A 144,179-nucleotide genomic window follows, 5' to 3' on the forward strand; every position below is an offset into this window, starting at 1 on the left:
ATAGAAGTTGGAGTAGAGGTTTCAGAGGAGCCCTGCTGGAATCTTGCAAGCCAAATCTGAGGATCCACCCAAGAGAGAGATCCTAAATAGCCCTAAAATAGGATTGGTCACCTAGCCAGGTGAGCATCTATCAGGAGGGGGCTTTGACATCACCTGACTGGCCCGGCCACTCAGATGCTCCCAGAGGTCCTTGCCAACCTTGAATTCAAGATAGCAGAACCCAGTGACCCTCTGGAGGAGCTCTGGGCACCACCCCTAGGGTGGTGATGGACAGGGAAGTGGTCACTACCCTTTCCATTATCCAGTGTTGCACCAGAGCAGGGACTGGGGGTCCCTGAACCAGTGTAGACTGGTTTATGCACGGAGGACACCAAATGTGCCTTTCAATACATACTAGCGGCTTGGGGAGGCTACCCCTACCACGCCATGTAACACCTATTTCCAAAGGAAGAGGGTGTTACCCCCTCTCCCAAAGGAATCCTTTGTTCTGTCTTCCTGAGTTTGAGCTGTTCAAGCACCAGGAGGGCAGAAACCTGTCTGAGGGGTGGCAGCAGCTTGGGCTGCCCGGAAAACCCCAGACGGCTGGTAAGAGCAATGCTGCGGGCCCTCTAAGGAGCCCAGAGAGTGCACGGAATCATACTTTCAAAACTATCAACAGAATGAGGATATGATTCCGACATGTTTGATACCAAACTTGCCTAGGTTCAGAGTTACCATTATGTAGCTGGACATAGGTAGTGGCCTATGTCTAGTACACGCATAAAATGGTGTTCCAAACTCACAATGTCATGAAAATGGACCTGGAGTTCATGGGGGCTCCTCTGCTAGTGCAGGGGTCCCTCACACACAGGTACTTGCACCCTGCCCTCTGGGCTTCGAGGGCCTGCCATAGGGATGACTTACAGTGACCTGGTCCTGTAGTCAGGGCTCTTTAACACTGGTGCTGAGCACATGGCCTGTTTGAAATCTTCAAAAGCTTTCTGACATCTAGCTGTCCACAAAACGTTCTTTGGCATCCTTTTAGAGGTGAGGTCATTAAGAGGACTACAATGGAGCCATAGTTCTTAATGAACCTCCTGTAGTACCCAGTGAGTCCTAAGAAGGCTTTCACTTGGGTCTGTGTAGTAGGGGGAGTCCAATCTAAAACAGTCACTGAAAAGTCCAGAAGGAGTAGGAGCTGCTACCCACCTAGCTGTGGATGTTGGTCGGCGATAGGACGAAGGCAGTCAGGAATGCAGCCCTGGAGCAGGTGAAAAGTTCTTGGAGGATGCAGTCAGCATCCCACCCTGGATGGATGGTTGCAGTCGGTCAGTGGTATGGAAAAGCCACCAACAAGTCTTGGCAAAGGCAGAAGTCGTGGTTAAGCAAAAGTGGAGCCAGGAATCAGCAAGGACCAGGAGTACTCAACCCATGGGGGAGTCCAAGGGGGGACCCTCAGCAAGGCAGAGTGTCCAAAGAAGAAGAGGCAACCCCCACTGGAGACCACTGGACAAGGAACCAGGAGTCACACAGGAGCCCACACAGCACTACTGGAGAAGGGTTCCACACCACAGGAGAAGCATGCAAAGGGCTGTGCTTTGCAGGAAGGGGTGCTGGGGGCTGGAGCTACACGGAGTCTGAAGATCCCTTGGAGGAGATGCAAACAAGCCTTGGCAGCTGCAAGAGATGCTGTGCAAAGGGGTACTCTCCTGTGTGGGAAGGCAAGGGATTACCTCCATCAAAGTTAGACAGCTGGCACAGAGGACCAAGAGGATTACTCCAGACCACCACCTGTGATGTAGGATCCACGCAGCTCAGGGTGAGAGGAGAACCACACAGCCGGTCGTCATTGCAGTGGGACCCTGCGGATGCAGGGGAGTGACTCCTTCACTCCAAGGGAGATTCATTCTTCCTTTTCATGCAGACTAAAGACTTGCCACCATCAGAGGATGAACAGCCGGGGAAATGTTGCAAAATCTGAAAGGAGCAGTGAAAACAACGTTTCAAGCAGAGTCAGCATTGTGGATGCAGATTGTCGGTTCCTGGAGGGTCCAGTAGCAGTTTTGGTGGCTAGAAGTCAAAGTAGAGGTTGCAGATGAGTCCTGATGTAATCTTGCAAGCCGAATCTGAGATCCACCCAAGAGAAAGACCCTAAATAGCCCTGAAAGGGGGATTGGTCACCTATCCAGGTGAGCACCTATCAGGAGGGGGATCTGACGTCACTTGCCTGGCCACTCAGATGCTCCCAGAGGTCCCTGCCAACCTTAGATTCAAGATGGCAGAACCCAGAACCCAGGGACCCTCTGGAGGAGCTCTGAGCACCACCCCTGGGGTGGTGATGGACAGGGGAGTGGTCACTCCCCTTTCCATTGTCCGTTTTACGCCAGAGCAGGGACTGGGGATCCCTGAACCAGTGTAGACTGGTTTATACCAAATGTGTCCTTCAAAGCATACCAGTGGCTTGGGGAGGCCACCCCTCCCAAACCATGTAACACCTATTTCCAAAGGGAGAGGGTGTTACTCCCCTTTCTCAAAGGAAATCCTTTGTTCTGCTTTCCTGGGCTTGAGCTGTTCAAGCAGCAGGAGGGCAAAACCCTGTTTGAGGGGTGACAGCAGCTTGGGCTGGCCGGAAAACCCCAGAAGGCTGGTAGGATGAATGCTGTGGGTCCTCTAAGGAGCCGTCAGAGTGCATGAAATCAAACTTTCAGTACTTCCAACAGTATCGGGGTATGATTCTGACATGTTTGATACCACACAGGCCTAGGTTCAGAGTTACCATTATGTAGTTGGACATAGGTAGTGACCTATGCCCAGTACACGCATAAAATGGCGTCCCCGCACTCACGAAATCCATGAAAATGGCACTGGAGTTCGTGGGGGCACCTCAGCTAGTCTGCTAGTGCAGGGGTGTCCTCACACACAGGTACTTGCACCCTGCCCTCTGGGCTAGGAGGGCCTGCCATAGGGGTTACTTAAAGTGACCTGGTGCAGTGACCTGTAGTGTAAAAGGGTGCATGTACCCTTTTCACACAGGCTACCGTGGCAGGCCTGCAGAACACTTTGCATGGGCTCCACATGGGTGGCATAATACATGTTGCTGCCCATAGGGATCCCCTGGTACCCCAATGCCCTGGGTACATGTGTACCATTTACTAGGGACTTACATGGGGACACCAGTATGCCAAATGTGGCGTGAAAATGGTACAGTTACCAAGTTTGAAGGAAGAGCGCATAATCACTGGGGTCCTAGTTTAGCCGGATGCCAGTGAACACAGTCAACCACACTGACAACAGGCAGAAAAATGGGGGTAACCATGCTATTAGAAAGGTTTTTTTTCCTACAGACATCAACTAGGAAGAGGGCAGATACACTTTTAGAGTTAAAGGTTGTCTTGATATTACCCTTTGTCACAATCAGAGATGCCATGTGCTACAACCATAACGGAATACATTTTGGTATTCCAAGAGCATGTTGTTATCTTCAAAGCATGTGGCATTTGTTTGAGTGTGGAACATTTAATATTGTTCAGTAGTTGTTAGTCAGTGGGCTCCAGACCACATTTTTAATATAGGTTTAACGTGGTTGATTTTGAGTTCTCTTGGAATGATTCCCATCTCTGAAGAATGATTGACTATGGGCCTAATCGAGATGGCTTTGGAGGCTAAGGACGAGAGATACACCTTTTTCTTCTCAGGGAAACGTGTTTAGGTCTTGTGCTTTAATGTTGAAAGGATTAGTCAGAAAGCACATTGTACCGGGGAATGCGTCACGTTTGTGTCATTGCATTCTGGATTTGGAATTTGTTAGTGCTTGTGTCTAGTTCCTTTTATGAACATTCAACTACTATGAATGTGACATGAGTAGATTTTTTTGTTTTATTTTTTATTCTTCATAGTAGTCTTGTAGTTTTTGGATTTGCTCTGAAGTGTTATCTCTTCATGGCTACTGTATGTTTTCTTCCAGAGTCCTCCTGCTTCATTTAAGTGATTTTACTTCTGGTGCTTGCGAGTCCGGTATGCTAATGCTTTAGTTGCTCAGATGGGTTTTAGCAGAATAAGCTTTTCGAACAACAGTTGTCAGACCATGATAGAAATGTTGAACTGACAGTGCCACGCTTGTGGTTGAGGAGGAGAATAGGACGAAGCTAACCAGTTTTTTTCCGTGCTCGGACGATTATTTGGTAATCTGTGAGGTAACTAACTTTCAGCGTTGATGGCGTGAAGAGGTAGACAGAAATCACATAAGGGCTGGTTCAGGTGATTGAATTAAATCTGTTACTCACGCTGTTTTTAGAGAGATGACTAGTGCATTGCATTTATCTTCTACTGTATGGGTGAGCTTGGAGATTAGTTGTTGAAAGATAATTGATTTAAGGTTAGAGAGTTAGTTATATATATTAAGCTTGTCAAACAATGTTTTGAAATCTGCAATTATGCAGATGTTAGAGTGCTTTAAAGTAATTCACCACTAGAAAGGGTTCAGCTAGGTGGTAGGGAGAGGGTCTGTAGGCCAGTAGAAAAAGTGAAGGTTGGTAGATGGATAGTATTTGACAAATAATGATTCATAGCCACATGTCCATAGAGCAGACCGATTGCCAGAAACACCTATGGACATTTTGTCTGGATAATTCTTTTGGGGTTTCTCATATCCTGCAGAGTAGGGTGCTTTCATGTAAAATGGGTAGCTCATCATCACTTAGCCAGATGTATGTCACAAACAGCAGGCCAAAGCTGGAGGCCAGTTTAATAACCTGGATGTTTCGAAACATTTTAGTCAATGATCTCGAATTCAGGAGTTTGCAGAACAGGAAGTGAGCAAGTTTTAGGGGTTGATGAGCGAGTATACTAGGTTTATTATTAAACTAGTATCAGGCTAAATTGTAGGTTGAAAAGAAGGATTTGAAGATTTTGAAAGGTTCAATTCCGATTCAAGCATGCTTACTAATGGTTTTACAGGATGAAGACAGAGAGACGTAGAGGTTAGTGATGGGAAGAGGAGTAAGGGAAGGGGAGAGGGGGCGAAGTAGGAATTAAGGATGAAAAGGAAAGATGAGAACCATTCCTTAGTAGAGATGCTGGTCAGCACGTGCATACTCATTAATTGAACTGGCAACTGTCCTTTGTGGAGTTTCTAGGGTTCTTCATATAGAGATCTTTTGGAGGGTATTTTGCAGTAGAAGTCTCCTACTCTGCACAGTACTTCCCCAGTCCACTGGTCTGCATAGTTCATCCTCGATGAGTACATAAAAAATAAACTTTATAGTACAGCATTGCAATGTATTGTTCTTTAAACAGGTGCATCTTCAGGTCTTTCCTTAAATGGAGCAGGGTTGGGAAATCCTGATGGATACAGGGATGTTGTTCCAGATCCTTTGTGCAAAGATAGATAATGCCCGTTGCCTTGGTTTTACTTTCTTTTACATGTCCTTGCCTCTAGTATGATGGTTTCCTTGCTGCAGGTGTTCCACAAGTCACCTGAGATGATGAACATTGTTAGCCAGAATAGTGGGTGTGTGGCCATGATGGCTTTGTAAATGATGTGGCTGTTTTTTTAAAGATAGGTCAGGCTGGCAAGGGGATCCAGTGGAGTTCCCTCAGGATTGCACTGATGTGGTATTTTCTTCTGATCATGGATGAGATAGGCTGCATATAGTATGCCCTTTGAGGGTTCAGGGTTGGAGTCTGAGTCACTGAACAGGGAATTGAATCCACTCAGATGTCAGGCAAATGTGTTCCCTGAGAATGAGGTTTGTGTCCAGGGTGATTTAAAGTGACTTGGCATTGGGTAAAAGCTGGGGTTCGAAGCTATCAAGGTTCATGTCATTGAGCCAGGTTTCGATTAGTTGTTGCTTTTTGTTCTTGGCAAATAACAGGAATTATGTCTGATTGAGGCTGAGCTTAATGTAAGTGCTGGACATCCAGGACTTCTTGAGGCGGAGGCAGAGCTTGATGTGTGGAATGGAGGAGACTTTCAAGTAGAGTTATGTATTGTCTGAATATTGATGGATTCTGATGCTATTATCAGTTAATAGAGCCCTTATGGGCTCCATGTAGAGGCTGCAGATGACAGGGGACAAGATGGAACTTTGGGGGATACCACCCAAATGTACCTTCTGAGGCCTGGAGATGCACATGTAATCAAACTGGTCTTAATTGCATAGATGGAGAAGAACCAGTAAAGAACATTGCCAATGAATCATCTTCTGGAGTTCAGGGTGCGAATGAGGTTGAATAGTCTGCAGTGTGAAAGGCACCTGAAAACTCCATCAGTATCAAAACACGGGGGCAAGCTTAATTTGTGGTCAGGAGAGGTAAGCTATGATGTGTAAGGCAGTTGTCCTGTGTTGCAGGATGATCTACAGTCAGAATGTTAGTCATTCAGGAGATGATCCACATTGAAGTGTTCTTGGAGTTGTGCGTAGACAGCTTTTTCAATGACATTGCAGATGAAAGGTAGGTTAGCAGTGGTCCAGGTATTGGCAAGGTCATCCAGGTCTAGTATGGCTTTCTTCTTGAGCAATTGAGGATCTCGAGGAGGGGTAGGAGAACTTTTCTGGAGTGAGCTTTGGTGAAGGATGGGAATAAGACACCATCATAATAAGAGGTGGCTTTAAGAGATTTTATTATGTCAGCAAGATCTCCTAGGACTTTGAAAGATGACCAGATCATCAGAAAAGCAATGATGTTTAAGACTTGGTGTAGCTCCTTTAATTTTTATAGGGGCTAATTAATATATTCAGGTTCAGATTAGGCACTGTAATCAAAGAAGATAGTGTTCACTTCACAGTACCTTTGAGTGTTTCTAGTATGGTTTTCTTGTCGTATAGAGTTTACATTTCCGTAGGAGAGTACTGCTGGTTTCTTCCTACTTCAGAAGATTAGAAAACGCCCCATAGGAGTATACCTCTAGTTTGTACAGTTCTTCCTATTAGAATGGACCTGGGATGTCCCAGGGAAGAGTACCGCAGGTTTGTATACTTATTCCTACCTGAATGGATTGAGAGGCAAAGGGCGTAATGAAGGGAGTACATCTCTGCTACTGACATACTCCTCCAATGGTCAGATGGAGTAAAGGCTATCAGAGGTTTGGCTATTTGTTCATCCACCCTATGAGTGGACAGATGAATGGGTAATTTTTACTTTCACACACTGCCATCCAAAACGTGGCAGTAAGTGAAAGTAAAAACAATTTAGTGACCCCCCCACACCATGTTTGAGGGGTGAGGTTATTGCTTTTTTATTTTCAAAAAGACAATCCTGCTTTGAGGTATTGTATTTGAAAACAAATATTGAACCTGTGTAATGTTGATGGAGATGCATGGCACACTTTTGGTACATTGACAGGAACCACCCCGCCAACGGTTATTGCCAGTGAAGAGATGTCCATTGTGGTGGTGGAAAGCTCTAAATCTGAAGTAGGGTTGCTCCATCAGGACGATAGATTATTTTACTCAGTCACCCTGATTGAGTAGATGCTGTACTCCTCAATCTAAATCAGCTGATAAGTCTCTTTCTATATCTAGTTTTCTACAAGAAACCAGATAAAGGATTTCAGAGTTGATTGCCTGCATTTTTTCTTTTTGGCTTCATAGTTGTGAAGGGTTTGCTGCTTATTTTTAAATCTTACTTTGGTACATCTGTGTTTGTGCCAATTGTAAATTGGGATTTTGCTGTTCCTAGTTGTAGGATTATTCTCCGATATTTAGTGCACATTATGAACAGGCCATATCTAGACAGTGAAGGGATATGATTCTCCTTATTATCTGCACCTGGAGGCACCCTCCTTTAGCTTCTGCGTTGATATGTGTGCAGAAGGTAGTGAGCAGTTGAAGAGTACTCAGGACTTCTGTTGATGACTGGTGGCCTCTGGTAGAGGGCCAAGGGACTGATAAAGTAGAGTTAGTTGGCACTTCAATAAATAGGGTTGCAGGTTTGTCCCCATTTGGGCACAGAAATGTGGGCTGCAAAGTGGTTACTAGACAGATAGCAGAAGGCATGCTGATGGTAAAGTAGATTTCAACGAGGTAACAATATCTTTTTCTAGGGTGCCTAGGGTTGTTGTACATGTATATTAAACAATCAGACCAAGACTATCCAGAGCTGCTAAAAGGAGTGTCTCATCTAGTACTGAAGCCTCCGACATAGCGATTGGTGCAATATACACTCAGTAATATAACTTCCTACAAAACACTCAATGATTATACATCAAACAAGGCTGAGAATACATTTAGTAACAATTAAGACTTAACATCACACACATAATCCCACCAGAGCCCCTACATTTTATTACATTTCTTGGGGGATTCTCTTGCTCCTCTAAATGGGAACAGTGGTCAATGCAACACACCAAAGGTGCTTTGGTTGACCTCTAATGTTGTGCAATATCTCTTTTTCCTAGAAGAGAGAAAATTAATATCCATTGTCAAGCCCCATGAATCACGGATATCTTTCAAGGTGCCAGGATTGATATTTTTGGAGTAAGGCCAACAGGTCTTCCTACAAACTCCAATAATGTTTGTTGTATGCACAGCCAATGTTTTTGAATTTTCGGGCATTCCCGTACTATGTGAATAAAGTTGTAAGTTGGTTCATAACACCACAATTTGGGGGATGCACTTTTTCTCATTTTCCACAGTATTTAAGGGGCTTAATGGGTTTCAGGAAAATAAATTAATTAGATGAGGTGGAGATGATTCTTAGAGGGCATATTACCCTCTCTTCATTTGTCTTCATCTGTAGTTCCAACACCTTGTTCCCAATGGGATTTGACCACTATGAGTTGGTCTGGGGGGTTTATTAATAAAAAATGATATACCCAAGAAATATCCCAACAGCTCCAGTATCAGCTTTGCTTCCAGCAGGCGAACTAATGGGAGAGATATCGGTTACTCTTAGTATGTTTCCAAGGCATGCCTTAGTTAGAAAAATTGAGATAGGCAGCATCCTCCCTTAGGCTCCAAACGACTTTGTGTGGTTTCTTTACCAAACATCACTCAGTATTGCGATACTAATGCAGTCCCACAACAAAATTTCAGGGCCATCAATACACCAGGAATACAATGTAACCTTAATAACGGAGGGAAAGAAGCACGTCTGACATCAATGTCCCATAGTGAAGTGGCTGCAGACTGGAGTCCTAGAACCAATTGAGCTTTATTTTGTGTGCTGGATCGTCCCTGCTGCCAAAAGGACAGATATAGACAATGAGGAACTTGGCTGCTCACTAATAGAAATGAATGTCAGCCACCCTCAGCCCACCATTCTATTCTGCCTGGGCACATCCATCAAAAAAACACTGTTGGTTGTTTGCCATCATTTATGAAGATAAAGATATGGGGGTGTACTGCCTAAAGGAACACATTTCCATTTCATATGGGTAGTTTTTAAGTAAATAAAGTCTCTGTGGAAGAGTGATAGTTTTGAATAGTGTAACTCTGCTTAAAGATGGTGAGGGAGAATGTACCCCTGCTAGGGATACACAGCTAGGGCTCATAGCTAATGCAGTGCAAACGGTTGGGGTCATAATAAGGCAACCTTGTTGGGTGCCCCTTTCAATAGGAAAGGGTTCGGACACAGGGGCTCATTCTGAGCCTGGCGGGCGGCGGGCGCCGCCCGCCCGGCGGAAACCGCCGGAAGACCGCACCGCGGTCAATAGACCGCGGGGGTCATTTAGACTTTCCCGCTGGGCCGGCGGGCGATCGCCAGAAGATCGCCCGCCAGCCCAGCGGGAAAGCCCCTGCAACGAGGAAGCCGGCTCCGAATGGAGCCGGCGGAGTTGCAGGGGTGCGACGGGTGCAGTAGCACCCATCGCGATTTTCACTGTCTGCATAGCAGACAGTGAAAATCTTTGTGGGGCCCTGTTAGGGGGCCCCTGCACTGCCCATGCCAGTGGCATGGGCAGTGCAGGGGCCCCCAGGGGCCCCACGACACCCGTTCCCCGCCATCCTGTTCCTGGCGGGTTTTACCGCCAGGAACAGGATGGCGGGAAGGGGGTCGGAATCCCCATGGCGGCGCTGCAAGCAGCTCCGCCATGGAGGATTCTCTGGCCCAGGGGAAATCCGGCGGGAAACCGCCGGATCCCCTTTTCTGTCCGCGGCTTTACCGCCGCGGTCAGAATGGGCACTGAAGCACCGCCAGCCTGTTGGCGGTGCTTCCGTTGCCCGTGGCCCTGGCGGTTTAGGACCGCCAGGGTCAGAATGAGGGCCACAGTGCCGGTCACTTTCATCCAGGCCTAAGGGACTGTGTAAAGGACTTTAATATGTGTGAGGGATTGAAAACCAAAATTCAATTTGTGTAGGATATAAAAGCGGAAGCTTGTGCCATGATCAGCTCGTTGGGTCCAGGAAAGTCATGGTTGCAGGCCAGGATCAACTCAGCTTGTCTAAGACTGTGCTGTAGCAGGGCATAAAGCTGTTTTGATACTGTCGTACCAAAGAGCCTATTACCCTAACCATCTGCTTGGCCAGTAATGTAGCCAGACCCTTCGTCCCTGTATTAATATGTAAAGGCAATAGAAGCATCCATGTGGGGGAAGGCCTACAGGGTATCAATAAGACTGAACAAAGTTCTATACGAGGGCCCCTGAAACGACAAAAATGGCCCCTCCAGTGAAAATTAGAAATATGTAAACGCTATGGGCCACCCTATGTACAACATATTACATATGATACAAATGTAATAATGCAATTTAAATACAATTATGCATGTCTCTCAAGCCCTGTGAACAAAAATCCAACATGAACTTTATTATGATCTCAACACATATAGAGATTCAATCATTATTCAATACGTTCACACAATTATATAAACATATCAGAAAAAAGATATAGAAAGGAAACAAAGAAAACCCAAAACACCCTCATAAATATAACCAGAAACAATGTCCCAAACTTAAAAAATTCTGCAAACAACTCACACATACATAGGCTCCACTCACCCTCTAACAAAAAACATCCATATAATACAAACTATGCCATATAACATGCATATAATACAAAATGGTTAAACAATACAACATTCCAAAATATCAAATTGCTGTTGATCTTGAATCTATAATTAATCCATCATGGCCAATTTCGTGATATATTATCTTCAACATATATTAGATAAACTATAAATTCAATCTACGCCCTATGTGACATGATGAAAAGTCTTTATGGATAGAGTATGCCAATGGAGTATCCGATGAAATCAATATGGATTAGGTACACCTGTGAATTCGATCTACGCCCAATATGACAAGATGTATAGTCTTTTTAGATAAAGTACGCTGATGAAGTATCAAATGTAATTAATATGGATTGGGTACGCCTATCGATTGGGTACACCAAATATCAAATGTAATCAATATGGCTTGGGTACGCCAATGTGCGTTTCGGTGTTAGTTCTTCCAACGGAACACCTTCTTCAGGGCTGTCCAATTCCAAATGTTTTCCTTAAGAGCAATAACATGGGGTAATTTGAAACTACAGGCCTCTCCACTTAAGTATGATAAAGAAGAATATCTCTCTTGCGCTAATGTATCTCGTACATGTCTCAGACAACTGAAACTATTGGTCATATATATCATAGTAGTTAACTGCCGGATGCCACTCTTCAGTTGCCCTCTTTCAGTGAATTCTAATGGCCATATGTGTTCCTCTATAAATAATCACGCATATACTGGCCCAACAAATGGGAAGTCTGCAAGATATATCGATGTGCCTCCAATATTCCTTGTTAAACGGGTGAACAATCTAAAATAAGACTGAGACTGCAGCACTACGGAGATTATCTGGAGGGTGGCTGGTCGGGGAGTCGTAATTAAACAAGGCCATGACTTGGGGAACGACGAAGGAAGAAAACCTATTAAAGGATTCCCGAGGGAAGCCATTAACTCCAGTTATATACCCAATTGTATCTTGAAAATTCCCTATGAGATTTGCTGGGGCAAGACGGGGGATAAAGATTCTCTTGGTCCAACCTGCCAAATGTCTGGATGTTGAGATCATGCAAAAGGGGTCTCACTATCTTAACTATCGGTGGGGGCCATGCCACATATAGCTTGTAGTAAGTGACTGTGATCTCATGAGAGTCCATTACGCCTTTACGCCTCTGTAACATAGATGGTAGTAAGATTCTGTGTGGCTACCCACTACAATAACTTGCTGCCTTTTCTTCTGCTTCATGTAACCTATGCCACAAGTCCATCTAGAAGAGTTTGTATACATCTACTGACAGAATTTTAAGATTCTAACTGCCTAAGTGTCTACTCCGACTTGGGATATCTATTATCCCCAGTCTAGGGCAAGTATCTTTATATCAAGCAATTTTGTTCCTTTTTTGTATGGCAAAGGCATGCTATAGCCCTCACATGAATTACCATTTTGAAGGCATCCCACAACGAGGCTGCAGAGGAGACTGTGCCCTGATTCAGTTGGAAGTAGGAGTCTATGGCCCAGATTCTCAAACATTTAACGTCAGTTTAGCGTTACTTTTTTAACGTTAACGTTTTTTGGGCATTCACAAACCAACACAAATAAGTATTTGCGATGGTTTGTGTGGCAAAGTAACGCAAAGCAGCATGAAACACTGCTTTGCGTTACTTTGTGTCAAGGGGTCGTTGCATGGGTAACACATGGGCGTATCCGTGCTACCATCCATGTTTTAGCGCCAAAAATGAGTGCCTTTTAAAAGCAGACGCTTTTCTGACAGTATTTCTGACTTTGCATGTGTGCTGCACTGTACAGCACACTTACAAAGTGGGAAAAGTGTTTGCACTTGTCTAGGCATAGTATTTTGTACAGGAAGGATACCCTTTCTGTACAAAGCCTATGGCAGACTCACGTGCACACTCAAGCACTACGGTTTTAAGGTGTGTGCATGGTGCATCGCAGCTGAAAACAGTGCCGGCACTAGGGAAAGGGGCGGAGAGTGCCATTTCTATCAGACTATGGTGCTTTCCTTCTCTCTCCTGGTCACGCAACGCACCACAGTAACTTTGGGTGCTGTGCTGCATTGCTTATCACCTACCAGAATCTGGGCCTATCTCTCTGGGTAAAAATGATGTGAAATCATCACTAAGCCACCAAGCATTCAAATAACAGATAGTGTTTGGTCTTTGGCCTGGATGGGATAGCTGCAGTTGCCATGGCAAGTGGTCAGACCAGCCCTTTTGAAAGATGTGTACGTTCAACATCGCAAAAAGATCAGATGCCAGGAAGTAGTAGTCTAAGCAAGAAAAGGAGCCATACGAGAAGGAGTATGATTTATAAGCCTTGTCACCGTTATGTCGATGGAGTCTGCCCAAAAAGGAAGACATTCAGGGGCATATTTACAATGAGTTGGCATAGGACAGCGCCACTAGTATTTATGAGATACAGTACATTCCTGTCCTTTCAGCCAGCGTTGGCGCACAATTTGGTGCCTAGCGCCAACGCAGGCACCCCTGCACCATGGTGCAATGGTGTCTGCGTTATTGGCAGAATTGTTTTTGTGCAGGAAGGGATACCTCCTGCACAAACACAATCCATGGAGGCTTTTTCCTCTTTCTATGGGTTCTGCAGAATGCACTAGGAGAAATAAAGTTATTTCTCCTTTTTACCCCTCCCGTTGGAAGGCATACAGTTTAGACACATTCCCAGGTTTACAGATCCTTGTAAATCTGGAAATGTGTCAAATCCCATGGGTGTTGTGTGGGAAAACCCACCACAATACCCTGGAATGCCTCGCTTATACAGTATGAGCTAACACAGTGGCTTGTGCTGCATTGCCTTACACCAGATCTACAGGGGCCATAAAATGCCTCGCATAGTGTCTTTGCGTGGCCTCGTAGATATGGGTCTGCACTCTGCTATACCAGAGCTTTATAAAAAATCATGCACCAGCGGCACAAGGGGCTTGTAAATAAGCCCTGCAGTCATGTATGAACTAGGTGGGTGAGAGCTCCACGTGACCCAGTTTAAAACAGCATTCAAGCTGCCCCCGTTTGTAGTGACTTCTTGATAGGTTTCCGGAAATAGGTAATTGAGAAACTGTAAGGTGCTTTCTCATGGATACTTCTACCTGAATATGCATCACCTTTTGAATTCCTTGGCTTCAAATTGGCTTCAGCTTCAACTATGGATGTGACATTCTAGAACATTATAAGGGCAACACCCCAGCACGCTGATATCAGTTCCTTTTTTCCCTACCCTTCAACACAGATTTGGAGTTGCTCTCATCCGAAATTTCCCTCAAGTTATTGCTAAAATTAATGTTCAGGAATGTCTCCACTGTAATATTTCATGATTTAGAAGACGCTGTTCCTGTGGTAGATAGATGTTGATGTTGTATATTTAAGATGGCTGTCTCTGGTGCCAGGTGCCCAAGCACAACTTCAGGTCATGTGAGAAGTATGAGTGCATGCACACAAAGGCCAAGGAGCTTGAAGGCATTCTCTTCATGGCACTGGCTACGACACCAGGTCCTGTGCAAGCAATCTGACTCACTGAGTTGCACTCTGGCTCACTGTCGACTGGTAAGTCCTTGAAGCATGACTTCTTCTAAGCAAAATAAAACTCCTAAAAGTAGCACCACAGGAGGGATTCTTCAACTTCCAGATGTAACTCCAATTCATGGTTTAGGACGTCCAGTTGGCCCCCTCGTTGGGATGAACCTCTGACTTTAGAATATGATGTGGTGGAGATTCCATTGGCGCAGGTTTCGGCCCTTGCTTCCTAGCTGGAGCCTCTTGCTTCTAGAGTTCCAAGCCCCTGGCACGGAACCCTGCAGATCACCGCCCTCTCACAGGCAATGCACGCCCTTTGGGACAGAGACGAGCCTGCTTTAGAACCTCCTCTCACTCTTTCAGTGCTGGCTGGACCTATTCTCAACTGACACCATTGCTGATGGTGTCGCTGCTGGCATCATCCTCAATGCCATCAGCACCAACTTCTGAGCTGCAACAAGAATTAGATAACTTTCCTAAAACTAAGGTCTTTCTACTTAGGTCCAGATGTTGAGCTCAGCAACTGATAGAGAAGTAGTATCCCTACAGGCCTTTATCTCGTAGTGAATACATTGGCAGGTTTGGGGAGCATTTTGAGTCAGATTTCTACCCTCATTCAGATACTCAACATTGTTTACCCCAACAACGATGATAGCAGTGAGGTGGAGCATTGTCTGAGGGCTGAGTGATATGGATGCTTTTGACTACTTGGGCTTGCAGAATGCCAGTGGCCTATACACCTCTTAACAGGTAGATCTGGAGTGTCCATAGGGGTCACCGTCTGAAGACGTTGCCTCGTTTGTGGCTGTTTGTTCAAGGTTGCAGAATTTCACAAGCTGCCATTGCTTGCGGAGGAGAACTAGGCCAACCTCCTCACAGACATTTTACAGGCTGCCTCTTTGACAATCAAGCTGTTGCTTACTTTCAGTCAGGTGTTGATGGTTGACATCTTGGTGGCATGGCTGAAGCCTATTCCTGCACTGCCAGTGAACTGGCATGTCATCCGTTATCTTTGCCCATTTCCTGGGACCCCAGAGAGCCTTGTGATTAAGAGGACCTTTTCCTCCAAGGAGAATCTTGATAGGATTCCTACTTCAAGATCTGACAGATGGTCGAATTAAATTGAGGCCAGCTTGAAGAATGTTTTCTCTTTGGGAAATCTTGCCCTTTTCTCCCTAAATTAATCTTGCCTTATGCCTGTTATTCCCACTCCTTGTGAGAAATGTGCAAATAATAATCCTGAATCAGCCTGATCATCTGTGACCATTTTGCTGAAGTTGTGTCTAATAGGCAAGATTTATGAAACAAACCCTTCACTCTGGCTTAATTAAACACAGTGGATTCAGAGGCATGCTTCATTGGTTCTTCCATAAGTATCCACAGCTATGCTTTAAATCTGCTTCACTGGCTTTTCAGGAGATGTCTAAGCAAACATTGTTGACATGCCCTTCGACTGTGCTCATTTGTTTGTTTAGAAAGCTGATATTTACTGGAGAGCTTTAGACAATGGACAGGCCCCTGGGACTGGCTTACCATACATTCCAGTTCCACCAGCAGTATTGCAAGCTCAGGGGATACTCCTAAGGTCTTACAAGTAAGCAGCTCCAGCCCTCTCAGTTGTGCAGCACCACAAAGAACATTTTGGAGCAACAGAGGGTGTGGTGGTTCCCAAGTCCATAGGGGGCAACAGCAGCAACCTTTCACTTCTTCATCCCTTCCCCCTTCAAAACCACTTTAATACGCCCTTGAAGGAGCATGTGTGACCTGTGATTGGGAAGGAGTGCCGTCATTTGAAAGGTTTGCAGTCCATTACAACAGAGTTGTGGGTCCTGCATATTGTTAAGCTGAGCTACATCCTTCCCTTTCAGATCTTGTCCTTTCCTATCCTGTGGTCAACTCAACCAAACCGATTACATTCTGGAGCAGGTGATTTTAGCTCTTTTGAGCAAAAATGCTGTGTTGTCGGTTCCATTATACAAGATAGGGCAGGGATGCTAATCTTTCTTTTTGGTTCCCCTATGCCTCATAATGGTCCTTTATGTTCTGAACGTATCCTCCTACAAGGAAAGGTTCAAGATGCTGGCTCTGGCACATTTCTAGTGCTGGAAAAATGGATGCTGTCCCCCATCTTGCAGGACAAGTGTTTTCATTTAGCGATCCTGCTTTCCCACATGTGGTTCCTGCAAAATTTGTGGTTAACATCTGCTCCTTGAATGTCCAAAAAGGGATGTCGCTGGTTGCAGCATATCCTTGCAGTGCCTCCTCTTTATCAGAAGTGTAGCTGGAGATTGTCTCCCTCAAGGCCTTCTCTCTTTGCCATTGGGTTAGGATATTCAGGCTATGATCCTAATGTTTTTTGGGGAGCTGTTCTTTATGCCCTCAATCTTATGCCTTCTGAGTCTACGTGTCTCATGAATTTTGTTGGTAGCTCACACTTAGTGGTCCCTGTAAGCACTCCAGTGGTGTCTCCGCTTAATGTGGGCCCAGCACTGGAGAGTCCTCACAACCAACAATCAGATTTCCCCAGAGGTCCAGGACCTGTAGTGGTGGCAGGTGATGCATCATGTCCATTGCATGCATTTCTGCCCTCCATCAGCAGTAGCCACGGTGGGGACCAATGTCTTCTACCTGGATTGGGGTAGTTATCTTGGTACATGGAGATGAGAGGCATTTCAAATCCCTTACAGCAGAAATGTAATAACAATCTGTCCAATATGTGTGTGTTCTGCCTGCCCTCTAGATATTTCTGCCCTCCATCCCTGGCCGATTGGTTCAGATTCTTATAGGCAACATGGCTGGGTTGTGTTATCCCAACAGGCGGCAACTCACATAACTCTGTGTCTAGAGATGCTAAAGTTATGATCTTGGATTTAGGCCGATGGTGTCTGCTGGTCATGAATCACTTGATGGGGGAGACTGAATGTGTAGGCCGGCGATCTTAGTCTACGTTATCTTGCCGACCACCAATGGCATCTTCATTCAGCAGTTGTTTGGTCCATCTTCACCCTGTGGGGCATAGCTCCAGTGGACCATTTTGGCAGTCAAGAAAAGCACACTGCCCACTGTTTTGACACTGCAGTTTTCGCTGCAAGGAGCCCTGGAAGACGTGTTCCCTTCCACATTCCATTCTATCTATTCTGATGCCTCTGCTTCTGAGGAGTCTGCTTCATTGCTGGACACAGATGGTCTTAATCGTGCTGAACTATCCTCGGAGGGTATGATACTCAGATCTGCTTCACCTCTTCTATTTCTGCTCAGGGTGGACCTTCTTGTGCAGTGGAAGAGGATCATCTGCACCCAAATCTTCAAAGCCTATACTTCATGCTGGAGATTAAGCGGGTAGTAATAAAGATCAGAACTGACTCTTAGACCCAACAGTAACATTGCTTACATCTAGAATACGTAAACAATAGTTCAGTGACATTCATTTGGACGTGAATGTTCCAAAGGAGTACACCTTAAAGCTGTAAGAATGCTCTCATTATGTACAAAGAACAAAACAAGCAACACATTATCAGTTCAATCATCACAACAGATGCAGTGGAAGCTTAATTTTGTATCCATAACCTCAAATTATGTATTTGCATCAGATATTGTGGTATGACAACAATTATTTTAATAGTGAGGGGGCACAATGCTCTGTCGTATGTCAAAAGTATATAGAAGTAACAGATTTGATTAGTAACAATCGAGACTGCAGAAAAATCTAGACTGCAAAATCTCCTGTCTAATTCAGGTTTTTGTGTCCTTATACAAACCGTTTCCAATGTTGTGATGTCAATGTCAGCGCATGTCAGCAGGGTCTCATTGGGATGTAATGACTGTGGGTCTATCTCAGAGATATTGAAATCATGCTGTCCAAGAGGTCACCATAATGTCAAAGCAGAATTCCAGTATCACAATAAGGCCCTGATTTATAATTTTTGGTGCAAAACTGCACTAACACAGTTTTGCACCATAACGTTTAGCACCGGCTTGTACCATTTCTGTGCACCAGCAGGGCACCATATTTATGGAATGGTGCAAGCCGGTGCAAAGAGTAGGCTAGCGTTAAAAAAATGACGTTAGTCGGGAGGCAGTGCTGGTATGGAAGAAGGGGGTTATGCACCAAAAAATTATGTTAGGAAGGTTAGAGTAAAGAAAAAATGACTCAAACCTGCCTAGAGTCATTTTCTAACGCAAACCCATCCATACCACATGACTCCTGAATTAGAAAAGACATGAGTCATGCCCACCACCCCAATGGCCAGCACAGGGGACCAGGGTCCCCTGGGCATGGCCATTGCACCCAGTGCCATGTAGGGTGCGCCCATTTCGGGGCCCCAATGGCACTTAAAAAAAATACTTACCTGTACTTACCTATACTTACCTGGGATGGGGTCCCCGATCGTCCGCTGTCCCTATGGTGTGGGTGGGGGTGTCCTTGAGGCCTGGGATTCCACCTGTAGGCTTATTCCATGGTGTTCCACCATGGAAATAGGTCCACAGGTCGCCTAACGCCTGCCCTGACCCAGGCGTTAAAAAATGATGCAAAGCACGCTTTGCACCATTTTTTGACCCCTCCTCCCATCTGTGATTTTCGCACGGGGGATGAATATGGCGCTAAGGCCATAGAGTCATTTTTTGCATGGGAACGCCTACTTTGCATCTCATTGACGCAAAGTAGGTTTCACGTCCAAAAAATGACTTTAACTCCATAAATTTGGCGCTAGATGGGTTTAGCGTCAAAGTATAAATATGGAGTTAGTGACGCAAATTTGGCACAAAAGAAGTATGAATATGCCCCTTAATGTGTAAACTCCAAATACACTGAAATCAGGGTTGCCATTGTCTCATCACAGGCAACAAGTATTTCTTCCTGTGGCTTTCCCTGGACAATCAGAGTCATTTTGACCTGCCTACATAAACTGTGGACATAAGTTTCTTTGCGTAACCTCCTTCTACCAAGTCTACTGATTGCAGTCCATATTCCCTTTTGATTGCTTGGTGTGCCTTGGTTCAAGTTGACTCTCTCAAGGGACCTTTATCTGATGTGTTGTACTTTGCACTATCTCTTGTCTTTCAAGGTTTTGCTGTGGGCACTGTTAAAGGTTGTGAGTCCTTTGGCCTTCCTCTGTTTAACAGATCAACATTTGCTATTTATATTTCTAAGGGTGCTGACCATTAGGTTCCTCCTTCCACGTTCATTATACCACAGTGTTATTTACTTTGGTGCTCACCTTCCTGGTGTATTTACTGTGCATAGTTGCCACTTGAAGCATTTCACTCCAAAAAAAGTGCCTTTTTGATAGCCATTTCCATGGTTTGGCATATTGGCACCGGTGAAGTCAGGTGAGCCTCCTTTCACTTCCTCTTTCCAAGACAAGCTGATTCTGCAGATAAAGGCAAATGTAGGTCAGTCAGCCTCTACACACTTCTGCAACCTACAATGGAGGAGGAAAAGCAGCACATCTAGACCCTCACAGGGCTCTCAGCCTTTTTACTGAAAAGATCCATGAGTTTTAGGTCAATGATTCATTGTTCCTAGGCTATGCTGGCTTCAAGATGGGCAAGTCAGTTCCCACTGGATCATCATGTGCATTAAGATCTCCTATGTCCTCACCAAGAAGCGACCTCCTGAAGGCATTAGAGCCCATTCTACCATGGTAAAGGCTGTCTCTACTGTGTTGTCTCTGAGCATCCTTGTGTTGGACAATCACCATGCTGCAATATGCCCTCCAGTCCAAACGATTACCAAGCATTACTTCTTGACTACAAAGTCTGCAGTGATTACCATTTTCCAGATTGGTGATTTGCAGGACTTCCTGGTATGTCCATTTCCTCATACTCACTGCCTTGGAGGTGTTTTACTTGGGTATTGAATCAAGAGTTTAAAACATTTACAGGTCCATCAAAACAAGTTACTTACCTTTGGTAAAAATCTTCCTGATGGATACTTCTAACTGTAAATTCCTCAACTTTAGAAAATTCCCATGCAGCAGACTGGATCTGAAAAATGTCAGTAATGCTGCAACATACTTGTAGTTGGCACCATGCAGCTCTACTGTGACTCTGTTCCACCTAGGAAGTGAGCCAGTGCAGTGCTTCTTGGTGCAGATGTGTTATATACCTGCATGTTGACTGAGAATATTGTTATCCTTTTGCAAAAATACACGGTTGTTTGACCTACATGGTCAGAGCCTGAGTCTTGAGAAATTCCATCTGGGATTTACATGCCTCATAAATTATAGACATCTGGAGAGAGCGTGCATAGCTTTGCTGGATGTCAGGAATAACACTCAAATGTAATGTGTTTTGTTTATTCTTTAACTTTTGTAGCAGTTTTTTGTATGATTTATTGTTGAACTAAAAAATGCGTCTGTCCTTTCAGTTCAGAAATCTGGGACTTTTGGCAAAATATTGGTATTCTTGTTCACAAAACATGAAAATTATTAAATTGGGCTCTTAAAGTACTCGCATCTGGAAAATGTTCTAATTAGAGCCTGATCTCTGATCATTTCTGGCCTCCGTCCAGTTTGGGAAATAACACCCCTTAAGAACCCTGTTGGTTCTCAAACCTGCATATTTCGGAAATAAGAGTTATCTGTCCGAAAACCGTCCCCAAAGCTGAAGGTTTCAGAAATGGTAGCCTTATTTATTCACAGACACAGTGAATTTGAAAAAATCCACCTTGTTTGGGCTCCCACCATAACTGTTTCTTAAGCGACAAACTCACGGGTTCCTAAACCTGAAATTTTCGCAAATTACAGTTCCATTCATCCCGGACATCCGAGGTGAATCCCGCCTGTCCTCGCGCAGTATCTCTGGATAAGACCCTGTCCTCGCTCGGCCGCGAAGAATAGAGAGAGGTCTTTGACGGCACAGATGGAGGAGTTCCAACTCGGCTCATGGTGTGGGCACCGTGGCCTTCAGCGAGTGATAGCCTCCTCCTGTGACGGCCCTGGCAGTAAAGATGTCCAAGGCTGGCGTGATTGCAAGGTCTACAGTCACGCCAATCCGGGCCGGAGCGTGGATACAGTTTAGGGACGAGGAGTGCGAGGAAGAGGCATGGAATTAAGTTTCAAAATGTAACCTATCTGTTCAACTGAGAGGGGTAGTGCGCAGTATGCAGAGGTTTGAGTAAACAGCTGCCCGCGTCTTCTGTTTCTTAGATAGCTGAATGGGTTGATCAGCAACTGCAGTGACTGTGGTATAATCTGCAGATCTCCTGTTCAGGTCCTGCCTGTATAACTCAGTGCTTTGAGCGTCAGATGCATGAAACCTAGTAATCTAGTAACCTGTCAGCAGGTTCAGACTGGCCTATACCAACCAGGAATTTCCCAGTGGGCAGCTGTGACAGATCAGTGTGTGGGTCGGTTTTTGAACAGTTTGTAGGCCTTTTTTATGGTGTGTTTGGCTGTTTTTTTTTTACTGTTGATTTTCCTGAAATTACCACAAGCATTACATGTAGCAGATACAAATGAATGCAGACTCCCACACCTTGCAAAATACCCATACGGCTATATTTACATGCTCAAAGGTGGCCTGATTTGCAAATGGGGGCCGCTTTTTTCCTATATGGTTCGCTAAATGGGGCCATTTTCATTTTGGTCTCTGGGCCTATTTTTGTGTCAGTTCGACCCTGCCTGTAAGCCAAAGCTTCAAATCTGGTTAGATAGCCCACATGAAAAATGCCCCTGCCGCAGACACCTGTGCGTAACTTGCAACCTACAGGTTCAGATCTTAAGGAAATGTTGCAGGTGACCTTACCTTGTGTACTAGCTCACGCATTTTGAAATCCGTCGGGAAAACGACGGATTTGACTTTGAGGCTACTTTCTATTGTCTCACTGCCCTTGCCGTCTCAGAGGGGTTGTAGCGCTCATCCATGTCACTGCAAAATATTTTTTCCGGTGGACTCTAAATAATTCCTGGGCTGCCCGACCTGCCTCTAATGGAACCTCCCAGTGGACCTTTAATTGTCCACGGGTGACTGCTCGCGGCCCACTGTATTCTAGGTGCTATCATGTGCTTGGTAATTCTTCACGACTGGGCTCCTTCCCGATCATAACTGGGTCTTGTGGCCCGGCCTCTCACTGCTTTATCAGGCCATTCAAATCGTAATGTATTTCCTGATGACCCTGTTATCCTCATGGGTCTGCTACATTTTGTCATGTGCCCCATAATCAATACATTTCTCATCATTGTATATCGATATAACTATTGTTTTTGTACCATACATGACTGCAGTGCTTAATTTGTGCTTGTAGTTTCCGGTGCTGAGCACCGGCACTTATTTTTGAGGGCCGGCGCTTAATTGCGTGCCTCCAGCATTAATTGCGAGCAAAATACATTTGGGGAAGACGGAGGAAGAGAAAAACGAAAAAGCGTTAGGAGGAGAGAGAGCAGAAAGCTGCTGGAGTGGGCGAAAGGGACAGGGCGTGGATTTAAATGGAGTAAAGAGGTCCGAGATGGTTTCAGGATTACGGTGCCTCGGTATTCCATGTTCGCACATTTAATTGCAGCGGCCGCATGTTATAAGTAGAGGGCTCTGAGCACCGGCACCTTTTTATTCACAAATTAAGCATTACTGGTGTATGTAGCCATGTGCTGGTTTCACACTTGAGGCCCGATTCACAAAGGTACTTACGTGTGGTAAAATTACGTGTGCGGTCTCTCCGCACTCGGACAAGAATCTCCGCGTGGCGCGCTGCAGAGAGTGCGCGCCGTGCGGAGGAGACTCCGCACTCGTAACTTTACTTCACGTAAGTATCTTCCTGAAGGACCTTGCTGTTTCACCATAACATTGTGTGAAAAACGCTTAGAGCACTGAGCACCCACTGTACTCTATTCGCTGTGTTAGCTCTGACGTTAGATGAGACCTTTTGGTTTTACTGAAATTAAGTATGCAAATTACATATTATAGATGTTTTATAGAGCCCGCTTCACTTACTGATCTATTGTTGTTATTCACATTTCCTTCCACCCACCGCAGCATATTGGAGCAACTGATCAGCTCGCTCCAGCCAGTTGTCATTTTCATTGTGAGTGACGGCATTCCTCTCAATCACAAGGAGCACTTCCCCGCACAAAGTAGCTACTTAATGCTAGATGTTGCCAGGGAAATGTTTGCTTTTGAAACCAATAAATATTTTTGCTTTTAAGCTTCTTTCAAATTGGTGAGGACCCAACAGTCCCCACAACAATGAAGTTTTGCAAAATAAATGGCAAAAGAAAAAAAGCATTGGCACAGCCAAAAACTGTATGCCGATGCTTGTTAATTATTATAATGTACCGAAAATAATAATTATTACGTACAAATATGATCATGATTGTAAATTTGATAAATATGCTTCTCTTTGAATATTGATTTTATATTTCCTGTGTCACGGTATCTTCCAAAATGTGTTAAATTAACTACAGACAACATTACCAGTTTATTGAATGCTTTCATATTCAATGAAGGGAACCATTGTTCTCTAATATTCTAAGGTCCAAGGGAAATATTTGTGCTTGCACATTCTTACCTTATCTTACTTACCACATGTATGAGCTTTATTTTAAATCAATGAAATTAATATATAATACATGGGAGCCTTCAATCCCTGTAGAGAAGCCCTTCTGATGTTTTTTGTCTAACTGCAGGTACCTCACCTTAAAATAACCCCCTGGCGCCAGACTGGATCTGGAGACTTTTGTAGCGGTGCTTCCACACACCACTAAGTGGGGGCATCCAGCTCAGCATTAGCTCCACTCTGCCCCGGAAGTGATAGAGCAGAGTAGCATATAAAATGCCACGCCTGCACAGTCATTTATTTTCTTTCTGCACTTTCCAATGCAGACTCAGAGCTCAGTTTCCAATTTTCTCAGTCTTCCGACGACTATTACAACTTTTTCACAGTGTGTTAGGGAACAATATCTTCAGTGACATATGACAGGCTTCAGGCTACGCTGCGACTGCAGAAAGGGGATGCCAATCATGAGGTGTGCCTTTGGTGGCTGGGCTCTGGGCACAACTCAAAATATGTGTGAGAACTGCATCCTAATGCACCCAAAGCTCATAAGAGACAGTAAGGCAATGTTGTATGTTGGCCAGTACAAGAAGAAGTCATGATCTTGCTGTAGATCCTGCTCCCTCTCCAAGTTGCAAGTCCTGGTCTCGATCATGAGGCCACTCCTGTGACTATTCCACTCCTGCTCAAAGTTCTCCAGTATGTCAAAGTCTAAACGCAAACATAAAAAACCAAAGCAGGAGTCAACCCCATCCCACCACTCTGACTCCAAAGAGAAGTTGCCAGGGTGTAAAGGTGTAAGTTACACTCCATCACGGTCATGGAACCAACTTCTCAGCTGGTCCTGACGTATCCTATGTTTACCCGGCAGTTGTCCACCCCATAGCAGACTTAGGGGGTCATTCCGACCCTGGCGGTCCATGACCGCCAGGGCCGGGGACCACGGAAGCACCGCCAACAGGCTGGCGGTGCTTCCAGGGCCATTCTGACCGCGGCGGTAAAGCCGCGGTCAGAAAAGGGGAACCAGCGGTTTCCCGCCGGTTTTCCCCTGGCCCAGGGAATCCTCCATGGCGGCGCTGCTTGCAGCGCCGCCATGGGGATTCCGACCCCCTTCCCGCCACCCTGTTTCTGGCGGTTCTTACCGCCAGGAACAGGATGGCGGGAACGGGTGTCGTGGGGCCCCTGGGGGCCCCTGCACTGCCCATGCCACCGGCATGGGCAGTGCAGGGGCCCCCTAACAGGGCCCCATGAAGATTTTCACTGTCTGCTTTGCAGACAGTGAAAATCGCGATGGGTGCTACTGCACCCGTCGCACCCCTGCAACACCGGCGGCTCCATTCGGAGCCGGCTTCTATGTTACAGGGGCTTTCCCGCTGGGCCGGTGGGCGCCCTTTTGGCGGTCGCCCGCCGGCCCAGCGGGAAAGCCAGAATGCATGCGCGGTCTTCTGACCGCGGAGCGGCCATTTGGCGGTGACCGCATGGTGGGTGGCGACCGCCGCCCGCCGCGGTCAGACTGACCGCCTTAGACTTTGAAAGAGGCCATGCTACAAAATTTCACTGTATTTCTGTCTCTCTATGGTGCACCTTTGGGTACCACCCAATTGCAAAGGTTTGCTGTCTGGTTAACACCAGTAGGTTTCTCCCTGGCACCATCTTTTCACTTTGGACCTGTTACCTGCTCATACCAACTCACGATCCATGGTTGTTCCTGCCTCCAATGCTATAGGATGATCCATTGTGGATGCCTTTGCCTGTTCCCTAACAGATGTCCAGTGCCCAATGGTGCACTATGAGCTGACAAAGGTGCAACCTGCTGTTATGCATCTTGACTCCAACCATATACCTCTACTGCATCATAGCTATCAACATATGCTCCATTTTCTTTTTTCCTCTGATTCCTGTCCTGAACCAGATCAGGGTTTACCCTACAACATGGATGATCATGATGGTGGTGAGGGTGGCTTTCTCTCCAGTCCCCCATTACACTGATGATGCCTTATACTTTGATTTATAAATTACAAAATGTCAGAGAACTTGATACCTCACCTGAGACAGTCCCTGACTTTCCACATGGGCCACCAAAGAAAGAAAGTGTCTGATTTGCAATGGTGGTTCGGAGGGCAGCTGAAGTACTGAAATTACAGCTGCCCTCCACTGTGACTGTAACAAATGTTTTGATGGAAATTCTACTGCCTTGATCAACAAAGTCTGAGACCTAACTTCCATTTAATGATACCCTCACAGATACTTATATTGTTTCTTTATCAAAAGCATGTTCTTGCCCACCTATTAGCTGGCAGGTAACCCAGCATCATAGACTGGCACCTAGTGATCAGGACTTTCTACCAAGCACCCTACTCTCACTGTACAGACCGCAAATAGTAAGGTGAACCCAAAATCGTTTCCAACCAATTCTCCTGAGAGTGAATCCAAAACAATTGATGCCTTTTGCAAATGTATGTTTTCTTCTAACAACTTGCTTCTGCCTCTTAGGCCTCCGGATGCTTGCCCTTTGGGTCATGGCCAGTGAAATCTTACCAACAGTCTAGGAGATTCTCCGTCCACTTTGGTTAAGACGATATATGACGGGCAGGGCATGGCCAAGTATGTTTTCCAAATGGTCTATACAACATGGACTGCAGTGGCACAGTGGTCGATACCAGCGTTGTCCTTCACAGACACACCTTCATGCGGTCCATTGGTTTCTCCTGTAATGTACAGGCTTCAGTATTGGATTGTCCTTTGTGAAATCTCTCCTTTCTGGGGAGAAGACAGACTGTGCTTTGCAAACATTTTAAAGACAACACATCTCATTTCCACACCAGTTCAGAAAATGTAGGGGCTTCTTCAAGGGGCTGGCTTATAGATAGAGCTAACCTTACCAGGCAGTAATGCAACAGACAACCCATTCCTTTCGGGGCAGCAGAACTGGCAGTCAGTGTGAAAGTCAGTAGGGGCATCAGTGCGCTAACTCCTCTCCCCTTGCTACCAAAGCCAATAAAACATATTATTTTGCCTTAAGTGGCAAATGTCCACCCAGTGGGAGGCAGGATACAGCACTTCCTCCCAGGTTAGCAATCTATTGTGTCTGATAGATGGGTTTGCAGTTTGTTCAATAGGACTACGCCCTGCTTTTTCTCTCATCCCCACTCAATATTTCTGCCAACCCAGATAAGATTTCAGCAGACCATTTGTCGATCCAGCTGCAAGAGGTATGCCTGTTACCCTTCAAGAGTGACCTAAAGACAGTACCGGAATCAGAGAAAGGTAGGGGTTGTTATTCATACAATTTCCTCATTCCAAAGAAAAACAGGGATCTAAAGCTTGTGGTAGAGCTCCAATCCCTGAATGCCTTCCGCCAGGAGGGCAGCTTCAAAATGCTCACAGTGTTCCAAATCGTACCTGCTCTGGACCCGGGTGACTGATATTGTCCTTGGATTCCTCTTCTGCCCTGAGTTCTGAAGAGGATCAGGAATGACTGGGGCCAAGTCATCCTAGTGACCAATCTATAACTTCATGTGTGGAGTTTGAATGGCACAATTGACTCTGTTTGATTTTCTGCCTGGGGCTTGGATAAATATATAACCTGGTGCAGTGCCCAAGACACTGAGGGCCATATTTATACTTTTCGACGCACAACTGCGCCAACGCAGTTGTGCGTCAAAAAATCTAATGCCGGCTAACGCCATTCTGAAGAGCCATGCGGGCGCCGTATTTATTCAATGACGTTAGCCGGCGTTAGCCGGCGGAGCTGCCTGGTGTGCGTAAAAAAAAATGACTTACACCAGGCAGCGCCGGCGTAGGGGAATATGGAGCTTGGGCGTCAAAAAATGGGGCAAGTCAGGCTGAGGCAAAATTTTCACCTCAACCCGATTTGCGCCAATTTTTTTTACTCCCAACCCCCATTGAAATGACTCCTGTCTTAGCAAAGACAGGAGTCATGCCCCCTTGCCCAATGGCCATGCCCAGGGGACTTATGTCCCCTGGGCTTGGTCATTGGGCATAGTGGCATGTAGGGGGGCACAAATCAGGCCCCCCTATGCCACAAAAAAAAAATAAAAAAAATACTTACCTGAACTTATCTTAAGTTCCCTGGGATGGGTCCCTCCATCCTTGGGCGTCCTCCTGGGCTGGGCAAGGGTGGCAGGGGGTGTCCCTGGGGGCATGGGAGGGCACCTCTGGGCTCCTTCCGAGCCCACAGGTCCCTTAACGCCTGCCCTGACCAGGCGCTAAAAAACGACGCAAAAGCGGCTGGACGTCATTTTTTTTGACCCGCCCACTCCCGGGCGTCATTTTTGCCCGGGAGTGTAAATACGGCGCACATGCCTCGGAGTCATTTTTTAGAAGGGAACGCCTACCTTGCATATCATTAACGCAAAGTAGGTGTCCACGCTAAAAAATGACGCAAACTCCATGAACTTTGGCGCTAGACGCGTCTAACGCCAGAGTATAAATATGTAGTTCGTTTTGCGTCGAATTTGCGGGAAAAAAAACGACGCAAATCCGGCGCAAACAGAGTATAAATATGGCCCTGACTCTTTACAGATAAAGATGCCAGATGTCTTTTTGTTTGCTTTGTCCTCAGCCTAGTAATGCTTTTCAGTGGGCACTATAAGAGATTATTTTTCAGACCTTTCTACATTTACTGGAGAAAATGTCCTTGTCCACATCACCTGGTGTGATAAAATGTAATAAAAGTTTGACACAAGTTTCCCCGCAACCCATTTGATATGCCACAGTGGGACCATAACTTGGTCTTCGTTCTTCTCATGTGGACACCCTTTGAGCTTATGCATAGCTGCTCACTATTTCTCCTAACGTTGAAGACTGTTCTCATTGCAATTACATCATCTCATCACCTGAGAGAACTGAAGGGACTGTCAGTGCATCCACCCTACACCACGTTTTTTCTTGCCAAATTGTAAAGGACATGGCTGGCTGAGGACTGAGGAGGCCTTCTTACCAAAAGTCGTGCTCTTTTCCTCATTGGGCAATCCATCACTCTACCAAAACTCTTTTTTCCTCCTCACCTTTCCAAAGAGGAGGAGAGTCTCCATAGGTTGGTGCACAGATGATCAACTTTTTGTGGGCTTCTCCAGAACAAAGAAAGGGAAGGCTACCCACAACAGGACCTACCCTGTCAGAGGAAATAGTACTCTACATTAAGTTCTGCTTTGCACTGGCCACGAAGTAACACCTGGAAGGTCTGAGATCCCATTCCATCACAGCTAAGGCTGCCATCTCTAGGTTGGCATAGGAGTGGCTGTCCTTGACATTTGCCATGCTGCAACATGGATGTCACTGCGTACGTTCTTGAAGCACTTCTGAATCAGCTTATTTGAGGGCTGCGTCTAGGCCCAACAGGCTGGTGAATGTGAAACAAGCTGGTTTTGGGCCTCTTCTATCAACAAATAAAAGACTCATATATATATATATATTTATATATACATATATATATATATATATATATATATATATATATATATATATGTATTTTTTTCACTGAACAGTATAGTTAGGAAATAGAATAAAAAAATAGAAATTCACTTAAAAACCAAAGGTTACAGGGACGTTATAATTAGGTTCACATTTTACACATACAAAACCACAGAAATTCACCTGTTACAGTTAGAGTTATCTCAAGTAACTATAACTCGTGCCCTAAGGTAACTTGGCCAGGGGACCCCATCCTTGGGACCCGGCCTACTAAAAAAATTGTTTTCGGGGGGTCACGTGGCCCCCCTCCCCTGTCCGATTTTCGTTGCGGGGACACCATCCCCGAGGATCCGGCATTAATATATATATTTTTTTTGGGGGGGCTGATTTCAGCCCCAGGGACCCCAACTCCCAGGACCTTGCCTAAACATTTTATATTTTTGGGGAGGGGGCGACGTGGCCCCCCTTCCCAGGCCAATCTCCACTCTGAGGACCCCACTCACCAGGGCCAGGCCATGTTACCTGGGTGCCCCTCTTACGGCTCCTAGTCACCACAGTTGGGAACTGCGGAGGAAGCATGAAGGCCCCTGCAGTCCCAGCCGTCTCCCCACCTCCTGGGTAAGCCAGCATTGCTGTCACAGATAGGGAGCTGCTAAACATGCAGCTCCCTGTCTGTGAGAGCAATTATTTCTTCTGTTTCCTTGCCTGCATCTCTGCAGGCAGGGAAACAGAGGAAACCTCCGCTTCCAGCAAGTGAGTGCTGTTTGACAGGTCTCACTTGCTGGAACCGGAGTGTTTGCTCTGACTTGGCAGGAACTGTCAAAGCTCCCGCCAAGTCAGAGCTAACAGCTTTGTCCGGGGGGGTGGGCACCCCAGGACATAGCAGAAGCCAGCCTTGGGGGATGGTGGTCCCCAGGGCCATCATTGGCTCCTCGAAGGGAAGGTGGTGGACCCAGGGGCTCTGTGACCGAACTCCTATCTTCTTTTAATTTAGCCCCAGGGAGGTGGCGGTCCCTGGGACTGCAGGGGAGGGGGGCCTGGACGGCCCTCCACATTTCATAAAAAAATCTGCACCTGGGAGGTGGCAGTCCCCGGGGTTACAGGGGTACTGGCTCCCACCCCCACCCCCACCCCCATATCATTAGGATATCAGCCCCGGGGATGTGGAATTTGAATAGACAGAACGTGGCCCATCCAGGGGCTGCAGTTAAAGATGCACAGGATCCTGTGCTTGTTTTTATTTTGAATTTTCGGTGGATCTGCGAATCTGCAGTGACTTCTGCTGAAAATGTTTTTAAAAAAAGCTTTTTTGCTGTGGGGGGTCCCCCAGCACCGGAGCTGATGGGTCAGGGTGTCGCGTAGGCTCTCATTATCCTAATGAGACTACTGGATTTTTGGCCGGCATGATCGTTCGCAGTGTGGGGGACTAAGTCTGACCCACGGTGAAGGACCCTTGTCACCCCAAATCCAGGTTTTGCTCCAGCTAACTAGCAGTGCCTCATCTCTCCCGAAGGGAAGAGGCAATTGGGCAGCCGAGCGCATGACATCTTAGTACTTCCCAGGGAAGTCGTGGTCACTCAGGTCACAACCGGTTCTCTGATACACAGTGCGGTCTCATATAGAAATGACAAAGGCAGTTTAAGTTTTAAAGATTGGTTTAATAAAACGACTGCATTTTAGATAGCAAAGCGTGAGCTGCAATAACCAGAACTACACAACACAGTAAGATTAAAATAGTAACGATGAGAGTGAAGCACAAGAATAAGGCTATCATAGTGCAACTAGATTAGGTTTTCTCTAAGTTATATTCTGAGCACAGTATGTGAAGCTCTAAGCCTGCCTTTCAGGTTCCCCCGGTAGGACATCCACCCTCATACCTGAGCAAAGGCCTGTAATCTGCATCAGCATCTGCAACGGGGCAGTCAGCATCTAGTTGTAGGTTCCTGGTTGGAATCTCCCTCTCCCGTGTACTAGGACTAGAAAGTGTTTTTATAACTAACACGCAGATGTTCTAAGAAAATGTCCCTACGTAAGAATACATGTTTTCTACGAACACTAGAGACTAAACTTCTACCACGTTTACCGGCAATGTACCAGACTGTAGCCTTCGCTGAAGCACAGGGTGAGCAAGAATGCATTGTTTGAGAACACAGTGCTGAACTAAGCTAAGCAGTGTGATAGAAATAAATAAAACAAGACTGTAAAACTGGTTATTGTAAAATAACAGTGCAAGGCTAAATAAAATGTATCTAGGGCAAAGTGCACAGAGGGCTAATATGTTAACCTAACGTGCATGAAGCTACATTAAAAAATGGCTACACTACAAGGGTATCCCTACTATGGCCCCTTTTCTTTTTTCTATTTGTTTTTTCTAGGACTCGGCTAAAGCCATGTCCCAACATGGCTGCCAACACCTCCTTGTTGAAGTGTTGGCTGCCATTCAGATCTCAGCATGTGATCAGGAGGGTTTGTGGAGCCTTGTTGCCCCTGTATGTACACCTTTGTTTTTTCTTTTATTTCCCAAAAACTACATAATGGATTTATATCAAATAACAAAAAGGGCTCTTTCTGGACGACAAGCTACCTTTCTGCAAAATTTTGTGTATTTCCGTCCAGTGGTTTGGGTGCTATTTCTGTTCAAAATCCCTATACAAAAATGTGTGGTGAAAAAGCATTTTGGGACCCCACCTTTTTCTCAGCCACCGCTTGATGGATCAACCCAAAACTTTCCAGACAGACACTGAAGTGAGCAAGTATTTATAACATTTCATGAAGATTCATCAAATGGCGCCACAGCTATTAGCAAAACAAAATACACTTTGCCTTTATAAAGTAGGTCCTAACTAGAACAACCTAGTGGAGACTTTATAGTTAGGGAATATAATTTAAAAAAACATAGAACTTCACTAGTTAGTTATAGTTATTTCAAGTAACTCTTACTCATGCCCCAAGGTATCTACAACTTGTGCCCTGCCCTGCACAGCTTTATCATCAATAATTGTACTGCAACTTCTGAAGTGATATTATCAATGATATCATAGATGATGTTATGTATGATGCAATTTATGGGGTAGTTAGTTATGGTCACATTAGGACACTAACATGTGTTACTTGAAATAACGGCTGAATTTCCATGGTTTTGTGCGAGTAAATTCAGAAAGTAATATTAACATCCCTGTAACCTTTGTTTTTTTCAGTGATAGTTTTTTTTAAACGTTAATTATTTTTAATTACTTAAAGTTAATCCAACCACTGCCGCGCACGACCTGCCTTCGGACATGTGCAGCAGGGGTTGGCCTCAGGGAATGGCCTGTAGGCAGGCCCTGCGGCAAACCCCTTTATCCTATGTTTCCCACTCCCCAACCAATGTGAGAAAGAAAGTGGTGGCTGCAACTTTTCTGTCATGCTGTGGCCAGCCAACCAGCACCTTGCTTTTCCCCTGGATTTAAGGAGAATCCCAGGTGGATCCCAGGATTCGCGGACCAGCCAAAAAGAAAGGGCAATTTTTTGCCCATGAGGGATCCCTAAGCGACCCCTCCATCTACCCTTTGAGGTCAGGTTATCTGTATCCTAACTCCTTATATGTTTTTACACTGCTTTTTCCCAATACCCCAGCCAATGTGAGAAACAACATTTTTCTGTCAGGTTGTGGCCAGCCAATCAGGGCCTTGCTTTTTCCATGGATTTGGGAAGGATCCCAGGAGGATCCACACCTATAGATACACAAATGTTTTTTTTTTTCATATTTCAAAACCTACTGAACGTATTTACACCAGAAAGAAACAAAACACTCTATCTGGACCAAAAGCTACCTTACAGCCAAATTTGGTGTAAGTCCATCCATCAGTTCGGGCTTCAGCCTTGTACAAAATCACTATGGGAATGAACATGGGAAACACCCTTTTTTTACCCCCTTTTCTCTCAGCCCCCACTTGAGGGATCACCCTGAAAATTTCCATGCACAACAAGACCTTGGGCACACTTTATTTTAAACATTTCGTGAAGATTCGTCAAATGACACCAAAGATATAGCCAAGTCCAAAAATGTTTTTTCAATGTAAACTAGGTCCCAACTATAACTACCCACTGGCAACTGCCAGTAGGTAATATATACACATACATATATATATATATATATATATATATATATATATATATATATATATATATATATATATAGTGTTTGTAAAAAAAAACATAGAAAAATGGTTACAGGGACGTTATACTTAAGTTGACGTTTTACCTCTTACAAAACCATAGAAATTCAGAAGTGATAGTTATACTTAGAGTTATTCTTATATTGAGAAATTGTAACTTGTTGCCCAAAGTTACTTAACAGCACATATTATAGTTTCTTCGAATAAGTATAACTTTAAGTATAAAAAGGTACGAATGACAGAAAAAAGATGGGTAAATGGAAAGAGGAAAGAAAGAAAGTGAAGAGGGTGGAAGGAAAGAAATGTCAAGGCAAGAAGAATTACCTTAAGCCTAAAACATAAGGGTAAAGTTGGGGGCGTGGCTTTGGGCGTTAAGATGGCGGTCGCACTCTAAGAGTGCTCTGGACCCCTCCGTCATCCGCCCTTGGTTAAAGCGGTCTGGCTGGGTGAAAGACACCGTTCCAAACTTCTTCGCGGCCCTCGGATCCCTGGGGGGCCGGGCGTGGTGAGCGATTGAGGATTTCGGACCCCGTGCCCTCGCTACGGCCCGACTGACCCGAGCGACAAGATGGCGGCCGCGGGTGGGCTTGCCCGGCAGGGCCGAGACTGATCCGGTGACTCCTCTCGGCATGATCGCTCTGAGCCAGAGGAGCGGCGAAGGTCTTCAACAATCTGGGCCGCAGACCCCCACGGGCTGGGGAGCCGGAGCGACCCGACCCAGGAAGAAAGCTACGAGTGAGCGGAGCTGCTCCTGCGCGCCTGTCCGAGGGCGCTGTCCGGGAGAGGTTGCGACGCCTGCCTGACTCGCGGAGCGAGCCTGCTGGACTGAGCTGAGGCAACCGGGCGGAGGTGAGAGGAGCGCCGCCTCGGCTGCGTTCCCCCCCCCCCCGGCGTCCCAATTGGCCCCAAGAGCATGCTAGAGACGCGCAGAAGACCGGGACTGAGCCGGAGATCGGGCGCAGCCCTGTGGAGGGTGCGGACACAGCCCGAGGAGGAGGAAGAGGGGGAAGAGGGGAAGGAGGGGAATCGGGGATGAGAAGGACCCCTCCCCCCCCCCCAAAAAAAAAATACAATGGAAGAGAGACCCGGTGGCTTGTCTCCGCCCCCCCCCTTCGAACCCTTGATCGGATGGGGCTCGTCATAGCCTGCAACAAACTGGGTTCTGATCTGTGGAGAATGGCTTCCCAGAATTGCATTATAATCATGACTCCAAACCACAGATGACCCGTCCCGGCCAACTTGATAGTGGAAGTCAACGACCTGCCTGAGCTGAGGCTGGACCTGTCGCGGAACTGCTGGGCCCTGAGAGTGAGAGAGGTTGGACCCCAAGCTGGAACAAGTTCCTTCCCCCCTGCGCAGAGAAAGTGAGGAGGGGGCGGTCGGAGGAGGACCAGCGACTCGCGTCCCGCATGGAGCCGGTAGGGGGGCTGTCCCTGTGAGGCCCAGGGAAACATGGACGGGACCGGAGGGTGCCCCTGAGCTTGCAACCTCCCGGCTTCCCTGCGCTGAACACCAAGACCTCCTGAATCTGCCTGTTGTGGTGGGTCCACAACCTTGATGTGCCCTCCCTAGACCCTTGATAGCCGAGCGCATTGGGGACCTAGACTTGAATCAAAGCACGGTGGGAGCAACATATCTGGTCCCCGTGCCATGTGCCACGATGGGGAAGGACAAGGCGAACAAACAACCCCCACCCTCCCAGCAAAAGATTGACCAGTTCACGACGATGATGGGCCAGCGAGGAGGGGGAGACGCGGCTAGTGGAGGCACAGCACCGGATGGAGTGAATGCTATCCTTCTGGCTATCCAATCATCGCAGACGGCCGTGGAGACCAAAATCGGAGAAGTGCGAGAGGATATGGGCCTTATTAGGCAAGACCTCAGAAATGCAGTGCACAGAATCACCGAGGTTGAATCCCGAGTCTCCCAGAATGAAAAAGATCTATCTGACCTTAAAACCAAAGTGGCCCAGCTGCAGACCCGAGCCAGCGAGCTTCACCGCCGCGCGGAGGACGCTGAGAACCGGTCAAGACGCAATTACCTGCGTTTCATCGGTTTTCCGGAGGGCATAGAGGATGACAGGGCCTCCGAGGTCCTGGAGAGATGGATCAAAACTTGGATGCCGGACCACTCCCTCTCACCCTGGTTTGCGGTTGAACGGGCCCACAGAGCACTTGTCCCGCGCCCCCCTCCCGGTGGCCCAAAACGCCCAATGATTGCACGCTTCCTTAACTTCAAAGACAGAGACAATATCCTTAAGGAAGCTAGGCGATCGGAAGATCTTCAATGGGAAAACCACAAAATCCTAATTTTTCCAGATTACACACGGGAGGTCCAAACTCGCCGCCGGTCATATGAGCTGGTTAAACAAAAACTTAGAGCAATGCAACTTTCATATATGCTCCTCTTCCCCGCGCGGCTCAAAGTCCTTATGGCTGGGAAAGCGCACTTTTTTGAAACACCGGAGGAGGCATGGGACTGGCTAACAGAGGAGGGCGTCGGAGCCCGGAGGGGCCCCCTAGGGCCTGCCGGAAGGACCCCGCGTGTCGGACCATCCCCCTCGGGGGGCCCCGTAGGAGCCGACGCCGTACTAGATCCCGAAGAGGCAGACAGAAGGATCCTGACACTCCTGCGGACAGTGAGACGGCCCGAAACTCTGGTTCACAGACGGAGAAAATATCCGCCGCTCTCTTTGGACCTCAGACCTCGGCCCGGACGTCCGAAGACAATCGCCTGAGCCAATCCCCGGTGCTGCCTCTTCGATGGACGCGGAGGGGACTCGCACTGCCTGACTCGCTCGCACGGGCCCCGGAGGGCCTACCATTGATGACACTGAGCCTCCCCATTATATGGTGCCTAGAGCTCGACATGTGACCGTTAATTGCAATTCATCCGATTGAAAGGAGGGGTCCACCACTCCACCCCAATGACAGTCCTATTGGCTGTCTGGTTCTGGTTGGGTACTTGGGCGACAGATGCTTCCGGGGTGGGAGTATGGGGAGGGGGGGGCTTGGGGGGGGGAGTTTGAAATAGGTTTAGATGGCAACGAGTTAGTTAGCCTTATTTGTAGTTTTATTATTCTATTGATATGTTTGAAATGGTCGTCCCTAGGTCCGCAGCCACACACTCAGCGTTGTATAGCACCTACGCAACACACGCCTGGCCCCCACTGACTCAGGTCCTTTCCTGGAATGTAAACGGCCTGTTAGACAAGATCAAGAGATAAGCAGTATTTAGCACTCTCCGTAGATATTCCCCCTCAGTGGTCCTTCTACAGGAAACCCACCTCCTCGGGTCTAGATGCCCCATGCTTGCGCGAGGAGGATATGACAGAGTATACCACGCAGGATTTTCCAGAGGCTCTAGAGGAGTGGCCATCCTACTCCATCGATCTCTACCCATTGTGATCACAACCACGCAGTCCGACCCACAGGGCAGATTTGTAGTAGTCACCGGGACTCTCCAAGGGTCACCGATAAACCTTGTGTGTGCTTACGCCCCTCCGTCGGGACTCGATGCCTTCTTGCTTTCGCTAAACCGGGTGACTACTGGGCTTCCCCAGGGGGCCACCCTGCTGGGAGGAGACTTTAACGCTGTTCTTGACCCCTGCCTGGATGTCTCTGGTGGGATTACCCCCGGTAGATCCAATCGGGCTTCTGCCCTAAGTAACTGGGCGGAGAGCCTCGGCCTATGTGAGGTATGGCGCACCTGGCACCCTAGGGAACGCCAATATACACACACATCGGCTGCCCACCAAACGCATTCCAGAATAGATCTTGTTTTCATGCCCGCCTTGGACCTCTCAAACGTCACGGGGCGGAGATACTCCCTCGGGGAGTCTCAGACCACGCACCAATACGTGTCTGACTGGGCGGAATAGATCCCACCAGGCGCCCGGTGTGGCGCCTGAACGCATGGCATTTACAGGACAAAGACTACACAGATGAGATCGGGAACCACCTCAATCAATATTTTGAATTGAACCTGGGGTCGGTTCGATCCCCAGGAACAATATGGGCCGCCTGTAAGGCTACCCTCAGAGGGTATGCCAAGCACCTCCTCTGATCCCGCGAGCGAGACCGGAACTCTCAGGTCTCCGAGCTGGAGACCAAGGCCTTAAGACTGGAGCGCCAACATGCGAACTTAGTGCTGGCCTCTACCATGAGGCAGCTGATCAGGGTCAGAGACGATATTAAGCACATAATGCTGGACTCAGCCAAACACATGTGGAGAGCCTCAGCAGCCCGAATATATGGCTGGGGGGACAAAAATGGGAAGCTTCTGCACTGGTTAGCCACCCGCCCCCTGGCCAACAGGATTATACCCGAGATTTTAGAGGACACAGGCTCCCTCGCCCCAACACCTGTCGGAATCGCACAAAGCTTCGCCTCCTACTACACTCGTCTATATGCAAAACACCCTCGCCCCGCTATCGAGAGAGAGACTCCCCTTTTAAATGACATCACCCTTCCCAGGGTCTCCCTGGAGGCAAGAGACAGGTTAGAGGAAGCCATTAGTCTCGCAGAAATCACCAATGCGATAACTAATTTGGCATCGGGCAAGACCCCAGGCCCCGATGGCTTCCCGGCAGAGCTATATAGCAAATGCAGTGATATTCTGGGTCCCCACCTACTTAATATGTATGAGGAAGCTGAAAGTCTGGGCCGCTTCCCCACTGAGATCGACCAAGCGACAATTGTAGTGATCCCTAAGACTCAACCCCCGTCGCGACACTGCTCGGCGTATCGGCCGATCTCACTTCTAAACATTGAGATCAAAGTGCTCTCCTCGATCCTTGCCTCCAGATTGAAGATGGTAATGCCCAAGCTGGTCCACCCTGACCAATGTGGCTTCATGCCCACTCGTGGTACTAGGCACTGTATCAGGCGCTTACATCTGGCCCTGGCGCACCACAAAACCCTGTCGCACACACCTTTGGCACTACTTCTACTTGACTTTGAAAAAGCCTTTGATACGGTGGATTGGTCCTATCTTGAACAGGTCTTGCAAAAAAACGGACTCGGGTCCAAATTTCGAGGCCTAGTGAGACTCCTATATTCCAACCCGACTGCCCGAGTCCAGGTCAATGGAGTGGTCTCCGACCCGTTTCCGATTGGTCGTGGAACTCGACAGGGATGCCCACTATCCCCCCTGCTCTTTGCGCTAATAATAGAGCCCTTGGCGATCCTGCTGAGAGACGACCCACTGATCAAAGGTTGGCCCTGGCCCTCCGGTTTGGAGGACCGTGTGGCGTTATACGCAGATGATGTTCTTCTGTATATTTCTAACCCGCCCAAAAGTGGCCCCCGCATCTTAGAGATCCTGGGCCTCTTTGCGGAAGCCTCGGGACTGACTCTGAACCCCGCCAAGTCCCTGCTGGTCCCCCTACATCGCTCCCGAGACTGTATGGATTGGCAACGAAACATCCCAGTGCGGAGGAACAGCTTTAAATATCTAGGAATACATATCTCACTTCTCCCCGAGTTGACATGGGAACTTAACGTTACGCCGCTAACTAAGAAAATCAGGACTGATCTTCTGCGCTGGAGGACCCTCCCCCTGAACCTGCTTGGCAGAATAGCGCTCTATAAGATGATGATCCTCCCCAGGCTCCTTTACCTCTTGCAAAACTTTCCACTTCCAATCCCCAAGAAACGTTTCGGGGAGATGGACACTCTAGCGCGCCAATTTATATGGGGTGGCACACGTCCACGACTGGTGCTCAAAACCTGCCAGAGAGATATATACGACGGCGGATTGGGCATGTCCAACATCCAATACTACCACCTTGCAATGCACTTGCTCGTGATTAATGATTGGGTGGGGGGCGGGTGGACAGATCCCGCATATCAGCTGGAATTGCAAACAATGGGCTACTCACGGATCTTTGGCACCCTCTACGGGAACCCGATCTCCCGAGATGTCCCAGACCTGACCAAAGTGGTCTTACAAGGATGGCGGACAGCTCAGAGGCTGACGGGGTGGTGGGGGCGTCTCACCCAGCAGACCCCGCTATGGCACGGGAGGCAGTTGGTAGAGGTGGCGGGCCTGGAGGGTTTTCAGAACTGGGACAACATTGGCATTTCCACACTGGACGACATCTGGGGAGGGTCACACATGCGGTCCTTCGAAGACCTTCAGAAACACTTTTCATTAAACAAGACACAGTTCCACCGGTATCTTTAGCTTCGCCACGCTCTCCTAGTGCATGTCCAGACAGGAGACACCATACCCGAGTATAGCCCCATGGAGGCAAAGGCATTGATGGGAGACCTGGGCAGGGGAGGTGTTTCCCAGATATACCGTACCCTAGTCACCGTCACTGCTGGTTCCCTGGGGGTGCTCCGCCAAAGATGGGAGGAATGGGTGGGCCCCATGGAAGAGACGGATTGGACAGAAGCACTGATGGCCCCACGTGCCCTTACAATGGCCACGCGTTTCCGCTTAATACAAACCTACTATCTTCATACAGCCTACCTCACGCCCACCAAATTGCACAGGGCAGGCCTCCGTCCCGCAGCGGAGTGCCCCCGTTGTAGGAGTCCCGTAGCTGACTTCTTTCACATGGTATGGGCTTGCCCAACCATGGTGACTAACTGGGAAGCTGTCTTGCAGGAAGTCTCAGGGGTCCTACAGGAAGAGATAAAGAGGGCATCTTTGCCCCTCCTTCTGGGGGTCATGGGAGACACTGGGCTGCGAAGATCAGATCAAACTTTCTTGGGGGTGGCATGCCTGGTGGCCAAGAGGGATATAATGGCGGACTGGAAGGCCAGGGATGCCCCGGCATTGACTAAATGGAGACGAGGGGTGGACTGGTGCGCGCAGCTTGAAAAACTTGTATATGAGGCCAGAGGATGTCCGAATAAATATAATAAGATATGGGGGAAGTGGGAGGCCGTAGCAGTCTTCTAGATTGCGTATAATTCTCATTTACAATGTGCTGCTGGGACAATGGGTTCGATCACCGTTCGGTGCCCGTTGGCATCGTGTTAACTATATGTATCATTGTTTTTTGCAAAATCAATAAATTCTCTTTATCAAAAAAAAAAACATAAGGGCAAAGAAAGGAAGGAATAAGAGTGAATAGACTGAAGAGTGAAAGTATGGAGAGGTGAAAGGATAAAAAAGGGTGAAAGGAAGAATAGATAGAAGGTTTAAAGGCTGGATGCAATAGTGAAATGGTTGATAAGTGAATGGGTAAATGAATGGAAGAAAGGGCAGATGGGTGAAAGTATGGAGGAAGGAAGAGTGAAAATATGGATTGGTGAAAGGATGCATGTGAACAGTTAAAAGGATGGATCAGGGGATGTAAGAAAGCATGATTGAATGGATGGGTGGATCAATGTTGGATGGAATAGTTAAGGGATGCTCATATGAATAGATGGAAATAAACAAATGGAGGGGTGAAAGAATGGATGCTGGAAAGATGAATGGAAGGGAGAAGGAAAGCACAAAAGGAATTCTTCCACAGAGTTTGTGTTTGCTCACGTTACATGCTATTTGTGATATGAACTATGGTTCAAGTGGGGCATTTTAATTTTCTGGCTACTCTCTTGCTGACAGCTAGGTCCAGGAGGAAGGAGTTTTACAAAACATTTGGGTGTTAGCCCACTCCACGGGCCCTCCATCTTGGGGAGGTATGACTTTGGTATCTATTTTAAGCTGATGAATATGCAGTTAGAAGTATTCATAACAATAACAAGTTATTTACCTTGAGTATAGCTCTTTCTGGAAGAAATTATATTTTTCTGCGTTTTCTGAAAAAGAAAAAGACAAGAAACTGACAAGGCAAAAAAACTGAAAAAGACAGCGTGTCAGCGTGAAGGTTTGGAGCTTATATGTGGCTCCACTTCATCACTTCTGGGGTGGTGTGATGCCAGTGCAGAGCGGTACAATGTCACCTAGGGGTAGAAAAAAGCACTGCTGCATACCTCCTAGTCTGGCACTTGGGAGATTAGAGTATCTCCCAGAAAAAGTGTTATCGACGGAAAGTAACTTATTTGTCTCTAATTTCCTTATCACAGTCGAGTTGCAACATCTCTAGTCACCTATGATAAGTAAATGATGTAGCTTCTCAACGGCACTAAGGTATTACAGTTGATGTCTGAGGTCACAATGTCTGCTGGCAGAGCCAGCAGCCTAGGTGAAAGACAAGTGATGGAGCATAATTGCAGCTGCTGTTTAAACAAGGATAATAGGAACTGGCTTAATATGTTTTTCTTGAACAAAAGTGACCAGCAGACAAGAGATGTTTATGACAACATGTTTATTTTTCATACTCTGAAAGTAATTATGAGAAAGATAGAATCTCTGCTTGTTTCTAGACGATCCCAGTCATAGCTTTTTTAACTCGACTTACATTAAATTGTCTAATATCTTTTTGCAAAAATTATTTACTGCTTTTTGGTGTGTTTAATTTTGCAGTACAGATTCTATTCTTAGATTGTATTATTATAATCTGCACTGAACATGAAGGAGCAAGATAACACAGATTAGAGCAGCTTGTGGAAAGGCTGATGCTGTGACAATGTAATACAAGGACTAAAATACCCTCTTTCGTAAATTAAAAGAATATTGCAAGTCACCTCGGAGTTCAATCATCTCATAAAGAAACTTGGCCTTCGGCATTGTTCCTTCAAATAGTCACGGAACTCCTCTCTGATTTGCAATATCCTCATAATGTACAGCAAGGTGGCACTTTATCCTTTCTATAATACCATTTCATACAATAAATGCACTACATTTTCCCCACAATTGCAGGTATGTACCAGCCTCTAGCAGACACCTGCACTGTCTCCCAGAAGGATGGAGTTCCACCCGTCAGAGCACAGCCTCTCTCTTGATCAGTATTAGTTTCATTCACTTTAACGGAGCCTCACAGTTTGAAACAGTTTCACTTTTGGCTTCTTTAAATGCCTTCTCCATCCCATGGACTTTAATGGCATTTCACCCCTCGGGAATAATTACTTCGGTTAAAATAATAACTTTTGGTACTTGCCCTCATATATTACGTGTTAACAATCTGAGGTTTTAAGATTTAGCCTTTAGAAACATCTCAACGTTTTTGGTACAGCTCCCCAGTTGCTGCAGAGGGCATGAATCGGGTGAGGCAGGCTCGCCTTGCTGGAGCTTGAAAACATTGGTGAGGTGTGAGAGGGAGGAGGTCGGCAAGCCCTGCTCGGGAATGGCCTTGTGGATGGGAAGAAGAAGATAAAAATCTCAAATATCCACTGTGAGAATGCAGAATTCTTTAAAGTGGGAGCAGCAAGAGACAATTGTTCAATAAACATGCAACTCTAAAATGGAGGAAAGCTTTGAGAGTCAGCTAGAGTAAAACAGAAAACTTGGGCCCTTCTTTTGAGTGGCCACTTAACTTTGATGGAGGAAGTAATACCAGTTATTAGCCCCATTGTAATTTTGACATATTTATTTTTACCCAGATGTTTCGACTGCTAAAATCACTCGTAATCGCTGGATGAAAAAACAGGTTACATTGAGGAATTATTGATTCTCTAGGTAATTTGTTATTTCTTAGTGCATCACTTAGCGTCCAAATTGTAACGGGGCAAATTGTGTCTGCCCCAACTCTTATTACTATCCTGGGCCGCTCTTAATGAGGGTCTAAGCGAGGTCTAAAGGAGCTACGTCAGTTAGAGAATGGACCAACTAAATATGCCTGGTGGCATTTCTGTGTTTCCATTTTAATCACGAATCTATATGGGTTATTTTGAAAATTGGAAAATCTGGCATGGATCAGTTCTCTTAAGCCAACGTTGGCAACCCATGTTTTATATACATATTAGGACTCTGTAGGGTTTCCAGGAGGCCTAGATTAATGTCAGGCTTTGTTAATACACATTTTCATACATTTATGGAACTCGATTGAATAGTCAGTAGTCCTGAAAATCTGGCATGGATTATAGTGTACCACCTTCTGCATCGGCTCAGGGGTGGTCTCATGGTTCCCCCACATGCGTGAGGGGTTTTGGTTTAGCCCTGCGCAGATAGCGTGGGCGTGCTGCGCGCAGGCAGTAACACGCTACCACTAAACAGCACTCACTTTCTGTGTCTTCGTTCTACAAGCCTGTACCACGTGCAACAGGAAAGTTCACAATTTTACTCTCGCGATGAGGCTGCTTGTTGCTCCCATGCCATACAAATCCCACGAGTGGAACGCTAGTGCATGGCCTCCTCTATCGGCATTCCCTGAGCCTGCAATCTGACAGTCAGCGACCTGGGCAGCGCCCTGCCAGCCTCGCCTGCCGATACATGCCTAACGGTGCACAGCACAGCTGTTTTGGTATTCAAGACAGCACCAGAGAATGTAGGAAGAGTTGCTGTACCTGTCAATACCAAGGGGTTACTGCAAGGCTCGTGAGTGCATTTTCCGCATCCACCCAGCTCCAGTGCCACTTCGCCGAACACCTCAGACCAGAGCAACACAGAACTTTGGCCCTGCATTTAGGCTCCCAGGCATCCTGAGTGCCAGAGCACACAAGCGATTCGCTCCTTCCCACACCCAGAGGCATAACTTATGCGGCCAGTAGCCTGCAAGACCCAGCGCTTCACAAGGCCCATCAATGGGACAAGAATTAAAAAGGGTAGACAGAACCACTAACACGTCGACACCCAGTAAAGACCACAAAGTCCCCTTCAAGCCTCGAACCTGAACAGCACATAACTCCGTCACTCAGTGTCCAGCGCTCCTCATTCAGGGAGCAGCACTGCGTTTGGCAGTGGCAGTCCTGGTGCTGCGAGAGCAAGAAAATCACTTCACCTACTCCACTAAAGGGTGAAAGCCTATTATCAGCTGCTGTGCATAAAGGAACATCATGTCCATGGTTCCAGCCATCGAACCGTTCCTAGTTGAAGGGGCGCCCTCCGCACAAGGACCAAAGTGGAAGGACTGGGTAGAACTCCTCCAATTCTATTTTGAAGATGCTGACATTGCAGCAGAGAGAAGGCAAGCACTCCTGCTCCATCTGGGCAGCAAGGACATATACAAAATATACAAGACTCTAATAGAAGCAACCCTAAAAAATATATGCGACCCTAGTCACTGCACTAAATGCACATTTCAAACCCATGGCGAACAAGGACTATGAATTGTTCATATTCAGACAGGCCAGGCAGGAACTGGAAGAGTCACTGTAGGAAAATGGCTCCCTGTTGCAGATACCCCCTACTCTTTGCCTGATATTGATGCTGACTTGACTGAGAAGTGTGCTGGGACCCTGCTAACCAAGCCCCAGCACCAGTGTTCATTCACTAAAAATGTACCTTTGTTTCCACAGTTGGCATACCCCTGGCACACAGATAAGCCCCTTGTAAAAGGTACCAGTGGCACCAGGGGCCCCATGACCAGGGAAGATCCCTAACGGCTGCAGCATGTGTTGTGCCACCCCAAGGGACCCCTCACCTAACACATGCACACTGCCATTGAAGATTGTGTGTGTTGGTGGGGAGAAAAGGCAAAGTCAACATGGGATCCCCCTCAGGATGACATGCACACAAAATACTGCCTGTGGCATAGGTAAGTCACCCCTCTAGCAGGCCTTACAGCCCTAAGGCAGGGTGCACTATACCACAGGTGAGGGCATAGCTGCATGAGCAACATGCCCCTATAGTGTCTAAGTCTATTCTTAGACATTGTAAGTGCAGTGTGGCCATATTAAGTATATGGTCTGGGAGTTTGTCAAAACAAACTCCCCAGCTCTATAATGGCTACACTGAATACTGGGAAGTTTGGTATCAAACGTTTCAGAATAATAAACACACACTGATGCCAGTTTTGGATTTATTACAAAATGCAAACAGAGGGCATCTTAGAAGATGCCCCCTGTATTTTACCCAATCCTTCCGTGCAGGACTGACTGGTCTGTACCCGCCTGCCACCAAGACGAGTTTCTGCCCCCCGGGGAGAGAGCCTTTGTGCTCTCTGAGGACAGAAACAAAGCCTGCACAGGGTGGAGGTGCTTCTCACCTCCCCCTGCAGGAACTGTAACACCTGACAGTGAGCCTCAAAGGCTCATGTCTTTTGTTACAGCACCCCAGGGCATCCCAGCTAGTGGAGATGCCCGCTCCTCCGGCCACTGCCCCCACATTTGGTGGCAAGGCAGGAGAGGATAATGAGATAAACAAGGAGGAGTCACACACCAGTCAGGACAGCCCCTAAGGTGCCCTGAGCTGAGGTGACCCTGCCTTTAGAAATCCTCCATCTTGGTTTTGGAGGATTCCCCCGATAGGAATAGGGATGGGCCCCCCTCCCCTCCGGGAGGAGGCACAAGGAAGGTGTAACCACCCTCAAGGACAGTAGCCATTGGCTACTGCCCCCCCAGACCTAAACACCCCTAAATTGAGTATTTAGGGGCGACCCTGAACCCAAGAAATCAGATTTCTGCAACCTACACAAAGAAGAAGGACTGCTGTCCTGAAAGTCCTGCAGAGACGACAGAGACAACAATTGACTTGGCCCTAGCCCTACCGGCCTGTCTCCAGACTCAAAAAACCTGCACAACGACGCATCCAACAGGGACCAGTGACCTCTGAGGACTCAGAGGACTGCCCTGAAACCGAAGGACCAAGAAACTCCAGAGAACAGCAGTACTGTTCACCAACAGCAACATTTGTGCAACAAAGAAACAACTTTCAAAGAACTTTCTCTTACTGCTGGAAGCGTGAGACTTCACACTCTGCACCCAACACCCCCGGCTCGAGCTCCAGAGAACAAACACTGCAGAGAGGACTCCCAGGCGACTGCGACCTCGTGAGTAACCTGAGACGACCCGCTTGCAGCCCCACAGCGACGCCTGCAGAGAGAATCCAGAGGCCCCACTGACCGCAACTTCCTGGTAACAAAGAACCCAATGCCTGGACCAAGCACTGCACCTGCAGCCCCCAGGGCCGAAAGGAACCAACCTCCAGTGCAGGAGTGACCAGCAGGTGGGTCTCTTCCTAGCCCAGTTGGTGGCTGGCCCGAGAAGCCCCCCTGTGCCCTGCCTGCATTGCCTAAGTGACCTCCAGGTCCCTCCAATGCTTTCAATAGCAAACCCGATGCCAGCTTTGCACACTGCACCCAGCCGCCCCTGTGCCACTGAGGGTATGTTTTGTGTGCCTGTTTGAGTCCCCCCAGTGCTCTACAAAACTCCCCTGGTCTGCTCCCCGAGGACGCAGGTACTTACCTGCCAGCAGACCAGAACCGGAGCACCCCTGTTCTCCATAGCCACCTATGTGTTTTGGGCCCTCCTTTGACCTCTGCACCTGACCGGCCCGGTGTTGCTGGTGCAGTGACTTTGGGGTTGCCTTGAACCCCCAACGGTGGGCTGCCTATGCCCAGGAGACTGACTGTGTAAGTGCTTTACTTACCTGCAAAAACTAACCAAACTTACCTTCCCCAGGAACTGTTGATTTTTGTACAGTGTCCACTTTAAAAATAGCTTTTTGCCATTTTAACCAGTTCTGTGTGTACTACTGCTTTAATTCAAAGTTCCCTACTTACCTGTGTGGAGTACCTTGCATTTTATGTATTTACTTCAAATCTTAAGTCTTGTGGTTCTAAAATAAATTAAGAAAATATATTTGTCTATATAAAAACTATTGGCCTGGACTTAAGTATTTGAGTGTGTATCCCTCATTGATTGCCTGTGTGTGTACAACAAATGCTTAATACTACCCTCTGATAAGCCTACTGCTTGACCACACTACCACAAAATAGAGCATTAGAATTATCTAATTTTGCCACTATCAACCTCTTAGGGGAACTCTTGGACTCTGTGCAAACTATCTCTCACTTTGAGATAGTATATACAGAGCCAACTTCCTACAGTCCCTAGACACATTTTACAACTGCCTTAAAGAACTCGCAAGCACATGTGGTTTTATTAACGAACAGGAGGGGATCAGAGGATAGTTCATGCACGAGTGCTCATCAACCAAACTTCAAGAGGCAGTACTATAAGAATCAGGGAAATCGCTACAAGACATCCTGACCCTAGGGAGGTCCAAGGAACTTTCTAGAGCAAGGGCATCTCACATGGAAGCAGCCATCACCCACCAACAGCATACATTTGGGCACAACCGCTGCCACTCTTAAGCGTGTGACAGAAACCAGACAGCACGCAGAGTCCAGACAGTCCTGTGGATACTGCGGAGAGCTACCCCACAGACCTAATGAATGCCCTGCCAGAGGCAGTAATTGCACTGCATAGGACAAGTATAATCATTTGCCAAGTCTGCAGATCATCCATAAGAAAGCCCTCAAAAGAGACTGTTCATATGGTGACTGAGGAAGTTGACGAACCCAGAAACGACAGGCCTGACTCATAAAGGTAAACTTTTGGTCTTAATTTAGACCAAAAGTCTAAGTTTACGACTTTTCGGTATTCATAAAGGGAGGTTCTGAATAGTACCTTTACGTCTGGCAGACTCCACATTCCATCACTGGACTAGCCCCAGGACATGCCAGCATGGGGCAAGTGGTGAGCAACACTATCTCTCATCACCCAAAGTGAGCGCCCGCCTCGCCAAAAGAACAAGTGAGAAACAGTGAAGGGAAAGGATCAACAACTGAGCCAGCGCTAGCCAGCGAGCACAGTCTTTATCTATCCATCCCAGTGACCTGGTATTCGTAAAGGACTGGTACTCCTGTATCAAGTTTAGGCTGCCCTTCGCGAGTCAGCCATGGGTCATCACCAGGAAAATGGCCACGATGGTAACAGCCCAGTGAAGAGATGAAGAGGTCACGAGAAACATTTCATTCTTTAAAAAAGGACGAGGCGTATCTCAAGAAGACATCCAAGACTTTCCGGGCCCAGTGGCCTAACCTTATTCGATGATGAGACACTCCACCCAACACCAAGAACCACCCAAAGGGAAGGCCCTGAGAGCAGTGGTGTAACGAAACCTGAGGGGGGCACCTGCAAAGTCCCTGGAGGGGGTACCCTCTCCTCTGGACCCAGTCAGGGGCCTGCCACCCGTGCACAGTGTACTGTACAAGGGAGGGCCAATGGAGCTGCCCCCTTCCCCGTGGGAGCTGTGGGGTCCTTTGTTACACCACTGCCTGAGAGTTGGGACATACCATTTGTACCCAGAGACACTGGGCCCAATTCATAATGGTGAACTTAGACTTTTGGTCTAAGTTTGGACCAAAACTCTAAGTTTGCGACTTCTCGGTATTCACAAAGGTAAGTTCCAAATTGTATCTTTATGTCCAAACTCGGGGAGGAATCTTCGCACTCGGGCGGAAATCCACACTGAATATGGAGATTTTACTCTGGGTGCAGAGAGCAAACGCCGGGTGCGGAGATTGCACTCCGGGTGCGGTGGAGATTCTGCTCCAGTGCGGACGTAAAGACACTACTAGGAATTTACCTTTGTGACTACCGAAAAGTCATTAACTTAGCCTTTTCGTCTAAACTTAGACCAAAAGTCTTACCTTTGGGAATTGGGCCCAACTTGTTTAGAAGTGGCTTACGGGAGCTTTTCAACAGTGCTCTGAAACACAAGGGGCCCGATTCACAAAAGTAAACTTAGTCTTTTGGTCTGAGTTTAGACCAAAAGTCTAAGTTTATGACTTTTCAGTATTCACAAAGGTAAGTTACAAGTAGTATCTTTATATCCGCACTCGGGCGGATTCTCCACACTAGGGGAGGAGATCCACCCTGAGTACGAAGATTCCACTCCAGGTGCGGAGAGTACACTTCAGGTGCACAGAACTCCACAGGGTGCCTGCTTAGAGGACCGCAATTGGTGATTCCCCAAAGTTTGACAGACCAAGCATTGAAATTAGCCCATCACGGCCACCAGGGAACTGGGAAGACCGAAAATAGACTCAGAACAAAGGTCTTTTTACCACAAATGTATAACGTGGTAGAATCTGCTGTGAAGTTGTGCCAGTGGTGTCAAGTGTCAAGGGTACCTGAAGCACCAGTACTGATGCTCACCAAACCAGGACCCCAGCAACTGTGTGAGTGAGCCAGTGTTGATTTTAGCTACTTTCCATACAGATGGTACTCCTTCGTTATAACAGATGACTACACTAAACACCCCGAGGTCAAGCTGGTGGGGGTCTCAAGCTGACCCTGACGTCCTTACCAAGCTGGAGAAAACGACTGCAACTCATTGAGTGATGAAGGAATTGAGGACAGAGAATGGCCACCCTTGCATGGTCAAGTGTTTGCCAATACCTCCAGTCCTGGTGAATCCGTCACCGGAAAATAACACCAAGATGCCCCCAGGCTAACAGACAGGTTGAACGTTTTATGCAGACATTTATCAAGGTCATCAGGATCGTTCATGCAGATCAACAGCCTATAAAAAGAGGTATATATGGGTACTTCGAGAATACCGGCAGACTCCACACTCCATCAATGGACTGGGGTAAGTGGTGACCGACACTATGTCTCATCACCGGAGTGGGTGCCTGCTTCGCTGAAAGAAAAACATGTGTGACAGCAAAGGGAAAGAACCAACAACAGAGCCAGCGCTAGCTGGCGAGCACAGTCTTCATCTATCCATCTCGGTGACCTGGTATTCGTAAAAGACCGGTACCCCTGTAGCAAGTTCAGGCTGCCCTTCGCGAGTCAGCCATGGGTCATCACCAGGAAAATGGCCACAACGGTAACAGCCCAGTGAAGAGATGAAGAGGTCACGAGAAACATTTAATTCTTTAAAAAAGGACGAGGCGTATCTCAAGAAGACATCCAAGACTTTCCGGGCCCACTGGCCTAACCTTATTTGATGATAAGACACTCCACCCAACACCAAGTACCACTCAAAGGGAAGGCCCTGAGAGCAGTGGTGTAACGAAACCTGAGGGGGGCACCTGCAAAGTCCCTGGAGGGGGTACCCTCTCCTCTGGACCCAGTCAGGGGCCTGCCACCCGTGCACAGTGTACTGTACAAGGGAGAGCCAATGGAGCTGCCCCCTTCCCCGTGGGAGCTGTGGGGTCCTTTGTTACACCACTGCCTGAGAGTTGGGACATACCATTTGTACCCAGAGACACTGGGCCCAATTCATAATGGTAAACTTAGACTTTTGGTCTAAGTTTGGACCAAAACTCTAAGTTTGCGACTTCTCGGTATTCACAAAGGTCAGTTCCAAATAGTATCTTTATGTCCAAACTCGGGGAGGAATCTTCGCACTCGGGTGGAAATCCACACTGAATATGGAGATTTTACTCTGGGTGCAGAGAGTAAACGCCGGGTGCGGAGATTGCACTCCGGGTGCGGTGGAGATTCTGCTCCAATGCGGATGTAAAGACACTACTAGGAATTTACCTTTGTGAATACCGAAAAGTCATAAACTTAGGGCCGTATTTATACTTTTTGGCACACAACTGCGCCAACGCAGTTGTGCGTCAAAAGATTTAACGCCGGCTAACGCCATTCCAAAGCGCCATGCGGGCGCCTTATTTATGGAATGACGTTAGCCGGCGGAGCTGACTGGTGTGCGTCAAAAAAAATTACCCACACCAGGCAGCGCCAGCGTAGGGGAAAATGGAGCTTGGGCGTCAAAGAATGGGGCAAGTCGGTCTGAGGCCAAAAATCTGCCTCAACCCGATTTGCGCCATTTTTTTTTTACTCCCACCCTCCATTGACATGACTCCTGTCTTAGCAAAGACAGGAGTCATGCCCCCTTGCCCAATGGCCATGCCCAGGGGACTTCTGTCCCCTGGGCATGGTCATTGGGCATAGTGGCATGTAGGGGGGCACAAATCAGGCCCCCCCTATGCCACTAAAAAAAAAAAAAAAAAACTTACCTGAACTTACCTTAAGTTCCCTGGGATGGGTCCCTCCATCCTTGGGCGTCCTCCTGGGGTGGGCAAGGGTGGCAGGGGGTGTCCCTGGGGGCATGGGAGGGCACCTCTGGGCTCCTTCCGAGCCCACAGGTCCCTTAATGCCTGCCCTGACCAGGCGCTAAAAAATGACGCTAAAGCGGCTGGTCGTCATTTTTTTTGACCCGCCCACTCCCGGGCGTCATTTTTGCCCGGGAGTATAAATACGGCGCACATGCCTCAGAGTCATTTTTTAGACGGGAACGCCTACCTTGCATATCATTAACGCAAGGTGTCCACGCTAAAAAATGACGCAAACTCCAAGATCTTTGGCGCTAGACGGGTCTAACGCCAAAGTATAAATATGGAGTTAGTTTTGAGTCGGATTTGCGTAAAAAAAAACGACGCAATTCCGGCGCAAACAGAGTATAAATATGCCCCTTAGCCTTTTGGTCTAAACTTAGACCAAAAGTCTTACCTTTGGGAATTGGGCCCTACGTGTTTAGAAGTGGCTTACGGGAGCTTTTCAACAGTGCTCTGAAACACAAGGGGCCCGATTCACAAAAGTAAACTTAGTCTTTTGGTCTGAGTTTAGTCCAAAAGTCTAAGTTTATGACTTTTCAGTATTCACAAAGGTAAGTTATGAGTAGTATCTTTATATCCGCACTCAGGCGGATTCTCCACACTAGGGGAGGAGATCCACCCTGAGTACGAAGATTCCACTCCAGGTGCGGAGAGTACACTTCAGGTGCACAGAACTCCACAGGGTGCCTGCTTAGAGGACCGCAATTGGTGATTCCCCAAAGTTTGACAGACCAAGCATTAAAATTAGCCCATCACGGCCACCAGGGACCTGGGAAGACCGAAAATAGACTCAGAACAAAGGTCTTTTTACCACAAATGGATAACGTGGTAGAATCTGCTGTGAAGTTGTGCCAGTGGTGTCAAGTGTCAGGGGTACCTGAAGCACCAGTACTGATGCTCACCAAACCAGGACCCCAGCAACTGTGTGAGTGAGCCAGTGTTGATTTTAGCTACTTTCCATACAGATGGTACTCCTTCGTTATAACGGATGACTACACTAAACACCCCGAGGTCAAGCTGGTGGGGGTCTCAAGCTGACCCTGACGTCCTTACCAAGCTGGAGAAAACGACTGCAACTCATTGAATGATGAATGAATTGAGGACAGAGAATGGCCACCCTTGCATGGTCAAGTGTTTGCCAAATACCTCCAGTCCTGGTGAATCCGTCACCGGAAAATAACACCAAGATGCCCCCAGGCTAACAGACAGGTTGAACGTTTTATGCGGACATTTATCAAGGTCATCAGGATCGTTCATGCAGATCAACAGCCTATAAAAAGAGGTATATATGGGTACTTCGAGAATACCGGCAGACTCCACACTCCATCAATGGACTGGGTAAGTGGTGACCGACACTATTTCTCATCACCGGAGTGGGTGCCTGCTTTGCTAAAAGAAGAACAAGTGTGACAGCAAAGGGAAAGAACCAACAACAGAGCCAGCGCTAGCTGGCGAGCACAGACTTCATCTATCCATCTCGGTGACCTGGTATTAGTAAATGACCGGTACCCCTGTAGCAAGTTCAGGCTGCCCTTCAAGAGTCAGCCGTGGGTCATCACCAGGAAAACGGGCACGACGGTAACAGCCCGGTTTAGATCTGAAGAGGGCATTAGAAACATTTCGGGGCATATTCATACTCCGTTTGCGCCGGAATTGCGTTGTTTTTTTTGCCGCAATTCCGACGCAAAACGAACTCCATATTTATACTTTGGCGTTAGACGCGTCTAGCGCCAAAGTCCATGGAGTTAGCGTCATTTTTTTGCGTGGACACCTACTTTGCGTTAATTATATGCAAGGTAGGCGTTCCCGTCTAAAAAATCGACTCCGAGGCATGTGCGTCGGATTTATACTCCCCGGCAAAATTCACGCCCGGGAGTGGGCGGGTCAAAAAAAATGACGTACGACCGCTTTTGCGCCATTTTTTAGCGCCTGCAAAAGGCAGGCGTTAAGGGACCTGTGGGCTCTGAAGGAGCCCAGAGGTGCCCTCCCATGCCCCCAGGGACCCCCCCTGTCACCCTTGCCCACCCCAGGAGGACACCCAAGGCTGGAGGGACCCATCCCAGGGACATTAAGGTAAGTTCAGGTAAGTGTTTTTTTTTGTTTTTTTTTGTGGCATAGGGGGGCCTGATTTGTGCCCCCCTACATGCCACTATGCCCAATGACCATGCCCAGGGGACAGAAGTCCCCTGGGCATGGCCATTGGGCAAGGGGGCATGACTCCTGTCTTTGCTAAGACAGGAGTCATTTCTATGGGGGTTGGGAGTGAAAAAAAATGGGGCAAATCGGGTTGAGGCGAAAAAATTGCCTCAACCTGACTTGCCCCATTTCTTGACGCCCAAGCCCCATATCCCCCTACGCCGGCGCTGCCTGGTGTACGTCGTTTTTTTTAACGCACACCAGACGGCGCCGGCGGCTAACGCCGGCTAACGTCATTCAATAAATACGGCGCCCGCATGGCGCTTCAGAATGGCGTTAGCCGGCGCTAATATTTTTGACGCAAAACTGCGTTAGCGCAGTTTTGCGGCAAAAAGTATAAATATGGGCCTTCATTCTTCTAAATGCACGAGGCGTAGCTTAAGAAGACATCCAAGACCTTCGGGCCCAGAGATCTAACCTTATTCGATGATGAACCACTTCACTCAAAACCAAGAACCACCCAAAGAGAAGGCCCTGAGAGCAGTGGCGTAACGAAACTTTAGGGGGGGGGGGAGGGGTGCAAAATCCCTGGAGGGGGTCTCTCCCCTCTGGGCCCAGTCAGGGGCCTGCCACCCGTGCACATTGACCAGAGGCCCTACTGGAGCTCGCCCCACCACCCTCCCGCCAGCGGGGGCTGCGGGGACCTTTGTTACACCACTGCCTGAGAGTAGAGCCATGCCATCTGTATCTAGCTCGGACTGCCGAAGAAGTGACGACTCTGCAACCGTGTATGCTACACCTGGGCTCTCTAGTGGTGGCGAGCACCTAAGAGACAATCCCAGGCCCTCCACCCGCTTAAAGAACTTCCTAGTGTGAGGGCAGTCTTGCACCTCCGTCGAAGTCTATATAGCATGTCATCCTCAAGTTTCCGACTGCCGTGTGTTGGTTGTCAGTTGTGTCTTTCTAACAATATATTTTACTTGTATTGTTGTTCGTTTAATTTTTGGAAGGGATGTTGTCAGCGCAGCGGTGGCCTCGTGGTTCCCTGGCCTGCTTGCGGCGTTTCGGTTAAGCCCTGCGTAGTGTTACTCGCCAGTAAGAAATAAGGAGGGCATGCTGCTGCATTAGCACAACCACTGTAAGTAAAGGTGTACAGCTCAGCTATTGCAACTATTTTTCTGAATTGTGCTTGTTGGCACTATACAAAAGAAGAGTCGAGTAACTGCTTAAATGAAGGACTTAATTTTGGTCTAAAGCCGTTAGGCCTGGGCTTTCAACCCATTAAACAGTGACATTTAATAAGGTTTTCAGATAATCCACAATGAACTTGATGAGGAAAATATGGTTGGAGAATGGATTTCGGCGGACAGCATTCGCATATCTGTTGTTCATTTAAAAACCCCGAACGCTCACTCCCTGTATCGTTTGGTGGTTGTATTGGATTGCTAAATATTTTCCATGCTTACATCTGCTAAAGTGCGCGAACGGAATGAAGGTCCGGAGCCCAAGCACGACCTGCCGTGCGTCGAGATAACCGGCTGCGTCAGCTCTCTTGTAGATTGAACACACACGTAAGAGAAATTTTCGGTGTCCTTTGTCCTTGAATGAAGCAGCTTCAAGGCTTTGGTGGCCGACAAAGTCCGGCCCCAAGGTCCAGTTAAAGAGACGCAGGGAAGGTCACGGCCCTTTCTGCCGTTGTGAAGAAGTGGTAGGGCCTCTCGCCTTCTGGGCTTCCAGACTCAGCAAGCCACACGGTCGTTACACCGGGGTTGGCATGACTCAGGCCTGGGGAGACATTGGTAGGAGTGTTTAGGCCCTGAGCTGTGATACTAGAAGCCCTGGGTTTTGTTTCCCAGCTCCACATTGCGGCAGCACCCCCCACCAGGTCATTTGATCCCACAAACTCAGACCACACCAATTTCACGTTTATGGAAGAATTGAGACCACAGTTTATTAGGCAACATTTCAACAGACAAGCATCCTAATTTCTCTTATCTTCAAGCAGTTGGTAGAGTTTTGAAATAAACTGAACCCCAACTAAGCATGTCTAAACTGAGTTCTTTCTTTGAGTTAATTTTATGTGGAACTGTGTTGTTATTCTTTGGGTTTTATTTTGTACTCTAAATAATGTTTTTTTTTTTGTCCTCATAGAAGCCCATATTTCCAGACAGGGGTCATCAACCTGTGTCCCCCCGCAAATTAGGCACATATATTCTCACCTCTCCCGGTCTCGACCAGATCTCCAAGACTGTTGATCGGTGTATTATATTATATAGGCCATCCAGACTTATGGGGATAACCTTCTGGACAAGGGGCCAATAATCATTGAACTATAGAAAGAAGGGGGTTGCCACTCTGCTGAAAATCATCCCATATGGCCCAGCAGTCATCCCTTTTAACGAGCGGGCCAAGACCCTCCAAGTGACAATAATAGTTTACCAATGTCAACCAGCCAGATACAGAGGGGGGAGAAGAAGAAATCCACCTGAAGCATATTTGCCTTCTAGCCAATAGAATCAATAAAAACATCACATCCTTATAAGGTTTGGAGAGTTTTGACACCCCAGGTGTTACCCCAAAGATCACTCATGGAAGAGTTACCGCTATATCATGGTCTATAATATGTTTAAGAATTCTTCCTATAATGGCACAAAAACCTCTGAGGCTGACGCAGCTCCAAAACATATGAATGTCATTCGCGTTAACCTCCCCACAACGTGAACAACTTCTATCTGACTTTCCCAAAGCTGACAGCCTCTGAGGGGACCAGTAGGCCCTGTACAAGGTAAACAAAGGATTTTTATTTAACGGGGCTGGCCTAATAACAGACCAAAGCATAGAACAAGAGGTTTCCCAAATTTTTGCACCATAAAGTTGGTAACACAACACCCCATTTCTTCTCAGGTAGAAGAAAGCTTGAATCGGAGGCTTCTAGTAGCGTCTGATACCAGACCGCAATTTCTTTATGAACTGAAACCTGAGCTAATTTCTCCTCCCAAGCATTCTTCATAACCCCCTCATTCCAAAGAGTTGCAGCACAACTAACTAACTGATAATATTTGAACTTTGAAATCCTGTGTTCGGTTAGTTCCTCGAGCCTATACCATGACACCAACTTTGAATCTTCCAGGATTTGTCCCCAACAAGCCACCCCTTTTAATGGAAGTGCTAATTTATCCGTAAGACATTCTGGGGTGCCAAGGGAATCCCAAACCGGGGCCAAGGAGCTATAGTACTTAATTTCTAATGCTTGTCGAACCACCCACCATAGCCTAGTGGCATCCTTGAGGACCTTCAAACAAATCTTTTTAAAATATTTAGGATGACCAAACTTGTACAAAAAATGCCTGCCAGCCTCTAACAATTCCTGAGTCATTGCAAACCAAAAAAACATATATTCCGATCTATCACGTAGCAAAATCTGCACATTCTTCCAATTAAAAACGAAATATTATTTATAAAAGTCTGGAGCCGTAATCCCGCCCTTTCCTTTTGTCCTACATAATTTCTGCCAGGCGATCCTAACCTCCCTGGATGACCACACAAACAAAGTTAAATCTGCCTGTATTTTTGTGAACCAACATTTCTTAAATTCCAGAGGGATTGCGTTAAACAAAAAAGTGAACTTTGGGAGGATGATCATTTTAAGAATATTAACTCTTCCAAGAAAAGACAATGGAAGGCCCGCCCAAGTTCTAAGCAGTCTACGAGTCTCTATATACGCCTTATAAAAATTTATCCTAGGTATTTCTTGAAGGCAAGCGGTAACTTGAAACCTTACATATCTAATTGGTTGCTTAACTAGGGGACTATTGTAAGTAGTGTTCCATAATTTCTGTTTTCTCTGGATTCACAGAGTAACCTGACACCTTACCAAAATCATTTAAACGTTAAATAATTCTAGGAAAGACATGCGTCAGGTCACCAGTATAAATCATCAAGTCGTCAGCATATAAAGCAACCTTCTTTGTCCAGCCTTTATATTGAAAAGAAGGGATCTGGCTATCAACTCTGATTATTGCAGCCAAGGGCTCAATATACAAATCAAAAAGGAGAGTGGACAGTGGACAGCCCTGACGCATCCCTCTTTCGATCTTAAATTTCAAAGATGTTCTTTCATTGACCAAGGTACTAGCAACCGGGGCTTTATAAATAGCCTGAACTGCTCTGATACATTTTGAACCCAAGTTGTAGCACTTCATAACACTCAGTAAAAAATACCAATTCACCCTATTAAATGCTTTGGCAGCATCAAAGGTGAGAAGCGTCAAAGGGACCCTTCCTAGACTAGCCAAATCTACTGCACCTAATAAGTCATGAGTTAACTTATGCAGTTGCCGACCCCTAATAAACCCTTTTTGGTCTTCATGGATCAACCTCCTAATCGGATCTTGGAGTCTCTTAGACAAAACATAAGTATAAAGTTTATAATCTGAGTTCAACAAAGATATTGGTCTGTATGAACTACACAATGCCAGGTCTTTCCCGGGCTTTAAGAGAAGGCATATGACCGCTTCATTCCACGTAATAGGCATATCTACACCTTCCTGTAGAAGAAAATTAAACAACTCCACTAAAATTGGGACAACCTCATCACAAAGTGCACAGTAAAGCTCATTGGGGAGCCCATCCGGGCCCGAGGCCATCCCCTTTTTTAAAACTTGAATTACTGCCTTTACCTCCCCTGCATCTATCCTCCTGACCAAATGTAGCTGTTCAGCTTCCGTTAGCTGGGGAAGATGTACCCCTTATAAATAACCCCTAACCGATATTTCCGAACAATGCAAATCATCGGTATAGAGATCCTGAAAAAAGGCTACAAAGGCCTCCTCTATCTCAGATGCAACTGTGCATAATGTTCCAGTTGTCTCTGATTTAATAGATGTCATGTAGCTCTTGGAGTGATCTATTTTAGTTTTCCAGGCTAAAAGTTTACCACAGCCTTCTCCGTACTCATAATGAGCATACCGGCTACTGTCCCAGCTCTTCCTAATTTTCCCCTCCAAGAACAAAGATAGGTCTGCTTTAGCAGAATCTAGTTGGGCATCCAAAGTGCCCAGCTCGTTTCCCTCATCTGTATGATCATTAAAGATTGCTTCCTGTAGAAATGTCACTTGAGATTCAAGTCGCTCTAGCTGATTCTTTTCCTCCTTATTCTTAAAGGTAGCCAAATCCACAAGCCTCCCTCTAATGAATGCTTTCTACGCGTCCAACAGAGTCTGCAAGGTAGTGGTACCATGATTAATAAAAAAAAACTCTTTAGTGTCCTTCCTCAAACCCTCAACAACTATCTGATTAAAAAAAAGAGCTTGATTAACTGTCCACCTGTGAGAGGATGGTTGAGATTTAAGAAGAATATGCATTTTTACCGCTGCATGATCCGATAGGTGAGCCGAGGCATGACCAACATATCTCACCATATCCCTCAAATTACTCTGTATTAGGAAAAAAATCTATCCTAGAATGATGGCCATACTTTTTATTATTAAACATAAACCGTGGATCCTCCCCGCCTTTCTGATGCCAAATATCAATCAGACTCAGATCCACCATTGCTTGTTTTATCCACGAGCAAGTTTTAGAAAGATTCACCGTCAGCCTTGGTGTTGGCTTATCTAACATAGGGTCCAGCAAAATATTAAAATCCCCACCTATTATAATAGGGTGTTTTGCTTCCAGTAAATGGTTGTACAACTCCTGAAAAGGAGCTGGGTTATCCACATTAGGCCCATAATATCCCACTACCGTAAACCAAACACCGTGCAAACCTGCCTCGACAATCAGCCACCTACCCTTAGAATCTCTTGTGACATTTGCCACCTTTACCCTTACAGATTTCTTTATGACAATCGCCACACCTTTCACAGTGCAAGATTGATTTGTACATGCACTAAAGCCCACCCAATTCAAATGTTTAAGACATTCATTCCACTCGGACTGCATTAGGTGAGTCTCTTGTAAAATAATCACTTCCTCATCTATCCCTTTTAGGAACTCAAAGATTTTCACCTCCTCCCTTTAACCCGTACACCATTGATATTCCATGAAAGAAATTTCATCAAAACCCCTTTATGACTAGCCATTGTCTAAATCACTAGCAAGAGAAAAAAAACAAAAAACAAAGAGAGACTGGGATATAGGTAAACTGGCGAACCCATAGCTGCTCCCTCCAAAGCATTCTTGAGGACATTTATATACCCAATTTTTTACCCTACCTCCCTCTACCCCCCACCTAGTGAGAAAAAACCACCATCCAATATCAAAAGAAAACCCGTGTTACCCCCGCGGTAACCCTCCCTACCCTTTTAACGGGATGAATATTACAGCCCATATGAGCTCAGTACAGTTCCGGTTGACTTATTTCTAAAGAAAATCGCTCTGTCAAGGTGATCTTTTCATCTTCTCAATCAGGACCTGAACTTCGACAGGGTCCCTAATGTTGTACATTGTATTGTTCCACATAATTTTAAAAAATGCCAGAAATCTCATCTGCACGGTGGCGCCAAAGGATCTAAGTTCTTGCATGAACTTGCCCAGCTCCCACTGCCTATCTAGAGTTGCTTTGGAAACATCTGAACGTATCTGAAAGGACCTTTCGCCCATAGAAAAGCTACCTGCCTTAAGAGATTCAGACAGGATTTTCTTCTTTATAGAATATGTACCAAAATTAATAAGAATTTTCCTAGGCACCTTCCTATCAAGCTTCCGTCTGAAGGGATCTCGGTGAATTCTCTGTATATCCTCTTCCAGATTTAAATGCACCACAGACGGAAAAAAATTCCGGAACAAAATTATTACGTAGCCCTTAATGTCTTCGCCCTCCATGCCTTCAGGAACATTCAATAGTCTGATATTATTCCTCCGCAGATTATTCTCTGAGGATTCCAGCTTTTCTTGAAACACTTTTTCGTTACGTACCAATTGAGAAATGCCCTGAGAATTGGCTAGTACCTGTGTTTCATGCGTCGCAACCACGGCCTCTATCCTGCTAATTCTCTCAGTTAACATATTCAATTTAGTTTCCAAGGCTACACAGGAAACTCTGATTTTTTCTTGGTTATGCTCAGAGACCTCAAACTTTCCTCTGATCTCATTTGTTAATGATACCAGGAGATTCTGAACCACTGAGTCCTGTGATTGTGAAGCAGTCTCAGGCACACCAACTAATAGGGGGGCAGGCGCGTCTATTGGCTTAGCAGATTGGCCTTGTGCAGCCACTTTATCACTGCCTTGCCCCCTGCTAATACCAATCTCGAGTGGGGAGGTGGAAGCGAGAGACTGTGAAGGCAGCATTTCCGAGCCTCCAGAAGGATTCCTCAAAAAAGGTGCTAGAGGTGAGATTGGCCTACCACCGTCTAACAGCTGGACCTACGCAAGGGTAGCCTTACTCAAATTGGGATTAAAGCCTGGTTTGTTGCTGTGCCTCTTCCGTAATTTAATTTCAGGCTGTGCTTTTGCCAGGTGATTCCCCTTTTTAATGTTAGCTGCCAGTTTCCTGTGACCTTTCTTGTTGCCAAGGCCACCCTTCCCAGCCCCCGTGAGGGGTCCAAAAACTAACCCGAGGGAGCCTCCTCGCCCTCCCCTATGCTGTACTGCTGCTGAGTAAATGTCGTCGGGGGGCTTCTAAAAGTTGCCCGAGCCCTCAACTTAACCGGCGTCATGCAAACACAATCCCTTACCGTGGTATCAGGGGGCGAATTACTGTCATCGGAGAATACCTTCTCCTTCACCTTCCAAGCGCCAGGAAGATTTCCAATTCGCGGCCCGCGAGGGCTGCAGAAAATCCGGCAGCATCTCCCGCAGCACACGCTGTGTGCGGCTTTTGTCCACAGCGCCGCGCCCGAGACTCCAGAACTCCGCCCGCTCTCCATCACGGTCTCCCCGCACTGCCACTTGCCGGGAATCAAAAAACTAGGAGGACAGAAGGAAGATGCCCGACCACTCGAGCCTCCACTCGCAGCACAACCACCTCTGTCACCGCTCGCCGACCGGAACCAGGTTAACTCCCGACCGCGGACCTCACGCGGCCGCCATGTTCCCGACCCAGACAGACAAGTTCCAATAATGTTTATTTTTGCTGTGTCTTTTTGGGGTGAGAAGTGTGCTGTGAAATTGCTAAAAAACAAACTGCATAAAAACGTTTTGAATAACATGGACTACGCAAGCTCTGCTTTGCGCGCTCATAACCAGCTGCACTTAAAAAGTAAACATTTTAATACAGTGTTTTAACTGTCAGCAGCACCTCTTCCAGAAAAGCAAAAATTGTGAGAGGTATTAGCATATAAGTGATGTGTTTACTAAATCATGTAAAAAGCACACCCACATACTTCAAGTGGATATAAACGTGGTTCGTATTGATATTTCTTTAACAACTTTTTCATATAGCATTAGATGACCAATAGGTCAAATCATATGGATTCTCAAGAATCAAATGTAAATGTGTTTTCCCTTAATCGCATGTTCAATTCCACCTTTTAGAGTGAATGCAAAATAAAAATAAACATAACATAAAAAAATCAGTCCAAAGTCCTTTGTAATTCAAGAAATGATAATGAATTCTGTTCTCAGCTCCTAACATTGGAATAATCTCACTCACAAATTAACAAATAATGTTCTTGATGAGGGCAGTTCTGACGAGGAAACACTGCACAGTTCACTCTATTACTAAGTTTAATGCACCTGTTTCTCTTTAAGTGGTGTATTCACTTCTAAACAAAGGTCAACTGCTGAAATGCTGCTTGCTGCTTTTCTGGTCCCAGTGGTAATTCCTCATTCTTAATCCTATCAGCAGTGCCGCTTGCTGCTTCTCTGGTCCCATCTGTTATTCCTCATTCTAAATCCTCTAGACAGTGCTGCTTGCTGCTTCTCTGGTCCTGTCAGTAATTCCTCATTCTAAGTCCACTAGACAATGCTGCAGGCTGTTTCTCTGGTCCCTTCGGTAATTACTCATTCTAAGTTTTCTAGACATTGCTGCCAGCTGCTCCCAGTGGTAAGTCCTCATTCTTATTCCTGTAGACAATGCTGCAGCTGCTTCTCTGGTACCAGTGGTAATTCCTCATTCTAAGTCCTCTAGACAGTGCTGCAGCTGCTTCTCTGGTCACAGTGGTAATTCCTCATTCGTAGTCCTCTAGGAAGTGCTGCAAGCTGCTTCTCTGGTCCTGTCGGTAATTCCTCATGCTAAATCCTATGGGCTGTTCTGCTAGCTCCTTCTCTGGTCCCATTGATAATTCCTTATTGAGAATCCTCTAGACAGTTCTGCTAGCTGCTTCTCTGGTCCCAGTGGTAATTCTTCATTTTAAATCCTCTAGACAGTGCTGCAGCTGTTCTCTGTTCCCAGTGATGAATCCTCATTCTTAATCCTATAGGCAGTGCTGCTTGCTGCTTCTCTGGTCGCATCAGTAATTCCTCATTCTAAGTCCTCTAGACAATGCTGCAAACTGTGTTTCTGGTGCAGTCGGTAATTCCTCATTCTCAGTCCTCTAGGCAGTGCTGCTAGCTGTTTCTCTGGTCCCAGTGGTAATTCCTCATTCTGAGTCCTCTAGACAGTGCGGGTAGCTGCTTCTCTGGTCCCAGTGGTAATTCCTCATTTTGAGTCCTTCAGACAGTGCTGCTAGCTGCATCTCTGGTCCCAGTGGTAATTCCTCATTCTTAGTCCTATACACAATCCTGTAGCTGCTTCTCTGGTCCAGATGGTAATTCCACATTCTAAGTCTTCTAGATAGTGCTGCAGCTGCTTCTCTGGTCTCAGTGACAATTCCTCATTCTTAGTCCTGTAGACAATGCTGCAGCTGTTTCTCTAGGCCCAGGGGTAATTCTTCATTCTAAGTCCTCTAGAAGGTGCTGCTTCTCTGGTCCCAGTGGTAATTCATCATTCTTAGTCCTCTAGGAAGTGCTGCTTGTTGCTTCTCTGATGCCATCAGTAATTCCTCATTCTATGTCCACTAGACAATGCTGCAAGCTACTTCTCTGGACCCATTGGTAATTCCTCATTCTACATCCACGAGGCAGTGCTGCTAGCTGCTTTTCTAGTCCCAGTGGTAATTCCTCATTCTAAGTCCTCTAGACAGTGCTGCTAGCTGCTTCTCTGGTCCCAGAGGTAATTCCCCATTCAGAGTTCTGTAAACAATGCTGTAGTTGCTTCTCTGGTACCAGTGGTAATTCCTCATTCTAAGTCCTCTAGACAGTGCTGCTCCAAACTGTTTCTATTATATATATATATATATATATATATATATATATATATATATATATATTAATATCAGGTCCACAAAACTGACCCTCAGTCAAAAGACACACAGAAATGTCAGTCCAGCCCTTTGGGCACTGATTGATTGCCCTATAGGCCAGTCTGACACTGAACAGAGAAGTCTTAAACCTTGAAGATTTTCTTTTCTGAATGTTGCTATACTTTTATCGATTTGGTTACTTAACATTGATTAATCAATAAGTCAAAGTACACAACTCAGTTAAAATATAGAAATCAATCAATGGACATAGGAAAGTTCAGGTCACAAATTCCAAGTCTAAAGTAGGGTCGATTTTTGAGATATATTCACCTTGCAGGATCAGTAAGAAAAAGGTTATCTTTCACATACAAAAAACATCCTTTTATCGGGCTCTGAGCAAAGGATTTTCACATTTGCTATGGCTGAACATGTGGGGAGGCTGGAACAGCCTCCCCACACACCTTTGGGCCATCACCTCACTTCCGGAATTCCAAAGGGCCCTTAAGACCTGGCTGTTCGAATAAGCCTCAGGGACATGCAAGCACCTGGATACCCTATCAGGTGATTAGCCACGCTTTATAAATCCTGATTGATTGATAGTTGAATCAATCAGAGTTAAGTAGAGTGAAATAGTTGCAAAGGAATACATTCAGGAAATCTCTACCTATTCTACAAAGTGGGGTTTCTCATGAACAACAAATATTGTTACATCATGTGCGATTCTGCTAAGACATCTAGGTGCAACTTTGAGTTAATACAACATTTTATTCGGAATGGCCTGTGAAGGTTGCTGTGTCTGCCTTTGAAACACATTTAAACTTTATTTCTACTGAGACGTAAAATGTGCGTTTATCCACGTGGTGCAGTAAAACATCACAAACAAAATGGAATCTGAGGCTTAGACCTAGGATATCTGTCAACAATAATTTGAGTATTCATCAGTGCCAAAGGTTAGATTTCAGGAAAAACATTGTATGACCTTTGTCGTCAATGCATTATAGTTCCTACTTCTGACAAATCTTGCATAGTCTCCTAGGCATCCTCTAGCCGAGACAGTCTCCTTATTGGTCAATATATCACTCAGCCTCAGCACCTGATGAATATTCCTCCAAAGAAGACTTTGGACCTACAAACCCAGGCAATGCTTTTGTTTCTTTTGTTTGAAGATGAAGCTCAGAAATGTAGACTCAATGATCAAAATTGTCATCTAGGGGGCCAGACATTTTCTATACAACTTACCAAACCCTGAGACTTTCTGCTGGCATTCACATTCAAAATTACCTGCCTTCCATTGGGCCATCAAGTGCTCGTTTTGCCATACACCCAGTCTACACCATCTCTGCAAGTTACATGAACTTTGGACATTGTCACCTGTGTCTTGCACCAACATCAAGGCCCAACCCATCTCATTAGGATGTAGTACAAGGTCAATGATTCATCTCTGGTCTGACAGCTCATTCCATGTGGCCGGTATTTTGGACTGCTGCCAACTGTGGCCTTAATTCCGGTGTACTTGTTAGTGCACCAAACCTTGCACAAAATCAACTCCTGCCGTAACACCCTATTGCTGCTAAACCTTAATGTTAAGACCTGGTTTCTACATCTTTTTGAATACCCCACAGCCTGCTTTGTATCTTCTCACTTCCCTTGCTTCTGTGAGTTCTCCAGACCAGCTGTTTTGTGCATTTTTACCTTTCACGTAGTGCTGTGGATCAGCATGTCATTCTAATACTATCATCTGAAATATCCACTGCTTTTGAGAGCATCACATAACCCTCTATAAAACCATATACCCACTGATCTAGGCAGAACTATTAACCTGGCTTCAGTGAGATACACAACTACTATTGGCTTAACCAACCAGCATCTTGCCTACATTGTAGTAGTGACACACCTCACACACTGTCTGCTGCATCTCACTCACTGCACCTCAATCACGACAGATGCACAAGAATTTAGCCTCCCTCTTTAGCTTTTTGCAAACAAACAATACCAAAATCTGGATCAGGACACAAGTGGCCCTAACTCACACCACTTACACATACATACTGCGGACCAATTTAGTTTCTCAGACTCAAGCACTATTAACGTCTCACATGAGTTCCACACTTCTGCTGCAGAGATACTCTCAACATTCTGGGGCTCATTATGAACACAGCGGGATTCCCTGCGGTGTTCATGCTAGCGGTCTAAACATAGACCACCAGCCCCTAGAAGACCTTGCCGGCCCTATAATATATATTCCATGGGCCGGCGAGCGGAAACAGTGTTTCCCCCAGCCAGCCCAGTGGAATGCTGGGCCAGGACATTGCAGACAGCTCCACATGGAGCTGTTGTCAATGCCACCAGTGGCAGGTGCAGCAGCACCCGTCGCGCATATCACTGCCCGTAAATCGGGCAGTGACCTGCGTGTTGGGGCTGTGCACATGGCCCCGGAGCACCCGTTCCTCCAGCCTTTCCCTGGCGGTTCCCACGTCAGGGAAAGGTTGGTGGAAGGGGGATAACAAAGGTTCTCTATCCGGAGGGCGGCGCTGCATGCAGCGCAGCCCTGTCGGATAGAGAAATCCACCATCGTCAGGCTGCCTGTCGGCGGAAGCCTGGCAGTGGCGGAGGGTTGCCTGTGGCGGTCTTCCCTTGTTTATCATATGGCGGTCCAGGCCGCCATGCCAGTGGTGGTAATTTCCGCCACCGCTGGCATAGCGGTCTGGACCACCATGTTCATAATGAGGCCCTCTGTCTTGCTCAGTCACTTTGCCTTGTGGCACACTATGACTGCTGTGCACGACCTCAGTACATCTTTGGCTTGTGACATCTCACCCAATCATAGGTGATTTCATCCAACCAACACCCTTTCCATGCCGACATGCCTGCCACTGCATTGAGTTACTGGCCATTGAAAAGCACTATGAAAACATACGCTGGCCAGCACTGCACCAAGTGAATGGCAAGTCTCCCCATTTCCCCAGTGTACTGGAACACCTAGCAAACACAAGGGTCTTCAATGTAGTTGTTGCTTCTCTTCATTATTGCATGCTATTTCAAATTCTGTGATTTTGCTTCCCACTTCGTTCACACAGTCTACATATTTATACTTATTAACTGTATTTTTCTTACTGCGCCATGCCAAAGTGAAGTCAGTTTTTGTGCACCTCTCAAGCAAGGCTGAGTGAGCCTCGCACAATAGAGCTTTCCAAGGTTTCCTGGTCATTGCACAAGGACATTGATTTAAAAGCCACAAGTATTTTATGGTATTGTAAGATCATTTATGTAGCTCTTATTATCACTGATGAGGTGTTGAGGCGCTTTACGACAGATAGATTGCTACTATGCAGCCCAAAGTTGGTGGTTAACCCAGTGGTTGTCAGTTACTGTAGTACAGTGTTGGTGATTGGGTTAGTTTTGTGCCCAAAGGGAACTGTTTGAAGCATATACTCCAGTTTCTAGTGGTGCATTAGGTTAACAGAGAGTTATGCTGATGTTGTGCTTATTCTCCCTTTTAATTGCCTAATATTAGACAGAGATTCAGCATCACTGCTGGTTTTATGGACAGAAGCACAGGAAGCTGGTGAAGTTTGTCTGAGTTCATGGCGAGAGTAAGACTTTGAGCTGGCTTGAAGTGAGACGTTGGAAGTTATCAATCACACACAGAGCTCCATTCATGAGATACTCTCCTAGCCCAGATTTGTTTTAGGAATCCTAGACCACAGTGGCCCCCCAGTATTGCCATACCAGCCTTCTGAGGTTTTCAAGGCAGCCCCAGCACCTGCCACCTCACAGACAGGTTTCTGTACTCCTGTTGCTTGGGCAGCTCAAGCCCAGGAAGGCAGAACAAAGGATTTCCTTTGGAAAAGTGATGTTACACCCTCTCCCTTTGGAAATAGGTGTCACAGGCATGGGAGGGGTAGCCTCCGAGAGCCTCTGGAAATGCTTTGAATGGTACAGATGGTTCACACCTTGCATAATCCAGTCTACACCAGTTCAGGGACCCCCAGTTCCTGCTCTGGTGCGAAACTGGACAAAGGAAAGGGGAGTGACCACTCCCCTGTCCATCACCACCCCAGGGGTGGTGCCTAGAGCTCCTCCAGAGTGTCCCTGGGTTTTGCCATTGTAGATTCCAAGGTGGTGGGGCACTCTGGGAGCATCTGAGTGGCCAGTGCCAGCAGGTGACATCAGAGATCTCCCTTGATAGGTGCTAACCTGGTTAAGTGACCAATCCCCCTTTCAGGGCTATTTAGGATCTCTCCTGTGGGTGTTTCTTCAGATTCAGATTGCAAGACTCCAGCAGGAATCCTCTGCATCTTTTACTTCATCTCCTACCGACGGAACAACCGCTGACCGCTCCAGGAACTCTACAAAACTGCAACAAAGAAGCTAAGACGACTTCTGCAACATTATATCTTCAGCTCCTGCCAGCAACGGCAACAGTTTCCAGGTTGTGCATCCTCAGAGGACTGCTTGTCTTCAGCCTGCACCAGAAGAACCGAAGGATTCTCCCATGGAGTGACAGAGTCACTTCTCTGCTTCAGCAGGAACCTCTCTGCAGCAACCACCAGTGGCTTGGGTCCCCTCTCCAGACGACAGGCATGAATGCAGCAACACGGGTAGTAGACTAAAGTGACTCCGGCAATCCCAAAGTCCAGCTGTCCAACTTTGGAGGATGTAAGAGCTTGCCTTCCCACGCAAGACAGTACCCCTATGCACTGTATGACTTGCAGTTGCCAAGGCTTGTGTGTGACCTTCCAAGAAGTTCTTCATGGACAGCACAGCTTAGGCCCCCAGCACTCCATCCTGTGATGCACTGCTTCCTGAGTGATTCTCCGGCGGCGTGGGAATCCTTTGTGTCAGCTGCGTGGGCCTCCGTTTATACCTTCTTTGTCCCCATCCTATGGGACTCCTGTGCAAGCTGCCTGGTCTTCTGAGGGCTCTCTGAGTTGCTGAGAGCCCCCTCTGTCTCCCCCTCCTGGGGAGAGGGTACCAGATCCCTCCTGGTCCCAGTCAGTGCTATTTTCCGATAACCGCAAACTTTGAGTGTGCCAAGGCTTGTTGGTGGAATCCAGCGACGCAAACTAGACTGCATTCATCCATCCGGCATGGGACATTTCCTGCACCAACCAGGAACCTGCATCTGTCTTCTTTGGTGCAATAGTGACTTTGTCTTCTCACGGGTGGTTCTTCTTTTGCACCTTCTTCTGGGATAGCAGGGGCTCCTGTTCTCCCTGGACTCTTCAGTGCTTCTTGGACTTGGTCCACTTCTTTCACAGGTCTTCAGGTCCAGGAATCCATTGTTGATGTCTTGCAGTCTCTTCCGGTTCTTGCATAATCTTCTATCACAACTTCTTATGTGTTTTAGGAAACTTACTGTGATTTACTCCTGTTTTCCTGGGCTCTGGGGTGGGGTCTATCACTTACCTTTGGTGTTTTCTTACACTCCCAGCATCCCTCTACACACTATACTTGCCTAGGTGGGAAATAGACTTTCACATTCCACTATTTTAGTATATGGTTTTTGTTCCCCCTATGCCCATTTCAACCTATTGTGATTTTCACTGTTTACACTGTTTTCTGACTATTTACTTATCTGCTTTTGGTTACCTAGGAGGTAAGTAAATATTGTGTAATTTACTTACCTCCTAGGGGAGTATAGTCTCCAAAATACTTTTAGCATTGTGTCACTAAAATAAAGTACCTTTATTTTTGTAACACTGAGTATTATCTTCATGTGTTTGAGTACTGTGTGACTACAATGATATTGCAAGAGCTTTGCATGTCTCCTAGTTCAGCCTTGGCTGCTCTGCCTACAGTTCCCTCTAGAGAGCCTGGCTTCTAGACACTGACTACGTTTCACTAATAAGGGAGAACTGGACCGGGTATAAGGTATAGGTACCTATGGTACCCACTACAAACCACACCAGCCTCCTACAATCACTCCATAACTTCCTGTCATAACGGGCTCTGATTTCTGTAGAGTTTGCATACTGACTCTTTCTCATCAAATCCCATTTCCTATCTCCTTTGTCTGTGGGTGCTATGCATGGCGATGGCTTATTTCTCAACATGTGCTGTGCAGCTGCCAATATGGCCGACTCATTTCAAAACTTGATTCAGAATGCACCCCGCTTTTATGGCCTTGTACTTTCTCTCATTTTTTGACAGATTTACTGAAGCAGTCACCCGATTCTACCTCAGTAGCAAACCTTTTTTCCACAGGTACTATAATAAGGGAATAGACCTCATACCTCTGTGATTTTCTCTTTAAAATCGAACAAAAAACATGATTTCTCTGCAACAGAGAATGGCAGACTAAAACATTCCGAGGCCTTCTCTATTAGGGAATGAAACATCACTATGTCATCTTGGGGATAATCCTGTTTCATAGGTTCTTGACTGGCATCCTTAGGAGTGTTAAATTGATTCCATTCTGAATCATCTTCAGGTGTTCCAGGGAGACTTTGCACATCATCATCCTTATCTCCTTTATTGTCATCATCGCCTACGCTATTGAAGGCTGAATCAACTAATTCCCTTGATCATCATCATCTTCATCATTCTGCTCTTTGTCCTATGGACAGTCATTCCTAGATTGTTGCTGCTTTTGTTGACATTTTTCCTCACTGCAAAATCAGTGTCGGAGGAGTCTCATTAGACATCTTTTCCTTCTATTCCGGCTTCGGTTGCGGCCTATTATAAATGTCAGCCACCACATTCTGTAGTGATTTAAACATATGAAAAGGCACTTGTATCAACCTGTCTGAGGTATGACCGTGAACGCATCTTGGCTCATAATTGCTATCCTCCTCATTAGTGTACTGGATGTGCAGATCTCTTGGCTGAACTGCCCTTTCCTCCTTATTGCTGTTGTCCCTAAAAATGCCTCTATGCCATCCAAATCAGGCACAGTAGCTCCAGAGGCCCGTGTTGCTGTGGTGATGGGAAACTGCCCTAAAATAATTTGAGTTGGCGGTCTAGGTGGCACGGGCGACATCAACATTTTCTCCTGTATTGGCTCTGATATTTCCTCTTGCACCTCATCAAAACATGCATGCAACCTATTTGGTGTTACCAGTGATGTATTATCTGCCACTGCACATGCTTCTTTCTTACTTACAATATTTACTTTTGACAATGCTTGTTTTTTTGTTAAGGGTATGTGTCTTTGCCGATGCTTGTCAAACATATTTGGTTTTGCAAATGCTGGTGCCTTGTCTACTGTCGACTGTGTCAGCTGCTCGCTGCTTGTTGATGGCAATATTTTCCCTGCAGATGTCTCTTTAAATCGCTGCCTCTTCACTGACTGTATTTCCCTCGTAGGCGAAGCATGCCTTTCCTTCCCCAAAAGGGTTTCCTTCTTCGGCGAAGGCAACGATATTGCCGCACTCTTCAGCAGTATCAGCTCTTCTGCTGCTGCCTTCTAAATTGCCTCCCACTCCTTTGCCAACGGTGTCTCCTCTGTTGGTGAAGGCAACCTGCCTCCCCATTCTTCTCCAACGGCAAAACCCTGATCTTAATCACAGCGGACGAGCCTTCCCTCGCTGTTGAAGACGTCAACGGCGATTTTTGCCAGTTTAGCAGAGCTAAACTTAGTAGCTTTGGGGTCATGTTTAAATTTCTTTTTTGGCATTTCAGCAACGTAGTCTTCATCGAGGACATCGTGATGTTTGGCCTTGTGACCTGAGAGCATTTGACCTAATGTCTGACTCTTAATGGCAGTCACAGGGTCGTTTAGCAGTTTTGTCTGCAGCCTTCTCTTTACTTATCTGTTTATCCAAAAGCGTCACAGCCAGTCTTCTCTCTCTGTCCTTTGGGGCCAGATGTAGCAAACTTTTGCGAGTCGCTAATGGCCCGATTCGCAATTTGCGACCCCGCAAAATCGGAAATGGGATGCAAAAATCCCATTTCCGACTCGCAAAATGCGATGCAAGCTGTTACCGACTCGCGATTTGCGAGTCGCAAACCATATGCAATAGCAACTTGCAAATTGCAACTAGTCGCAAAAAGCCAATTTTGCACTTCCAATTTACCACTAACTCAGAGCAGGTGGTAACCATTACCAAAGTATAAAAGGAGACCCAGAAGGCATCTGGGTTACTCAAGATGGCGGAGATATACCTGATAGCATTGAGGAGGAGAGCCCACGCCGCCCAGCAGAGGAGGAGGAGGAGCCAGAGACAGGAGAAGATATACAGAACAAGGCAGACACTCTTCCAGCAAACTGAGGAGGAAATATATGATAAATATAGACTTAGCAGCGCAGCTATACTAAATTTAATAGAATTACTCAAACCACAGCTAGAACGCCAGACTGTGCGCAGCTTCGCCATCCCTACGCATGTGCAAGTGCTATGCTCACTGCACCTCTTGGCCTCGGGTAGCTATCAGGGGGTCATTGCCGTGGCAGGTGGGGTATCCCAAAGTGCACTATCACGGTTCTTTAGGGCATTCCTAGACGCCTTACTCACACACATGTCCCAATACATATACCTACCCAGGAATGAGGCAGAAATCAACAGCACCAAGTTGGAATTTTACAGGATTGCCAACTTCCCCCATGTCATAGGGTGTGTAGACGGGACACATATACAAATATGCCCTCCTGCAAACCTGGAATATCTGTTCCGCAAATAGGAAGTGTACCCACTCACTGAACATACAGGTGGTATGTGACGCCCATTATGTCATCGCTGACATGGTTGCCAAATTTCCAGGCAGTACTCATGACTCCTACATTTTTAGGCACAGTGGGATACACCAACGCCTGGAACGTGGGGAGTTTGGAGACGGATACCTCCTAGGTAGAGCTGAATACACCTTGAAGACATGCACACAGGTCAATGTGCAAACCACCCATGCCTTGCTAACATTGTACTTTTTGTGCCAAACAGGTGACAGTGCATATGCACTACGTCCATGGATACTAACTCTGTACTTAACACCCAGCAATGATTGCGAGAGGCGATACAACAGTGCACATAAGAGGACCAGGAGCATAATCGAACGTACCTTTGGACTGCTGAAAGCAAGGTTCAGATGCCTCCACCGAAGTGGAGGTGCCCTCCAGTATACCCCAATAACAGCTTTCAAAATAGTTGTTGCATGCGCTATACTGCACAACATTGCCACCAGACGTGGGCTACCTCTCTCCCCTGAAGACCCAGATTCTGAGGATGAAGAGCAAGAGCTACCACATCGCCATCATGGGGATAGGAGCATCGCAAATCAAGGCAGACTGAGACGGAAACACATTGCAAACCAATACTTTGGAAGGTACGTGCTAACTTTTACCATACTCACCAATGTAACACACAAAGAGTCCATGTGTTAAGTGGAAAGAACAAGTGATTTAATAAGTGCAAATAACAAAACTATGTACAATAGGAACAGTTCAGGGGCTTCAATAGTCCACCTGGCATGGGACACATTGACGTCATGTGCCCCAACCCCAGGACTGTGTGGAGGTCAAACCCTGCGGCGGGCTTGGCCAGCCTGGCTGGCACTAGGGGGGTCAGCAGTGCCCTGCCTTGTGGTTCCACTGCGAAGCACCCTGGTGTCACCGGCAGAGACACTGCTGACAGTGGAGCCCTCCTCACTGTCCTGTGGCGTGTCACCTCTGCCCCTGGTCACCTGCCGTGCCTCCATGAGGTCTATAGCATGGCTGAGACGGCCCAGTCCCCGTGCCACGTCCCCAGCAAAGTGGCCCATGTCCACCTGGAGGCTGACTGTGCGCCTAGACAGCCCTGTTGTGTTCACAGCCAGCCTTACTATTGAGGAGGACATCCTGTCCAGGTGGTGCAGCAGCTGGCGGTCCGCGTTAGCAGTCCTGCCACTAGTTGGCGCATGGAGAGTGCAAGGTCACCCATGTTGGTACTGATCACCTGCAACTCCGAATGTACCTGCTGCATACTGTTGCCATGATTGCGTTCAAAGCGCCGCAATGCCCCACTAATCCTCCTTAATTCTTGGGTTTGCAGGCGCTGACCCCGTAGAAGTGCCGCCTCGGTTGGTGATGTGGAGGCATGCCCTGACTCTGCCTGCCACTCTGATGTTGATGTTCCATGTCGCCTGCGAGGCGGTGGAGGCCCTGTGTTGTCTCCTGTGGCACTCTAGCTCGTACCTGGTGCAGGCTCACACACCACTACTGCAACAGGTGTTTCCTGAGGGGACATGGTGTCGGTGGTGCAGGTAGCAGTGGTGGCTGGTCCTGTTCCCTCATGTGCCTGCTGGCTGACCAGTGGCCCCTGGCTGCTTGGGCTGGTGGGGGTGTCTTGTGGGTGACCTGTGGGACATAGGGATCAGACTGTCAGTATCTACTATCTGTTATCAACTTCCTAATAAACTATTGCCTATGAACTGCCTACTTGACTACATTGCCCATAATGCATCATTCTGGTGTTTGCTACTCTGAAATGGAGCTATTTTGGTTGTGCATGCTCCTTTGTACAAGGTGGGTGGGGGTATGGCATTAATGAGGGTACATGCATGTCACATGGTACTCACCGGTTGATGGTCCTGCCTCAGAGGTGCCCAGATCTCCCATCCCGCTTACAGCCTCAGGCTCTAGGGTCTCTTCTACCCTTTCCTCCAGGGGTGTGGGTGGTGGTACTGTCGATGGTTTCCCTCCTGTGCCTCTCATCTCCCGGAGCCTCTCTGCCACCCTCCCCTTGGTCCGGGAGCGCAGGTCGTACCACCTTTTTTTTAATTCTTCCACACTCCGGTGGCTGACCCCCAGGGAGTTGACTTTGTCCTGGATCTCCTGCCAGAGTCTTCTCTTCTCTGTCTCTGGCACGGTGAGGGCTGACCTGCCAAACAACTGGTCATGGTGCTGACAGCACTCCTCTGTCAGCACCTCCAATTCTTTTTCAGCAAACTTAAGTTTCCTCTTCCTTGGGTTTTCAGCCATGGTTGCAGGAGCTCTGTTTATTTGCTGTGCTGAAGTAGAAATGGGTGTGGTCCTCCCTCCTCCCAGGTGTATTTGTAAACTTCCTGGCTGTGATGTCATCATCATGTGCCAGGAAGTGTTTTCCAGAGTGTTCTGCAGCACCTGCATTCAATTTTCGGCACAGTCGCAATTTGCGACACCCACTCGCAAATTGCGTGTCCGTTTTTTGCGTGGTCGCAAAAAGCGACCTCGCAAACAGCGGACTCGCTATCTGCGGTGCTACTCCGTGTGCGAGTCGCAAAGTGTCCTCGCATTTTCTACCTGCATTGCAGTTAGCGAGTCGCAAATTGCGAGTCGCAAAGATTCGCAATTTGCGAGTCGCTAATTTTTCCCTACCTACATCTGGCCCTTAATGTTCTAACTGTGAAAGTTTGACATATCTTACAGTCAGCTGACTTATGCTCAGGGTGTAGGTAGGAAAGATACTTCTCATGTGGATCTTCTACCTGTATCTTCTTTTTACCACATGACACTCCTCTTAAACAGTAATTTCTTCAATATAGGCTCTGCCATAATTAAAATAATACTTTCTGTGATGAGCTGTCAGATATGGTTCCTGCACTCTGGACATTCAGTAGAAAATCTAACAACTGGAAGGTTCAGTGTGAGATCAGCTGGAGGCAGAGCATTTTGATTGGCTGGAGTTTGGATCATAAACAGATGAGGATGGGTTGTAAAAGATGTCTGTTGTTTTATTAAGGTATGTTATAGATTGAGTATGTACTGCTGTTGGAAAATAACCAGGGGATCCCAGTCTTACGACAGGGAATTGTTCTAGCATGTGAATCTATGAAAGATCCAGTGCTTGAGAATTTAAGATTCATGAGTGGGAGGAACCTGTATTGGGGGTAGGGTCTGCAGTTGTAAAAGGTCCTGTACCTAACACTAGGTTATTGTGTCACTGAAGGGACAGTTACGAGTAGTAGTTACGAACCCAAGAACAACACATTTATTTTCAGATCCTTAAAGACACTCAAATCTATATGATCCCCATTCTGCCTTGAGGGGAAACGAGCCTGGAAACGTCACAGTTAGGCCACAATCTTTGGGCTTTTATTACAATTATTTGTCTCATTTATATTACTCGGATTGCATGCTGTCTAAGAGCTCCTCCAACCATATTTCTAAAATAGTGCCTGAAAAACTGATCCAGACTTAAAACTTTAGATTTTTCCCTCTTCCACTTGAATGAACCTTTCCTTACCTTCCATTCTCCGCATGCCCTACTCTCTCTGAGTATGGCCTTTTCTAAGGTGCATGCCTGTCTTCATCATTTATTGTATTTCTGAAAATTGGACACATTTTATTTCACTCACACACATCACGCTTCCTTTTCTAAAATCATATTCCTGTATCCTAATAATACCTAATATCCTTTAGCCCATCTTTTCATTCCAGCTATTGCATGAACTCACATCCAACTCTGACTGATTTGATTTACTACCAAGAAACCCGAGTAAATGCATGGAATGATTTCCTTGCAAACACAAGAATATTGCCAATAACCAACAAAAATCACTGGATTAACCACTAACCTTGTGTTCCAGAATAGCATGCTACTTACCGTAAAGCACTTCACACCTCATCAGGGACAGTAAGCACCACATAAAGCCAATTACAATACATAAATGATTCAGTACCAAAATTAGGAGTCAATGTGATAAACTGGAATTTAACTCAAGCTTCTTCAACAAAGATGTGAAGGCATTTATTATTTCTTCCCCTGGTTTGTTTGATTATTCATTCCTTTCTCATCCTTCTGCTCCTCCTTTAATTTTTTTCTTTTTTTCTTCTCCTCTTCCTCCTTCTCCTTTTCCCCTATGTACCTATCCACCAGAGTGCTCTAAAACCTCTACAAGGTGGAATGCAGAGCTTTACAAAAATCACAAATAAAGTAAAATGTTTCTACCTCTCTGTTGCCACTATTATCTGTCTGCTTGTCTGTTCATCCTATTTACCAATAACAGGTGCCAGACAGGTTACAGAAGTGCATGTAACACATGAAGTGACATTTTAGGCTCAATAGTCCGGCAGTTCAGTTGTTGGCACCGGGAAGTATTTTGCACTGCACACTGTATGTGTTGCTTCACGATTTAACTTTGTATATTCATAATAGCACATCCATGGATTTCTTTCATGATATGATATGATATGATGGATACTAAACAAACTTTGGGTCGTTTGGAGTGCCGGCGTTCTGTTTTTCAGATTGGTGGTGAATATTGCCGGGTCCTGCGCCCGTAGCTGTGCACCAATCCCACTTGGCGAAGGTCAGGAGGGAATGCAGGGACTGTTCTTTGAAATATACATAAATATTACCTACTGGCGTTTGCCATTAGGTAGTTAGAGCTAGGACCTAGTTTCTATAGAAAAAAGCATTATTTTACCTGCCTATATCTTTGGTGCTGGTTGATGAATCATCACAAAATGTTCCAAAAAACATTTGACACTCACGTCAGCTGCTGTCTGAAAAGTTTCTGGGTGATCCATCAAGCGGGAGCTCAGAAAAAGGTGGGGGGGGGTGTCCCAAAATGTGTTCCTCTATGTTAATTCCCATAGGGTTTTTGAACAGGACTACAGCTTGAACCGCTGGACGGAATTACACCAAATTTGGCAGGAAGCTTGAGCTGGGCACGCATATTGCGTTTTTTGTTATATGGTGTAAATCCATTCAGTAGTTTAGGAGACATTAAAGGAAAAATAAATATAGATATACAGGGATGCAGAGGCTCTGTGGATCCCAGAGATCTCATGGTGAGATCTGATTGGCTGCCACATTTCAACCAGGAAGCCATTTTGAGACTTGGCTCCAGGTCCTGAGGGTATGAAGAGATATAAAGAAAAAGGATGGGGTGCACGGGCCCTTTCCTAAAGCTCTATTGAGCTGCAGGTACCATCACCTCCCTGGGCCTTTATAACTATATTGAAGGGTGGCTGTGCGGACTCCCCCCCCATCCCCCTCCCCCAGGGGCTCAAGTGAATTCTGGGGACCATCACCTCCCAGGGGCTTGATTTATTAAATGGACGTGGGCAGCACTGACCCACCTCCTAAGGCTGTTTGAAGCCCTGGGGACCACCACCTTCCTGGGGCTAAAACGAAACAGTAAAAGGGGGGGCTACGTGGACCCACATTGCCCCGGGGGCCACCACCTCCTGGGCAAGTTATTTTTTTTAAAGAGAGGGGGCAGCCGCCTGCCCACCCGCCTGGTCCATATATGGCCTCAGGGACCACCACCTCCCCGTGGCTGGCCTGGGCTAATTATAGCTTAGGTCTGCGTGGCCCTCCTCCTGGAGCCATTAATGGCCCTGGGAACCTCCGGCCCCACAGGGCTTGCTCATGCTATCTCCTGAGGTGCCCATTCTCTGGAAATACCTGTTTGAAGTCTTTAGTATCTTCAATATCTGAGGGGTGGGTGATAACAAAAGGCCTCCGAAAAAAATATATGTACCAGGAAGCGCTCTCCAGGAGACCTTCTATGGAAGATTGAGCAGGTACCTTGGGAAAAGGACTATTTATTAATGACACTTGACGTCAAATAACTGTATACCAGCATTCAGCACCAAGATGCTATAGCTGCCTGCGAGCCTTTCATAAGAGCCAGGCCTACTAGTCGGTATACCCACACACACGTGATGCTAGACATGATTGACTATTGCCTAAAAAACAACCTTTTCCTATTTAACGGGAGACTGTATAGTCAGTGTTGGACCTGGCCCTTTTTGCAGGGTCATCCCCAAACATTTTGCCTCCTTCCTCCTATTTGTCCTGACCTGTTTTTGTTAGCTTTAGGACTGAGCACTTTACCACTGCTAACCAGTGCTATAGTGCATATGCTCTCTGTGTAAATTGTACTGTTGATTGGTTTATCCATGATTGGCATATTTTATTTACTAGTAAGTCCCTGGTAAAATGCACTAGAGGTGCCCAGGGCCTGTAAATCAAATGCTACTAGTGGGCCAGCAGCACTGGTTGTGCCACCCACATATGTAGCCCTTTAATCATGTCTCAGTCCTGCCACTGCAGTGTCTGTGTGTGCAGTTTTAAACTGTAAATTCAACTTGGCAAGTGTACCCACTTGCCAGGCCTAACCCTTCCCTTTTCCTACATGTAAGACACCCCTAAGGTAGGTCCTAGCTAGCCCCACGGTCAGGGTGCAGTGTATGGTTAAGGTAGGACATATACTAATGTGTTTTATAGGTCCTGACAGTGAAATACTGCCAAATTCGTTTTTCACTGTTGCAAGGCCTAGCTCTCTGATAGGTTAACCTGAGGGCTGCCTTTAAACATGATTAAAGCATAGATTTCCTTTGAGAGCAGATAGACATGTGGGGTTTGGGACCTCTGAACTCACAATTTAGAAATACATCTTTTAGTTGATTTTAAGATTGTATGTTTGAAAATGCCACTTTTAGAAAGTGGGCATTGTCTTGCTTAAACCATTTTTGTGACTCTGCCTGTTTGTGGATTCCCTGTCTGGGTTAGTTTGACAGTTGGGCTGTTGGTACCTTTCTTTAGACAGTGACACAAAGGGGGCTGGGGTGTAGCCTGCATAACCTGATGAGTCATCTGTGCTAGGAGGGAGGGGAGGAGTGGTCACTCGCACCTGAAAGAGATGTGCCTGCCCTCACACAATGCAGTCTCCAGCCCCCTGGTGTATGTCTGAGGACTTGCCTGGGCAAAGCAGGATTTCACAAACAAATTAGACTTTCCTTTGAAGTAAGCCTACTTCAAAGGCCAAAATGGGTATAAGAAGAGCACCCAAAACCACAGACTTTAGACACTTCTTGGGGTAGACACTCTACCTCACAGACACTTCTGGACAAGAAACCTGCTGGTGAAGAATCCCTGAACCAGACCTGCCAAGGGGAACTGCCTGGCTACCCAAAGGACTCACCTGGACTTCTTTTCTGAGAGGGACTGCTGCCTTGCTGTTGCCCTGCTGCCTTGCTGCTCCCTGGCTGTGCTGAGAAGTGCTCTCCAAGGGCTTGGATAGAGCTTGCCTCCTGTTCCCTGAAGTCTCAGGAAAAAAAAGACTTCACTACTGCAACTGGACCTTGTGTGGCGAAAATTCGATGCACAGCCTGCAAAAAATGACGCACAGCCTGCACCACGGTGAAAAAGTCACCGCACGCCGAACCAGAACGACGCTGCCCGACTTCGCAAGGAGAAGATCGACGCAGCATCAGCATAGTGATTGTAAATTTGATGCAGGACCCACTGGTTCAACACACAGCTGAGCTGGAACGACGCAGCCCGACTTCCAGAGAGAAATTGACGCAGCGCCTGCTGTTCAGGAGAAATTTCCACGCAATGCCCACCGAATCGACGCAGCGCCTATGACTTCGCTCTGCAAGCCCAGGATTCCGCGCATCGACCCTTGGGCATATGAAAACCCTGCAACCTGAAGCGGATCCAAGTCCACGTGCCGTAAATCGACACAAAGCCTTCCCGTGCGTGGAAAATAACAACGCAAGTCTGTGTGCAAAGGGAAAACCAATGCACACCTAACTGTTTTCCATGCATCGCCTCCTCTGCAGTCCCCTGCCGAAATTTTGATCGTAAACCAGGTACTTTCTGCTTGCAAGAGACATTTATTGTTTTTAGAGACTAAAGACACTTTATATCACTTTTACAGTGATATCTCAAATTATGCTTATTTCCTTTTGATCGTTTTGACTTGCATTTATTCAGATAAATATTATATATTGTTCTAACCAGTGTGTGGTGTATTTTTGTGGTGCTATACTGTGTTATTGCATGATTTATTGCACAAATATTTTACACATTGCCTTCTAAGTTAAGCCTGACTGCTCAGTGCCAAGCTACCAGAGGGCAGGCACAGGATAATTTGAATTGTGTGTGACTTACCCTGACTAGAGTGAGGGTCCTTGCTTGACAGGGGGTAACCTGACTGCTAACCAAAGACCCCACTTCTAACAGTCAGAAACAGCGGACTGTGATAGGCACCTGCTTTGCTGCCAGCTACGGCAACCTTTTGAGCAGGCTGAGTTTGAGGAAGACATGAGCAGGGTGGTCATGTGGGCCTGTTTTATCAATTACCTTTTCCTCATATGGGAGGAAGATGAGACACAAACTAACCTCTTTGTAGACTCAAATGAATTTAACCTTGAATTCAGCAGCGCCATCAATAAAACAGTATAGTCTTCTTTGATGTAGTGGTGATGGTGACTGGAGATACGCTTACATATAAGTTGTAAAGAAAACCAAAGGCAGGCAATAGTTTACTCCTATGCTATGCTCAACCACCATCTCAACTGAAGTGGAACATACCCTATAGTGAGCTCATTAGAGCTAAATGAAATTTCAGCAGTGAGGAGGATTTTTTGGTGGAGCAGGAGACCATGATTAAAAGATTTAATGAAAGTGGGTACCCTACAGGGGTGCTCCAGCAGGCCATAACAACATTTGGAAGTAAATCCAGAAATTACATATTTTTTGCTAACACAGTTAAATCCTCCGATGATGAAGAAGGACCCATCAGGTTCATCACTACATTTAACTGTGAGTCCAATGCAGTTAAGAGAGTACTTACTAAGAATTTGAACCTCCTGAACAATGACCATACCATTGGTAATCCAGTTGGGGACAGTCCTGCCATCATGTACCATAGAGGCAGATCATTGAGGAATGCCCTCTTTCATAGTGACATTACCACCGTAAAGAGGACTGAATACAATCATAACCTGACAGAGTTATTTATCTGGGGTAACTGCAAAGCCTGTTATAACTCCCATAACCAGAGTGGTTATGAGGTGCCACACACCAAGACACGAAGAAAGATCTTGCAGTTTATAACTTGCAGTACCAGTTATGTGGTATGTGTAGTGGAATGCCCTTGTGGTCTGAGGTATGTAGGGAGTACGGTACACCCAGTATGCAAAAGAATACTTGAGCATGCCTGAGCTATTAAGAATCACGATAAGCACTACCCTGTCATTAGACACTTTGTACAATACCATTTCAGCTTACACACTATGGTACAGAACGGGTGGGCATGGAGAATAGGGGAGGGGGCAAGGTCCTCAAACTAATGAAATGGGAATCCTGTCACATTCTTAATCTTAGTACTAAAGCCCACTTTTGAACACTGCCTAGGAATTGCATGTTCACCTTGTGTAACATCTAATGTCACAATATTTGCCCCTCTGTTTGGAAGAAACTGTTTTTGTTGTTGTGAGTGATGTGTGAGATTGGGATCTTAACATTGTCTTTACCCCTTTTTTTATTGTAGGAGGAGAGGAAGGGACTCTCTATACCGGGCACACTCGGGTGTTGAGAGGCTGTCCAGGTGTGGACACCCTACCCTACTCTTCTGGTGAAGAATCAGTGATTCACATATGGAGGGTTTGATTACACTTTTATGTTTCTGTTATATACGGTCCTTGGCAAATTATCACTAATGTCAGCATGAGACTATGTGTAGGGACTCTGTCAACTATGATGACTAGTGTTGTGAACCCAATCGTAGAATGATGCCTAGTGGGGCTTGTTGGGTATAGTTTACATTTAGATGCTGTGAACTATTTGTTTTTTAGCAAATCAAATCATATTGTATGATGTTGCCCACTTGGGGTTGATTGGTTGTTTACAATATGGTAGCTGTTATAGCGGTTATGGTGAAAATTATATACAGTCTGTGAATTAAACCCGACGTTAGAACATATCAGGATACTCTCAGTATTGTGACCTAGAATATTGTTATTTATTAATTGAAAATATGAATATAAATGCTCAGTCATTATTTGCACTGTATAACTATTTGTATAGATTAATTGAATATTTGTTGCACAAGGATTATATATGGGGAATTGTCTTCTAATTAATTTTCATTTCAGGATGTGCAGTGTCTATGAAGTTTGATGTATATATTACAAGATGCTGCCACGGTTTTCCATGATTTAACCCTTTTTAATGTGTTTAGTCCATTCTCTATGTCCATGCTGGTTTGCATTTATTACGGTGTGTTGTTTCACTATCTTGATGCGTGATCAAGGACAGAGTGGCCGAAACGCATTGCATCTTGCTGGCTGCACTTTTGTAATGAACACCTTCTGAACCCAGTCCTGAGCACGTGTGAATTGTTTGGATTGACCTCTTTATTGCCTATATGTTTGCAAATGCATGGTTCTCAATCACTACTATGGTGAAAACCTAATCACATTTTGAGGGACATATGTAGTTAGATGGGGCAGTTCTGTATCAGATTTCATGAAGATCAGAATGGTAAATTATTAGCAAAAATGTCCAATTCCTATGGAGTATCTAGTTCAACCGTTGCTACAGAGATGCCACTATATATCTGTATTATTAAATTTTTATTGGCAGACATTGTTAAGTGGACTACTGGGCAGGCAGGGGCTGTTGTGCTCCAACCATGATGGTTGGCTCTCTTACAGGAAATCCTTGGTTCTGCCTTCCCCTACCTGAGTTAGGCTCAGCAGCAGGATGGCTGAACAGTGTCTGGGGTTGGCAGCAGCACAGGCTAGCATGCAGACCCTGCAAGGGTGTACATGCAAACTTTGGGGGATCCCCTAGGGAACCCCCAGAGTACATGGTATCATCCAACTAGCACTGGATTCAGTGGATTCCAACATATTTGATACCAAACATGCCTAAGTTCAGTAAAGCCGTTATGTAGTTGGAAATGCCTAGGTTTGGTAAAGCCGTTATGTAGTTTGACAACTCGTGTTACATACCTTAAGATGGCTTCCCCGCACTTACAAAGTCCAGGAAATGGAGCCTGGGGTTTGTAGGAGAACTTCTGCTCATGCAGGGGTGCCCTCACACTTAGAACCATGCACCCTGCCCTTGGGATGATGGGCCTACCTTAGGGGTGACTTACAGAGTCAGAGTGCAGTGACCATGATATAAAGCAACCTTATATCTGGATTGAAAGGTGCATGTACCTTTTCACACATGCTGCAATGGCAGGCCTGTAGTCACAGTTTGTATGGGCACTCATGGGAGGGATAATACATGCTGCAGCCCATGGGGGACCTCTGGTGTACCAACACCCTGGGTACCTAAGTACCATATACTAGGGACATACATGGGTGCTCCAGTATGCCAATTGTGAGGTATAAAAGTTACCTTATAGCTAAATTTAGGGGAGAGAGCACTGACACTGAGTACTGGTTATCAGGATCCCAGTATACTACAGTCTAAACACACTGACACCAGGCAAAAAGTGGGGGGTAACTATGCCAGAGAGGTGCTACTTTCCTACACAGCCCAGTGTTTATCTTTAAAAAAAAAATACTTTTATCATATAGCAAAACAAAATACAGCATAATACAATAGGAGTGGCAATTAAACAGCCAGTGAGGGAGCTACAGCCCTTCCTGGTTCTGTTTCAATTCTAGGAGTCCCAATTTTATTATCCCCTTAGATGATGTGAGCACAGGCATTAATGAGGCACAGGTACAGCTATCTTCTTTTTAAGCCATCAGTGAAATGTGCAAATCAGTTCTCACCCCAGCCATTTACTCAGGCAAAAAAGTCTTACGTTCGTGCATCAGATTTCTCAGGCCATATTAGGTCCCTTTTCCCTTTCACAGGCTAAGCCCAGCTTTAGCTGTTTGATGGTTGTTTGTAGGTATTTGGCCTGGCGATGCAGCTCTAATTCCTGGTTTTTGCAGCAGCAACTTCTGACTGAGGAGGCTTCAGCAGCAACATCCGTGGGGAGCAGGAATCACCAAAAGACATCAGAGTATCAAAGTCCTGCGCAGCATCAAGGCATCTTCTGCAGTTGTGGCCCCCAAGGCCAAATGTAGACTGGTATTCAAGCATGACAGATAAAGCCTCTGGGCTGATTCTTGAGCAATAGTGTGTCTTCAGTAGTTGCAGCATACCAGAACGATTTAGCTCTTGCTTCAACAGTGACACAGCTTCTGGTCTCTACTTTGCCAGGAAAAGCTTCTTCTTCTTCTTACTAATTATTGGTGCGGTTCATATGGTAATCATGTAGAGAGACTGGTGAACCCTCTAAGAGCACTGGTTGCTCCTAGGTTTGTTCTCTTGGGTAGACAAGTTACTCTAGGTTTTCCTGATGCAGGGACACTTCTGTCTTCTCACTGACAGGCTTTGTCTTCTGCAGATCCAGGCACTCTCCCTCCCTCTCTCAGCAATCAGGCTTATAGGTACTAGGGCAGAGGTCTTCAAAAATATTGATGCCGGGATCCCCTATCAAAAAGGTTTAGGTGTAAGGACCCCCTCCTGACAAAAATTTCTACAACCTGGTACTCCTCATCATTGACAATCATAAACGCCCCCAATTCCTGCGTCAAATCATTTTTACGGTGAGGAAATAATATTAAACAGTGTTTAGCAAACCATAGGTCAGTGAGTACGGAGGTGTGGTGAAAGATGTAGTTAAAAACAAAGGTCCTAATTTATGAGGAATTGGCATAGGGCAGTGCCCCATGCCTTCTTGCTACACTGCCCTACGCCAATATAAAATGGCAGGCATGGAGCGTAATACAGTGCATTGCTGTCCTTTCCCCCTGCGCTGGCACACACATTGGTGCCTAGCCCAACTCAGGCAGGGTTGTTTTTGTGCAGGAATGGGCATCTTCCTGCAAAAAAACAATACAGACAGGAATTTTCCTCTTCCTGTATGTGCTGCAGAATGCAACACACATGGAAAGAGGAAAAAACAAGGAGAAGTGAAAACATTTCTCCTCATCATGCCTGCTTTGGGGAGGTGTAAGGTTTTACCACTGCTCCAGTTTACGTGATTTTGTAAATCTGGGGCAGCGCCAAAATCCATGGGTGTTGTGTAGGAACACTCACCACAAGGCCCATGGAACGCCTCCTTGACGCATAGTAAGGTAACGCAGCAGCTCGCTCTGCCTTGCCTTACTCCATATGTGTGAGGACATGCAAAGCCACGCAGGGTGGCTTTGCTTTGCCACATAGGTATGATTGAGAGGCTTGTGCCGCTGGAGCATCAAAAAAAGTGATGCTCCAGCGGCACAAGCCTCTCATTAATAAGCCCCAAAATATTCTGTAAGCTTTTTCGGGTCTTCCAGCATCATCAGGTAGCTACTTATAAAATAACAACCAGCTGAAATGAAAAATAAATGAAAGAAAGTTGTTACTCATCAAGAAATGCACTGTAGTGCATTATGAATCTTCTATTAATTAATTCACTGCAGAGGACTGTGTGTAACTGGAGACCAACGTAATTAAATCATGGTTGGTGCTGTGGAGAATAGTGACTTGTGCATTTTTAGTGCCACAAGGTCACAGCCTGTGACAGAAAGCCATTATTTTATTTGTTACTTACATTACACAAAGTATAAGATAGACCACTACAAATAAGGTTTAAGATAAAACTGTTTTTCCAAAATTTAGATTTAAGTAATACCAAAGCACATGCAATACCATTTATCTCGATAGCTGTCCCTTCAACAGCTCCAGGTGAAGTAAGTGCGATGTAGATACAATTACAATTAAAAGAAAAGCACCCACTTCATAGTGCAGTTGTTATCTCTTTGCTCCACTACTCAAAAACAATAAATGTTTATCATCACAAAGCTTCGCATCAAAGCATCCTTTACATTTGCAGATTAACTCGTAGCGCACATTTCATTCACGAAGCAGGCCCGTTGGCACAAAGGTGCCTTTAGCAGTCTGTGCTGCTTTGTTTAACAGCACAGGAAACCCACTGAATCTAGGTTCAGTGGAAGCATTTTAACTATGGGAGGAAGTGAGGCTGGGGAAATGCATGCCCCCCTGCCCAGGACTCCACAGCCACTCTGGAGGTCACGCCCCAAAGAATGAAGACCTCTGCACTAGGGAGAACCTCAGCTCTCCAGGGGAAAGTGTAGATGTTAGATGATGTGCCCATCACCTCTGGGGAACTGGCTGTCATGTATTACCAGAAACATTTTCCTCCAAGGACTCAGTGGAGCACTCCCTTCTTTGGTCATAAAAAACTGGAGTTGGAACAACGTCAGGTGATTTTAATCCCAGTTTTATGTACATTTTCTAGACAAGGGATGCAAAAACACTGTCTAAAGCTTTAGAACTGGTTTGAGGTGGTTCTCTTTCAAATGGCATTTTTAGCTGCCCTTCAAATACCACCTTTACACAAGGTGATTGCTTTAACAGCAGGTAGCACTGAGGCTGGTTCCAAGCAGTAGTATTCAAAACAAAGGCACAATGAAGTATGAGATCTATGCACCTTCTATAATCTGCCTTTCTGAAGCAGTAATCAGGAACACACAAAAGGGTGGAGCCTGCCTAGAAACTTCATCACTTTGAACAACAGAAGCTCCAGTACAGAAATCCAACATCTACTAAGCACCCCTTTACTAACAAGGGCATCACTGCATTTCTAAAGGTATCCATGTCACCATATTCTCAATTTTTTTGTTTGCATTTCTACCCTCCAGCCAATATACTTCCACGGACTGAAGAAACTATGGCCCTCATTATGACATTGGCTGTAAGTACCGTTTATCGCCATGCTGACTGCCGCCAACATACCGCCACCGCAGCGGATTACCGCTACCCATATTATGACACACACATAGCAATCCGTCACTATACAGCCACACACACAAGTCCCAGCCCAAAGGTCAGTGATAAACTGGCGGGAGTAAAACCCACACCGTTACGCCAACAGAACTACGCCCACATCATTATGGCCCACGAATCACCGCGGCGGACATTCAATGGCGCTAAACCATTTGCGGTACATACCGCCGCTCTCAAAATACACACAACCTAACAAAACAACACCACGTTGGACAATTTGAATAACACACACCTGACACACATACACACACCACACCCACACCACTATAAAACACCCACCCACATTACCCACAACCCTCTACAACTAAAAACAATTGCCATAAGAGAGATAGCAAGACCACAGACAAGACCACAGCCACACACCACCATCACCTATATACCATCCATGCACCTTACATCACACAACACTTCATCCCACACACCCTCACCCACACCACTCAAACTACACCCATGGCACCACAACGACACCCCAGGTTCTCAGAGGAGGAGCTAAGGGTCATGGTGGAGGAAATCATCCGGGTAGAGCCACAGCTGTTTGGATCACAGGTGCAGCAGACATCCATTGCTAGGAAGATGGAGCTATGGCAGAGAATCGTGGATGGGGTCAACGCCGTGGGACAGCACCCCAGAACAAGGGACGACATCAGGAAGAGGTGGAACGACCTACGGGGGAAGGTACGTTCCACAGCAGCAAGACACCAAATAGTTGTACAGAGGACTGGCATTGGACCCCCACCACCTCTCCCACAACTAACAACATGGGAGGAGCAAGTCTTGGCAATCATGCATCCTGAGGGCCTGGCAGGAGTAGGAGGAGGACTGGACTCTGGTAAGTCAAATCTCTCTTACTATCACCCCCCCCCACCTGCATGCCATCACAAACCCCCATGCTTACCCTCACTCCCATTACTCCACCACCTCACACACACCCGACTATCACTACCCACCCCTCCCAATACCAAGCCCTGTATGTAACACCAATGCACGGACCCCCATCATAGACCTGCATGGACACCCATCACTAAAGCATGCACACTAGAGAGAATCACCTAGCCCACAAAATAACTGCTCACACAAGGCAAAGCTGCCAGGGCAATAACAACCATAGAGGGCAATACAGTACACCCGTGCACAAGATGACACACAGAGAAACAATAACACTGCATTTACATCCCCATAGGTCCCCCGCCTAACATCACCTGAGAGGAGGTGCCAGCAACATCCAGTCCACCCCCAGAAGAGGCCCACAGTGATGAAAGCAGCTCTGGACAACTGGATCTGGATGACCAACCTTGCCCATCAGGGATCTCCAGACAGTCGGTAACCCAGGCACAGTCCCATACCACCACAGAGCCTCCCCCCTCAGGAAACACCAGCACAGTACCCACCCAGCGGGCCCATACCTCTGTCCCCAGGACACATCAATCAGCAGTGTGTCCACCACTGTAGGGACCCCAGGGCACACCATTAACACAGGACGATCAGGGACCTGGGGTCAGTGGCAGCGGGCACACGGTTCAGGGGACAGAAGCACAGGAAAACAGGGAAGCTGGGAAGACTACTGTGTGACAGGGGGAGGACAGGACTAGGGAACTGACTCTCCAGGAGGCACTCACCAACATCCTGGGAGCATACCACCATTCCCAGGAGACGATGGGCCAGATACTGGAGAAGTTGCAGGAGACCCAGCGGCTGCAGGAGGGACAGTACCTGGGGTTCAGGGAGGACTTGAAGGACATCAACACCACCCTGGTCACCATTGCAGGGGTGCTGGAAGACATGGCCAACACCAAGAGGGAGGCAGTGGCACACCAGCGGGCCCCTGACACTAGTCAAACAGATGAACAGCCATCCACCTCCGCTGCCGCTAGTGGATAGGAGGTCCCGCCACAGGAACAATAGGTCACCAGCACCCCACCCCCTGCAGAAGGAGAACCACCCCGCAAACGGTCCCTGCGATCCAGGCAGAAGCCAGAGACTATTGCCAAGACCCCCAACAGGAAATAAGACACTCCTCATTGTCACTCTTGTGTCCCACTCTGTCACACTGTCCACCTTGAACTGCCATTGCTCCACTTCCTATGCCCCCTTGGAAATGCACCTGTGATCTACATAGACTGGACACTATTGTAGGCATTCCTCCACCATCACCCCCAGCCCATTGCACACACCCTCTACTTATTAGCACCTAAATAAACACCATTTGAATAAATACAAGTATGGAGTCTGTCAAATGATTGAACTATGTATTTGTTTAACAAGCTTTAAACACTGCAATACAACTTTACAGTAATGTATACATAGGAATGACCTGTAGTTGGCTGCAGTCAACATACCAGGTGCCAGAGTGGGGCACAAATATCTGAAAATAGAGATGCCAAAGGGTACAGTAAGTGGCCTTAGAAGTGGGAAAATCAGCCTGCCATGTACAATGTCAAACACAAAACTGTCAATGTAAAGTGAATTTACAGTGTCTTACCTATGTGTCATTGGAAGTATTGTCGTATTATTGCACTTCTGTCCTCATCCTCATCCTCTGCCTCCTGATCTTCACTGTCCACAGGGTCCACTGCTGCACACGCCCATGCCCAGCCTCATCCTCCTGCAGAAAAGGCACCTGGCAACGTAAGGCAAGATTGTGCAACATACAGCATGCCACGATTAATTGGCCACCTTCTTGGGTGAGTAGTACAGGGATCCACCTGTTAGATGGTGGTAACGAAACCTGGCCTTCAGGAGCCCGAATGTCCTTTCTATTATTATTCTTGTTCCCCCATGTGCCTCATTGTAACGTTCCTCTGCCCTTGTCCTGGGATTCCTCACTGGGGTCAGTAGCCATGAGAGGTTGGGGTAACCAGAGTCACCTGCAAATATCGAGGGACAACTATTAGCCACACACTAACCCTTAGGGCCCACACCATACCCATACACCAACACCTACTGGGTGGGAACCAGGGCTCACCTATTAGCCACACCTGGTGCCTCTGGAGTTGAGCCATCACATATGGGATGCTGCTATTCCTCAGGATAAAGGCATCACGCACAGACCCAGGATACTTTGCATTGACATGGGAGATGTACTGGTCCGCCAGGCACACTATCTACACATTAATGGAGTGAAAGCTCTTTCAATTTCTGAACAACTGTTCATTTTTCCGGGGGGGGGGATGGGAAAATGCAATATGTGTACAATCAATAGCCCCAATAATGTTGGGGATATGTCCCATTGCATAGAAATAAGTTTTCACTGTGGCCAAATCCTCCAACTGGGGGAAAACGATGTAGCTGCGCATGTGTTTAATCAGGGCAGACAACACTCTGGTCAGCACTATTGAGAACATTGGCTGAGACATTCCTGCTGCCAAGTCCACTGTCACTTGGAAGGAGCCAGTTGCCAGGAAATGGAGCACTGATAGGACTTGCACAAGAGGGGGGATCCCGGTGGGCTGACAGATAGCAGCTATCAGGTCAGGTTCCAATTGGGCACACAGCTCTGTCCAGTCCATAGGTGAGGATATTGTGCCTGTCCTCCACAGTATATTGTTGGATAGGCCCAAATGGTGCCTATGTGTACTGTGATGCAGTTAGGTGCCATGGCCTGCCCCCCGAAATGGTGTCTGCCTGTCCTGTATAGAGGGACAGGTGGAAATGAGGTAATTCTGCTGACGTTGTGCGCCATTGAGGGAGGCGGTCGAGAACTGTTGTGCAACTCCACATTGGATACAATTGGGCCCTATGGGTTACAGTCGCCAATGGTGAGGTATGCCAGCGGTGATGGTACGCCTGCGGACGTGACCACCATTTTATATCTGTTCACTCACTTGCTACCTGACCTTCAACAGGAGAGGACCTAAACTGCAAGTGCTGCTGTGACCTGTGTCTGGAACCGACCATGGCTCGTGTCACTGGGGAAAGGGCCCCTGCCTTCACAGCTGCGAAGTTGGAGAGACTGGTGGATGGGGTCCCAGTACTGAATGCTGTATGGGCCTCCAGACCAACAGGTGAGTACACTGTGAGCACGATGCATGGGGCATGAATGCATGGAGTGCTGTGTGTGAGGACCACGTGTAGGGAGGGTGTTGGTGGAAGGGCCCTCGGCAGTGTGCTGCTTGTATGGTGGGCCAAGTCTGTGCGTAAGGGGATGTGAGTGCTATGGTGGGCTATGAGTGTAACAGGCAGGACGGTCTGACTGATACCTTTTCCTATGTGTATTTCTCTGCAGGTCAGCTCCCATCAAAAAAAGGTTATATGGCGTGCCATCACCAAGGACGTGCGGACCCTGGAGGTCTACGGCAGGCGGAGCACTCACTGTCGGAAACGGTGGCGGAGGCCCAGAAGGTGGCCTCCTGATGGCGGAGGCCCAGCTGAGGATGGCCTCCCAACGAGGAAGGGGTGCCTGTCGAACCCTGACCCCCCTGATGGCCCGCACATTGGCAGTGGCCTATCCGGAGCTGGATGGGCGCTTGGGGGCATCACAGCAGCCACAAGGGGATGAGTACAGTGTCCTAATATACTACTTGCACATGGTGGGATGGTATCTGGGTGGGGGATGTGGGCCTGTGGTTGCCCCTAGGCCAGGCCGGACATTGCAGGAGAGGGCCCATGTTGGGCAGGGTCTGATGTAAACCTCCTCCAACCAAGCTAGTAGGCATCCACTACTGGGCAGGTGTCTGTGGGTCTCAGGTATGCTGCAATTGGCATAAGGTATCCCTGCCCATGGGCTGGTGACTAGCATTGTGACTGTTAGTGCATTGCCTAGTGCATAGGGCTGTTCCCTGTGTCTGTATGTCGTATACGCCAACGGTGGTGGTGTTGCCGCCATTGACCAAGGGTATCTTTTGCCTCTCCCCCCCTTTTTGTTTTGTCACCCTGTCCTTATGTGCATTAGCATCATCTGGTGGAGGAGCAGAGGCACCGTCAATGGGGAGAGCTGCAGCCCACAGGGCCCAGGAGGCCGAATCCACCGATGGTGAGGGCACCAGTAGGATGGAGGGTTAGGGGAGCACCATGGCGGAGACTGAAGGGGACAGTTCGGACAGTCATACCTCCTCTGATGGAAGCTCCCTGGTGGTGGTGGATACCTCTGTGCCCACCCCAACTACAGGTACAGCCGCCACCCCTGTACCAGCACCGCCCTCCCAGCAGCCCCTCAGCGTGTTTCCTGTGCCCATTCACCGAGGAGGGTGGGCATCTCCTTTGCCCCAGGCACCTCAGGCCCTGCCCCAGTTAGCCCTGCTGCCCTGAGTGAGGAGGCTATTGACCTCCTGAGATCCTTCTCTGTTGGGCAGTCAACCATTGTGAATGCCATCCAGGGGCTGGGAGCCCATTTGCAACAAACAAATGCATTCCTGGAGGGCATTCACTCTGGCATGTCGGCCCAACAGAGATCAATCCAGGCTCTGGCCTCCTCCCTGATGGCAGCCATTGTCCCTGTTTCTAGCCTCCCCCCTCCAACTTCCTCTGCCAAATCCCTTTCCCCTCAACCCCATCTTATCCCAAGCACACAGGCAGATCAGCATGCATCCAGGACAACACACAGGAGTGGTTCAGGCAAACACAAGCACCACACATCATCCCACAGACACTCACACAAACACCATTCACTGCCTCCACTGTGTCCCCCTCCTCCTCCTCGTTCACTTCCCTCCCAGTAGCGTCTACACTCACACTTGCATGCACTACATCCTCATCCACTACCACGCCCCTCACTGGCAGTCACCACCCCCACATCCATGCACACGTCCCCTGTGTCCTCTCCCACTGTGTCTGTGCCACCTCCTCCCAAAATACACAAACGCAAGCACTAGACACCCAAGAGCCACCCACCTCACAACAGCATCCAGCCCATGCACCTGCACCCAAACACAGCAGACAGACACCTCCTACAATCACTTCCTCTTCCTCCACTCCCAAACCTTCACCCTCTTCCTGCCCCAATGTCCCTAAGAAGCTTTTCCAGGCGCTAGGCAGCAATACTGAAAGTGTAACTGCACCAGGTGGATCAAGGAAGGGCAAGGAGGCACCACCAGCTGTGACAGGGAAGGGCAAGGAGGCACCACCAGCAGCGTCTAGGAAGGGTAAGGAGGCACCACCAGCTGCAGGAGGGTAGGGAAGGGTCAATCCCTGGCTGCTGACAGGAAGGGCAAGGGGCCTGCACCAGCAGGCAGGAGGGACAGGAGGCCTGGTGCTGGGACTCATTTTGAGCCCCCACCACCAACCATGGTGGTTCAGCCTTCCGAGGCTGCAGGGGATGGGCTGGAGTCTCCACCCACCACTGCCAGCACTGCGGTCAGCACAGCCACCAGCACCACTGTCAGCAGCAGCCGCCCCAGTGGGCGGCTGTCCGAGGCTGCAGGGGATGGGATGGAGCCTCCCCCACCACTGCCAGCACTGACACCAGCCCCGCCACTGCCACCACTGAGCAGCCGTCACCGCCGGCGGACAGTGTGTAGTTCTGCCTCCATGGGCTGTTGTACATCCTGGCCCCTGCAAATCCTGTGGGTCTGACACCCAGGTGAGAGACTGTGACCTTGCACTCCCTAAGATCTGAATCATAGGGCACAATGCCCCCTCCAGAACCAGTGGAAGAAGCCATCCACTCACCGCATCCTTCCCAGGATGAAGCACACTGGGCACAAGGCCCCCTCCAGAACCAGTGGAAGAAGCCATCCACTCACCCCATCCTTCCCAGGATGAAGCACACTGGGCACAAGGCCCCCTCCAGAACCAGTTGAAGAAGCCATCCACTCACCCCATCTTTCCCAGGATGAAGCACACTGGGCACAAGGCCCCCTCCAGAACCAGTGGAGAAGCCATCCACTAGAGAGACTGTGGCCTTGCACTCCCCAGGACCAAGCAGTGGGCAAACCATCCACTTGAGAGACTGTGGCCTTGCACTCCCCAAGACCAAGCAGTGGGCAAACCACCCACTTGAGAGACTGTGGCCTTGCACTCCCCAGGACTTGAGTGACTGTGGCCTTTCACTCCCCAGGACATTGCACAGGGCATGTAGCCCCCTCCAGCACCAGTGGTGCTGTACCATCTTCCAGCTGGGGTGCCCCCCATTCCCCGTCCCCCTGAGGTGCCTGTGTATTTTCGACCGGATGTCCCTGCAGTGTTCTCTCTGTGTTGTTGCAGGAGTGAGGTGTGGCCTTGGCCTATGTGATGTGGCCCTGTGGCCCACGGACATTGAGGACTGGGCAGTGTCCCTACATTTGTAAATATGTATATACTTTTGTATTTTGATGCACTTATTCATGTTATTTTATCGTATTACACTCACTTTCTTCAAATCATTTTGTCCTTGCATTATTCCTGAGGGGTACTGGGTGGATATGTAATGTTTGTGCATCTGATTGTGTGTATGGTCTTGGGGGTAGGGGTGTTGGGTGTGTGTGTCACTCTCTTTTTTCTCCCACCTTCCCCATGTGCTAGGCGGCAGTACTCACCGTGGTCGTCTTCGCCAGCGTTGGTGTTCATAATGCAGTGATATTACCGCCGCTTTATCACCGTCCAGCAGGGTTGTAATGAGGGCCTATGTCCATCCTTCGTCTTCTGACATGCTAAACAAGCAGCTTTCAAAGTGGATCCCACTGGCTCTAGCACTCAGATTCTCACAACACTCAAGGTCCTACTTCAATACATGTGTTCCACACTCACTGCAGATATGCACATAAGCATGAACACAAAATTGCTCAAGGTTCTGGGCGTTCACATGCCCTCAATATGCACATGAAATTGCACAAGGTTTTAGGTTTCATATAACAGTGGAATTCTACATGAGTAGGTCCGGTAGGCTTAACTCTCCTTGTAACACAGAAAAAGAAAAGAGTGGTTACACTGCTGATTCACACAACATAGTATGCTTCCACTAACTCTTTATGTGATGTAACCTGGGCATGGAAAGTAGTCCAATGCCCACTACGAAGGCATGCTTGGTGTACCCCTCCAGTTCACCTAACAAGTTCTAGATCTCACATCACTAGGGACAGGCCTGGGCCTCCGCGCACATTAGATTAGCCTGCCACCAGGCATGAGGATACCAGTTTTACATGCAGTTGGGCACTCTTGTCAGGGCTATATGCCTGTTTGCCATGCAGGAGACATTCCTAGTTTAAATGGTGTTATAGTTAGGTATTAAAATATGGTAAAACGTAAAAATAAAAACTGAAAAACTGAAATTCACCAGCTGTAGTTTACTGAGCTAACTATAATTTACACCTCCATCATGCACTGTTTATGACCTCATATACATATTAAATGACATTAGTGATGATCTCTTAAATTACATCATTGATGACATCAGTGATAACACTATAGTCATATAGAGCATACAGCCTACATGTGAGGGTACAGGCATTAGTTTTTACCTTATTTCAACGCCTAGCTATAAGGTTTCTTTAACCTTAGTGGTTTTCATTGAATTTAAGCTAAGAACGTCACTCTCATCTTGATTCTTTCAGTGAATATGTACATTTGTCTACCAAAATGTCACTCATTTAAAATTAGGGAGCTGTTAAGAGACTGAAAAGATGGGTAAACTGAGTACAGATGTGGCAAAGGGGTGCTGTGCTTAAGCAGACGTCCATTTCCTTAACTATTTTCAGATCCTTTAAAAAATATATTATCCCTCTAATTACTAAGACCTACACTTCCACTCACATTTTAACCATCTGGTTTAATACCTGCATTAACATCTCAATGCTCATTTTATTTGGCATGCTCTTCAGAAAAGACTTTAAATTCAACAGCTCCTATACCACACAATCACACTCAGGGATGCCTCAATTTTGTCTTCAATACAAAATGATAAAGCTTTAGTTCGTTGTTTGTTACAACTCTGTAGTGACGCTGCAGTTTATTACTGGGGAGTTAACTGGTGGTGGAGGTATATATTTCAGTCTGTATGTCAAAAAGTTTTACTGAATTGGGTGAGGAAGATATTTGAGAACTCAAACAAAATGTGGCCAATTTCTATGACACAAACTGCCTCACTTTGTACTTTTTAAAGAAAATGCTTTCAGTTTTAAACTTTCATTCCATCAAGATGGTATTCAAATGTGCTACACTTTTGCCATAAGTACAGAATGTTAGCACTCTAGTTGTACATTAAAACACTGTGGGAAGCTTCATTAGAACTCTGGTAAATCAACTGACAGGCTGCTGCTGCCATTGGAAGTATATGGTTTAAGCAGAATATCAGACTTTATTCTCACATGGCTGTGGAAGACAGTGTGAACATATACAAAATGTGCTCTCATTTTAGCTCTGGAGCACCTTTGTCAGCACTCACATTTGTCCCCATTTTGCTTAACTAATGTGTGCCAGCTACTTTGACTAGGAGCGGTGTAGTCCCTGTACGGACGTTGGTGCTCCCCGACTGGACTTGTCTCTATTTTATTGAATCTAGCTAATTAAAATGAAGCTCTGCTATTATCAAAAAGAATGACAGACACGGGCTAGAGTTTGTACGGTTTACTTAAAGAATATAACATGAAAAAAACTGAAACTGGGCCATAAATCAGTTTAGCATATAGGTATATGCATCATAAGTACAAATAACTTAGTAAAGTTCTACAGAAAACCTAGCATAGATTCACCTTCTAAGAGTGGGAAAATGTAGTCTCTCTAGACAGAGAAAAGCAGGTCCGTTTATAGAACTTTAGACACAGGATTTCATACATTCATTAAAAATAACAGAGTTCCCTGGATATGCACCAATCGGGAATGAGCAAGAAGAAATATTTTGCTACAGGCTACATTTGACGATTCTCTCATAATGCTATTAAATTAGATTCAGATGTTCTCAGAGCCTATTCAGGTAACATAACTTTGCAACATAGCATGTGATACAGCCTGGGACAGCCAGGTTATCCTTGATTAGGTACATTACGTTCAGCATGACTGAGAAAACCTCAGTCTTTCATTGTAAGATCAGAATTCTTTATTACAGCAAGGAAAATAGCAGCAGTAATCATGTTGTGTGTTATAATGTCAAATTCAAAATGAAAGAAAGTAGGAAATAAGCATGTTAACATAACATAGGCTCAATTTCTAATAAATTAAACACTACAGTTCAAAAACGGATTCCACAACTGCCATAACCTGTATGAAAAAATCATGAGAGAAATCTTTTTTTCAAACATTTTTCATCAAATCCCAGGAGGTGGTCAGCATTTGTCATGTGGTAAAATCACCCGAAAACTTACTAGAATTTCTAAAACCATTATAACATCACCAACAAGTGATTTATATTTTGCATCTGTTGTCATCCTTTAAATGGGATCTTTTTGTGACCCTTTAAACATGGCATTCACTACAATGCATTTCAATGGAGACTATGTAACTGAGTCCTGTAATGGCCGCCACAGGATTTTGTCCAAATTGTGTCCAACGAGTCAAGGGGAGAAGAGTGTTGCAACCCCCTAGGGAAGGGTCAAGGTGTGCCTAATCTGCCCCCCTTATATGTTTTTTCATTTACTTTAAGGATGCTGGGACCATATCAGTGATTCCTTTGATGACTGCCACAACATATTGCTCAGGCCAGGCAATCAGGATTAACTAGTAAGTGGCCACACTCAGCATATCTGGATACCAATGCGTACTCGCAACATGGCGTTTTCCTAGCGTTTAGACGCCGTATTTGGATCGTTTGTAGTCTAATAGCTTTGAATGAAACGGCTTTTCAAATACTGAGCATACAACAATCAAGGAATTTGATGTATGTTGTTTTGCACTGAGCAGTCATATTAGGAACAATACCTACCTTTTGAAGTAACTTAAAACTATTTGAAATTGGGAGCTTATAAGAGCCCTGAAGAAGTCGTTGGGGACTAGAGGACTTCCCCATGACGAAACACGTGTTGGCTCGGAGTGTATTTCCATGGATGATGCTGTAAATTTGAAGATGTGATCTAATAAACTTCTGGACTGGATTGGACTTTATATTGATTTACGTGAAATTTGTAGATTGTATTCCTTTGAACTTTACTCACTTGAATTTTGACTTACTTAATTTGTGAATAGAAATTTTTTTCGGCGAGGGGGGCCTCACTTTGTGTTAAATATCTGGATACCAATGGTCCAGTTATACATAACTTTTTAACCCTTCATGCTTCCTCAAAATTTCATATGGAAACTAACATGGAGAATCAGTATTTTGGGACCCCCCCCCCATTTTTATTGGCCCCTGTTTGACTGGTTGTCGTACAACTTTCCAGGAAAGAGTTGCAAGGGGTGAACCTTTTTTGTAGGTTTTGTGAATATTCATCAAAGTGCCAGTTATAAGAGAAACAAAAAACACTCTTACTATGGAAACTCAGACCGAACTGGGTAATATATGTGTGTGAAGTAGGGAACTAGCCATACTTTCCTACTTCCTTTTTGCATAATTTATGCTGCACTCAAAGCCTGACAGGGTATCACATTGACTTATACAGGGTGCTTCCTTGTGCTTGGACAAAACTATGGCCCAGATTTAAGAGGGACTAGCATCTCCTTGTGCCACATTAGCGTCATTTTTTTACGCAATGTGCCACTTTGTAACCCCTTGCGCCACATTATGCCTGCACCAAGCATAATGTATGCAAGAGGGCATTCCCCCATTATGGAGGCTGAAAAAATGGCACAAAGAAATATGAAAGATTTCTTTGCACCATGTTTTGCAGCATTTTTAATGCCTGCATAGAGCAGGCGTTAAAAGGAGGCACACCATTATTTATTATGGGCCTCAATGTGCTTTACAGGATTACCATCAACATTTTTGATGCTAACCCTGCAAAGCGCCAAACTAGCATAAAAAATGTTGACGCTAGTTCCCAACTCCCGCCATGGTTCACAGTATCTTAAATACTGCACACACATTGTGGCATTGGGGGGTGCTAAGGGGTGCAAGAAAAGTGGTGTTGCATTGGATGCAGCCCCGCATTTCTTAAATCAGGCCCTAAGTCTCTCCAACAAGCTCTGATAAGAGAGAGACACATGTCAGGCACTACTTTTATTCATTACTGTTGGCTCGATGGTACTTACCAATCCAAAGCTGTAATACTGTTTTTGGAGTGGTAAAAAGGTTTTGTCATTTTTTCAGCTCAGCGTAGGTGAACTAGCTAATTTTATGCCTAAAGACTCTGCTGCAAAAATGGCAGAGGGCTTTCTCACTTTTATAGCTTAGCGTGGATGACTTTATGCTAATGTTTTAGAGTGTTAATGCTGTTGTAGAATATTCCATATCAAGGAAGCACTTTCCACCTAAAACTTGACAAGTACCCATGATTCCCAACGTCCTTTTTGCAAAGATATATAAATATAATCACAACTAGCGCCCCGCTATGCAGTTTTTTTGTCAAAAATTTTACTGCAAATATTACACTGATATTATCAGTGATGTTATCAAAGTTGTGATGAGTATCGTAATTTGTAGAGTAGTTAGCAGTGCATGGCTAGGGCACGAGTTATAGTTACCTTAGGGCACGAGTTATAGTTACTTGAAGTAACTCTAACTTTGGACCCCAGCAGCAGAGCTAAGGGGTCAGGATGTACGTGGCCTTTTTTTTAAATAAATCTCTGGGACTCGGCTCAAGCAGACTCCCAACATGGCTGACAACACTTCCCTGTTGAAGTGTTGTCAGCCAATCAGATCTCAGCACATGATCGGGAGGGGTTGCGAATCCTTCGCATCTCTAAATATACAAATTTGGATTTCCTTTAATTTCTCTAAAACTACTGAACAATTTACACTAAATAACAAAAAGGGCTCTTTCTGGACCAAGAGCTACCTTTCTGCCAAATTTGGTGTAATTCCCTCCAGTGGTTTTGATGCTACCACTATTCAAAATCCTTATGGAAACATTAATGGGGGAAATGTGTTTTGGGACCCCCCTTTTCCTCTGCCTTTGCTTGATGGATCACCCTGAAACATTCCAGACAGCAGCTGACGTGAGCGTGAAAGTTTTTTGCAAAATGTGCAGATTTGCCACTAGGTAATATGTATATATATATATATATATATACCAAAAAAACACCCGACTTATCGAGGCTCAGTTATGATATGGGATCGGTGAATCCCATTAATATATTTCCAAATGTTCTCACCCAATAGGACAGAAAATCAAGACGCAAAGCGGACAGTTCCAAAAATGTATTAAAGAAAGCAAAATGGTCTTCCTCCCAACGCGTTTCAGCCGTAGCCTTGTTCACGGATGGGGGAATACTACATACACCAGATATAAATACAAATACATAGACATAAAAGAAGGACTTATACCACAGTACATATATATATCAAAATGAAATGGTGAGCGCCATCTTGTAAAGGTTATGCAAAACATAGTACCTCTAAAAGGGTACCCATAAATACATCAGGGTTTGTTTCTACCTTAAGTACCAGTTCAAATATCTTATTATACCGACACACTTATTTTAAATGTATGACAAATACTTCAAATTACATATTTAATTACTCGATTATCAACTAAGTGACCCTATATTACATGCTTAGCATATCCTATTAGATTGTATGCCTTTACCAAAATTAAGTACTGTAAGTCCCCAAAACCCCAAAAAAATTATACGAAAAAATATACAATAAAATCACTCATATTTGCAAAAAATCTCAAGAAAAAGCTTGAAGAATCTAATACAATAATCATTTAGCTGCCAAGATGGGTATTCATCTCTTCACTTAAATTTAACCCATTCGGGGACAGAGTCATAAATTTAATAATATATTTCGATTCAAGAACACGTAACATTTTTTGTCTGTCACCACCTCGTGAGTTGAGTTTAATCTGGTCACAGACCAGATAGGTGAGTTGTTTTTCATCACCTTGATGTACTTCATGAAAATGTCGTGCCACTGGGTAGCTACGATCAAAATTGCGAATAGCTCTTACATGTTCTAACATTCTCTTTTTCGCCTTGTGGATCGTACTGCCCACAAATATCTTGTCACATGGGCTTTGTAGACAGTACACACAAAAATCTGTGTTACATGTGAAGAATCCCTTAATGGCATACTCATCTTGACCAGCGCCCCATGTTACATTTTTGCAGTCTTTACTGTATCTACATGCTTTACATTGGTGACAGCAGTAAAACTCTGAGATAACAGATCTCACACTCTCAGATTTAGTGCTGCTATATATATATAGCCTGAACCACTGGACGGAATTACACCAAATTTGGCAGAAAGGAAGCCTTTGATATACAGATTCCACTTTTTGTTATTTAGTGTAAATCCGTTCAGCATTTTAAGAAAAATCAAAGGAAAAGCAAATTTATATAGCTAGAGGTGTGAAGGCTTCACAAATCCTCCCGATTTCTTGCAGAGATCTGGTTGGCTGTCAACACTTCACTGAGGAAGTGTTGGCAGCCATTTTGAGACTCGGCTTCAGCCAAGTCTAAAAATAGACAAAATAAAATAGGAAACAGGGCAGGGTACTGTTACCATAACCCCCGAGCTTTGGTCCAGAGGTAAAATCACAGCGAAAATGGTGACTATTCACAAACTTTGCCGTGATAAAAAAAAAAAACAAGCATAGTCTCCCATGTGTGCTTTTAATTGTGCCCCTAGGTTGGCCAGGTCCCAGGAGGCATTGCAGGCAAAATAGGACTCAGGGAAGCCCGGGGGACCACATCCTCCTGGGATTATATACTAAAAATATGAAGGGGGCTGCGTGAACCCCCTGCGCCCCGGGACCACCACCTCTCTGGGGCTTATTTATTATTAATATGTTGGGGGTGGGTCCAGCAGACCCCTCTGTGCCCTGGGGACTACCGCCTCCCTGGGCAACATTTAAACTTAACAGGGAGGGGTCCTGTGGACCCCCTGCATGGGGACCACCACCTACCTGGGACTATTATTTAGAAACACACGGAGGCCACATGGTACCCCGCGTTCGGGAACCACCACCATCCTGAGGCAGAATGAAAAAGATGGAGGGGGCCGTGCAGCCCCCCTTGTTCAGCCATGCATGGGCTTGGGAACCAACACCCACCAGGACCGGCTCCCGCTACCTTCTGAGGTGACCACCCTCGATGAGATAGCTGTTTGTTTTTGCTTGGAGGGAGATGACATTTTCTGCCAAGCAAAACATAACTCCATTTTTAGCAAGAGGGAGCTGTCAAACCCGCTTGCTGAAAGCTGAGTTTTCTTCTCTTTTCCTGGATGCAAACATGTGTGTAGGGAAAGAGATGAAAACATTGCTCCCGCAAGCAGGGAGTTGCTATTTAAGGCAGCTCCCTGGTTGCTGGAGCATTGCGGCTCCCGCAGGAGACAGGAGCAGGCTGGGACAGCGGGGGCCTTTAGGCTCCCAATGCAGTGCCCAATGCAAATGTGTTTTCTCTGCAGCTACACCTTATTGAAACACAAGGTCACTGAAGACATTTCCTTGACATCCTTACTCATCTTAGCACTCACTAATTAGCCAATAGAAAGTATTCCAGTTGGGTAGACATTTTGCAAAAAATGGTGGCCTCTTCTTGGATAAATGTGCATGGAAGGATTCATTCTAGCACGAAGCTCATTTCACAGTAATTAAACCTCAATGGGAAGCACTTTCTGATAAAGACAAAGCAGATGCCCAAGTTAAAGCTTCACTTATGTAAGCTCCTAATCATCCAAATTTCTAGTGCATGGTCTCTGCATATTCACCTTGAAAAGCTATCTGTAAACCTTGATGGAGGTGTTTGCATTCTTGCCTTTTTTTGAGTGCAATGTGTCAGGTAGTGACTGTGAAGAGTGAGTTCTTTCTTGTGAACTGCTGCTGAGAGCCAACACCCACCACAAAAGAATATACTCCGAAGCCCAATTGCAAATAATGCTTTGTAGTTTTACAATCTGTATTAGTAGTAGTAGTTAAGTAGGATGAATACAGACTGTAAAACTACAAAGCATATTGACTATAAAAGCATGTGACACTTGCCACCAGTAATGCTACTCCCCTGTAAACAAGGCCCTTGCTTGAGCCGGGAACGCGTCATAAAATTGCCTCCACTTTGAGGGAATAAAAGCTCGGGATAATCCACAATTGGGCTTCGCAGTATATTCTTTTGTGCTGTTTAATGGCAGGTTTCTCTATTCCTGTTGCCTCTGAAGCTGCCCTGACAGAGTCCTAGGCAATCAGAATATGTAGTAAGTTGTGCTTTGGATATATATATATGTATATATATATATATATATATATATATTTGGGGTCTCTAGTTGGCAATGGGTTGTATCCTTTTCAAGTAGGGACTCCTCACTCTAGTCAGGGTAAGGGAGTCACACATAAGGTAACCCTGCTCACCCCCTTGATACCTTGGCACGAGAAGTCAGGCTTATCTCAGAGGCAATGTGTAAAATATTTGTATACACACACACACACAGCAACACAGTGGAAACACCACAGAAGTACTCCACACCAGTTTAGCAAAATATCCAATATTTATCTGAGTAAAACAAGACCAAAACAACAAAAATCCAACATAGACAAGCAAAGATACAAATTTTCAAAGATTAAATCCCAGGATAGCGCTGAAAAACACAATAGCTCCAACTGGGGTTATCATGGCGTCTTGTTTCCAACACTCTGATGCCACTCGCGAGGGAGTGAAGGCTGGTCACGGAGTTGCACGGACCCCAGGCACAGTACCTTTGAAAATGATGCGGAAACAAGGATGTCGCACAGAGTCAGGGATGTGAGGCGTCGCTGGAGCCGGTAAGGTGTCAGTTCCTTACTGCTACCAGGGAGGTAAGACATTGGTTCTTTACTGCTAAGCAGGGGAGGGGAGGCGTCAGCTCCTTACAGTTGCAGGGGAAGCGATGCAGCATCGGTGGTGAGGCGTCAGTTACTTACGACAAGGCGGGGTCGATGAATCCAGCAGGTTAAGAAGGGAGGCGTCGACTTCGCTGTGTCGCAATCACACCATGGAGCCGCAGGTTCTGCGGCGGAATCGGAGAAGGTGCACGGACATTTATGACATTGCACTCAGGCTGTGGCTGGACTACTGAGGCGTTGTGGTGGCATCGGGCCTACAGCGTCAGTTGCAGTCATTGCACGCAGCGGAGTCCATGGCTCCGGTGCAGGCAGTGGAACGAAGTCGGACAGTGGCACCGGTTCTGAAGTCGCTCTGGGATCCATTTACTTGGTTTCTTCTTGGTTGCACCAGAACTCACTCACAAGGGCCATGTACCTGGATTTGGCACCACTTGGCATGTCAAGACTCGAAGCAAAAGAGCTCAGGTGCTGGCAGATGAAGTCTTTGATGTCCTGTAGACTTCTTAACAGGAGGCAAGCACAGGCAAAGCCCTTGGAAAACCTTTGGAAGCAGAATGTAGAAAGCAACGTCTAGTCCTTCCACTCCCAGGACAGAAGCAGCGGCTAGCAGGTCAGTACAGCAAAGCGACAGGCAGGGTGGAAGTCCCTCCTACAGCATCCATCTCTTCTTCCTGGCAGAATGTCCTTGGTCCTGAAGGATTCTAACTTTCTGGGGTCAGAGGTCAAGTACTTATACCCATTCCTGTCTTTGAAGTAGGCAAACTTCAAAGAGAAGTATTTGTAGTGCACAAGGCCCTGCCTTTCCTCTCCTGGCCCCAGATACACTCCAGGAGGATGGAGACTGCTTTGTGTGAGGACAGGCACAGCCCTATTCAGGTGCAAGTGTCAACTCCTCCCACTACTCTAGTTCAGGAAGACCCATCAGAATATGCCAGGCACACCTCAGCTCCCTTTGTGTGATTGTCTAGAGTGAATTCACAAACAGCCCAAATGTCTTCCTGACCCAGATGTGTATTCCACAGCCAGGCAGAGGCACAGACTGATTAAACAAGAAAATACCCACTTTCTAAGTGCCATTTTAAAACTTACAATTTAAAAAACAACTTCACCAAAAGATGTATGTTTAAATTGTGAGTTCAGAGACCTCAAACTCCAGCTCTCTATCTGCTCTCAATGGGAAATTACAGTTGAAAGATATTTCAAGGCAATCCATATGTTACCCTGCGGGAGAGATAGGCCTTGTAATAGCGAAAACCAAATATAGCAGTATTTCACTATCAGGACATGTAAAACACACCAGTGCACGTCCTACCTTTTAAATCAGGGGTCTTCAACCCTCTCTATAAAAAGAGCTATTTATGTTAAATGAAACTCATCAAGAGCTACTATAATTATTAGTGCTGTAATAGTAACCACATCAGACCAAATTGCAATAGTGGTCACCATATGCATGATTAAGACCAGCAGTGATCAATTTAGTTAATCATTCGTGGTCGCCAAGCATAATGTAAAAAAGCTTTCCTACTATGATTTGCCTCTACATGAGTAATGCAGAACCGCCATAGCACCAATGCTTCTAGTACCAAGGTGATGATATTTGTAAAAAGTCTCTCCAATGCCATATGATTTATCACTCAAATATCAGATTTAGATATATTTTGGAAATTCAGCCATTTTTCTCCAAATGCCAACTTATCAATTCTGATAATTAACACATTTCCGTCTAACACATACACTCTCGAACCATGCAAAAGCTTCTAATTTAGTAGGCCTGCCTCCACAGAGGACAGCTACTTACAGGTAGCTGGAGATCTACCAGTAGTTCACAAGCTACTCGTTGGAGAAGCCTGTTTTAAATACACTGCACCCTGCCCACAGGGCTTCCTGGGCCTACCTTAGGGGTGGCTTACATGCAGGAAAAGGAAAGGTTTGGGCCTGCACTTGCCAGGTTGAAAGGGGAGTTTAACCCTGCACATATAGACAATGCAGTGGCAGGCCTGAGACATGTTTACAGGGCTACTCATGTGGGTGGCACAATCAGTGCTGCAGGCCCGCTAGTAGCATTTGAGCTACAGGGCAAGGGCCCACATGGTGCTCTATAATAGGGACTTACTAGTAAATCAGATATGCCGATTATGGATAAACCAATCACCAATGCAATTTACACTGAGAGCACCTGCACTTTAACACTTACTAGCAGTGGTAAAGTGTCCAGAGTCCTAGAGCCAGCAAAAACGAAATGCAGCACACAGTCAAAAACAGGAGGTCAGAGGCAAACGGTGTGGGGATAACCCTGTAAAAAGGGCCATTTCCTACACACACACACACACACATCAGTAAAAAATGTAAATCAACATGTCTATGAGACTAACATAGTTTTCATTATTGTATTTTGTGGGCTGAAGAATGCTAAAAGAAAGAATCAGAGACAAGTTTGTTTTTTATTTTAATTTAAAAAACGTCTGACTCTTTCTTTTAACTTTTTTTCAGTCCACAAAACGCAATCATAAAAACAGTCACAAGAGTGCCTTGCATTCAGCTGGAGAGCAGAGAGCTCTAGCTGGGAGTGTTCTTGACAAAATGTGGTGAGGTCTAATGGGGTCATGGATTCCATGACCCAGGAGAATTACTGTTTTTTTAATGTTGCTTAGGAGCTGCTGCACTCCATGAAGCCCTCCTGCAACATTAAACAAATGTTTAGCAGTGCCCCTTCCCATTCTAGGGACATCACCAAGCTAAAAAAAAAAGTTTAAAGAGCCCTTGCAGTGCATTATGGGGCACTCCTTCAAGGAGAAGTGAATAATAAATGTGTGGCTCCTGCTGCTCATGTATTATTAATTATTTTTTATTTTGGGTGTCCTGGTGCCTACCCGTGACACCCTTTTGTATAGGTATTGAGAAGGGGTCATGTGGCCCTTCTCCCCAAGCTATTAGAGGCCTCCAGAACCCCACCCCTGGGGCTTTACTCATTTACTAATGGGATGCCCCCCAAGCCTCCATGGGCCCCAGGAACCTCATGCTTTCTGGGCTATTTTCTTTTTTATGGGAAGGGAGGATGGGGTCCCCCTCCCCAAGACTCTATGGGCCCCAGGAATACCATCTGGTGGGGCCGTTTTTATTTTTTATGGGGTGCTGCACTGCCTCTCTCCTCAAGCCAGTATAGGCCCTGGGGACTCAATTCCCAGATACTTTTTTTTAAGGAGAGAGCGCGAATCCCCCCCTGAACCTTTACAGACCCATCCCCTTGGGCCTGATGTTGGTGCCCCTATGCCCATTCAGTGCACTCACAACAAACAAGGTTGCGGTCCGCAGGGAGTGCTAGGTCCCTCACTGCCCCACCAGCTCCCAGAATCCGCTCATCCTGCATACAGTGAGAACCGGCATTGCTCCCGCCCAATGTCATTTTATTGCAAAACAAACACACAGCTACATACAGTACTTCAGTACACGTTTGTGGCTAATACACTTGTAGTACTGGGGAACCCCTACCCCCAGGAGCTTGCTCATACAGCAAAGGGAGATATGCCCTGTCTTCCAGTACAATCTTTACTGTAATGCACCTCTTCAGTGCAAGCCTAGTGACCCACTTATCTCTAGTCTGCATCGGTATCTGGGTCATCCGCTGAGGTAGACCCCCGTCTGAAGCATCCGAGTCCAAGAAGCGCTCACTAAGCATTGCCATGTGTCTAGGTTCTCTTCCACCTTCTTGTCCCGCCTCGTTAGCCTGATGTGCATTGCTTCCACTAGGGACCAATCCCCCACAACCCACAACCATTTCACCATGTGTGACGCATCCGTAACCATCAAAGTGATGGTACCTCTGTGCTTCGCAAGGACAAGCGCTATTTGCAGGAGTTTGTATGCCATTTTCTTGCCCTTCGGGCGCCTGACATGTCCCAAGAGGCAGCTGGCAGAGATTACCTGAATTGGGATGCTCACTGCCCTATTGATCTGTTCCGCCACCTGTACCCAGTAATTCTGCACTTTCCTGCATTCCCATGCCAGATGAAGAAAACCTGCGTAGTCCCTTCCAAACCTTGGTCAACTGTCCAGGTGTGAAGGGGAGAATTTGTGAAGATCCCTTGGGGTCAGGTACATCCGGTGAAGGAAATTAAAATGTACCAGTTTAAAGCGCGCATTGCAGGATATTGGGTGTGTGAGGGAATGAATGCAGGACCATTCCATTTCCCCCAACTGCTCCTCTAAATCATTGTCCCATGATGCTCTAGAACATGGTGTTTGTGCCACCCTGTCCTCTCACATGGCTCTAAACAGTAGTGACCAGTTGACGACCCGACCCGCAGGACAATAGTATCCCCAAGGTGTATGATGTGTGTGATGTGTCAGGGAAGGTGGGCCAGGCAGGTCTAGCGATGTTAGATAAACCCTCATAATGCAAGAAGTGCCCTTGTCCTAGCTCAAACGTATCACTCACCACCACAAACGAGATAAATGTATCCCCGGGGTATAGATCTCCTACTGTGCTGCAGCCCTCCTCTCTCCAGTCCTGGAAGGAGACCTTGTCCAGTAGTTTCCAGACTGGTTGTACTATTCAGATCGGGAGATCCCTATGAAATGGAGCCCTTTACCGGATTTTTTGTGTGAAGCTTTGCCAGACAGATGTTGTGGTGCATGCCATCTGGGGGTCCATAGAGGGGGCTCCAGTGCCTTCCATTAGTATCTTGGGTAATCAACCTGTTAGTACCCTCCCCGCTAGTAGGCATTTCTCCCAATTGTCGTTGGGCACAAGCCAGCGTTCTGCATGTGGCAGTGGTGTGGCGTAGTATTATAAATCAAAGCATGGGACCTCTAGGCCTCCTTCCTCATATGCTCTATTTTAGGGCCCATAATGCCACCCTGCTTCTCCTGTCACAGGAGTCGGATTAGCATAGTGTCTAATTGTTTGAAGACCCAGACTGGTATTGTGCACAATAAAATTTGGAGCCTATGTAAGCACCTCTGCAGCATTACTATTTTTGAGATGACTAATCTGCCCATCAGTGACAACGAGAGGGTGCTCCAGAAGGCAATGGAAGTGCTAAGGCTTGTAAGGATCCTTTCTATGTTCAAGCTCAGTTGTCTGTCCATCAAGTATGTTACCCTGATGCCCAAGTACCTAAAATTGTCTAACTCCCATCTGAGGCCCTAAGGCGGGAGGTCCTCCCCTTCTTTTCTCGCCAATGACACAAGTGGGAAAACCAGGGATTTGTCTCTATTGATTCGGAGGCCAGATAAGCTTCCAAATGTATCCAGCAATTGTAACAGCTGGGGTACTGAGGCCAAAGGGGAGGACAGGTAAAAGAGGTTGTTGTATGCATATAAGGAGATGTCATGCAATGTGTCCCCAATCTGAATACCCTGAGGCTGTAACTCTCCATGAAGCCAAATAGCCAGGGGCTCGTAAGCCAGGGCAAATATCAGTGGTGATAAAGGGCAACCCTGCCTTGTGCCCCGGCCCAGAGCCCAGTCCTCTGATCATATATCCCCTGCTTAACTCTCGTGTGGGGATTACTGTAAAGGAGACATACCCAGTGGCAGTATTGGGACCGAAACCCATGACCCTTAGGACCTCAAGTATGTATCCCCAGTCTACTCTGTCAAAAGCTTTTTCGAGGTCAATAGAGACCAGGACTAACTTGTTCTCTATGTCACTGACGTCGGGCATGATGTACGAGAGTATTCTGAGGTTCATGCAGATGTTGCGCCCAGGGATAAAACCACACTGGTCACCATGGACCAATTGCGGCGTATGAGGTAATAAGCGTGATGCCAGTTCTTTACATAGTATTTTCATGTCTGCATTCATAATGGTTGTGGGCCTAAACGCAGAGGGGTCAACTTGGGCACTGCCCGGTTTTAATGGCTTGCAGATCTCTCACTCTCTCATAGAGGAGGGGCAACATCCCCCTGTCTCGTGCTTCAAAAAAGACCTCGAGAAGTTTTTGTGTCAGTGCAGCTGAATGATCCTGATAAAATTCTGATGGTAGACAGCACTCCCTGGCACCTTGGATCGTGGGAGTGCCTTTGAAGCCATCCAGATATCATTGAGGCTTAGCGGGGCCTCATGATCTTCAACCGTGGAGAGTGACAGTTTGGGGATCGCTAGCTTCTCTAGGGAGATATACCCATGGGCCTGTACTCTTGGGTCTGGTGTGTAAACCCTTTGTAAGTGTTGTTGAAATACCCAAGCAATGTCCGCCCTAGTTGTGGCTCTACGGCCATCTGGGGACCATACGTATAATGCCTGTGTTGTGACTGTTTCCCTTCGGAGGATCCAGGCCAACAGCTTTCCTGGCTTGTTCCCCTCACAATGTAGCCTCTGCCTGTATCACTTGAGGGAATATTTGTCGAGCCTGTTTCAAATGTCTATGATCCTATGTTTAATTTGCTGTTCCCTCTCTATTGTAGTGGAATGTGTTTGCGCTGTGGTCTGGATTAATGTAAGGTCTGTTTCTTCCCACTGTCAGTTGGACTGTAGTTGTCTGCGTACCGTGTGTGTAAGGCCCATTCATGCCCCCCAACCACTACCTTTGGGGCTTTCCATTCCGTGGCCCTGTGGGATGTGGAACCCCAGTTGTACTCTAGATATTCTATGACTGTCTTTGATAGAGCCTCCCTCCCCTCCGGATCATCCAGGATATCCATCGGTAGATGCAACAACCGGGGACATCGATGGACCTCCCCTCATGTGAAATGACAAGTAACAGGGGAATGGTCGGACAGGTATCTTGCCAGGTGGTTAACCGCCTGATGCTCAAAGTGTGGGATCCCCGCCACCAGGATTCTGTCAAGACGGCTATATGTTTTATGTGAGGGAGAGTGGCAGGTAAATTCTATCCATTTGCGGTGATGTAGTCACCAGATGTCAGTGAGCTCTAAGTTGTGCATCACTTCCCTTAGGATTGTCAACAGATGCAGTTTTGTGTATATGCCTGTCCTTTGTGGTAATCTGACCAGAACGGGATCTAGAACACAATTGAAATCACTGAGCCAAAATACTGGGGGACTAGTATCCTGTATAATGTGGAAGAACCCCGGACGGTCATTGTTGGGGGCATAAGTATTAAGTATGGTAATTGGCTTGCCATCGAGAGTGCCCTGCAAGGGGAAGTGTCTCCCACCCACATTAGCTTCTTAGCATGAGAGGGCAAACGGGACTCCCAGTGCCACCTAGGTCAAAGTTCCCCTAGCATTAGAGGATTTGGAGGAGTGGTAAAATTGCCCCCCATGCGTTGGGCCGCTGCATCTCTGAGGTGTGTCTCCTAGAGGCATGCTATTTGAACTTTATGCCTCTTCAGAAAGGATAAAACTCTGTATCATTTGACGTACGTCCCCAGTCCTCTCACATTCCATGTCAGAAGTTGTATGTCCATCCCCGCCAAATTGTAGTGTAATGTAGTCAGGAGTAAGTGTACACCCCATCCCTGATGCCCTGAAATCTGAAACATGCTGCGTGCAGAAACAATAAATCCAAATAAACATTCCCAACTCCCCACCCCACCCATGGACAAATATAGAATTAACCTCATGTAATAGGTGTCCCTTTTTTAGTGCACCAGGATTCGCACGACATCCCTGCCCGCTTAACAGGGACTGGCAAACTATTAAAACAAACATCACTCCCGGCTGGCCCGGCCCCCAACTCGTTCCTCTATGATCGAGAATTGAGTTTTTATTTTCCGACCTATTAGGCTCTCAACTCCCTGAGCCTCGGTTCACCATGCCCCTTCCCCCCGAGGGGAGAGGTCCGGAGGCCTTAAGTGATCGTACCAGGCCCCAGTCTGAAGGTGCAAGTGGTAGGCGGTTCTACACATTTTATGAAATGTTCCTAACAACTGAGGGGAGTGCAGTTGTGTAACTACAATATCCCAGCCTCGAAATAGAACTGCTGACATGTTATTTAATATTAATGAAGGTGATTATTACAATGCCATGTTCCAGATAATCCTTGGTGTTACCAGATGTGAGACTGTTCGCCACTGATTTGATCTGTGTGCGTAAAAATGGTCATGTAGTGGTAGGCTTTTCTTGTTTCACTCTGAAGCACTTCACGCCCTAAAAACGCAGTGCATGTCCCTCTCTTGATTAAAAAGGGAAGGCAGCCCAGGGCCGAATGTGTGACCTGCAACACCATGGTAACAATGCATCCACCTATGATTGCCCACCTGGATCGCATCTGCATAGAGTTGACCCTTCTTTTATCCACCCCCCACCTCCCCTCCATTACCCACTCTAAGGCCTCCCGATCTACAGTCCGCTCCTGTAGGGCGACAGAATGTGCAACATGATTCTGATCATCAACATCAAGAAAAAGCTACTCCAGTGCTTTGGTCTAGTCATCAGCGAAAAAGAGATGGAAGCTGGTGTGGTTCTGCTTGAAAAAATTGAAGCGAAATTAGCCATTGAAGCAATTAAATGATTCAGTTTAAAAAGTAGAACACACACTTATATACAGAATATATCTGTAACCCCAAAAAAGGAGGTATCTTCTCTTATGAGGCCTGGTCAAGCCTAGAGGCCTTCAGTAGAGCATTACCAAAGACCTTGCATGTAAAGCAGCTGCAGGAAGCCTTGGGCCGGTCCCGATTCCCAGCATCAATATTTTAGATCTCACGCAGTGCAGCAGTCCTTAGTAACAATGTAGCTCCCCCAGGACAGAAGAACGTTTAGCACAGCTGGGAGCAGTGCCAACCCATTAGGGAAGATCCGGCATAGGAAGAACAACTAACATATGCCTTGTGCACTGACAACAAATAAATAACTGCGGCACTCTGTGCTGATCATAGTGTATTTATTACTCGAATGCCAGCACTCGAAACACCGATTAACTAAAATTGGTGGATTATCATGGTGAATTTGTGATCACAGAAGACGTCTACTCTTCTTACGTGCCTTGGAAACATCGAAAGTCCTTAATGCCCCAAAAAGGTGGTAGAAAAAAGTAAAATGGAAAGCGGAAAATACTATAGCAAGACGCCTAGACAATAGCGCCCAAGAAAAGCTATTGAGGTAGGGTCACGCCGTGTAACACTGTAGTCTCACAAGCTGAGTGTAGGCCAAGGGCCGGGGAAACGGCTTAGGGAACCAGTACTGAGGTACAAGCGGCTTAGTTAGGTCTCAGGTGGTGAACACGAGGGCAGGTGACAAATGGACAAAGTGAAGGCAAGTTCAGAGATAGTCCATTGTGTGTGTGCAATCTATCACTTGTACAAGTCCCAGTAATAATCAGTAAAATATGCTGAGCAAGGTAGTGAAAAGTGTTGTCAGATTTGAATCTAGACTGAGTACTGTTTAGGGGAAGCTGAAAGTGTGCGTTTTGACAAAGTGCCAGTGGAAGAATTCAGAGTGGAGTCGGCCACCACGGATGGCCACTGTCCACCCAAGCACAATATGATACAGCGCTATAGAAGGTGGATAAACCCTTAGCAAACGGTCTATCCAGTTCAACTGAGATGGAGTTACTACAGGGGAAGAGCGAGGGATTAGACCTGAAGGCAATTGTAAACTTCAAAAAACATCTAGTGTCAGATGAAGTCAGCCTACACTGTTTCACTGGGATGGCACCATCTCCACTCAGAAATTCTTCAAGGGGTAGCAAGAGGGGAGCCAGGTGCAGGAGGCATGTCAGCGTTTTTAGTGCATCTCCACACGAGTTAAACCCAGCCCCTCCCCCTGGTCTACAGATGATGATCTGAAATGTTTGTTAAACTGGAACATTTGCACACAAGAACTCAAGATACGTCGTAACTCTCCGAGACACAAGGTCTCTCTTCCGGAGCATCTGAGCTTGTTTTTTAGTCTCAGTGGTGAGTGTGTTTCATTGCTCAGTGCCTTCCTTCCTCTCCGGACGCATCAAAGCCAGACACTGAGGAGTAACTCTTGACTCCGCCATGTCACTGGAGACTCAGAGAGGGGCGTGCCGACCACTTATAAGCACCATATGCTATGTCACCTCCCACTTTACAACACCTACAAATGAACAGAGTTGCGTGGTAAAGGAAAATCCTCTGATTTGCAGAGAACGGGTTAAATCAGAAGGAAAATCTACCCCTGCACAAACTGCTGCTCCTCTGTTAACTAGCAAAGGGCGTTGAGACTCCTAGAACACCTTCGAAGCCCTTTGACTTATCCACAAGCACAACAACGGAGCAGCTCTACCCAGGGGTATAACACAGGGCGCTGCGGTATGCGGGCTTTGTGCTGCTTTTTTTTGGCTGACATTTTGCTGCCTGCACTGCAGCGCCTAATTAAACAGCATTGCAGCTGAAGGTGGTGAAATGCCCAAGGGAAAGTTGGGGAGGGCCGAGGGGGTATCGGGGCACCCCTGTAAACCTCTGCACAAAAATAGCAATCAACGCAGGGCAAAAATTGGTGTCGAAAGTGTGTAGAATTTTTCATGTGGTAAAATGTCCGCTCCTGTGGCACATTGAGGAGGTGGGAACCTTCAGGTGCCACGCAGGGTGCCCCATTCAGCCCAAGAGTGGGCTACCACACCATGCATACTCCACTCTATGCAACTCTATAACACTCTGCACCAGACCACTCTATGATACTCTACTCCATGACACACTACAACACTCCACTCCCCTCTATGCTGCTCCACCTTATGCCACGCCACTCTTTGACACTGTATTTCATGCAACTCTACTCTACTCCACATCACTCAATGCCACTACAGAACACAACACTCCAGGGAAAGACACTCTGTGCCACTCCAGTCTACGACACTCCTCTTTATGGCACTCTGCTCTACAACACTCCACTGTACACCAATATACTCGATTCTACACGCACCACTACACGCTACGTGACTCAACTGACATTTTAATCCACTCTGTGCTACGCCACTCCATGGCACTCCACTCTACAAAACTTTACTCCACCCTTTGCTACGCCTTTTACGCTCCTCACTCTAATCACTCCTCTCTGCAACACTCTGTTCCACTCTATGCCACTCTACTCCAACTGTGCCCCTCTACACCACTCCACTTTACAGCAGTCCACTCCACTCTATGCCCCTCCATTGTGGGCAAATCCTCTCTATGACACAACACTGCACATCACTTGACTCTATGCCTCTCAACTCAATGACACTGCACTCTACTCTACACGCTTCTTCATGCCACTCCACTCCATGCTACTCTATGTTACTTCCCTGTAGGCCACTCTACTACACTCTGTGCCACTCCACTCTACTACACTACACTCTATGACACTCCACCCTGTGACACACTAGTTCATTCCTGCCTACAACACTCTATGCCACACCACTCTGCACCACTTTTTTTCAGCACACCATGAATTTCCACTCTATGCTACTCCCCTCTACAACATTTTATGACTCTCTGTTTCACTCTATAACACTCTGTGCCACCCAGTGCCACTTTACTCCACTCTACACCACTCCATGCTACACCACTCAACTCCACTCCATTCTACTGCACTTTGCTATACCTCTCTACATCACTCCACTCTACGCCACTCCATTCTATGCCACTCCACTCTACTTCACTCTATACCAGTGGTTCCCAACCTGTGGTCCGGGGACACCTGGGGGTCCGCGAAGCCTTCTCAGGGGGTCCGCGAGAGCCTAGAAAATTTAAAAATATTAACAAATATTGACAAATTAGGTCCCCAGCTTCCAGTAATGACTCAGGCGGGGGTCCCCGGATTCCCATGATGATTCCGTGGGGGTCCCTGGGTTCCATTAATGTTAAAGTTGGGGTCCACAGAAACCAAAAGGTTGGGTACCACTGCTCTATACCACTGTATGGCACTCCACGTTATGACACTCTAAGGCCCTCCACTTCACTCTAGGCCACTGTATCCATTCATGTAAATCCCACTCTACAAGACTCCACTTTACTACAATCTGTTTCACTTTGCAACACTCTACTCCACTCTACACAGCTTCACTGTAGGCCATTCTACTCCACTCAATGTCAATTCACTTTACGACACTCCAGTCTACAGCCCTCAATGACACTCTACGACAGTCTATTCTACGCCATGCCACAACACTATGACTCTCTTTGCAACTCCACTCTACAACAACCCATGACACTTTACTCCTCTATACACCACTCCATTCCATGACATTTTACTCCACTCTACACTACACACTCCTTGGCACTCCACTCTACTCTACTCTGTGACATTTTACTTCACTCTATGCTATGCCACTCTGCGCCAATCCACTCAACATCACTCCACTCTTTGACACACTGCTCCACTGGACTCAATGCCACTTTACACCAGTCTGCGCTACTCCATTCTATGACACTTCACGCTACAACACTCCTATCCACTCTACTCCACTTCACGTTGTGTCCCTGCACTGTATGTCAGTGGCGGCTGGTGACTGAAAGCAGTGGTGGGGCACAAATACAAGACGGAATTGCACCTTGTGAGTGAGCCTCACTACCCACGTATTTCCATTCACCTACTCACCCACTGCCTTTGGTCACCTACCCATTTACTCATCCACATTGTCATCCACTGCCATTCACACAACTCTTATACACAGACACCCACATTTTCTCAGCCACTCAGTCAAGCCCTGCAAACACTTATTCAAACAAACACACATTGCCTCACCTATCCAGTATCCAGTAGTTTCAGTGATAAAAGGTAGACGTTTATTTGAGCTGCAGATTACATGTTTAATATGACATATCAAGTCATTAGTCTGCAGACGAAATAAAAGGAGCATAACTAGCCATGATAAATTACTGGAACCATTACTGCCTTTGAGAGACAAAATCACCTACAGAGGCAGTGAAGGGAGAGGAGAGCTGAGAGAACAGATTTTTATCTTATTGTCTGTAAAAAAGATAGAGCTCCAACTTACTTGTGTGCAGGGTTATCTTTGGCATATTTATGACTTGAGGTCTTCAGGTCACACTCCTGTCTCCGAGAGAGCCCTGGATGGAGTTATTTATTGTATTTATTCCATTTCTCTGTCACAGACTGCTTGTAATGCAGGAAAAGGGGATTTTCTTTGTGCAATGCCACATTCTTTTAATAAAATGTGACCTCTGGTATGTAGACCCTTCTGATCACACCCCACCATTTGAGTAAATAGGAAAGGGGAAAGGATGGATAATAATATCAGAGTGACATGAAGTTTTCAGAAACCTGGGCTGAACAAAAAACGCTCCAGGCTGTTTACTATCAGGGCTTCTGGTGGAGGAGGAGATAAGCCAGGGACGTCACTGCGTTCTGAGAAAACGTAAGGGCTTTGAGTGGGCAAGCCCTGTCAGCCCTACTGTGCAGTTTTCAGCCACATACTGACGCAGGCGCAGTGGGGCTTTTCAATTGCACAACTTTCAATCGGAAAATGTTGTGCAGAAAATGTTTTACTTTCATCATGTAATTAAATATATGCTTCACTAGAGAGGCCAGAAAAGGCTAGGGGCGCAGCCCCTTAGCCCTTGAACACCAGCCGCCCCTGCTGTATGTCCCTCCACTCTATGCCACTTTACTTTACTCTGCCACTCCGCTCCACAGCACTCTATGACCATCACACTATGACCCTCCACTGTACGACCTTCCACAATATTCTATTCTACACCACACCACTCCACACCACTCACTGCCACTCCACTCTGTGTCACTTCAGAACACCCTACACCACACCACTCCATTCTACAACACTGCACTCTATTACACTCCACTTCACTTTGTGTTCCTCTATTCTAAGCCCCTCCACGCCACTCCACTCTACTCTATGCCTCTCCCCTCTACACCCCTCCATTCTATGTCCCTCCACTCCCCACCACTCTAAACCACTCTTGTCCACAATACTCCACTCTACGGTACTCCACTCTGCAATACTCCATCACACTTGCCGATACTCCACACCACTCCACTCTAAGCCACTCCACACACTCTCCTCCATGCCACAAACTTTTAGCCATGCTGAACAGCAGCTCGCTTGTTCACAACATGGCTAAAACACATTGGCAAAGCCAATGGCTTTGCCAGTACGTTGCTCAGTTTCCCAATTTGAGCATAAGTGTCATTTCCAGTCATGCCAGCACAATCAACGCACCCACTCGCCCCAAATAAACCGGCTTCTTGAGTTGAATGATCATTCTGAAATTAATGCGACATGCTGGTCGCAAGTTCATATCCAAACATGGCTGACTCGGCCCTTCACCGTCTCGAGGTTGATACGATGAGTTCCATTAAACTGGCTACCGTCAACACTGGCTATTTACAGTGTCACGGAACAGCAAACCCATTGTGGAACGAGGAGTAGAAAAATAAATCACTAATATTCTTCAAACCTGAAGTTTTAAACACACTACTGCTACGTGGCTGGAGGCACATCCATGGCTCATTTTACCCATTAGACGTTTAGAAAAAAAGCATATTGGGTTAATGTACCAAGTGCAGAAAGGTATGTTTGTGACCTGAATTCCTTTGAGCCCTTCACCCTCCCCATACCTACGTATATATACTACCCTCTGACAAACAATAAGGCAATTTAACAGATAGTTATTTAAAAGGTGGGCTCAAAATAAGACAATTTAAATACCACCAAACCACAATCAGAACAAATAAACAATGATCATCATCTAATTGTGGGGCAAGAGTAGGGGAGTCGCTGCAGCACCCCTATAAAACTTGAAATCGTCATAGAGAGTAAACAATAAAGGGCTCCTCAAGTGTTTTTCACCTGGCAGCATTTTTGTGTTCTCACTGTCAACATTCCCCACGCCTTTTGTGAGGTGACATTATTGGGCAGCGCAACCGCGGATGCCCCACACTACTGTGCAACGGAATGACATATGCACGCCAGAGCGCGCGTCACGTCCTCTTACATTGTAATCAAGAAGTAACTCGCAGTATGGAGAACATTTCATTTTGTACCTAAAACCCAAGTTTTTGCAATAACTCTGAGTTTATTTCCCAATATTTGTGAAATGCTTTTGTGGTTGATACGCACGTGTAGATGAGAAACTGATGTCTGAAGCTAGCTAGGACGGTTTATGCATCAGCTGTCAAGATCTGTGTGTGACCTACCGGTCACGGGTAGCCCTACTGGTACGGCAGCCCAGTGGGTTCAAAGTTCTGCTGCAAAGATCAGTGTGTAATATGTAGGTCACAGGCTACAAGCACGGTAAACTATTCCAATTTGATGAGAAACCTGTTACAAAGACCTGTGTGTAATCTCAACGTCATAGCAAAGGAAAGCAAAACAACACAAAATATGAAGGGGTCTACGACTCACACAAACTATAGTGTCTTTTTGCTACAATAAGGTTCTTTCTGCAGCCACGTCTTTAGTTCTCTGTCCTGTTTGTATGGTAGTCCATTTATATAGCATTTACTACTCCTGACAAGGTATTGAAGCCCTTTATGGGAAATAGCACACTACTCTGGAACACATGGTTAGTGGTTATGCCAGCGGCTATTAGTTACTGTTGGTTAATGTTTTTTGGGATTACTTTGGAATCTGTACCATGTATTTCATTCACTTTCCTTGTGGTAAATTAAGTTAATAGGAGTTAGGTCAGACCATTAGTGTGAGCTCACGCAAATGGAGGGTGAGATGAGTAGATAGGCTAGAGGGCGCTAGATTACGTTGATAATTTTGTCCCAAGATCATCACCATGGCATTTTAGTGTTTTAACAGTAGAAACATGTTCTGTGGTATTAAGAAAGGCATTATGAATGTTAGGATTTTGCATGACAGTACTCAGCCATCTACGTGAAGAGCAAGTCATCTTCCATGGCTTGTACCTCTTTGTGATGCAAAGAGACAAATCAGGGTTGCCATTTTATGGCTAGTAGTGGAGGTAGTGGTTATCAACATCTTGTGGATGTGGTGACAGAGGCAGGACACCTACCAGAGCTAGGTATTAGTCGTGTGTCTTGGTGAGGGCTGATGTGGGCACTGGTGGAGGCATATTGACGGAGAGGAGTGTCGAGATGAGATCGCTCGGAGAATAGGACTGGAGGCCTTGTGGAGTGGGCGCAGTCTGCCCGTTCGGCCTGTGCCGGAGGAAGAAGCTCAGCGTGACAACTGGCCGGGGCACCAGAGTTGCGGGAGTGATTGGAGCTCCCTGATGGAGAATAACGGTAGGACTTGAAGAGACGCAAAGCTCTGATGTGACCTGGGAGGGACCCTGCAGACCCGGAGTGAGTACTGCTGACACTGTGCCAGTGGAAACGAGGCTGTGCCTGGGCCTTGCATCGCTTCCTGTGTCGGAGAGAGACTAGGCGCTTGGGGCCAACAGAATATAACTGGGCTGGTTAGTTGCTCCTTTAGCACTGGTGTGGGTACGCAGACTTTGCAAAGAGGGGAGCCCAGAAGGAGTTCTCTCTTCCCAGATACTACTGGGCCTGGTGGCGGTGGATAGGAGTGGAGGTAGGCTACTGATAAACAGTCGGTGAGGCCGCATTTGTGCACCACGCAGTGCAAACCCGGATCCCCTACCAGACACTCTGGGTGCGGGGGTAGACCAGACCCCGGACACTAAAAGAACTGTGAACTCAATGGTAAAACCACTGAGTGGTATCAGATCGAGATCTGGATGAGTGGAGAGTGAGAGGCTGCGTGGCACGGCTAGGGTGGCGGGTGCTTGCTATTGGCATGCTTGTGCAGTGCCTGCTGCCCTGTGGACTGGGAGAGCGGTGACGGTGGTGCGGCCTCGATTGGAGGGTTGACGGGAGACACACCACTGGGTGGAAGCAGCTTTGACGCAGGCACTGTGGCCACCTGCATAAGACTCCTCTGAGAGGGACGTGTTGTGTGGCCATTGCACACAGAAACCCGGCTGGATCTGCCCTTGCCCCTGCTCCCAGATGCCTTGGCTGCAGTGGGGGCACCCGGGGAGGCCCGAGAGGAAACTGTTGCAACCCGCTGCCCCTGAGCAAGGTGATGGAGAAGGACAGAACACTCCAGACCACGCAGCAAAACAAGATCAACCAATATATTGCCCAAGGGACCCAGGGAGGAAGACCCCCTGCTAAGCAAATGTGACGGGCCAGGACACACAGGGGGTATTCTCTGGAAGTCAAATACTAGCTGCATTTGACCTCTCAATGTTGGACTACTTAGAGCAGATCTCCGCGTGGTCGCGGAGATGACCCAGGCCATGGAACAACAAGTTAATTCACTACAGGGAGAGGTGGATACACTTTAGTCATCGCTGACAGCCCTAACTGCTAAAACCAAGAGCCTACAGCGCAGGGCTGAAGATGCTGAGGGCAAATTCTGGAGTTGTAACCTCTGTTTTGTGGGCTTTCCTGAGGACGCTGAGGGTCAGAAGCCAGAGCTGTTCCTTGAACAGTGGATCAAAGAAGCATGCCATAATGTGGAGTTGTCCCCTGTCTTTATGGTGGAGAGGCCACATAGAGCACTTGTTCCAAGCTTGCCAGTGGGAGGTGCCCCACGCACCCTCATCACAAAAATTCTTAACCATAGAGATCGTGATTCCATCCTCCACACAGAACGACAAATGTGGGACCCTAAGTATGAAAATCACACAATCCGAATTTTTCCAGACTATACAAAACAGGTGCAACAGCTGAGGGCCTCTTTTGGTAGTGTGAAGCAGAAACTCCGAGCCATAGGGCTGAGATACATGCTGCTGTTTCCGACAAAGCTGAAGGTGGTGCATGAGGATCGCACCTATTTCTTCACCACAATTGAGTTAGCACCCAGAGGGAACAGGAGAATGGACCCCCATGACAGGGGGACTTGCATCCTGCCCTGTTCTTGCAGAGAATTTACTGAAACTATGAATGAGGGATTGTATGTGAGACGATTGATGTGATAGTGTCTGAGAGTGATAGCTGCGAAGAGTGTTAGGTGCTTTAGTACACTGAAAAGTTCTTATTGATTTATTAATTCATGCGGAATTTGATTGTATTGAGGCAAGGACACGAAGATGGTTGGGAATGTACGTGTTGCTGTTTTTTGTCTACCTGGGGGAGGGAGGGACACCATGGCTGACCACGTTAATCAAATGGCTACAAGGGCGATGGGGGAAGCACTCGGGCTGTGGTGGGTGGCACGATATTGTATAGTTTGCGGTGGCTACCAACTATGGACTCTTGACATGGAATGTCCTGGGGCTAAATTCCTACATGGAAAGACACAGTGTGCAAACATATCTCTGCCGACATGGAGTGCAAATAACACTGTTGCAGGAGACACATTTGATGGATGCAGAGGTGCAAAAACTACTCAGGAAATGGAGGGACGGGTCTATTTTACCACTTATTCCAATCATGCTTGGGGGATCCTAGTATGGGTTGCCCCACATGTTCTCTTACAGCTCCAGGGATATCAGGCTGATGTAACCGGCCAGTACATATTGGTGCATGGGCTCCTGAATGGCCTAGCCATATGTATATTAAATATTTATGCTCCAAACACGGATGATGGTTTGTTCCCCATGCTGAAGTGAGAGCTCACACCTTACTTAGGGATGCTCCTGGTATGGCGGGGGACTTTAATTGTGTCCTTGCTGGAGAGATGGATAGGCACCCTCCAAGACCCCGTACTAAGCTGCGAATGACCACTGCGCTTCAGGCAGCGAAGGAAAGACTGCACTGATATATGGTGAGCCACACACCCAGAAACACTGCGATATACATGCTACACAGCAACTCATCTAGCTCTCAGCCGTCTCAATAAATTCTTCATAATGAACAACATAGCATCTGCAATTAATAGGGCCCATATTTTGGGTGGATTCCTCTCTGATCACGCCCCAGTACTGCTGGAGTGGGAGGTGGGGGGAGCCAACCTTGATCCCCCCTGTAGAGGTTGCGACCGGAGTTCTTAAAAGACCCCATATTTTGAGGGGAGCACATAGAAATGATAGACGGGTTCTTTGATTCAAATCCGCGATCCATTGCAACCAGGGGCCTGGAGTGGGACACGTTAAAGGTAGTCCCCTGGGGGGGAATGTATGTCTAGAATTTGTAGTACACACCAACAGTTAGAACTAGAGCTTAACAGGGCTGAGGATTCTTTGGCCAGCCTCCAGTAGATACACTCTGATTGCATAGGCAACCCGGACACTGAGCTGCAGGTGAGTCATCGCATTACTGAGATGTGGGACAGACTTGACAAACTGACCAGACAAGAATATCACCAACTGCTGCATAGGGAAGGTGACAAGTCAGGCAGAATACTAGCCTGGTTGCTACAAAAAGAGAGAACGCCCCCACTTATATTATTTCTGAAGCCACAGATGGAATGAGAGTGATGACACAAAATGGTGTAAACAACTACTGAGGGACCATCTGGCAAGTGTGTATACTGGGAGACTGGGCTCATCACTATCAGAGATACGAGATTATCTAACAGGCTTGGATCTTCCATGTCTCACAGAGATGCAAATTATTGAACTAGAGGAGGACATCCAGTTAGAGGAACTCAAAGAGGCAGTTAGGGACATGGCATGCCATAAAGCCCTGGGCCCGGATGGCTGGCCCGCCAAATATTATCAGATTTACAGGGACATCTTGCTGCCCAGACTCCTCAAGACTCTTCAAGAGATGAGGAGATTGGGCGCACTAACTTGGTCCATGCAAGAAGCGCAGATTATCATGCTCCTCAAACTTGGCAGGCTCCTATAGACCCCTCTCCATGTTATGTGCTGACACAAAAATACTAACCAAGGCTCTTGCCACTAGACTAAAGTGAGTCACACCACACCTGGCGCATGAGGACTAATGTGGCTTCATAGTGGGCCAGGGGACCAACATGAATTTGCAACGCCTATCACACGTGCTCCACTCGACGGAAGGTACTAAAATGCTGGCACCTATGGCTGCACTAGATATCGAAAAAGCATTCGATACAGTTGAGTGGGAGTACATGTGGACTGTCCTGGAGAGAATGGGCCTAGAGCAGAACTTCCTTGTGTAGGTCTGCCTTCTATATACCCACCCCGTGGCACAAGTGCATGTGGGCATGGTGGTCTCTGAGAGCATACCTATAGCAAGGGGGACTAGACAGGGATGCCCACTTTCCCCACTCCTCTTCGCATTAGCCATGGAGCTGCTGGCACAGAAACTGCGGAAGGAGTTGGCAGATTGGGTAGTAACAGTGGGAGGCGTACTCATCTTGTATTCCTCTATACAGATGATGCACTAATATACCTGATGGGCCTAGAACCCTCTATACCCATGCTGTTGGACATCTTGACAGAGTTTGGTAACATGTCAGGCTTAAAAGCCAATTGGCACAAATCACTCCTTTTCCCATTGGCCGGTCTTGTGGGGCAGATCCTCGCCAACCTTCCTCAGACACCACTTACCTGGGAGTGTGATCATTTCTGCTAGTAGCACACTCATAAGCCACCAATTACGAATTGAACATGGGTACTGTTGTGAGGCATTTAGAGGACCCCATTGGTTTATGGAATAAGCTTTGAGTCTCCATTGTGGGGGGGGGGGTGGCACTAAGAAGAATGCTTCTGCTCCCTTGCTGCCTCATCATAATGCAAAACTCAATGTGCCTCATCCCCAGAGCCACATTCACAAAATGTAATAAACTCCTGGTCTCCCTCATATGGGGAGGTAAAAGGAGCAGAATTAAACTGGAAGTGATAAAACTTGACCCTGAAATGGGGGACTGGGGGACTTGGACTTGTAACTGTACTTCTTCACTGGGGTTCTGCAGTATGCCATACAGTGGTGCACGGATGAAATGACCACTGAGAAAAAACTGCTGGGAGAGTGCGTGTGGGTGGAGGATCTCCCTGGGTACCTGATATGGGGTTCAGGGAGTACCGAATAGCGTGCCATTTTTGGTCCGCCAGGTGGCAGAAGTCTGGGAGCGAGTGGTCACAGTGATGCTCAAGCGAGCCCCCTATGCAAAATTATTGCCACTAAAATGGATGCCAAGCTTCCGGCAGGCACAAATGGTAATGGACCTAACAAAGTGGTATGATGGCGGCTGTACAGCAGTAGGGGACTTTTATCAACAAGGAACATTCCCCACAATCAATGAGGTTTGAGACACTTAGCGGCTACACCCAGGCCAGCACCTGCAATATGCTAAAATTTCTTTCATATTTAGGGAGCTATGGCCCTCCTTTCCTGAGGAGCCAAGGGAATCTCACATACTACAGATGATTCTAGATCCCGGAGTAACCAGGGGTCTGACATCGAGAATGCACAAAGCACTAAAAGCAAATCGTACAGTGGACGTGGTGATGATACAGAACAGATAAACTCTAAATTTGGAAACACCCTTTGTAGACTCAGAATGGAGGTGGGCGTTTGCGCAGGTCCGAGAGGTGGCAAGTAATGCTTCTTTTAAATTAACCCAATTCTACTATTTACATCATATCTACCTCACTCTCTAAAGACTTCACAGGATCTACCCTGCTCACACGCCTGGGTGCACTCACTGTGGGTTTACACCGGTGTCATTCATACATATGACTTGGGAATGCCCCTGACTATAACCGTTCTGAGCGATAAAGTCATAGATGATTTGAGAGAAATCACCACAATATAAATTGAACCCTTGCCCAAATTTTGCCTATTAGGTATACTCCCCCTTCCACAAAAGGGTAAAAATGCATTACAGGTTTTCACTGCTGGGGTTGGTATTGGCTAAAAGCTGTCGCAATTCATTGGACACAGACGAGACCCCCAAGTCTGGGACGAAGGAGGACTGACCTCCATGAGTGGGGCACTGCTGAAGAGAGGAGACTGAAACTAGTGCACGCTGATGAAAATGTTGAACAAGACATAGAAAAGTGGGGTGACATGTTAGAGGACTTAGACCTCCGGTAACCCCTGCGACCCATGTAGGAGTCACAAGTACTGGAACTAGACAGAGGGAACATGGGGTGAATCCACAGAATCAGATACTTAGAGCAGAGCATAGATAATAGCTACTGAGTACACCCTCTGGATGCCGAGCCCTCAAGTGGGAGTGCGGTACACAAGGGTGCAAATGGGTCACCCACTGCACCAGCATGCTCAGCCCCTTTACCTAGTGTCACACTACAACACACAGCACTACTTCACTAAGATATGCTATCACTGATCGACTCATAAGGGAAATGGGGTCAAGGTACTATGACGAGATATCAATCCAGCTGGACTCCCACTCAATAGGGAGACACAGAGACAGGTTGGCAGCATGGAATTATTCGGTCTGGACTGATTATGTTTGACCAGGTTGGTTATCCATAGAGCATGTGGAAAGGGACTTAATTCATATAATGATCTGATACACACGATGTCATGTAATGCGCTGCATGAAACTTCAGTATGATGTAATTCTCAGATGACCTGTGTCCATATACCAGTGCAAGTGTGAATAAAGACAAGTTTTAAAAAACGAATTATGTTGAGATTTGAGGTAATATCTGGTTTTCATTTCAAAGGGTGTGGGAGGGTGTTTATTTTCTCTGTCCATATGTGAGAAGTGTGGGGTCAAGATGTGTGTTTGTTGGGAAAAACTGGTTTGCAATGATATTTTTAAATTGTCTCTCTTCTGTGCCTGTGCTAAACTGATCCTTTGCCTAAAAGAAGGCACTAGAGGAGATGTGGCCTTTCGGCCAGAGCTGCCCAATGTGGAACTAGGGAATCCGGTTCGAACCCCCTTGTCGGCACAACATCCTGTGGTTCTGGGAAAATCACTTAATAACACCTTGCCTGGCAAAAAAAACAAATCTAACCCTAGGTAGTGTAATCTGGTTCCTAAGTAAAGCAATCTAATGCTTCAAGTTTGCTCTATATAAAACTTTTTTTTTAAACTGTTCTTGCAAGAAAAAAGTGTGCAGATGTATTTTCAAATGACACATACAGTTTCAGAAATGTTGCTAAAAGGCTATTAGAGGACAATTTCACTGACTACTTCAGATTACTTAAAATTGACAGACCACTGACCTCTTTCACTGAGTTGTGACAATATTCTGGAGCCACCCAGGTAGGAGGTAAATAAAGGCTTATTGTGGAGGCACGCAAGTAAACAATGGAAATTAATATACTGACTCAAATTGTGTACCCCACTCAGATGTTACATAAAACAGGAAAACTTTGACAAAAGACCTCATGTGCATCCAACATGGTACAATTATGCCATATATTTGGATATCAATGTATTCCTAGGTCTTAACACAGAAAACCTCCAATACAACACATTAAACAGAACTCTGCACAAAGATCCAACATGCTGAATTACTGCATGCAGTTGGGTACCAGAGAAGCTCACAGCAGCTCTAAGAATAATCACCAGCACACACAACATCAACCAGATCACATTAGACACAACACCATGCATACATCATACACAGAACTGATACAACAAATAGTTGGATATCACTGTGCCACATCAGCACCAAGCACATAGAAACCACTCACACAACCAATAGGATGCTTTAGACAGAACACTGCCCACATATTCAACACAGTTCAGGTATGAGATGTACACCATGATTGCACGTGGGATGATAATTTTCTTTCAAATGCAAACAGCATTTTGTGCCTACTACATGGTTACAACACAGCCTCTAATTGTTCCTCTTCATGTTTGTCAAACCGGAAGATAATCAATGAGGAAATAGCACTAAATATCAGCACACCTCAGACCAGGTGAAAGCATGCACAATTTGTTTGGAATTTCCCATTGTGATGCCTGCAACTTGGAACTGGGTGCAACTTACACACCCGCTATTTTATGCACTCTGCTGAAGCTATAATGATGTGCAACTTGCACCTGCAATTGTGTGTAAGTTGGGGAGACTTCAAAGACAGGTCGTTGAAGTGCACAGAGGTCCTGCCTTTCCTAACCTGGCTCCAGCCTCGCTACAAGGGGTTATGCAGCCCTTTGTGTGGGGACAGAATGCAGCCTATTAAGGTGTAAGTGAGGCTGTGCCCAGCTCCTCGCTCCCATCCTCCCAGGAAGGCCAATCAAGTCTCACCTAAGCTCTCATTGTGTGTGGCTTTCTAGTGGGAATAAACAAACCCCAGCTGTTAGCCACCCCATACAAATGATCAGAGACAGGTAGCAGGCTAAAGTCAGAAAATGCCAAAATTCTAAAAGTGGCATTTTCAGAATTGCAATTTAAAATCTGACTCCACCATAAATTGTAATTTTAAATTGTGATTCTAGAGACATCAAACTGGAAAGGTGTATCTCTTCCAGACTGGGAATTACACTTATAAGATGTAATAAGGTAATCCCAATGTTATCCTAAGGGAGAGATAGACCTTGCTGAAAGCGATTTTGGGATTTTGTTCACTACCGGGCCATGTACAACTTAGAAGTACATGTCCTTCCTTTTAAATACATTACACTCTGCCCTCTGAGTTGTCCAGACCCTACTTTAGGTGACTTATATGTATAAAAAGGGAAGGCTTGGGTCTGGCAAAAGGGATTATTTTTCCAGGTCGACATAGCAGTGTATTGCACACATAGGCTCTGCAATGGCAAGTCTGAGATTTGGCTAAAAGCCTACTTAAGTGGGAGGCACAATCAGTGCTGCAGGACCACAAGTAGCATTTTATTTACAGGCCCTGTGCACATGTAGTGTGCTTTACTAGACATGTACAAGTAAATTAAATATGCCAATTGGGGATAAGCCAATATTACCGTGTTTAGGGGAGAGAGCACAAGCACTTTAGCTCTGGTTACCAATAGTAAAGGGCACAGAGTTCTAATACCGGCAAAACCGACGGCAGGAAAATGGAGGAGGTAAGCAAAAAGTTGGTGGTGGGGTTTGGTGGGAGAGACCACGCTTAAGGCTGTCAGGTCTAACATTTATTATTTGAGCCGTGGGGCAGCTGGATGATTTGGGGTAGATCTGCTCTAGGTTCATATTATGAATAACTGAGCCTGTACATCCCAAAACTCCGCCGTGATATTTAAAGGAATTATTTTGGGTGATGTTATCTGCAGCAGTTTATAGTTAGGCCTTGTTTTAGTTAGAGGGTACTGTCTTCATATAAGGGACTGGAGCCACTCAAGAGGAAAGTTCTTTATTTCCTGAGGTTACAGAAAAAATAGGTAGGTTCTGCGAGGACGCCATCCTCCCTCCAAATGTCCCTATCTCCTAGATTTCATTCCACACCACATACCAACATTTTGTTACATTATTCTCTCTCAGCATTCCAGACACCGACTGAGACATACAGGGAACGGGGACACACCGAATACTAGAGCTCTAAATATTTCTGGCAAGGTCTGTAGCACCCTGTTTGTAATTTCAGTGGCTTGTGGCAAACAGCAACAAAAGTTAATTAACCACATGGGAAATACAATTTTTTTTTTCATACATTTCAATTTTGTATATTGCACTTAATAGGGGTATTTGCCCTGTTTCCAAGTGTTTCCAGTTTTAGATAATGTGAACCCCGCACCCCAGGTCATTAAAGGCATTATCTTCAGTCTTGAACTTTTCACTTAGAAAGTATTATTTTCATGTACATTAGTGTAATTACTTCAACAGAAACAAAAAACGACTACAACAACCAGAATGCATTAGGTTGTCACACCCATTTCTTGAACTAGTTATATTGTGCTCAGGAGGTGGCCACTCTAGGTTCAGATGATGGAGGATATGGAGCATAGAGCAATTAAGTGATTTGCTTAGGGTTTTACAGTCTTGGCAAGTTAAAAAGCAAAAATCAGGAGACAGTTCTCCATAGCCATACTTCCTTCCCGTTTGTTGATTTACATTGAGCGTTCCATCACCGTGGTTGCACTGAGGGATTCTGTTTAATCCCTGGGGTATTACGTCTCCCAAATAATAAAAAAGTGGTGCTTTGTACGGCTGCCAGACATGTCTGGTTTCAATGGTTCTCCTTGAAGGAAGTAGATAGGTTTTGTATTACAGGTTTCAGGAGACAGTCGATAGCTAGGCAGTACGAGTTTTGTTGACACTGTTGGGAAGGTGATTGTAAACAAGCCTGTAGCATCCTGGAGATGCGGTCTAAAGGCCTCTCTCGTGGAAACAGAAGACCTGAGTTATTTCTAAACTTACCCCCATGTCTGACCAGATTCTGTAATCTTAAGCAAATACAGTATGTTTGTAACAAAATATGGTTATCTGCAGATACTTCATACGTTGCCCATATGGCTCAATTTATAGGGATTTATGCCTTGTCATTGCCTCATTTGATTTGGTTTAAATTTTCTTCAAAATAACATTGGCCATGCTGTTCTCTCTCAAAGCACAGGTGAGGATAAGGAAATTTCTTTACAACATCCTTCGTCCTGAAATTCTACACGCATTTTTAAGGTCGAGTTTGGACGCAGATCTAGTTAGGAACTAAGGCCAGTTAAGAGTGTTGTTCAAATCTGATGGGAGAATATATATATATATATATATATATATATATATATATATATATATATATATATATATATATTGTACCTGCAAGCGCAAAATGATTTTTTAAAAGTTTGTTGAGGTGATTTTTAAAACCATTCATTACACAGGAAGTAGTACTACAGGAGTTCTCTTTAATGTACTCTTACATGCCTTTGTGAAATGTTCAGCTCCCTGTTAGTAAAAGTACAAAGATGTCCCTTCTTGTTGTTCTGAATGTATATGACTATTCCCCGAATAGTTCAGGTTTATTACCATTTTAGATGTTTCAGGGTCAATTCGGAAAAGCCTGTAAGAAGATGTGAAAAGTACTACTGGAGTACAACTGTAAGTACTTCAAAATACATTTGCGAAGAGGACCCTGTATGTTTAAAATATTGCATAAAATCCAGACAAAGTACTTTTGAGCTGCTTAAGAAAACAAGCTCTTTTGAGTTTTGAGCTGCATTTGCCTGTTGTTAAGTATATCGGTGATACAAATGTAGAATTAAGTTTCAAGTCCCATTATTCCATTTAGGATAATTCTGCATATGCTCAGTTTTTAGGATTTCCTAATGCTATGGTAGTTATAGGGCTTTCTGGTCCTAATAAAAATATTAAATTGGGGACAATTTCAAAATTCCTGAATGAACTCAAACTGTATCCACTCCACCCACCTCCACCTCTCACCTCCTCTGTGACTATGGACAACTGTATCACGGTAACTTCCAAACAGCACTAGCTGAAGAAAATGAAACACTTGTTAACAATAAATAGGCTAATAATAGCTGCTCACGTGCAGGCCGCTTCTTGAATAGAGTTTCCTACTGCCATTCTACCTGGAGATCCCCAATCATCCCTCGTCCTGAGCAATGCTGCTTTCAATGGCATTGCTTGCCTCATGTGGACAAAATAACGTGATTATGTCTAGGGCTCCCGATTTCATAGTATTTTTTTCACATTTCCACGTGTATTTAAAGTGTGCTGTCTGAAAAGGAAGGCTCTGCTACTTGGTACATTTTCTGGCAAAACCTCCACCACTTTTGGCGAACTCATGGGACTAGACAACAACTCCCTTCCGCCTCTGTTCTGGACACACCAAGTTCCCCTCTCTTTCGGAAAATGTTTGAAAAGGCATCGATGATGATTTCAACAATACGGATTTTGTTGGATGTCCTCTTTAACCCTTTGTGTCATTTTATCAGTTCAACCTGGTAACTGTAACTATTTGCATTAGATTCATTTTGCAGGATGGTTTATTGTAACCTGCCAGTAAATGCAAAACATACTAATGCCTTTAAGCACAGCAGCAATATAAAAAGTGAAAATAGATAAAAGTTGGTGGTAAATAATATATTTAATAAGGTCAGAAGGCGAAAAAAAGAAGTGACCAGGCCTACTGTTCAGTAGAAGGCTCTTCTTGCAGCAACCAATTACAGCAACTGCTGCTGTCCAGTTACAATCAGGTAGCTGGCAGGTTGGCTCAGAGGGTTAGGGCACCTGCTGTGGATATATTTCCGTATCACGCAGATCACAAGTCCCAATCCCAGTAAGGTAGCTCTGAGCGTCTATGTGCCTGCTTTTGATATTTGACTATCGGCTGCTAATTGCAGGTTTGATTACTGGCTTTGTCAGTTCAGCTCTTCATCCTTCAGAGATTTATGAACTGAGTACCACTGAGATAAGTGATTATAAAGCCTATTATTTAATCTTCATGAGATTATTCAGGTTGGGGTGTGTGTTCTATCAATCATCACTATTATTATTATTAAATACTCGTGTAGAAAGCAAAGCATGATGTTCCTTGTAGATATGCACGGTCGCCGTAAAGCTCACGAGATGTTCCCAGATGAGGAAGCTGGATCAAACATCAACTAGATTTCAAAGTTCATGTGAAAGATAGCCGGTTTAGCTCTGATAACAGAGAAAAGGTTGAAAGTGACAATGGTTGCTTATTTCCCATATCAGTGTCAACTGTGGATATAAGCAGATACGTCTGGCCTGTCGGGAAAAAAGGGCTTGGTGTCCCTGTCTGTTACCAATATCTAAACATCTGTGTAAATAGTAAATATCACTCTATTGTGTTATGCACATGCTGCTGTGATCTGTGTGTAGCCTGCGCCTTACAAGTAGTCCAGTGTGTTGATTCCCCTTTTGTAGGGATCTACTTTCAGGTTTCAGTCCTGATTGTGAGTTGTGACCACTGCGAGGTCATTTTTTGTGTAAATGACGTGATAAGACAGCACAGTCGATTAATGCACCTGCTTCTGAAAGCTGCGGAGCACCGGCACTTATTTTTGGGGGCTGGAATTATTTTTCTGTCCCAAGCATTTACTGCGAGGAAAAGACAAATGTATGAAAAATGGAGGAAGAGAAAAACGAAAAAGCGTCACAATGGGAGAAAGCAGGAAGCTGCAGGAGTGAGAGTAAGCCGAAGGGGCAGAGAGTGGCTTTAAATGGATTGAAGAGGGCCGAGATGGCTTTAGGTTTACCCTGTCTCAGTATTCCATGTTTGCAAATTTAATTGCAGCAGCCGCGTGATTAAGAGGCGGGCTTTGGGCACTGGCACGTTTTTACTTACAAATTAAGCACTGGCTGTGAGCATCAATTGGCCATACCTCATACAGCCTTCATGAGTACCTGGGGTAAAACTAGGGGCAAATGTGACGGAGCCCTGAGGTAAGCCACTGTATCAGAGAGATCTTTGTGCCCTGAGGACAGCCGAAATCTTGGTGCTGGGATCGCGCCTTTACCTGAGATGCTCAGTATACAAGCAGATTGCAGGGTCAGTGAAGAATGGAGAAAACCTCTATCTTGAGAGGCTTGGTAATGAGCAAGGACTGTCTACCTGCAGCTTTGCAGCGGTCATAATGCACAGGGTCAATTCAAGAGGGGATAGATCTGTGTATCTGACCAAAAGTTCAGATTGTGGTAGAAGAAATGATAACTCCCAGATGCAAAAATCTATTAACATCAACAAAACCACTGAGCCCATCCAAGAGTGAGATTGTGCTCCTAGATGTTAGACTGGCGGAGCCTAGAGTTTGATTTATGCAGTGTTTATTTTAAGAGCATTGTTTCACAAGTCTGGTAATGTGTACGCAGGTTGTGGCAGTGGTGCAGTTGGATAATTTTGATCTCTGAGGGATGTAACATCTGTTGTTGGCGTAGAGCTTTAAAATCCTGGCCATGCCTTTATTTCAGCACTTGTAGACTGTTGTGAGGGGAAAGCCGTCTGTATGCTAAGAGACATGTACCCTGCCCTGAGTGCCCAACTTGTTGTGATATGTGAAAAAGACACCATCCAGGTTTTCTCTTCCAAAGGTTTATTTTCAGTAAGTAAGACTGTACCAACCCTAGCAGCTCCAGCAGCAACTGTCACTACTGTCACTGCTCACAATCTTTCCACTCCCTGCATTCCGTCCTGTTGCTTAGACACCGTTACATGTCAAACATTCCACCAAAACATTCCACCACATAACCCAACATATCTCCCTCCTTTAACAAAATAAACTTAATAACAAATAAGATACAATAACTATTTACACTAAATATGATTTCCCAACAGATCGACCGAAACAAAATATCCCGCATGGACATAAATGTCAAAACTTCAGCAATAATATATGTGTTGCCTACACTGCCTATGCAATGCAGTCCCTCAAATAATCTGGTCTCTTGACCATTCTATTTTCTTTTCCTCCAACACCATTTTCCTCCCCTCTTCACCCTGCTCGCCATGCTCGCATGCAACATTCTTCCACTTTCTCATTTCCAACTCATTACATTTCACCACACTACCCACATTCCATTTTCTTCCATCATCCACAACCACACTATATTTACTCACTTTCTTTATGCGCTTGGGTACGGATCACCTGGACAAGCCTTTTTTCGACTTCTCCCAATTCTTTGTTCTTACCCAATCACCAACTGCCAGATTTCGTTCCACGACACCACCCATTTCTCCGCCATCATACCTCCCTTGCCCTTCAGCAACACGAATCCTCAATCTCCTCTCATTCACTCTCTTTCTACCAGCCTTGCCCATCCACCCTGGCACGGCCTTGGTACACGGTTTCCTCCCTTTCAATAACTTAAACGGAGTTTCCATGGTAAGAGAATGCGGAGTGGTGCAGTAGTTCCATAACATATCCTTGATTTCCTTCTTCCAACTCAACCCATTTTGCACAGCCAACTGAATGTTCTCTCCCAACACCCTTTTAAATCTTTCCACTAGTCCATTTTCCCTGGGATGTGCAACAGCAGTTTTGATATGCTTAACCCCACAGTTCTCTAAATAGTTCTTAAATTCATTAGACGTAAATTGTGGACCATTATCAGTCACCAGCCCCTCGGGATAACCTTCTCGCCTCCACACCTCTTCACAAAATTCAATGACCATGCCAGACTTGATCTCACGCACTAAACTGACCTCTGGCCATTTAGAATAGTAATCCATCATCACGATGGCATAGGTTTTACCACATCCATCTAATTCAAATGGACCGCACACATCCATGCCCACCTTCTGCCATGGCTCACGAGGAAACGGTATAGGGACCGCAGGAGTGCTCTTTCCAACGCGCGTTTTATCGCTGCACGCACAACACACGCAATTTCTAACAAATCTCTGAACATCACGATCCATGCCTGGCCACTAAAAATCCTCTCTAGCTTTCCTCTTCATACCTGACATTCCACCATGACCCTCATGCAAAATCCCCAATACATTCTTTCTCAGATTGCGCGGTACTATTACTCTGTCACCTCTTCTCAAAACACCATTATGTTCCGATACTTCTGGCCACACATTCTTGAAATCTGACAAAACAGTTGACACATCTTCTCTTAACTCCTGCCAATGTTTGTTCAAATTATCCTTTAACAATTTCAATTGCACATCCTCTGCCATCTCCCTCTTCCATACACTCTCTTCTAGCGCTTTTCTTTCCATAGCTTGTATGTCCGCCACCAACCATTCATCATCTTCCTCACCCACGAATCCTTCAATTGGTAATCTAGATAGACAGTCAGCATTCACATTTGCTATCCCCGGCACATATTCAATTACAAAATCATACTCTTGCAATCTGTAGAGCCATTTAGCTATTCGAGGAGACGCGCGATTTGCACCCTTTGTTGTAAAGATGTCCACCAAGGGTTTATGGTCGGTTCGTAATACAAGCCTTCTACCCCAAATATAATTCCTGAAATGTTGATACATGCAAGAGCTTCTTTTTCAATTGCAGAACATGTGCTTTCTGCACCTTTAAGTGTTCTTGATGCAAACGCAATCACATGCTCTCTCCCTTTACTCACTTGCATCAATACTGCACCCAAGCCAAACATACTCGCATCTGTGGAAATAATTGTACTATTTTTCGTTACAAATGGTTTCAATTTGACAGCCTTGATGATGTTGCACTTTAATGTATCAAATGCTTGTTGGCATTTCTCAGGCCACTCATACTTTTGTTTTTTCTTCATTAACGCTCTTAAAGGTTGGGCAATATCAGCAAAATTCTTTACACATTTTGCATAATATTCAGCCAAGCCCAAAAATGATCTCAACTGATCTTTATCCACAGGGTTGGGTGCCTTTTCAATAGCTTCCATTAGTCCAACTCACAGCTTAATCCCATCACCAGACACTGTATGACCCAGGTATTCTACTGTACTGCACTCAAACTGCACTTATTCATCTCAACCGTCAGGCCCGCTTCCTCCAGGATCGAACATACCCTTCTTAACACATCGTTATGTTCCACCACATTCTCTGCCCACACTAAAACATAATCTTGAAAGAATTTCACATTCTTAACTGCTCCCAATAAACTCTGCATCACCCTCTGGAACACTGCCGAAGCAGATGCCAACCCAAATAGCATTTGCACAAATCTAAATGCCCCTTCAGGTGTAATAAAAGAGGTGAGATGCCTTGACTCAGGATGCAGTACAATTTGATGATACGCATTGGATAAATCCAGTGTGGAAAACACCTTACCACCTTGAATGCTGGTCAACAACTCATTTATGTTGGGGATAGGATGTCTATAAACCCATATCTCCTTGTTTAAATCCCTCAAATCCACACACATTCTAATCTTACCTCTGGGTTTCCGAGCCAACACCACCGGACTCAACCATTCTGATGATTCCACCTCCTCTATCACTCCCAACTGCAGCAATCTTGCCAATTCAACTTTCAGCGCATCTCTTAACACCAATGGTACCCCTCTCACTTTATGTACTTTGTGTACAGCGCCTTCCTTTAAGATGATCCTATGTTGAAACTTCTCCCGACAACCTAGTTTTCCTCCAAACAACCTTGGAAATTCTACTTCCCACCTCTTTGCTTTAGATTCATCACGTAACACAGTCAACACTTGTTCCTTAGTATTATGGTTCAATATAATACCTAATGCCTTTTGCTCTTTCCACCCCAGCAAACACGTTCCAGTTTCCACCACATATACACAACACCTGACTTCCCTCTGTTTAAAACTTACCATCCCATGGAAACACCCCATAACCGATATCTTGCTACCCCCATACCCTACCAGAGCAATTTTGGAAGCAGTCAATTCCACGTTGCCCAGTTTACCTCATGCATCCTTATCTATGAGCGTGTATGGGGAACAAGAATCTGCCCACATGCTGATGTGCATACCATTTAAACTCACGTCACACTTATGTGGTCTGCAGCGATCATTATCTAACAACATAATATCATCTTCGAGCAAATCTTCTTCTGGAGCGGCTTCGCCTAACAAGAACACCTGTATGCGGTCAACATCTTCATCTGAAGACATTTTGTCCCCTTCATTACAATCGTTCTGTAGACAATTTACACTTCTTTTTGACTGTACTCTTCTTCTGGTTACACATTTTTGAAAAATGTCCCACCTTGTTACAATTAGAACATTTGACACTTGCCGCCGGACAATTCTCAGAAAAGGCCATGTGTCTCATACTACCACATCTATAGCATCTCCTTGTCCCTTCAACTTTCCTGTCACCCTTACTGTTCTTAACTCTATCAACTTCTTGCATTGTCACTTGCTCAGCATAATTTTTTCCTAATTCCTTAATATATCTTGAAGTATCTTCAAAAGCGCTGTGCAATGACAATCGCTTCCTCCAAAGACGGATCCTTCATGCTTAAGAGTTTTTGTTGAATCTTTAAACTTTTAGTGCGGTTTATTAGCTGGTCCCTTATTATTTATTCGTGCAAATCCCTAAACTTGCACGTATTCGCCAATGTTCGTAAAGCACTTACAAATTGGTCAATCGATTCACTGGGTGCTTGTGCTCTAGAAAAAAAATTGTGATGTTCTACCACAATACTCACTTTCTTACTAAAATTATTTTCCAGTGCTATCATGGCCCTGGTATATACATCATCCTCCTCTGTCTCCTCATCAGAGCCTTCCCCATTTACAGCAAAGGTGTCACATGGTAAGGTTTTCAGTACTTTCCTGCCTTCCACTCCCAGATTATGTTTTAATAAAGCAAATTTTTGCTTAGCAGTAAAAATAGCACCACCCAAAGCCTCCAAGTAGGTCTCGAAGGCTTCTTGCCAATCTTCCCACGGCATATTCGGTTCACCGGGTACAGCCAAGAACGTGGGAGGAGGCGCGATTGACTGCATTGTGTTAATAACAATGGAACAAAACAAATTTATGACAGTGCAAACCGGAACAATTCATACAAATTGTAACACTCCTTTCCCCATTTATGCATGTCCATACTTATTTCAGCAACCTGCAGCGTTTTCACGATGGTCGTTCGGTTCCAATAATGTTATCTCTTGCCAACGCTACCACATTAATTTTTTCGATGCCCTCAGCATTGTTTTGACAACGTTCATCCCTTTTTACAAAGCCGGTTGCCTTTGTTTCAGTAACGTGGAGCGTCCCTACGTTTGTTGCCTTGGTTATGGCAACGTCAATCTTACTAATGTTATTGACAGCGTACGTCTATCCAGAGGCGATTGCCCTTGTCTCGGCAACGCGGAGCGTCTCTACGTTGGTTGCCGTAGTTACAGCAACGTCATCCACCGTCGCTCATCCCCCGATGCGCGCGGTGGTGCATCCCACGCGGTGACAGCTTCTCTGCATGAGCCCCCTTGCAGCGGGAGGTTTCGTAACGGCTGTACCTTGCGGTTATCCTCCGATGCGTGGTGGAGCAACCCGTGCAGTAACAGCTTCCCTGCACGAGCCCCTCTGCGGTAGGAGGATTCGTAACGGTTGTTCCTCGTGGTAGGTTTGAATACGCCGGCGCGCATCCCACGCCGTTCCCAAAATACTGTTGCAAAACTTATATTGTACAAATAGTTCTTATCTGTCTTAGCGTTCACTCATACAGAAAGTACCAAAACACCCTACGGACTTCTCTACACGGTACCTCAGCCTGTAGGACTGGATCCTTAAGTAAGCTCCTCCTTGTTTTATGCTTTACATTTAGACGTTCAGCCCTTCCCAGACTCATCCAGTTTTTCCTAGGTTCTTTTCCACAGTACACTCCACACTTCTTGGTTTCCAGGTCACAATTTCTTCTTGGCATGGTGCGCCCCAAATCTGCTTCTTCCCAGCACGGTTGACACTCTGCCAGGGTTGGCTACCCTTGGTATCCCATCCTCGTCTCCACTGAAAAAGACGCCATCCAGGTTTTCTCTTCCAAAGGTTTATTTTCAGTAAGTAAGACTGTACCAACCCTAGCAGCTCCAGCAGCACCTGTCACTGCTGTCACTGCTCACAATCTTTCCACTCCCTGCATTCCGTCATGTTGCTTAGACACTGTTACATGTCAAACATTCCACCAAAACATTCCACCACATAACCCAACAGTATGGATCACTAATGCTGATTTTTTTGTCACAGGCGAACATAGATCAAGCGTGTGTGCCATGTCATAGGCCTGTCTCACGGACCGTGATCCTGTTGGACTGGGAGGCGCAGCCAGAGAGCTGCCGTAGTGGAGGAAGGCTACTGCCTTCACCAGGAGTTAAACAGCACAACTGCGGTGCTGGCAGTATACTGTGTAATGATCAGTAGTAGTGAACAGATTTTACCCTGTGTCACTGGAGTGAGGCCTACAGGCTCACTCCCCTTTTTTAAAAGTTCAGCTGCTGTGTGTTTACTTCACCCTGATCTACATCAGGTAGATGTGGAAGTGCGTTCATGGTGAAAACGTGCTGAGTGCACTTGTGCTCGCAAGAAATACACTACACAAAGTGTGAAGTGTGGTACAGTGCGACCATAGTAAATTTGTGTTCGCTGGTAGGGTGTGCTTTTCAATAACATACTCTGGCGCAGTACAGAGAAACTGTAGTACTGTACAGTGTGCGCAGAGAGTACGTGCGCTGCATGTGGGAATACCGGTGGTAGCATAGTACATATGCACTACAGTACTAGACAATAGAGTGTGCATGAATGTACACTAAGTGCAGAAGTGCCTGCACTGGTACATGACATGGCGGACCTTGGGTTCAATTTTGGGAAACATGGGGAGTGGAAGAGTGCCCCCAGACAGAGTTGTGTATTGCTGCATTCCTGTAAGCTAGGTGGTACAAGCACTGGGTATGGGGGAGCTAGGCTTTCCCTGTGCATTTCAAAGGGCTGTTTGATTCAGTGACAGATCACAAGGAAGGAGCCTGGACACATCTCAGGAAGGGGGAGATGGGGTTGATAAGGGAATCATAAAGTGTAGGGCTGAGGGCCAAGGATTACCCTCTAATGCACATATTACTGTGGATGATATCCGGGTGTGAGCCCTGTTCATTCCCATAAATCTTGTTGTGGGTTAATGAGCTTCAGATTGTTAGATGCAACTCCTTTCCAAACATGGGTGAGTTTCTCGATATACATATGTGCACATCCATTACACAGGCATGTTTCTTAATATACATGCTTGTGCATCTGTTACACCTATCCCTCTAGGGGGATGGAAGATGTTAGACCTGACAGCCTTAGGATGGTCATCCCCCAACGTTTTGCCTGCCTCCTTCCATTTTTCTGACACGGTTTTTGCTGGTTTTAGGACTCTGCACACTCTACGACTGCTGAGCAGCCACGGGGACCCACTAGTGGCAATGATTGATGGAGCCTTCAGCCTACGTCCAAAGACTGTCCGATAAATAGAAAGGCAGTGCCAGGTTCATGCTGATTTTGAAAACCTGTGGAGACCAGGATAATATTCACTGATTGGTAGCAAAAGGGATAGACCCAGCATCATCTGAAATCCAGATGTACTTGTTTCCCGATCTGTGCCATGAAACACTACATGAAAAGAAGTGCTGCTGGGATTTGAAAACAGTAACATAACCAATAGGTACCAGCAACAGTTACCCTGCACAACTCAAGGTGCCATATAAAACAAACAAAAGGTCCTTACTAGGACCTTCCCAGAAGATATTAAAAAAAAAACTAAAGGCTGATTCAAGTTCTCTGTCTAATCTGAAAACCAATGTGTACACTGTTGATGTGTGTTTGAAAATGGCCATCTCTGAAGGGTCACCCCCAAATGTTTGCCTTCCTCCTCCTCTTTTTCTGACCTCATTTTTGTTGGCTTTGGGACTCAGGGCACTTTACCACTACTAACAAGTGCTAAAGTGCATGTGCTCTCTCCCTAAAAAATGGTAATATTGGTTCCTACCCAATTGACATATTTAATTTACCTGCAAGTCCCTAGTAAAGTGCACTACATGTGCCCCGGGCCTGTAAATTAAATGCTACTAGTGGGCCTGCAGCCCCTGATTGTGCCACCCACATAAGTAGCCCCTAAACCATATCTCAGGCCTGCCATTGCAAGCCCTGTGTGTGCATTTTCACTGCCAATTCGACTTGGCATTTAGAACTACTTGCCAAGCCTTAAACTCCCCTCTTCCTACTTATAAGCCGCCCCTAAGGTAGGCCTTAGCTAACCCATAGGACTGGGTGCTATGTAGGTAAAAGGCATGACATGTACTTACGTATTTTACATGTCCTTGTAGTGAAATACTCATAAATTCATTTTCCACTACTGTGAGGCCTGCTCCTCTCATAGACTAACATTAGAGTGGCCCTCATATACCCGTAAGTGGTAGATTCTGATCTGGAAAGAGTAGTCATGTCTTGTTTGGTATTGCCAGAATGGTAATAGAAAATCCTGCATACTGGTGAAGTTGGATTTAATATTGCTATATTAGAAATGCCTTGTAGAAAGTGGGCATTTCTCTGTACTTACTGCCATCTGTGCCTTACAGCCTGTCTCCAATCCACATCTGGTCTGTACTGGTTGACAGCTCCCCTTTTTGTGTCATTCCACCCAGGCAACCATAAACACAGGACACTCAGTCACATCTGTATTCATCCGCATGCTGAATGGGTCTTCCTGGCCACAGGTGAAGGGGCTCACACTTACATTCCAAAGGCAAGTGGCCTGCCCTCACACAAAGGACTGATAACCCCCCACAGGGATCCTGGCAGACAGGACTGGGCTGAAGGGGGAACATGTGCACTTCAAAACCACTCTTTGAAGTTTCCCCCACTTCAAAGGCATTTTTGGGTATATAAACCTGGTATCTAACCCCACCAAATCAGACACTTCTGGACCTACACATGCACTGTCAGAGGAACTGCCTGGCTGCCCAAAAGACCATCTGGACTGCTTTGCTGTGAAGGACTGCAGACCTGCTTGTTGCCCTGCCTTTCACCCTGAAGTGCTCTCCAAGGGCTTGGATTGAGCTTGCCTCCTGTTTCTGAAGTTTCAGGCCCAACAAAGACTTCACCTCTTTAAAGAAACTCCTTGTACGTCAAAAATGTAAGCAACGCCTTCAGAAATCAATGCAAAGCCTGCATTGTGGTGGGGAAACCGCCACACTGCCGATCAGAACAACGCAGCATCGACTTCCTGATGGAGAATTTGATATGGCGCCTGCCGTGCAATGACAAATTCAACACATCGCCTACCGGATCGCTGCAATGCCTGCTCCTTCTACCAGCATGCCAAGAATTTTCAACGCATCGTCCCTGGGCATTAAAATATCCCTGCATTTCAGTGAGGAACCAAGACTGCTCGCTTGAAAAACGATGCAGTCCCTTGCAACATGGAAAGAAACGATGCATCGACTGTGCCGTGCCAGAAAATCCAATACAACACCTTATTTTTCAACGCATCTCCTCCTCTGCAGTCCATGTGCATTATTATTTTTGACGCATCTCAGGTACTGTGTGTAACAAAGAAACAACTGTTGATTTCTAAGGATTAAGGGGGTCATTCCGACCCTGGCGGACGGGGACCGCGGAAGCACCGCCAACAGGCTGGCGGTGCTTCCAGGGCTATTCTGACCGCGGCGGTAAAGCCGCGGTCAGAAAAGGGGAACCGGCAGTTTCCCGCCGGTTTTCCCCTGGCCCAGGGAATCCTCCATGGCGGCGCTGCTTGCAGCGCCGCCATGGGGATTCCGACCCCCTTCCCGCCACGAACCAGGATGGCGGGAACGGGTGTCGTGGGGCCCCTGGGGGCCCCTGCACTGCCCATGCCACTGGCATGGGCAGTGCAGGGGCCCCCTAACAGGGCCCCACAAAGATTTTCACTGTCTGCTTAGCAGACAGTGAAAATCGCGACGGGTGCCACTGCACCCGTCGCACCCCTGCAACTCCACCGGCTCCATTCGGAGCTGGCTTCCTCGTTGCAGGGGCTTTCCCGCTGGGCCGGCGGGTGGCCTTTTGGCGGTCGCCCGCCGGCCCAGCGGGAAAGTTGGAATGGCCGCCGCGGTCTTTTGACCGCGGGGCGGTCATTCGGCGGTGGCCGCGGTCTTTTGACCGCGGGGCGGTCATTCGGCGGTGACCGCATGGCGGGCGGAGACCGCCGCCCGCCGCGGTCAGAATGACCGCCTAAGACTCTTAAACCTCTTTAAAGTGATATTTGAACTTGTGCTTATTGGATCTTTGTCAATTTGACCTTATTTTAATCAGATAAATATTATCTACTTTTCTAAACCGGTGTGGTGTATTTTTGTGGTGTTTTTTCTGTGTTACTGTAGGATTTATTGCACAAATACTTTACGCCTTGCCTTTTAAGTTAAGCCTGACTGCTCAGTGCCAAGCTACCAAAGGGTGGGCACAAGGTAATTTGGATTGTGTTGTGACATACCCTGACTAGGATTGTGGTCCCTACTTGGACAACTGTGTATACATCTGCCAACTAGAGATCCATTTCTAACAGAAGATATTTGTGAACTGGTGCTAACTTTTGCTAAGTAATGGAGTATTTTTGTTTTAAAATGTGTGAGCTTGACATGATTTGGCTATAGGGCGCCTTGTGCGATTTCTGACTATTGAGGTGAGATTGCCGTTTGTATGAAGATATAGATTTTATTTCGGTTGATGGTGAGCATTTGTTTTTAAAATAAGAACCTGACATGACCTGATGCAAGCGTTCCCGTGTGGTTGTCACATCTATATGTGAGGGAGTGTATGTGCCACTGGCATGGTATAGACAATTGGATGCAAAATGTATTCTACTGGATGTCGCAGATTCAATTGCGTACATGTGACTGTTACACGTTTTTGAATCCCATTAGGAGGATGTCATGGTTTCTTGAGAACGCGGTGCACACTCTGTCATTTTCAAGATATGGAAGGAAGACTAGTTGGTGGATACACTTATGGTTTAAGAGCATTCAAGCATTCATACTCTAATGGTCTCCTTCTGTTCGTCCTAGCATGGATGATCTATTAAAAAACCTGGAACCTTGAACCTAACTACATTGTAGGTCTATTAAATTCTAAGCCACGACTATGCACATTTTTCTAATAAGGTATTTATTGAAGGATGAGTCCTGGAGCAATGTTTCATGAACATTTTCTTTTTGGGAGCATCTTTTTTTTTA

The sequence above is a fragment of the Pleurodeles waltl genome, chromosome 4_2 (genome assembly GCF_031143425.1).
Source record: "Pleurodeles waltl isolate 20211129_DDA chromosome 4_2, aPleWal1.hap1.20221129, whole genome shotgun sequence".
Taxonomy (NCBI): Eukaryota; Metazoa; Chordata; class Amphibia; order Caudata; family Salamandridae; genus Pleurodeles; species Pleurodeles waltl.